Source organism: Patagioenas fasciata, chromosome 10, assembly GCF_037038585.1.
Source record: "Patagioenas fasciata isolate bPatFas1 chromosome 10, bPatFas1.hap1, whole genome shotgun sequence".
In the NCBI taxonomy this organism is placed as follows: Eukaryota; Metazoa; Chordata; class Aves; order Columbiformes; family Columbidae; genus Patagioenas; species Patagioenas fasciata.
In genome coordinates, this window is record NC_092529.1 from 7,050,750 (window position 1) to 7,188,265 (window position 137,516).

General features: G+C 43.1%; 1 protein-coding gene across 12 annotated transcripts; it reads left to right on the top strand.

Moving 5' to 3' along the window:
* The first annotated feature begins 1,460 nt into the window (after positions 1 to 1,460).
* On the top strand, positions 1,461 to 112,084 carry WNK2 (WNK lysine deficient protein kinase 2). 12 transcript variants are annotated; one of them, XM_071813009.1, is made up of 29 exons: positions 1,462 to 1,700; positions 2,008 to 2,802; positions 39,677 to 39,849; positions 40,812 to 41,032; positions 44,226 to 44,383; positions 53,880 to 53,968; positions 54,822 to 55,041; positions 57,742 to 58,030; positions 61,006 to 61,202; positions 63,684 to 63,872; positions 67,543 to 67,734; positions 68,770 to 69,309; positions 72,022 to 72,321; positions 74,830 to 74,879; positions 76,646 to 76,811; positions 76,892 to 77,008; positions 77,170 to 77,337; positions 77,561 to 77,606; positions 78,751 to 78,867; positions 79,330 to 80,477; positions 81,767 to 81,839; positions 83,497 to 83,552; positions 83,630 to 84,300; positions 85,939 to 86,153; positions 88,252 to 88,467; positions 89,400 to 89,498; positions 94,969 to 95,013; positions 96,789 to 97,042; positions 102,626 to 104,786. In XM_071813009.1, exons 2-29 carry the CDS (start codon positions 2,035 to 2,037, stop codon positions 103,031 to 103,033), a joined length of 7,185 nt encoding a protein of 2,394 aa, XP_071669110.1. In that variant the 5' UTR covers positions 1,462 to 1,700; positions 2,008 to 2,034; the 3' UTR covers positions 103,034 to 104,786. The 12 variants fall into 12 exon arrangements, with proteins under 12 accessions (XP_071669118.1, XP_071669110.1, XP_071669111.1 ...); XM_071813010.1 differs by having other exon boundaries at positions 72,025 to 72,321; XM_071813011.1 differs by having other exon boundaries at positions 67,546 to 67,734.
* Positions 112,085 to 137,516: the final 25,432 nt, after the last annotated feature.

A 137,516-nucleotide genomic window follows, 5' to 3' on the forward strand; every position in this document is an offset into this window, starting at 1 on the left:
GCCTGAATTTTGTCCTTTTTTCTACCTGGTGGTGAGGATTTCTGTAGCTGGGAAGGGAGTTCTGGGTCAAGTTTATATAATAACTAGGAGAAAGTGTCAGAGCTGTTAACCTTCCCTGCTTTTCTCTTGGGGACTTCATATTGTTTTCTGTTTACTAAAGCTTTGTCAGTAGAGAAAGAATAGCCTGGCATATAGAACTAATGGCAGGTAATTCTGTATAACACGCAAACCTGTGTTTTATAACACAGTTGCAAGTCCTAGAAATATTGTACGTATTTGAACACTGAAAAACAAACCATTGTAAGATCAAACGTATCCATAACCCTGGGTTTTTTTGTTTTGTTTTGAATGGAAACACCAGAGATTCTTTTTAAAATAACCATGTTTTCTTATTTTGAAAGTTTTTTGCTTAATGATCTTTAACTAAAAATGAATGAATTAAAAGAAAAACTAATTATGGTTCCCTGGCAGTCAACTTCCTTTCCTTCAGAAATCTTAGGAAATAATTACTGGGTAAACTATCTCATTAAAAAAAAAAGGTCAAATTTTAATTACTAAAACATATATTTGTATGAATCTAATACTTAAGAAAGCAAGCTTGACAGTAGTGAAGTTCAGAGTCCTTTAATGAATTTACAGAGCAGAAATGTCACAGCTGTGGATGGGCGCAGCCTTTAGCAAAGGACGTGTCCTCTCACCAAACTAACCCCAGGGGAAGCATGCCTTGGTCTCCACATCTAACTTTCTAATGCCAAGTGTCAGCCATAATGAACCATGAGTCCAATATTCAGAGAACAATTCAGAAACTGCCAGGAATGAAGAAAAAAAAGAAAAAAACCCAAACAAAGAAAAATGCAGACACATGCAGCAGACAGTGCGTTCAAACCCGCAGCAGTGAAAGGCAGAGTGATGTGTTATCAAACGCTATGCACGAGTTAGTCCTTATTCGTGTTTTACGTTTGAAGAATTCTGAAAAATGATGCGTAGGAAGAATATTTCTAAGTAATCCTCCTTTTAATTACACCCTAGAATAACAGGTGGCTTGGTGCAGCCAACTCCGCGCCGTTCGCGACCCGAGGAAGCAGTCGGAGCCGCGGGCTGGACCGGGACCCGCAGGACAAGGCTCACGGAGGAGCGAAGGGGAGCGCCGGGCGGGGACACCAGCACCTGCGCCGCTCCCCCCAGGGCCGCTCCCGCCCGCGCCGCGGGGCCCAGAGACCCTCCCATTGTCTCCGGCGGCGGGGCGGGCAGGACCGGGCCGGAGCCGCCCTCCGCAGCCTCATTGGCGGTCGCCGAGCGCCGGTGCCTTAAATGGGGCGCTCGGCGGGGAGCGGCTCCCATTGACAAAAGCAGCGCGGCGACAGTGGGGCGGGGGCGGCGGAGCGGGGCCGGAGGAGCGGGGGAGGGCGGGGGGCGGCGGCCCATGGGGGCGCGGCGGAGGCTGCCGCAGGGCTCGCCGCGGGCAGGGGCGCGCTGAGCCGCGGGTGCGGAGCGGGAGGCCGGCATTGCGGGCAGGGGAGTGCTGCAGCGCGCAGGGGCGGGCCGCGGAGCTCCGCTGCCGGCGACCGGCTCGCTCGGCTCTCCTTTCCGCGGCGCGCACCCCCCGCCAGGCTCACGCACAGCGGTAACCGCCCCTTCTCCCCGCCGCCCTTCTCATCCTTGTCTCATGGCGCTGAGGACGGCAGCCCACCGCTCCGCACGTAAGTAAGCGGCTCCACCGCGGCTTTGTGCGCGGCCCTGCTCGCTCCCCCCCGCAGGTGAGGCGGCCCTGACGCGCACCTGAGCCCGGGGCTGCCCGGGCGGGGAGGGGGTGGGCAGGGTGGCTGCGGCTCGGCCCACGGAGCCCGGCGTGTCGCAGCCCTCCCATTTCTAAGCCGCGGTGCGGCTCTGCCCGGGGAATCGTCGCGCTGGGGCGAGCCCCGGGGCCGAGGTGCGGTGTCTGGGGGCCGGGGCCGAGCCGTGGCCGTGGTGCGTCAGGGCGCTGCGTTCTGCATTTGCCCCTCGCAGGTGGCGGCTCAGCGGCTCGGCGCGGACATGGACCTCGGTGACTCCCCCAGCCCGGGGAAAAGCGCTGAAACCTCAAACCGAATGGAAACTGGGGGCGATGCCAGATCGGCACCTCGGCGGGGAGGAAGAGGAGGAGGAGGAGGAGGAGGTGGCGGGTTTCCAGCGGCTGCCGAGCCCAGCGCTCCCCAGGTTGCGGAGACGAGCATGAATATTGACGGGCCCGTCGGTGCCGGGAGGAGCGGGGCGGCCGCCGCTGCAATGCCGGGAGCCCCGGGGGCACCTACCCCGCCGCTCCGCGCCCCTTGCTCCAGGGATCCCAAAATGGTCCATCAGCGGTTCCTGCGGAGGAGCGTGGTGGACTCGGACCAGGAGGAACCTGCTTTCGACCTTCCCGAGTCAGAGCATCAGAGGAAAATTATTCTGCTCCCTAAAACCAGAAGGATAATTGCGGAGAGGGCAAAGGCAGGGCAGGGGGCCGTGGAGAAAGTCTGCCTGGAGGCCGAGCCTGTGGGGGAGCCAAAGGCACCGCCAGCCCCTGGCAGTGTCGGAGGGGCTGAGGAGCAGAAGGAGGCTGGCAAAGATGTGGAGAGGAAAGAGGCGTCAGATGCTTCCAAAGATCAGAGCAAGGCTAAGAAAGAGGAGCCTGAGGAGGAGGCTGACATGAAAGCGGTTGCCACCTCGCTGGATGGCAGGTTCCTAAAGTTTGATATTGAACTCGGGAGGGGATCCTTCAAAACGGTCTATAAGGGCCTGGACACAGAGACGTGGGTGGAAGTTGCATGGTGTGAACTTCAGGTAAGCCGAGCTGATCCTCCGGGTTTTTTTCTTTTGCATTGTAAGCCTAGGCAACATGCTGGTGTCATCTACAGAAGCTCAGCTTTGAGCAGCCTTTATAGTCACCATTGCTTAGTATCCAGTGTCTAACTATAGCGCAATATTCTCATTGGTTCTGAATCTACCACCTTATATACACTCCTCCCAGGCTTAACCCTCTCAGCCCTGGGATCTGACTGCTGACACTAGCGATGTTAACATTGGACCTGTCATATTGCATAAAAAAAATCACGAGTCGCTCTCTCCAAATGTGCAAAGCATGCTGAAAAAAGCCAAATGGAGCTCCTGTCCCCCCCCTGCCCACAGCCACTTTAGGAAGCAGCAGCTTGATTTAGCAGGAACGGAGCAGCAGGTCTCTGTTAAAAAGACCCCGAATATAAAGGAATGTAGAGAGCATTTACAGGAGCGAACTTTCCTTTTTCTACAAATATAAATGCATAATGCTTTTATAAAGATGAAGATCTGCTGCCCTCTTACTTGCCCTTTCTGCTGCTTTGAAACTGTGACTGCCACCAGCTTCTTGTGAATCAAACCTTGGAAAGCACCTGAGTGCTTTCCTTTTATATTTGAAGACCTCATGAAATAGTGCTTCAGTTAGGTCAAAGACCTGTCTATCCAAATACCTATTAAAAGGAAGATTTTAAATAAAACATTTGATTTGGCCTCTAGATCTTTACAGTGAAGGCATCCAGTAATATCTAAAGAGTGAAGATTTAGATACTGTCATTTGCCGGTTTGGGATGTAGCTCTTACCATTTTCTTGGTGATTGTTATATTCTCACTTCTGTAAAAATGGCAGTAGTGTATGATTTTCTTTGTGAAGCTTTTAGTGTCTGTTACTTACCTCATTTCTGTTAGCATTCATTCGAGTAGGACCTATCTAAGAGAAAAACTTGAGGTAGATTTTTTGTTTTTTTCTTTGAGCTATTACTTAGTCTGAGTTGCAGTGCAATTTTGGTGGGAACTAGGAAAATTTAAGACTGAGTTATAATTTGGGGTCCTTAAACTCTCACTGGTTGACTGAGCTTTATGGCCTATGAGACTATGCAAGAATAGCATGTAAATAATGTGAGTTAGTAAGCCTGAGCTCCTGATTGGTTTTTTCTTTTAGTGTTACTCAATCTGTTTGTATCTCACTCCTGGTTCCTGGGATAGGTGGGGATGGATGTACAGTTCCATCTTTGTTCCCTAGTGATTTCATTACACCATATAATCGTGATTTACTGCAGCATTACTTTAATAAAAAGTGTGGGTAGCACTTTTCAGTCTTCATAATCATGTGTCCCCATGGCTTTTATTAGACCGAAATGCAAAATACGGAAGCACTGCAGTTGGGCAGGGTAAGGCCCTTGGGCAGAGGGCCCAAAGGGGTGGTGGTCGGGGATTTGACCCCATTCCCCCAGGCTGGGGGCTCCTGGGGAAGGCGAGCGGCTGTGGGGTGGCCATCCCAGCAGAGCTGGGCCCTGCAGGCAGGCCTGCTCTTTGTCTGCCTTGGGCTTGTGTTCCGAGACTGTAAGGCCTGAAATTAATAGAGGCTGATAACTGGGATGCTGCCAGGGGCAGGTTTGTCCCCAGGCAGAGGATGGTGTGGTTCCCTGTGGGTCTGGGCAGCGCCGGCTCTGTCACTGCAGAGCCATCGACGCATCAGGAATTCATCTTCTTGCCCAATGTTTCGGCATGCTCTAGCAGAGGAACTGAAATGATGCATTTTCAGTGTACTTTCTGTAATGGAGTAGCTTTAACTACGAGACTGCCAAGTATGGCGGAGAACACAGCGTATTGGAATTCCAGTGTCTGGGTCGTTTACACTGAAGAAAGAGATTGGGAGGGGAGAATTGCATGATGAAGCTTACCTGGTGACTGGTTTTCTGGTCCCTAGTTACACTCCTTAGGAATTCTTGAACCGACTGCATGTGAATAAATCGTTTAATAATACTCATTTCCACTAATTTCCATTGCATGTGCTTCAGCTTAATTCAGATCTTACTACTAGATATTTTCAATTTAATACAGACTGGTTTAGGCCACTAACTAGAGAAAGAAAACTCATTATCATTTGACTGCTTTAGAGAAATGAGTGTGAAACCATGCAGGTAGGCAAGGGCTGCTGGTTTGGAGATGATGCCAGAGGCCAGGTAACATGAGATGGTGTGTGAATTTTGAAAACCAGGACTTTGATCTGGATTGAGAAAGACTAACTGAATGACAAAAGCCTTTAATCACCATGTGATTAAAGCCTGTGCTTTTAGGCTGAGTTTGCATGAGGGAAGCTCAGGAGGTGTGAATGGCTGTGCTTTGTCTTGGGCTTTTTGACTTGCACAGTACTCTGAGTTCAGCTGGGGAAACATTCAGAAGGTGCTTTCATTTAAACACTTTATTCACGGCATTTTGAGCATTTTTATGTAAACTGTGCCAGTTAGATATGCCCTCGTCTGTGCCTCTGTGGGAATGTTGAGGTATCCATCGTGGAAACCATGGTCACCATGTGGCTGGAAACAAAATTACTTCCTCTGCAGCCTCACAGCATCAAAACCCATCCCAGAGCCTTTTAAGGGGAATATTGCAACTAATTGTGCTTTGTCTTTCCTGTGGACGTGCACTTGTGCTTGTTACTTTCGGAGCCCGAGGGTTAAACGAGCAGCATTGAGGTTCCACGCAGGCGTTAATCCTCTCTCCTTGCTCAGCACTTTTTTCAGCCCAGTTGTACTTGTTGCCCGTGTCTCTGTCTCTTTTTTTTGTCCGTCTGTACAAAGACCTTGCGAGCCATTCTTATTCAGTGGTTTTATTTCAGTGAAAAGATGGCTTTAGGGTTCAGAACCGAAATCATGGCTTGGATTAGGGTAGGATCCAAATGCTAACCAAACTAGATCTGGGTTTTAGACCTGTCCGAAGATGTGCGAGCTGCAGTCAAATTCTAGCTAGAAAATAAGGGTATTGTTACTTCCTGAAACTGAAGTATTGGAGCAGGATTAGTGTGCCCTCGCAGTTTGGAAGGGTTTGCATTCTAAGGTTTTCAACAGCTATAATTAATTTTAATTGGTGGCGCACAATTGCTATGTGGTGAGGCTTCAGCAGAACAGTATTTCAGTGTTGTGCTCCTAAATAAAATGTTAGGTCATGAATAAGGAATATAGGCTTTTGCCAATCTACAGCTGGCAAGCCAAATAATCTTTTTAGTTAGATGAATAGTTTCAAAAGCCCCATCCTGTTTCCCCTTGGGAACGTGTAGGGAAACTGCAGAAAAGTCAAACCTGGTACCATCTCACATGCAAAGACCTCATTGTACTTTATGGTTCTCGCTTGAACTGTGAATACTGAGCTTCTGTTTAATTGTATTTAATTTTAGTTTGTTGAAAATGGGGAAGGGATAGATTGTCTCCTCCTGCTGTTGCTGTGCCTATGGCGAGCAGGTGAGAAAAGCCTGTTGGTGAACCCAGCAGGAAAGCCAGGCCTTTCCAGCACTTGCCCCAGACTGGTACTTGGCTTCAGGACACTTGGTCTCTAGGAGCTCTCCATGGGAGCCTCTGATGCTCCCTGGGACAGAGTTTAGTTCAGGGATCGGATGTTGGAGGTATTTGGGGAGCTAGGGAAGAGTGAAGGATGGGCAGAGGTCAGTTCTCCTTCCCCGCCCATATGGCTGAAATTAGAAATCGAGGGAATTAAATAGCTCTGACTGCATTTTCCAAAAGGCCACCAAACCATGGGGCCTGTAATGGTAAACCAGCCATGAAGACATGCCACTCCAGGGTGGCAATTGATTACTCCCTTCACCTACAGCTTTTCTGCCAAATTTCTGGTTGTATAGTTCTGTTAAGGAAAAACTGGATTTTCTTTACAAGATGAGTGTTTTACTTAAGTTTCGTAGCACTTATTTTTATGCCATTGCCGATCTTTTCAGACTGCCTGAACCAAAGAAGGAAAAGCATGGAAGTGCACTGCATGTCTCAAGTCACTCAGATATTCAGGAGTTTCAGATTTTTGGAGGGCACAGCTTTTAACTGAAAATTAAGTGCTAAATGTGGATGTGTTTCTGAACATGTCTTTCATTTTATTTGTATACAGTATTATTATGGGAACATACAATGTATTTTCTTGATCTCAGTTTTTATTTGTTAAATGAGAAGCTCATCCAGATTGGGTGATATCTGGCTGATATTAATATGGCATGAACAGTCTAGAAGTAGAAGATGAGATTAGACTTTGTTTTAAAGCAAGGTGAACAAAAAGGACATTTAAAATCATTAATTTTAGACCTCTGTGAGCTTGCTCACTTTTGTGTCTAAGGCTGATAATCTTCCCTTTAAGCAAAGTTTCTATTTTGAGTGGATGAAGGGAGGAAAATAATGCGGTTTATTTCTAAGGATGTTACCTTATGTATGAGAGAAAACTATGGTGCCTATGTAAATATTTTCTTTAATGTTTAAGTGTTATTTTCCATCTTATGTACATGTAGAAGATCTGTGATAGTTGTTCAAAGTGATACCAAAGGTCCATGGCTCAGGTGTTGTTGTGGAAGCAGTTACATTTGCATGGTTAAAAATGATGGCCTGTAAAATGGACAATACTAAAGCAAGTTCCCTTTGCTCTAGCAAAGTTATATCTGGCAAAATTAAATTATGTAGAGCTGAATTATGTGGAAGTAGGAGGATGTCCTGCATCCCTGTATCAAGAAGCCAGGGGATTTCTTTCTGTCAAATGTAATGTCTGCAGGATTTTCACTGGTGTTTTCACTGGTAGTTTGGCTTTTGTAGCATCCTTGTTGGTTGACAGCATTGATCTGGTGTTGAAATAGTAGCTGGTTTCTGTATATTCTATAAATTTATTGGATGGGTAAACTTCTTAGTGTAAATGAACAGAATAATTTAGAAAGTCTGGGAGAAGAAAGGGAGATGGTGTCCGAAAGCTTGAATCTGATACTGCTGCATGCTCATATTAACTCTGAGAATAATTCTGACTGTTTTGAACTAATTCTTGAGATAGTGACTTCTGTTTGAATTTAAATCATTGGTTTAGCTCTGCTTTACAGTGTCAGTATGAAAACATGTGCCTGTATCACTGGTGTTTGTTAGTATAGCTGTTGCCCTGACATGGAGAAGCAGGATAGGGATATGGTAGTGAACTATTAATAGACTGCTTCTCAAATTCAGCAAATGAAATAGAGCTGGGTCAGACTTCAGATTCAGCCTTTGAGTTGAATAAGACTCCTTTCTTTTGCTTTTGAGCACATTTTGCCTAAAGGTAGATTGTGTGCTCTTCTAATCCTGGTTAAACTCTTCATGCTAGGTGTGTGGGGTCCAGTTGCAGTAAGAGGAAATGACTTAAAATAAAACCAGAACTTGGTGTAAAGGGTATTTCTGATCCCTTTGGTCGTGTCTTGTCCACAGCTGACAGGGGAAAAAAGCTGATGTTGCAGGCTGTCATCTCAGTAATGTTTGCACTTGATATGCCATCTGACTTGTGTGTATAGCATGCTTACATTTATGGTCTGATTGCCTTGTTGTGTGGTTAGTGTCTAACAGAGGCCTGGAGAAAGCCCAGTAGCACTGGGAATGATGTGCTAAAAGAAGGGCAGCAGTGGCAGTTCAACTGTTGGTTATTGGAGTTATAGGGATTTTTCATGCTCTGAGAGATGGGAGGTGCAGCAGAGGTTGGGGAGGGTGGGTGGATGAAAGGTACCATAAGGATGGGTGTGAAGGGGCTGTTGAGGAGGCAAGTAGTGATAAATCTCCCACACTTCAGGAGCCTGCCTGGGGTGGGGGGTTTGGGTTGAGTGCTGAGAAGAGCTGGCTACAATTGCGTGGACAGGGGAAGCTGGGTTTTTAGGCTTGCCATGACATAGCTGTCGATTGCCAGCAGCAGGACATGTACCTGCATGTTCAGCAGGTTCTGTGGTAGGTCTGACTGGCCAGAAAACACAAATACAAGTTAAGTGCTGATGCAGGATACCTGGGCAGCCTGTAGGCATGTCATGTGGGGTGTGTGACACTTGGCACTCCTGTTGAAAGAGTCATTTTCACTGCTCTGAAACAGGAGGGGTTGATGCAAATAATATTTGGAGAAGATCTGAAATGGTCTTGCAGAAGCAGAACTGGTTTTCCTTTTGGTTAAGTTTGTACATGTGAAATTGAAGTTACATCTGGAAATGTATTATTTCCTTGAAGTGTATTGTCCTATTAGAAAACACAGGTGCTATCCCGATGTTGATTTTGGTCTGCCTGCCACCAAGCTTGGCAAGGAAGGGGAAAGTTGGTGTGCTGTATTTATTTTTCTTCCACGGAGTTAAGTCAGCTAGAAACAACTGTCATTCAGTATCTTGCTATTCCTGTGTAGCCCTGAGATGGAGCAACCAGCTCACTACTTTCCTCCTGCCCTTCATCCCGCTCTGAGATGAGAAACCTGCCTTTTTTGCCAGGAATGAGTTTTACTACCATATTATCTGCAACACCTTAAACAATGAATTGTTGTAGCCTCTTCTGTGGTGGCATCTGGACCAGTTCGTAAAACTGCAAGATGACAGATGTTTTCCAGTCTCTGCTGTATATGGTGTGATGGCCTTTCTGTATATTTGTTTCCATTTCAGTTCTGGAGAGCAAATAAGAAAAAGGCTTTGATCAGTTGGTGAAAGTGTGAGCTGAACTGGTATGTGAAAAGCAAGGTGTGCACCCTCATTTTCCACACCTCATCCCAAAGAGTACTTGTAGATCTTTCTAAGTCCAGTTTCTACATAAAACAGAAAGGAGAACCTGTGTTATATATTGATTGATCCCTTGCTCTGGAATGGCCTAATCTTCAAACCATAAGCAGCTTCCCATATCCCTGAAGAAAATCTCACTGTCCTCCGAAGAAATCAAGTCCATACCTCCTTTTGGCACGGTGTTCATCCAAAGCAGCTCATGTGGTGGGAACTTTGTCAGTCATGGATTAGCTTGGGTGCTGTGGAGCTTCTGAGCTGTTCAGACTTTCTCCTTACAGATGGTCATGCCCATGTAGAAGACACTGAGGATTTGGTGCAAGGAGGGGGTGACAAGTCTTGTGTCTTCTGTGATCACCTGTTGTGGACACAGGCTGTCAAGTTGCTGAACATCTCTAAGCCTTGGGGAGCATCTTAGTTGCCAGCCAGTCATCCATAGTGATGTTCTAAATCAACTGGCAATAAATGTGCACCAAAAACTTTCTAGAGTGATTTGTTTGCTAACAGTGACTTGACTCACACCAAATATGTACAGTTAAGTGGTGTGTGGTGATACACCTTATATTCAATCCCTGAAAGAAAAAAAAATGAACTCTATATTTGTGCTCATCTTGAATTTTATTTTTGGAATATGTTCCATTTTGGGCTTGAATGGTCTTGCAAACCTGGGTTTTCAGTTCACCATCATCCCGACAATGCCTTTTGTAAAAGATTTATTACCCATACTAAACATGCCATAGCCTTTCTAATGCTTTTGTGTCTACGGTGTTATTCTAAATAAGCACATTTCTGGAGCTGATGGGATTTCTCCTGTCCTTCTCCAGAATCTTCCATACAAGTGTGTGTGCATTCTAATTCATATCAGTGTCAGTGTACACAATCAGATTTATAAGTGATTTACTGCAATATTTTTTCTGTGTTTAATACAGCATAACAGCTGTAAAACGTGGTGGTTAAATATGCAGTGGGAGTAAGGGGTAAAATGAAATGCCATATACATGTTTCTTAAACTATCAAGGAAGGAGTAACTCAAGACCTAATACCATCTGTTCTTCAGTTGTTTGCTACAGAGGGATACAAAACAGTTATTCATGAACTCTGAGGAAAACAGATAGGAGAATGCAAGCTCAAATAACATTGGTGGGGTTTTTTCTTATTTGTCTATTCTTTGTCGATTCAGTCTGATCTTCATTCCTGGCTTACTGAAAGGGAAATTAAACACTTAGTATTTGATCCTGTTATGAATCTCTGCACTACTTGACCAAAGTTATTTTGAATTCTAGTGTAATTTTTGGTTAGGCAAATAAACTTAAAACTGCTTTTTGTAAGAAAATGAAATCCTGAAAGGAAATGGGGGCATTTTTGTTACACGCCAGTATTCCTTTTTTTAATGGTTTTTTTTTTTGGGAAAGCTGTATTGTAGTTGGTTATTAAAGCTACCAATTTGCCTTTCTCAAATTCTGAAAGTCCTGCTGTAGTCTAGCTCTCCTGAAAACTACTTGGGAGGCATTTTGTTTCATCTTAATCTGGATAATTTCAATGTAAATCTGTATGGGTGATGGCTGACTTCTTTTTTTTCCTAGCTATGTTTATACTCTTGGGGAACTATCTTACCTTTTCCATTACCTATTTAGCAAAGTATGGGTCTTACAGAACTGTGATTCTGTATGGAGCACACTGATGTTGTGCTGGGTGTATTCCTGTATTAGCAAGGCTTGTCCAAATGCCATTGTCATGTGTTTCAAGTGCTTAAAACTGTCTAAAACCCAGTAAGACTGAACAGATGGAGGAAGGGTTTTTTCTGTATCTAAATAATAAAAAAATGTTCTATAAAATAAGGTTTTATTAAAAAGAACAAATGGCAGTTGGTCACTTCATATATGGAGATGGAGCATTTATTTTACAAAAGCAGCGTTGCCTATGTCTGCTTCTGAAATGGATGTTTCTTTCCCTTACTGGTGTGTGCTTAAAGGATTAAAATTATAGTGTTTATTCCAGATTTTTGTACAATAAGCAGCTTTTTAACATTGCTCTTCCTGATGCTGTCTGGATTTTTTCAGTTAGAGTAACATTTTGGGTGACCCATTGTACTCGCTGGAGCTGATACAGCTGTGGTGGTTGACTGAGCAGAATCAATTTTGTCTATTAAAGTAGAACAGTGTAGAAGGGGGAGGAAATCACAAAATTTCCAGCGGATGTATCTCATTGCTGCAGGCCTGCGCAGCTGTCTGCTGAAATATTTGATAAAAATCTAGATCTTGTAAAACTAATTCTAAACGGGTTTATTTTGGTGTAGGATTTACTGATTAATTAAGGAAAATTGCCATGGTTATGTGTGTTTGAACTTGTTTTGTTTCTTTCATATCAGTGTTTGTTTTGAAGATTGTTGCACTAATAAAATGGACTTGCTTTTCTCTCAATTATGGTAAGACTTACGTTGCCTTTGATTACTAGTGGAGGGGGAGAATATAGTGTCCTTTGGGAAGCAGTGCTTGTTTGTACACATGTAAAACTAATAGTAGGAGCAGAGAAAATACACAAGCACTTCTATTAAGCCATGAGTTATAGGGCAAAATGAATTGGTAAGACTGACCTAGGATGGTTGCTTATAGCCCATCTGTGATCCTGGCTCCTCAAGTTATGATCTTGCTTGTGGTGTTTTTTGCACATGCTTTGGGGGATGTGGCGTCAGTCCCTGCTGTCCTCCAGGCTTCTAATTTTATAACTTTGTAAGGTCTTTCATTTACCTTAATGAATTTGAAAAGTCTGTGGCAGTTCAGCCTGTGAGCCTCAGGAACTTCCAGCACAGGTGGATGGGGATGAGTTATGGGGCAGAACATCATGTGATATTTGGGAATTATTTGTATTGTAAGGGCCTTGATAATTTGAAGCTCTTGTAGCACTGTTCTAAGAAACATGGGGATTTTTCTGTAGCTTCTGCAGGTCCTCAAGTGCATGGCAGACTCCTGAACAGGGCTGAAGTTAACTGAAGCAATATTGAACTATAAATGCTTCTAGGCTGCCAAGAGCTTCTGAGCTCCATCCATCCGTGTCAAAGTTGCAGTGATCATTTGGTCTTTAAATAGAAAACTCACTTTGGAGTCTTCATGTCAGACCTTAAGGACTGTTTGCTTGAGCTGGTTTCTACTCTGCTGGAGGGGTGTCCTGTCCAACACTGTTTCCTCTCATCTGAGAATGGAAGAATCTCCTGTCCTGGAGGCATGAAGTTGCAGGAGGTGTGCTCCTCACCCTTCCATTAGCCCCAGTGACTACTGTAGGTGGGGATGGGAGTTGAGAATGAATCTCCCATGTTTAAGCCCTTTGTTATTGCTGCCATGGGAGCAGAGATGGGCAAATACCTCTGGTAGGTGCCATGTAAGAGTTTCTTCTAGGAAACTCCTTCCTCTAGGTGCTGTCAACCAGCTGATTCACAGCATGTTAGGTGTGTTCTGCAAACATCTCTCAGCCCCAACTATTTGAAGAATGGATGAACAGCTCATTTCTGGGTACTGGCTGTGTTTCTGTACTGACCTTGCTTATGGGGTATACGCAGGAGCCCTTGGTTTCTGTAGGAACCTCGTCTGCAGGAAAGGTCCCAGTACCTTGAGTGCACTGGCAGCTGGAGGATGGGGTGTCAGGGCTGCAAGTACTTTCAAGAGAGTACGCTTGGACCCAGGTCAACTTTATGCCTTATTTTTATAGTATGTTAAATTAAGCCAACTGGATAGATTCCCATGTGATACAAGATACTCCTACAAAGGCACCCTGTGTTTTCCCCTGGGCTGTGGACAACTCTGGATCCCCGTGTGTGGAAGAGGATTAAACTTTGTTTTTGAAGTATAGAAGAAAGAAACCTGTAGCAAGTATCTGTGGTTGGGAGGAATCAATGACAGATATTTTGTGGGATATTTTTTTGTGTGGCTTGACTATTTGAACCCCTGTTCCCTGTCCACCCCCGACTCCTGAGCACCCTGCCAAGGCCTGTACCCCCGTACCCCACATCACACCAGGGCTGTTAGCAGGGAAAGCTTGTTGTATGCGAGGAGATTATCCTGCTGCTAGGGATAATTCTAACTTCCCATACCATGAGAAATAATAATGTGCATGATCTGAGATGTGTATCTGCTTGCTTAGGTGAAGCCAGTATTACAAGTTTTTTAACCGCTGAAGCGACAAAACTACTGGAAACAGCAGTTCTACCTCTAAGTAACATCAAAGCATTAAATACAATGCTTCATTTATTAAGTATGTGTATGCTGTTTTAGAGTTCTCAGGTGGTTTGAGGGAGGGAGAACAGGCCAGTGCTCACTCACATGTGGGTTTCAAAGAAGACTTTTCCTCTGAATAGCTTTATTTTTGGGCTCTTTGCTGTGAAATAAGACACTTGAGATTATGGAGTCTGTGTATTCAAAAGCGACTGTTGCAGCTAAATGGGCCTGTGGATGTTTGACTTCTGCCACACTGATAGCTATCCATGTTTTTCATTTTTTTGGTAAAGTTGTTGAACAACAACTCAGTTTATAGCAAGTGTTACTGGGGAGTGTGGTCCGTGTTGGGAGAATCTCTCAGCATGAAGATGGTGGAGAATGACAAACCGGAGGGGAGGTCAGCTTTGCCTGAGCAGGGCCTACCGAAAAATACACAATTTACTAACCTGGAACCTAAAAACGAAACTGGTGTTGCTGCTGAATCCCAGGTGGAGCGGGAGGAGTGTGACTGGTGCTGATCTGGTTTTGTTACAGATTAGGGAAGGATGACAGGGTGGTTCCTTTGTGCATTTTTTTTAGGAAGGCTTTATTAAAAATGGATGCTACTTCATAAAATTTTTCCAGTAGACTTCTAAAAAGCAGTTTAGTGTCTTTTTCCTTCTCATTGTTCCTCTTCCCTGTTGTCTTCTACCACCCCAAAAGTTACAAGGACAGTGTCCTGCTCTGTAACACCTGTGCCACCACAGGGTGTGTACAAATACACTTTTCCTTTATGTCCCTTTTTTGTTTTTCAGAGGGTCATCTGCACAATCATTTGAAATTCTTTGATTAATCTCATAAGATACTTCAATAAAATTTAGATACTCTGTACTTTATGCACACTGAAGTATCCGCTATGCTAGTTGCGTTACCTCTGATTTTTAGAGCTGAAATTGTAATTTATGAATTTTCTGTTAGAGAAAGGGGAAAAAAGTCATTAAAACATTTCCACTAAGCTAATTTTGTGTGCAGGAAGAATGAACTCTTAATTTCTTATGAACTGTGGCCTTTGTACCTTCAAAGATACATAGTGTACATTTCAAAATGGATTTCTGTCAATAGGGTGACTAATGAAATAATCTTGTAGTTGGAGTTCTTGGTATCTAATAAGATGTGAACTCCCGGTGAAGCTGCTACTCAGCTTGGTTGTTTCTGAATGTACTTTTCTGTGGATTTTACGGGTCGTGCTTTTTCTGCAGTTTTTCCTTCAGTGGGGGCAACTAGAGAATTTCTCTTTCCCTTTTATATCAGTTTTCATGAAAATTGAAAGTTGCTTTATTTCCATGACTTGCTACCCTGACTGACTTGCTGAATGTATTGTGGACAACAGGGACATGTACACACACTAGAGCATCAGCGCAGTAGTATTCCTGAAGAAACAAAGGCTGAAAAATCACCTGTTTTTCTGACAACCACTAGAAAGAACTAACAGGGATGAGTTTTCCTAATCTTGTCTTGCTGTTTGTAAGTTTATTAAGTCTGAAAGATGGAAAACTCCCAGTAATTGGGGACGAGTGCTGTACCGAGAGCAACCTATGTAGAGGATGCAGTAGAGTGTTTTGAGTCTGTTTTAATTTTCCAGCCTGGATGGATTAAGTGGAAGCCTCTCCTTGTTAATCTTTGTGTCAATTCTGAACAATGTGTATTCACGTTTCCCATCAACTTGGTAAGGTTTTGCAGGTATTTTTCTCAGAGGATACATATTTAAGGGTCAGAATGAACTATAATCTGTGGCAAAGTGTGTTTAATTGTGTGAGTGGAGAAATGGAAGAACTGCTTTAACTAAAACATCTTAAATGTGCTGGAATGTTAATTATTCTTAGATCTAAGATGAAAAATTGCTCATGAAAGCCTGTTCACCTGTTATAATCAGCTTAGTTAATAAAAAGGGGGCAAAACCTCCTGTATCCTACTTCTGCAGTGCTCAGAAATCCCTGAGCCAGGGTTTATGCATTTATTTCAATAAGCATTATATTCAGTCTGTGTTTTAAGCATGCTTTATATTTTTAAAATGTAATAACATTCCCAGAGCAGCAGCTTTTATTCTTAGGTCTGCCCAAAATCACCATGCAGATTTACCTGGCTTTCAAATAATTCCTCGTACTGATAGCGGTGTGATGATAGCACGTCTGGAGAGTGTTATTTCTCTTGCAAGATTAAAGTGAACAAACAATATTAATTGAAGCGAGATAACAATAGCATCTATTTAATGGTATCCAGCAGTGGCATTGTGCATGCCCATACCAGACCTGTTATCTTCACAGAGGAAAACACAATGCTAAATCAGCGTATTTGTAAATATATATATTTTTGCAACATAGCTAGAGAGCCGGTGGTTCAGTTGATTGATTTCTCCTTAACCCTAGACATGGAGATGAAACTACATGTTCAAATGCCTTCCTTGTTCTTCAGAGAAAAATCCAATAATTCTACTTTTCCTTAAAAGCATGTTGTAAGGGACATATACCTGCTATCAGGCTTCATTTTGTAGTGTTAAACCTTTTTAAATAGCTGATGTGTTATAACTGGTAATGATGGTGCAAGTGGAGGGGGGAGTTAATGAAGCAATAGCTGTGTTGCGATTTGATTTGGATTATTGTGGTCTCACTTGTTGAGTTGCTGTTTACTTTCATATTCATGGCAAGTGTTTACTGTTTCTTTACTTGCTCTTTGCTTATTGCATATCCATAAGATGGATGTGAAAGTTACTTAAAAAATCCCCCACAAACTTATAATAATAATCATAATAAGGATACAATGTTCATACATGTGAGATGAATACAAGAGTCTAAAATTGTCACTGTCCTAAAATTAGATCACTGCAATGAGTATTATCTTTTGATAAAAGACCTTTTCAAGTATGTGGGTTTTTAAAGTTAATTGTAGTATGTGGCACTCTTTAATTGCAGTGGTGCAGAATATAATAATGTATTTCCGGTAGGTAAAGTGTGCCTGAGTGATTTTAAAAAGAAAATGTCTTTAGTTTGTGAATTCTCAAGTGCTTTCTTTAGAAAGTACCTGGAGTGGTTTAGTAGGGAGGTTGTGAACTTGTAGGTAGAGCTCTGCTGAAGCCTAACTCTACAAAAGTTTGAAGTCTTTCTTTACACTGCAACTAATATGTCAACTTTTTATTGAATACTGTGTGTAAGTGCTGATTGTGTGCTGTCGTATTCTTAAGATGCTAGAAAATAAAAAAAATGATCTTTAAAATTGAATCAATCAGAGCTGCAAGGAAGGCTGTGCTAAAACCTCTGTTTCATTGCAATAAATTGTTCTTGGATTGTCTAATTTTGAAAACTTCTCAAAACAGAGCTTGAAAATATTTGGAGTAAATCACTTTATGACTCAAAATAATACTCTGGTGTTTTTGTATGGGATGATAATCCATGTCTAGATTTTTATGTTTTATTATAATCTTATGTTCAAACCATTGTGTTATTAATATTTGGAAATTGTCTGAATCTGCTGGCAAGATTAATCCAGCCTCCTTGTGCAAGATGTCCTTTGCTGAATACTTCTGAGCACCCTTATTTGAGACACTTAAAATTTAAGTAAGCCGCTTGGCACATCTTGGAGCCTAAACTTGTACATTTTTAGCCTCATAGGCTAAAAATACATAGTCTTGTAGGCTAAAAATACATCTTTTAGAAAAAGAATGGTATTCACAGTTAATCAAACTCATTTTGAGAGTGCTAAGGTAAGATGAGTGGTATTTGAAAACCTTCTCAACTAGAGCTTGATGAAAACCAGGCTTTTGTCAAAAGAAAAGCTCAGCCTAGTGAGTGACTGACTCCAGGGAGGCCGCCCCCCTGCTCTGTTTCTTTGTACTGCAGCAGAGAATGCTGCAGATTATGTCTACAATGGGGTTAATCGGCAGAGCAGAAAGGGGTAAGGAGAATTTGCTGGATTTAATGTTATAGTTGGGGGGGAAAAGAGCAGGAAGGGCTGATCTGGCACGTGCTGCCCTGTGAATACACGTGTGTCGGTAGCTGGCAGGCGGGGAGATGTGTATGATGTGCTCTTGTAATAACATACATTTTTCCATGTATATTATTAGAGTGGGAATTAATATATGGGGATTTTTTTGTTTTGTTTTCTCATGGAAACGTCTTGGGAGAAAATGGTGTGATGAGAAACCTCTTCAGCCAGCCTTGTTCCAATTGTCAGGGAGAAAACCCCCAGGCTCTTTCACTTCAGTTTCCCTGGCTCTAGAAAAGGCTATGTGAATTGAAACACAACTAAGAAACTACCCTGGGGTTTTTGTGTTTTTTACCTTTTAAAATTTAATAGGTAAGGGTGTTTTATTTCCTATACCTGTAGTTCCTGGTTCGTCTCAGAAGCTGCCAGCATCCTTAGCTGAAAATTGAAAATATTAAATCCTGTTATAGGCTGAGCCTGTGAGGGCTTTAGAAAAGTTTGTATGTGTTTAGGTTGGAAAATCTTATCTCCATGTGCAATGTCTTAATATTATGGTGCATGGGCTTAGGGTTTATTTCTTTTTGTCCGCTTGCTGTCCTGCCTGTGGTGCCGAACGCGGTGGCCGGAGCAGGACCGAGGACTCCCTGTTCATCTGCTGCGTGGAAATCGGGGAGGTTTGGGAATTGAATTTGTAGGCCAAACCTCTGTTGATATATTTATTTCCTGTCCTATTTTTGTCTCGTACATTTGAAACTATTTTTATTCACGGTAATGTTCTGGAGGACCTAATGTAGTTAATAGACTTTATTAAAAAAAAAAAACCAAAACAACATCCAAAACCAAAACACCCTATTGGGAATGAAAGGTCGTTGCAGAGCTTTTAATTTGAAGTCCAACCAAGCAGGCGTGGTATTTAATCCATCTTTCCTTGGAGCAGCAGCCAGCATATAAAAGCCATAATAAGCAAATTATTAGTTAGATCCTCTTCTCAGTCTGACTGAATGTCTTCTAAACTAATATATGGGCCTGCAGTGGCTTCCTTCAAATGTGACTTTTTTTGTTTTAGGTTTCTAGTAAATAATGAGAGGCTGCCCTGCCTTACCCAAGGGGACTAAGTGTGCTTCATCAGTTTATTTCCAGTTAGCTAATCTTCCCTGTAAAGGGATACTAATTTACTAATGTCACAGAAAATCTCTTCCAAGTCCTTTTTCTAGTTAGTTAAGCTTTGAGTTGTTTGAATTAAGAAAGGTTTCTTGTTCTGAATTTAAGTGTACATTTTTTTTAGATCATATGTATTTTCTGCATCTGTTTATCCACTTAATTTTTAGATTGAAATGTTCCCAAATTTTTCCCAAGAGTCTGCAAATGTAATTGGGTGAGGAAATCTGTTCCTCACCTTATTTCACAATTTAAATAAATTATTATGTCTCAAACCAAACTTCTACTATAAAGAAGTCAAAGCACATTATACTTGGCTGTGTGGTATAATGCTCTACAGTTGACAAAAAATCTGTGTGAAGTTAAAAATATTAAGCAAAAATAGATTATTTTATGATAAACATCATTTATCACTGTTCCAGATGGAGATTGGCTTTGGAGGAATTAGTTTAGATGTCTTTTTCCATCATCAGCAATGGAGCTGTGACAGCAGAGGTTTCTCTTTGTCCCCTCCATGCCCAGGCCCGCACTGTTCTGCTCCATCTCCCTTGGACCCACCTCTGTCCATCTGGAAAAGCCTGGAGAAGGGCAAGAAAGTGGGATCGGTTGGGTTACGTGCTGTGAAATCTGCTGGTTTAGAAACGTCTGTGCAGATATTTTCAGGCACAGGAAACAAGCGGTGATGGGATCGGCAGGTGGTGGTTGGGCCACCAGCCTGGGTTTTTGGTGGTGGCCCTGAGGCTCCTGGTGGCCCTGTGGGTGCTGCTCTCTCTTAGTCTTTTGCTGGCACAGGGAAAGAGGTGAATAATTGGAGCTGTGTGGGAACAGGGAAGGCTAACAGAGCCTCTGAAAATACAGCCTCAGCTCAGCCTGCTGTTGGGACTTGAAGCTTGTTTGTGCAGAGGTTGTTTCTCCTAGCAGGCAGGCTCTGATGGCACGGCCGCCTGTGGTATTAAGGCAAGGTGATGATTCACAAGAGTGAGTTCCTAATGTTCCTTCCTCTCAAAACTGCTGTGAACCTACGTACATGGGGAAAATGTGGTTAAAGCTGATATTGGAGAGATTTGTCTACATGCAGAGGCACGGTTACATAACGTGGATATAAACGACAAGTACTGTTGTCTGCTCCCAAATTGTAGGACAACTAAAATGTGACTGGTTAGGAAGGGCAGATTCGACATTTAGCACCAACACACAAAGCAAAGGGAATGTGATTATTCCAGACTTTGTTTGATCCCCAGATGTTTGCATAATATTTGCTACTCTTTAGGTATGGCAGAGGGTAAGTGCAATTCAGGAAAGAGTTAATTAAGGCCTTTAGATGAGTGAGCCATGTGAGTGGCGCTGCTCGTCTGCATTGGGCACACCAAGGGCTTTCTGCCCCACCGGGTCAGTGATGGGCAGGTTATTGCTACTGGCTATAGAGGAACCTTGAACCTGATACATGCCAGCTGGTCTCAAGGGGAGTTTGGTCACTGTTGGAAATGTTGCACTGATCTGAGTTCTGTGGTGTATGATGTCTGTTTTTTTTTGTGGTTGTGGTGGTGTGTGTGTTTTTGTTTTGTGTTTCCTGAGAGGTAGAGAGGGAATAATGTAATGTCAGTGCAGCAGAAAAAGAAGGCACTTTGTGTTTTCCAAAGGCAGATAAACTGTATGAATGGATGCTTGCAAGAGGGGAGCCTTGGGGGCTCTGCAGGGCGTGCAGGAAGGAGTGAGGGACTGGGGTCAATGGGAATGGAGGGCTGTGGAGATGGAGAAGCCCAGGGACTGGGAACTGTGGGCAAGGTGCCTTCCTATCCCCTCTCCTGGGATTGTCTAAATCCTGCCCTTGCTCCTTTTCCTGAGCTGAAGCTGGCTTGATTCTTTCATGTGAGATGGGGCTTGGAGGATTTCTTCTCTCTGGGTAACATTTTGCCCACGTTACTCTTTCTCCTCTTCTATATGTTACATTTGCAGTGAATCATGGAAAAGCTCCAAGCCCTTTCTGGTGTGACACAGGATCTGTGCTGCTCCTCAGCTGTTTTTCTGAGCAGCACCTGCCATGGTGGGAAATTAAAGCAGGCGTCTCATCCAGAAAGCAGCGGTGCTGGGGGGGGAAATGCAAATGAACGAGCTTGCCCAGATGGTCTGGTTGGGAACAGAGTCGCTGGGAAGGGAGGATGCCCTGATGAGAATGAGCAGCACAATCCCCTCTGAGGTGTTGGTTTAGGAGGGCATCTAATTGGGATGTATGTGCCTCCGCAAACCTTTCTAAAAAACTGTTCCTGCTCGAAGATTAGTATCCAAAGCACGGCAGTGCCTGTAGGCTTTTCTGGATTTTTTTTTTCTCTAATTGGTGTGCCTTGTCCTGTGGTTCTGAGGCAGAGCGAGTGCACCAAGATACCTGAAAGGTTTTCCAGAAGTTGGATTAGAGCAATATTGTGTTCCAGATCTTACAGGTAAATCAAATCAACAGCTCAAAGTTTCAACAGTTGTATTAGCCTCAGCTGGCTGCTGACTGTTGAAATGCAGCCTGTTCTTCAGATTTAACCTTAATTAAGAACCTGTGAAACACCTGAGTCTCTGCTCTTCCCAAAAGCAGGGACATGGATCAGCAGGGAGGTTGTGAACCGTGAATGGTGCTTTCAGCTGATGCTTCCCAATCTCCTAACCTTAATATACGAAATGTTGGGCAATTCGCTTAGATAATTAACAGCATGTTCTCTGGTGCAAACCACTGCATGGATCACACTTCAAGAAAGATGTGGACGGGTCAGTCAGAATCCAGCATGTGGTTACAACAGTGAGCAGAGACCTGGAGTCCATGGCTGGTGGTATGAGGTGGTTTGTCCAGTCTAGGGCGGAGGTGACTGATTTAAAGATATTCAAAGAACAGTATCATGCCCACTATGTGCAGGCAAATAATTAACGGGCTTAAAATGAAGCTAGGGTGATGCAGGTTGGACAAAAGGGAGAACTTCGCAACTAAGAGCCGTGGACACTGACAGATATTCCCTAGGGAGCTGGATATTCACTGGAGCTGGTGTACAGGTCTATCTGGAATAATTTTAATATAGTTGCTCTTGTCTTGGAGCAAGGGAGTAAATGAGTGATATTTCCCAGTGACCTCCAGAACCACTTGCTGCAGTTCTTTTGTGCCATGGCATTAGTCACATGTTTGGGTTTACAAGGTTTGCATTTATATTCGTGTCCTGTGAGCGCTGTTATTTCAATCAGCACACGGTTTATGTAAGTTTGGTTTAGTTTGGTAAGGAGCCAACCTAAACTGAGCACTCAAAGTCATCTTCAGATCGAGCTTTTGGCAAATTATATTTGTATGTATTTAATTAAGAGTGCATTGAACTGATTTCAGATGGTGTAAGGGCTAGGGTGCAGCTTCAGGTAGCAGCCTAGCCAACAAAAAATGTCCCCATTTTGCACACAGAGGAATGGAACAGGGGGGAGCGGCACCTTGTGCGGGTGCAGAGATTGCTCTTCCAGCCATGCTCGCTGGCTGCAGGGAGGGACAACACGTCGTGATGGACTGACTGCAGAACCTCACTGGGAGAGTAAGGCTGGACTTAGCTGGGTTAGCCTGGCAAACCAAGAGGAGATGTAATAGCTCAGTAGAAAGACCAAGGGAGGGAAAATTCGCTGGAAGGAAGAGAGCCCTGGAGGGTGGAGGATGGAGTTGGCTGGGGAAGCAGCGCATCTCAGCTGGGCCTGGGTAGAGTGAGCAAGGAGGAAGAATAAGGTTGTAGCACAGCTTTGCGTTGGGAGCAGCATGACAGGAATTCTGGTTGTTTTAAGATAGTGATGAATTTATGGACAAGATTATCTCACGTGTCCTGCAGCTGATCTTGGAAGTTCTTTATGTAGTGAGGTTCCGCAAGAAGAAACTCTTCCTTCTTGAGTTATTGCTTGGTTTTGTGTGTGGTGTGTGGTTTTGTTTGGTGGTGGAACCTTATTGTTAAAATTTTCAGGTTTCATCCAACATGTGCAATGAACTAGTGCAAAGTGGAAACTTCAGAGAGGAACGTTTTAAAAAAAAAACTAAACAACCACAGCAAAAAAACCACCCAAAAAACCAAAACAAACTCCCCCAAACCCCACCAAACACCACAAAACCCAGACACTTTAATTTGGAAATCTTTTTTTCAAGTGCTCATATTACTTCTGAATTGCTGTTTGGGGGGTTTTTTGGTTTGTTGGGTTTTTTTGTTGTGTGGGTTTTTTTCATTTTGAGTCTCTTGTATGCTCAAGTTAGGTCAGGTTTGCAACTGCATGAATCACTGGGGTTTTGAACATACCTGTAAATTACAGGAAGAAAAGCTCTTATTCTGTTCATGAACCACGATGTCTCTCAGGTTATGTATTTGCACTTTGTCTATAGATCTGATTTTTGTTGGAACTATCGACAGTGGCTGGAGGCTCAGAGTCAGCAAACTAAACCAAGAGTCTGATGAACTTGGGAGCAGAGATAAATTGATGTAACGTGATAGTTTCTTATCCAGTGCAGAACATATAAACTGTTTTGAAGCAAAATGATATTGTGTGCAAGTGAACTGTCTGACATTCCCACATGTGGAGATGGTGATGGTGCTTCAGCACTGAGGGCTCGGATCAGAGAAGCGGCGATGGCCGCGTCCTCGTGTGGACCTGGCTCTCCGTGCCTCGCTGTTCCGCTGGACTTTGCCTTCCAACCCAAGTGAGGAAGTCATATAGGAATGGTAAAATAATTTGTCTTCCTGACTTTACTGAGCTTCATTTTGATGGCTGTGGAAGTGATGGTACAGTATTCTGTGTAGATGTTGACATTTCCTGCTATCTTTCTGATTTTCTTTTAAATAAGATATTCCTAGAAATGCTGTCTGTGAGCGCTGGCCAAGATCACTGTTTGTGAGGACATGGTCTTACTGAGGATGGTGGATCGAGTGTCTTGCCACATTCTGCTCAGCATAATCCAAAAATTTAGAGCTGCTGTCCATACTGTCAGAACACATGTGGTGGGTTTTGGTTGTAGAAGAGGAAAAATACAATGCCTAAATCTCAAAAGCAAAGGAGCAGTAATATGTAATTTTTGGCTGAGGTTGAAACCCCGAGGTTAATGCTTGGTTTTCCACAAAGCCTCATCTCTGGAGAAGTGAGTCTTCTGTTCCTGGCTGGGTGCATATTCAGTGAAGCAATGAAGTAGATACACTAGAGGAAATCATTGGTTATTAACTTAAAGTTGGTTAAGAGAGACAGCAGTAATAACAGAAGAGAAACTAATCTCATTTGTCACAGTGGTAAGTCAGTTCTAAATTGATTACTATCTTTATGTTGCAGGGATTTTTTTTGTGAAATACTAATGCTTTATTGAAAAGATTATTGCTGGTTTTATTAGGCATTATTTTAAGAGTGTTGTTTCTATAAGGACACAAAATGAGTGTATGATTGCCCTTCTCCCTTCCTGTCCTTTTGTCAGTTATCTGATTGCTCTTCTTCCTTCTGAAGCCTTGATATAATAGTGCAAGAATGGAATGGAAATGGTTTTCTGTTGTGGTGAAGGTTTGTTTGTGAGCAGTCTCATCAATCACACCTGCTTTCCTTCTAAATGTTTCCTATGGCAAGAACATCTGTTTAGGAGAATATCACCGATCCCTATGGGATGATTTACCATATGCTCCTATTTCAGGGTAAAATTAAACCAATGGACCTTGACAGTGTTTTCCTCACCAAAAATGGGTTCTTGTGCTTCTTTTAACAGGACATGACCAGTATTATTTAATAATGGTGTGAATCACTTCCACTGGTGCTTTTCTGGCGAGTAATGCAGTGTCTATGTGCCTTGAACCGCTCTTTCGCACACGAAGGCAGATGGTGTTAAACTAGTCAGATAAGCATCATATGTCCAATCTGGTGCTGCTGGGCATACTAACAGGGTAATGATTTATAGGATTGAGAGCCTGGAGATATGGTTGCCACCAGAGGGAAGAAAAAAGAGCTCCTGTGTGCTTTCCTGTAAGATGAGTAGAGCTGTCAGGTGCCCAAGTTTCCTTGGGTATCTCCACTTTCTGAATCTATACTTTTTGGGGCTTGGCTGCATGATGTCCAGGGATCTGCATCCAGATGAACTGGCAAGTGGGTCTGTGTTAGTCGGGCTGGTCACGCACAATAAATCCAACATGTTCTGGGCTCGCAGGGTTGGCTCTGGCTGCACTGTGTGTGCGTGGATAGTCCTGTTTGGAAATCTTGCAGAAAAAGGTGGCACAAATGAGTTCAGGCTGGCTGTGATTTCCCCCTGCACCTCCCTCTTCCTGCAAATTTTATACTGGCAAAATTAGCATCTGCAAAACACTTTGTGGTCCTGGAGTGGCTGAGAAATGAACACTAATGCACTGCCAGGTATTTATAATAAAGCTTTCATTTGGAAACTAGTACAAAGGCTCAGAAATCCCTTGCAGCTTCCATGAGGGTGAAGCCCATTGATAGAGAATGGCGTGGACACACTGGGATAAACAGCTGGCACGTTGCACAGTGATTTTTTAAATTTTTAAGTGTTTTTTTACCTCGCACCCTAGCATACACATCGGCATGAGGTGAAAATAAAAGCACAAACTGTTTCTGACTTCAGTTGCACGGACTGGAACTGCAGCGTGTGCTTTGAACTTCTGTACAGCCAATTGCGAATGAGTTCACGGCCTTGGATTTTAATGTGCCAATGAGTTTTAAAGACAGTCCTGCCCTCTTATGTAAACTTTGAAGGTATTTTCATGCCTTATTTGTGCTATTTATGATGGTATCTTACCTGAGTTTAGTGTGCAATTATACAAAAAAGATATGTTGGGGGGGACAATTAGACAAATTATTGGGAAGAATTGGTGACAAGACATTTCTGACCACTCTACTGACAAGTTGATTTAGGCTCATAGACTTAAACTCTGTCTGCTCTATCTTGCATTAATCCAGCTTTTGCTAAATCTATGGAAAATATGTAAAGGAGGAAACTATGAAAGAATTAATTCAAACGAAGTGGGGTTTTTAATACTTCATTTAAAGGAATGAAAATATTAAAATTGAGACCCATGAATGCACATGCGGAAACTCTGAAACCTCTTCTTAGTGCTGTTTCATAGAGGTGAGACTGTATCCTTGCATTAACAGCACTTTAGGTGAAACACGTACCTCACCGCTTCCTTTGATTTCCCCAGGAAGCTTTTAAAATTATTCTTGGTGAAGTTTTTCCATCTTTAGAGTAAACAGCACTTTGTGTCCGGAGCCGGCCCAAGCTGCTCTCCCCGGAACGCGGGGCTCTGCGAGGACGGGGGGGACGCTGCCAGAGGCACCACTGAGTGACTCTGACACACCTGCTGCTACATAGGAACAGTGATTTTATTGAGAAAGAGGCAAATAGAATCATTGAGGGTATCTGTTTTGCTTTTAATTTCAGCAAATCTTGAACATTATCCTGTAAGGTTGTATCCTACACCCTTTCTTTTTCCCAGGGTGAAGCAATTACTGGTAATGTCTGTGACAGGTGGTTAAATCTTGCTTTTTTTTTTGTCAGCCTGCTCTGCAGACACCTGTGCTTTCGTTTTTCTGTATGAGGACTGCTTTGCCTGTGACTGAACAATAACTTGTTGAACTATGAAGCCCTTCTGTGTACTCACCTGTCGCTTATCCCGGGGACTGTGGTGAAACACAGTCCAGGATTTACATTCTTAACAGTGAGCGTCTGTTACTGCTGGTGACTGAAAATGTCGTACTTGATTTGCTGGTTCTCCTTCACTAGTAATTAACCTGTTGTTTCATAGTAGGAGCAAGCTTTTGTGCTGCAGAAGCCATGGGGTCTTCAGAGAGACCAGCGTTTGCAACCTCAGAAGGTCTCTCTCTCTAAGGAGAGATGAAATACCCAAATTTTGGAAAGTTTAAAGAATTATGAAGTATTTTTAAATAGTATCAAAAGTGGGCAGAGTTCCCAGGTCATTTTTCCTAACTTCTAGTCAAGTTTTTAACTATGATGTGTTTTGTATTTTAGAGGTAGCTAATGTTTACTGAGCAAAGAGATGCATCTTTGGGGAAAAAAGTATTCATAACTCCTCAATGAAAGTGTTTAGCAGTAATATTTTTCTTCTATTGAATACAAACTATTTTCTGTACTGTGCATTGAACAAAATGAATCCTCAGTCCTAAGATCTGCAGGCAGTGCCATTTGTCCTTAAAAAAACAACTGCAAGCAAACACATCAGGTGGTATTGCTCAAATTAATATGACAGCTGTATGTGCTGTTATTTTTTTCTTCAGGTGTTTCATTTGAAGAGATTTTAGGCTTTTTATTTGCTGAAATTAGAGGAAAGCAAATGCTTCTGTTGTGTTACCTCTGTGTGGGTGGGTTCTTCAGTTCTGTGGTACCTTGTTAGTGTTCTTGAAGTCAAACACCAGCCAAATTGAGAGGAGTTTATTTGCTTTGCGTAGGTACACACCATTAAGGAGTGTGCAAGATAGCCAAGAAAACTGTCATCTTTATATAAGGGAGTTTGTAAAGCCAGCTTTTGTATTTTTTTTTTTTTCTTCTTGGCAGAGTGTTTTGGGCAAGAGGGAGAGAACAGAGAAGGTTTCTGTATGTTTTTCTAACTAGCATTGATTTTTACAAATGCAGGAAATAGTATGTGATTAAACATACAAGAAGCCTTTTTTGGCAAATTTAACTGTTCAGTATTTTCTCCTTGTACTACTCAATGAAATCTGAGTGTGAAGCCCAAATTGCCAGACCATTCTTTTCCATAGCCTAATTTTCCCATTTTAAAGTCTTTTTAAGCCAGTGGTGCCCTGGGCTGCACCCCCAGCCCTGTGGGCAGCAGGTGGAGAGAGGGGATTGCCCCCTCTGTCCTGCTCTGCTGAGACCCCCCTGCAGTGCTGGTCCAGCTCTGTCCTCAGCACAGGACACACATGGACCTGCTGGAGAGGGGCCTGAGGAGCCACAGGAATGATCCGAGGCTGGAACAGCTCTGCTGGGAGGACAGGCTGAGAGAGCTGGGGTGTTCAGCTGGAGAAGAGAAGCTCCCAGGAGACCTTTTTGTGGCCTTTCTGGGCTTAAAAGGTGCTGAGAAGAAAAATGGGGACAGACTTTTCAGCAGGGCCTGTTGGGACAGGACAAGGGGTGTTGGTTTTAAACTGAAGGAGTGGAGATTCAGGCTGGACATGAGGAAGGAATTGTTGCCCCTGAGGGTGGTGAGAGCCTGGCCCAGGTTGGCCAGAGAGGTGGTGGATGAACCATCCCTGGAGACATCCCAGGCCAGGCTGGATGGGGCTCTGAGCAACCTGAGCTGGTGAAGATGTCCCTGCTCATGGCAGGGGTGGCACTGGGGGAGCTGGGAAGGACCCTGCCAACCCAGACTATGCTATGATTCTGTTCTTGAAATATTTAAGATGATAAAACTTTGTATAATTTTATTAGTTTTCTGATTAATATTGCTTTCTGTAGAGTCTCTGAATGTCTGATGCTATTAGTTAAATACACTATATCAAACATTCCTTGCATAATTTTGTAAAATCCTTACTTCTGTAGGCTGGAGATTTTAGCTGTGATCAAGAGGTCTGAACACGTTGATAAGAAACATATCTGTGCACACCAGTTGTGAATCTGATGGTGCAAGGTATGGGTTTTGTTTTGGTTGGGGTCTTTTTTGCTCATTTAATTTTCAGACTCTTGTCATGATGGGCAGCAGGAACACCTACCATGAAGCATCACTCACACTTGCGTAGATTTGGTGCTGCCGACTTCGTTTTCACAGGTTCTGTCTAGCCAAGATTTGAACTATCTTGTTTGCACTTGATAGCTAGCATTTGATTTAGTATTCCAGGACCCTAACCAAGGGCATGTGTCTTAACTACCACTGTAGCTGAACTATGTCACAGACATTGAGTTGGAAGAGGTACCACTGTGATCATCTAGTTGAACTTCCTGTGTACCTTGGTTCATAGGAGCTTTGTGGATGAATGTCTAACCCCCAGCATCTCGGTCTCTGTCTGTGACTTCTCATCTTTATGCCTTAAGTCTTTACTAATTCTTTTCAAAGTGTAAAATTTGGTAGTAATGATAGGCTTCTTTTCACAGCTCTTCATAAAAAACACAAATAACTTTGTTAGAACAAAGCCTAAGCCCTGCAGAACCTCTTGCAAATCATCAGGGACATGTATTTTTATATGTGTAACTTGGGTGAGTGATCAGACAAAAACTGTTACATTTTTTTAGAACTTTTAATCAATTTATATACATGGCAATTTTCTGTTTCATTCTTATTCTTTCTTAATGTGAAGCAAATGCATTGCAGAAATCTGGGTTCATTATGTCAACACTATTATCTTTATCAACCCAAACATATAATCTCATTGGAAAGTGGCCAAGATCTGTTTCTCATAAACCTGTGTTGATGTTACCCTTTCATGCTTTGCTGTTCAAGGGAGGGGAAGTTAAATTTTTAGCTGTTAGTATGTTTTAGCTGACAAGCTGGTGTTATTCTTTTGGGCAGGGCTATAGAATGTCAAGCTTTGCAGGAGGGGAAAGAAAGAAAAAGGAAATATTTTGTTACAAATGTGATGCTTTCAGCTTAATTCTTAACCATTATGAGAAACTTTGATTAATATATCCTGGCCAGGCGTGCAGCATTTGCCTTTCAGTGTTTTCTAACAGGTTGTCAAGTGGTGTTAGGAATAAACAAAAAGTTGACAGCTCTTTTCAGCATTTAGGATGGTTCCCAAGACACTTCCAGATAAATTACTGAGTAAGTGTTCAGTAGCTGGAATACCCCAATCTGCCAAGTGTCTTTGTGGCTGTGAATGATCCCTGTCCCTACTTTCCAAGGGGTTTGCAAGCATGCAACAGGGAATGCTTATTCTCTGAGTTGGTTTTCAGCAGGAAAGATGTACTTTTGGCTTTTTCCTTCATCTTTGCACTATATCCTTCCCACATACCGTTTCTTTTGAACTTTCTTTCCAGCAACAGCAAGCAGTCGATCTGTTTTTTGGGTACTGTGGAGTGGGGCTGGAGTGAGAGCAGAGTGTTCCTGGGGCAGCTCTGGGACCTCAAACTCTTTGGCTTTACAAGTGCAGGAGTTTAAGTTGGGTATTTGCAATAATATGACCCCCTGCAAGGTTGGTTGGTTTGTTTTCATTTTGTTTTGTTTGAGTTTTGTTGTTGTTTGGTTTTGTTTTCAAAACAAAGAGCAAGTCATGTTAAAGGACCTTTTTCCTGTGTTCTCTTCTAATTAACTCCCCAAAAAGGTCCCTAGCAAAAACCAGAAGCAAGTTGGGAGGAGGAGTTCACGATACTGCTGGTTACACTGCTGCTCATCCATATATCTCTGGAGTGTACAGAGGAACTCATTGGTTTTTTGTGTCCTAGAGATGCAAAACATGGGCACAGAAGAATTAAATAACTATCGGTGGCACAGCAGGCCACGATGTGAGGGAAGAACGAACATTTTCTCTCCAGGATCCACTAAGCCACTATTAGAGCTTAAATTAAGATCTGTGCCATCACTTTTCTATTGTCTAGCTATTTTATATTCCTTTTCATCAATATAATTAAGTTCAGTATGTGTGTACATAGACACACATGCATATGTGCAGTCTTTCTTGTTTTGTGAAAACAAAGTCGTGAAAAGTTCTAAGATGCTAGACTTACATTGAAGGCTGTGTGGGGAAGCTGGCTTGTGCACCAAAACAGCTTTTCTCTGGGAAGAAAGTTAAATACGTCCAGCTAAATAAAGGTTGCGGTTGTGCCAGCTTTTCTCCTGCAGAACTCGGGGCCGCCACTGCAGCCCTGGCCAACCAGACCCAGGGGCCCTCCTGGTGTTCTTGGTGCTCAGCTCCGCTTTGCTCACAGCTTTGAAAGTTTTTGAGTATTATGTTATGCTGCTTTGGGTGGGCAGGAACAAGTGAGAAATGGCTTGTAACTCTGATTTTCCGTGATGAGAGCTGTTTTTTGTGAGAAGAGTGATTGAATTAAAGGTGCATTCATCACTGTGTACATGCTGATTTGAAGAGCTCTGAAAATCTGCCTACAGCAGGCTGTAGAAAGAGGGCTCTTAAATGGTTGTTAGTCCATCCAGCTGGTTTGGTGGGGGTTGTTTTGTAGTTTGTGGGGTTTTGTTTCTTTAATAATTTGAAAATTTCTTAGGTAGTTTCCTAAAATAAATGCACTTAGTCTATAATTAAGAGACTAAGCCTGACGGCCTGTTCAGTGAGCATCTTCTGACCTGTGGTTGAGCAAATCCAAAACAGTTCAAGGGCTTAATTTTGGAGGCAGAAAATATCTGTTCTGACTTGAATGATCTCCATTACAAATGTCATAATCCTGTTGCTGCATTTCTGTTTAAACATAAGTTCTGAAGGGAGTGGTTTGTTTTAAGCAACTTTTCTAAATTGGTGTATTTCACAAAGAATAAAAACTAATGTGAAGTGAAAATATTTCAAAGTCATATGTGTCACATTATGTTTTTCTGTTTATAAGGGTTCAGCAGTTAGAAATGGATCTAGTTTAGCTTGTGCTCAGCTTTGCTACTGCTGCAAATAAAACTTCAATCATTTACAAAGTATTTTATTGAAACTGTAAAGGCATACAAACCTTTCTGTTGGGTCTTAGCAGATTTACCATTTTGACAGATTTTTCCTTTCAAAACACTTAGAATGCTGGAAGGTACATGTTGTGCAGCTGCACTCAAGTTACAGTGAACTATTTAATGTTTGTGCCTGTAGCTGAGTATCCTGTTCTCTCCTTAGAGTTACTGGTGGATTATCATTGATTCAGTGGTAAGAATATTTCATTTTGCATTTTACCAACTGAAGTATGGAATTGTTAGGTTATAGCCAGATGGGAAATGGTAGCAATAATGGGATGAAACTGAAATTTGCCTGTTAGAAAGGCAGGATTGAATGCTATGCAAGACACACTCAGATTAAATTTACCAGAGCAAAGCAAAACAAAACTTGCCTTGTTCTGCTAATTCTGTGCTGGGTTAATTTTACCTGGCAAAGCTTACTGGCCAAATGAGTATTAACATTTACATACTGAGCAGTAACCTGGGGTAAGCAGCAAGGCTTTGGGTTCATCTGGGAAGGCTGAATGAGGTGCTGGGGCTCCCTGGCAGGCAAGGAATGGCAGCCCTGCCTTTTTAGGAGAAACAACACTTCTGCTTAACAAGCACACAGCAAAGGGAAACTGAAGGAGATTTCATACCTAGAAATTAATTTGAAATTGCTGAAAGAAGAAAAAAAATCCGATGGCTTTTCTCTGCATGCAAGCGCCCTCCTGCTCTCCCAGTCTGGAGACAGGTTTGTCTGTTGTTATACTGGAAGCTGCCAGTGCCATCTCCTCTCTTCCCTCTGCGCAGTTGCAGCTCTCCAAAGTCGATTTGGTTTGTCCCTTTTGGCTCCTGCTGGCCCAGGCCAGAAGGACAGGCCATCCCGGGGGTGGCTGCGCCTCCTTGCTCTGGCTGCACCGTGTGCGCCAGCCCAGCGCCCTAACAGGGAATTGATAACCACGGCGATTAAAATTGCAAAGGCATCAGCCCTTGGACTTGGAGGTCATTGCATCATCTCTCTGCATCTCCTAGCTGGCATCTTGTGGTCTTCCAAGCCCCTCAGAAGTGAGGACAGAATGGGAACCCACTGCGAGTGGGACACAGGGCCAGGGTCATGGGCACCTGCGGATTTGGCTCCATCTCTTTGAGATGTTGCCTTGTAGTGTGGTATTTTATATGCCCAGATACTGGGTTTATGAATGATGTGAATTAAGTGAAGCAAAATGCTCTTTAAAAACAGCACGAACTGTTACATAAACTTTAATGAAGGATAGGGTCCAAAGTGGATTGCAGAAGATACCAGATTTTCATGACACATCTAAAACGGATTTTTGGTTGGTTGCTAGTTTTTGTGGTGCGTGTTTTGTTGTTTTTCCCCCTTTCTGTGTGAGCAGAGGTGATCTGGTGTCACAGGACTTGTCCAGCTCTTTTCACACATTGATTTGACAGTTTCCTTTGAAATAAGTCTTTTTGTGAGGCAAGCCTGAACTGTTTCTGGTATTTCATCTAAAATTACAAGCTTATGTGAAACCTGTGAAGCCCTGGTAATTGAGTTAATGGGGTGATACCTGCAATTAAGTCAATTCCTTGTGACAAGAACTTTTTTGGTTAACTGTGGGTTATCATAATGCAGTTATGTTGGGATGTTTTCATATGTAAAGGAGTCTGCCCATGGTGTTTTGTTTCTTCAGGTGTTTTCATGGCTCTTGTGCTGAGATTTGTGGTTTGATTCCCCTTCCTCCAGCACCTTGCAGGACGAGTTTCTTAAGTTCCCGGTGTTCAGTAGAAGACGTGAATCTCATGGTTCTTCTGCAATAACTCTGTCTCTTAAGCAATGTGAAATGTAGCAAGCTGTACTTTTGTCCAGCAAAAAAGCAAGCTCGGTCTTTCCTGCAGAAATCTGCTGGGTTAAGCCACAAAGCTCCTCATTTTATGTAGATTTCTAGCAATGACTCAGGCAAATAAGTAAATCTCTCCTGGCCTGTTCCGTAGCTCTTGTACATTGAATTGTGAGCATCCTTGGGGGCAGTGGCTGCTTTTCATGCATTTAGAAAATGAGTTTCCACTGGGACACCTCAGTGTGCTTCACTAATACAGCTAACAAATGGCGGGCTGTAACTTCACCAAGGGTGGTTTAGTGAAGAATGTTGGCTGAATGCCGATATGTAGTGAAGCTGTAAATTTTTTTCCTCAATTGTGAGTTGTCTAATGGCATCTGTCACGGGGGGGCCCTAAAGTCCACTTAGCCAGGAAACAAGCTCCAAGCAGACTTTATTCCAGCCAGAACTGTTTGGTAAAGAAACCATCTTGAAATGGCGTTTATCCAAATTATTTAACACTCTGACAACACTATATAAAACACAAGTCTGTATACTAGTTGAGGGTATTACTGTATAACCACATGAGAAAAATGGTGATCCACAGCACTCAGAAGGAAATATTCACTTGCCCAGGGTGGCCAAGGGCTCACTCAAGGATATTTCCAGAAAGATGATTGCTCATGGAAGAGAAGGCGAGAGCATCTATTTGGCTTTGGGAGCCATCCTGGTTTCCTCTGAGAGTGGATTAGACAAGTCTTATGTAGAATACAAAAGGTGGTTGCACTGAAGAAGTATTTATTTGAACTAAAAAATGTTTATTTTTTTTCTAAAATGTGTTTTTATTCATCCTTATTGCTAAAGGCATTTCAATTTTTAAAATTTATCCAATGTTATATTTGCTTGAGAGGTGGTACTGACAGTATGGAATTTAATGAATTAATAGTAACACACAGGTAGCAGGTAACATGTCCTAAGTTCACAGCAAAATGAGTCCTTGGCTTAGCTGCAGGATGACTGGGAAGGCTGCTGTGTCCCACCAAGCTGGGTGTCTTGCTGTCAAACTCATGACCAGAACTGTGATTCCATTCATAAATCCACAACAAACCAACAGACAGCTACACAGGAGAAAGCTGTCAGTGGACCCTAAGGCTGATTTTTGTAGCTCAGGGCGATCTCTGATTAGAAGAATATTGTGGTACGTGAGAAATGTGCAGATTTGGCATGCAGATGTGAGAATGTAATTATATGAACAGATGTTCGTCCTGCTGATTCAGATAGTTGATTTCTGTTCCTGTGTCAGAAGTGCCTCTTCATTTGCCTTTTCTTCATCACTGATATGAGATGCTACAGGTTCTGCAAGGCAGAGGTGAGCCCTTCCCTCCCTTGCTCACCTCCTGGTCCTCATTGCTTCACCGAAAAGACCTTAGTCTGTCTTATTAGGCAAAATTAAACAACCATCAGTAAATGCAGCTGGGTGAACTTAAACAATCAAAATGCCAATATTTCTGGGCTAGCTGGACATAGAAGCCCTTAGGCCAGTAAGTCTGGGTGGGATACCCGAGCTGTGTACTTTGTGAAGTCATTGCCGCTTATAAAGTGTTGAAGTAGTTTATTTTTTGAGTTACTGAAGATTGCAGCCTTTAAAGGGAGGAACTTAGAGTGAAACTGCAAAGCAGCACAACCTTCTAGTTTGGTAACAGCTGTGCTTCAATTCCTTACATGGCTATATGCATTGCTATGTAAAAATATTTTTGTGTGGTTTTATTTGTTGCAATTGATCCCCTTTCCTCATGGGGTGAGGACGTAGTTTATTCCTAAATCTGCTAGCCCCTTACAAGTAAGTAGAGGCAAGAAACTTGAGCTCAGTTGTGAATCTTTCTTAGAAATCTTCTAAAGGCTCAGGTGAAAACCAGTCTCTTGCTTGCATAACTTTCAGAGTCTTAGTCAGAGCCCATATGTTACAACCTGGAGGAAATGATGCTTGGGGATGACTAACAGAACATGTTCCTGCTGTTAATTTGGGTGTCATTCCAGAGATTTAATTCGTAAGCTTTCCCTTTCATTTTGTTAACACATTTACTTACTAATTTCAGTCTTTGCTGTTGTTCCCCACTAAGGAACTTAATGAAGGGATGAATTTTATATTAACAAAGAGAGGTATTTGTTCGCCCTGCCTGCGATGAGTGTGGAGAAGCAGAGTGTATGTGTTAGATTAGCAGAAATATGATTTACAGATGGGAAATCCACTTTAATGTAGCTTCCTGCTACAAATATTTTATTCCAGTCTCTCTGAATAGGTGTGTAATTTGCTATGAATTGCTGATTGGGAATTATTTATTCCTTCCAAGAAGTAAATATCTTTCAGTGGTTTGATGCTTAAAACTGACTATGCAGTTATAATCTGATTTAAAACAGGGAAGCTAGGAAAATTAATGAAGGAAAGGTAGCTTACAATTTATAACTTCTTCTGTGTTTAATGTCTTGTTAGGTTGACCTTCATAATGAAAGATACATTGTATAACCCCAAGTCAATTAATGCTCATTTCTCTGTGAGAACAGTGAAATGGTGGAGCCATAAGCCAGCCAGGCTGCATGTGTGGCTGGGGATGCTGTGCCTGAGATGCACCATGAGTACTCGCTGGTTTGTTCTGCAGAAGCACTAATATCGCGCTCTGAAGGCAGGGTTAGGGCAGCGGAGCGTGATTGGAGTGGCTGTGCTATAAAGCAGCTCTGCGGGCTGAGGGGATGGGTCTCCATCTACCCCCGGGTTTGTGGGACTCGGTGCTCTCCTTATAGCTGGCTGTGATTCTGGCGATGGCGTTGCGGTGCAATAACAGGCGGTTGTTGCATTGTGAATGTATTTGCAAAGCTCTGTGGGTGAGAAAGCTCCTGGTTGCTGTGTCCACTCCCTTGGGTGCTCTGATTCCAGCTGTGCTGCCAAAGTCTGTACCGAAGCCCTTTAAGCTGGCTATTCTTCACCGTTTATTAAGGCAGAGAAGCAAGTTAAATTTACAGATTCCTTCTTAGCAGTAACACAAACCAAGCAGCTGTCTTGCCTCTTGCTTGGTTGTGTTTAAGTTCAGTTTGTCTGGAAAAACTGAACAGGCTCAGTGCAATTGCTGTGGACTTATGAAGGTTGAAGTTTATTTTAGAAACCTTGGTGCGAAGCAGTAGGCTTGAGAAGCTTTCAATCACTTGAAATGAAATTGCGATGTCTCTTCCTGAGCCAAGACTTTGTGTCCCAGTGAGGAGGGAAAGAGCCAAGAAGTGAGAATGCCTTAAAAGGAGAGGAAGCCTGTAGAATCTGAAAACTGATATTGATATCTCCTGCATCACATTGAGAACGTTGTCCGAGTGTCAAGTCTCGTGTCTGGAGGAATCTCATAATAGCAGCAGTGGAGCAGACCAAGCAACGAGCCTGTTTGTCAGCTGGGTGCGATGCTGCTGTTGCACCAGCCCTGCTCCTCTGGGGCTTCATGGGTCGCTCAGCATCCCTGCTCAGCTGGGTGATGGTGCAAACACCTGCTGCAGGTAGTGTGGTGGTGGGTGACTCCTTGAGTCAATCTGCGCACTTGCTGCATTCCCCCAAACTCTAATCACTGTGCGTTATGCAAAGTGATGTCTTAAATCCAGCTAAGTGGATTAGCTTCCTTTGGCACGACCTTTGCAAGGGATCCTATTTCTCATCTTAAAACTTGATGTCCTAAGGCTTACATATTTACCTTTCAGCATAAAGATATTTTGTCTTGTGTGAATTATGTGATGGGCAATAAGTGTCTGTGACCCCAGTGAAGGTTTTTTTGGGTTTAGATTAAAACCCGAGTGAGTCATGCAGTTGAATGGGTGTTTTTGCTGCGTCAGAGCAGAAGAACAGTTCAACTGTTAAGCCCTTTCTGACACAGTTTCTGCTTTGGCCAATGACTTGGTGTGTCCGGCTCAGCCTGGAGGAATTTAGAAAAGGTCGTTAGAGCCCTTACAGCACCGCAGACCCCTTCTGTGGTGGGGAACGCGGCATGTGGGGGCAGCTGCCCTCACCTCTCCTCTCAGTACTGGACCCAGGCCTTCTCCTGAGAAAGATGCTCAGCTATCATTCTGGTGGAAAAAAGACTCTTTCTACTGTAGTTATAGATAAAGCACAGATTTGTCTTCCAGAATCACTTTGTTGCTTCATTGCCCAGCTTGCAATTTTAGTATTTGGAATTCAGACAGCAACCCAAATGATCCAGTGCTCATACTATGTGGAATATACAGTATATGATTGTGTGCAGTGTCTGAAGGATATTTTTTAAAGTTACCCTTAAAGTGGCAGTGGAAGATTTCTCACAGTGCTCAGAAATCTGGAAATAAGAGTCAAGGGATATGGTATTACTGTTTTTTAATTAGAAGGTTTTTAAAAACTGCTGGATCTGTGTTGCTGCCTTTTCCTTTCTCTGCTGGCCACACTCTGCTCTTCCTGTCTCATGCAAGGACTTGCTCCTTAATAGCAGTGTGTCTGATTTATTCTACGGGGTTTAAATTAAGAGGAAACTCAGCAGTAGGGAAAGAAGTGATGGATTTGAAAGCAATTCTCAGGCTCTTCTGTCCTGGCTCATTAGACAGCCTGCTTTTCTTTTCTTTTTTTGGTGTGTGTGGTTTTTTTTTTAAACTTACAATAAATGCAGTTGCTGCAGAGCAGCAGAAACCCTGCCTTGCTCTCAGCTGTTGGTGTTCGGGGTGCTGCTGCCTGCCCAGCCCTGGCAGTGCCCTGGGCACGGGGGGACCCAGGCATCGTTCCCCAGGGTCACCCTGCTGTGCTACCCCATGGCTGCAGTTGCTCAGGGCAATGTTGCCTCTAATGCTGCTCCATAAAATATAAAGGAAATCAAGAACCTCTCCAGCAGCACTGGTGTAAAATGGAAATGCTTCCCCCACAAATACCCCTGAGGAAGGAGGTTTTCTGTCTTCCAAGAAGAGCCAAAGCATCATTTTTATTTATTTTTTTTTCAACCCAGGTTTTCCTCTTGTGAAATCTGTGTAAAGCTGACTTGTTTGTAGCCATGGCAATGCTCACTGAGTTCCTTGAGATCGCAGCTGAGGACAGGCTGTCAAAATGGCAGTTGCCTGATCCCTCTGCACCTTGGTTACAAATCAGCTGGGTGCCAATTTAATTCACTCTACATATGCTCTTACAAACATGCCTAAGTGAACTCAGAAAAAGAAAATGTCTGAGGATAAAATCTGAACTAATTAATCTTAGCAATTTGTGAGCCTTTGCTTCTGTGAGCAACAACAGTTACACAATTGTTCCTTTTAAAGAACTAAAAAGCTTAATTTCTAGGGCAATGGAGGGAAGTGCTTCCAGCCTGACCAGCCGTCCAGGGTGACAAACCAGGCAGCAATGGCGTGGGTTTTGGTGAAGCTTATTTTGATCTTTCTCATCATGTAAAGAGACTGGAATACGTATCTGGGATGGCTGGTGTGAGGCCTCGGTGCCTCTGGGGTGGCTGGTGTGTGGCCTCTGTGCTGGTGACAAGGTTCAGGCCGCCCCGAGGCTCCTGCTGTCCCACAGGAGGAGCAGATGGGTCTCAGGCTCCCTGCAGGTCCCTTCACAGCCTGGGGTGCTGCTTATTGCTCCCGAATTTCTCTAGGGAAGCCGGAGTGGTAGAACATGACATTCTTCACACATTTCTCCTTCTCTGGAGACATTCAAAGCCTGCCTGGATGCCTTCCTGTGTAACCTCATCTAGGTGTTCTGCTCTGGTGGGGGGGATTGGACTGGATGATCTTTCAAGGTCCCTTCCAATCCCTGACATTCTGTGATTCTGTGGTTCTAATTTAAGAGTAAGTACTTCCATGCGACCAATGTGCAGCCCACAGAACAGGCTGAAGGACAGCTTTAAATCCTGCCTTTGCTTCACAGCAAAGTCTGTAAAATTAGGCAGAATGGCGAACCAATAGGAAAATTGGAGTGTTTGGCTTTTAGAAAGGGGTGTTGTTTTAATTTGTCACTGGAGGTGGGGAGGGTGGTAGAAGCCGGGGTGGTTCCCTGGGTCCCTCGGCTGCCAGTCACTGCGCAGGAGTGGGCACGGCCACAGCGGCTTAGCTGTGAGGACATTCCTACCTGGAAACGAAATCCTCTGTTAATCTCCCAGATAATGATCCTCTCAAAACCAAAACAAGAAATAAATAGCTGTGTGGTGATCCGTCAAGCCATGGGTGTGTTTATGCTGCCTGAAATATTAATGCTGTCATGTAGCGTAGCACAGACAGCGCTTTGTTCACAGGCGAGTCTTTGTCTTGACACTGGATTTTAGGCAAGTGCCCTCATTCATGCACTCTACTCACCTCTTATGTAAAAGATTTTATAATTGTTCTTGATGCAAGCATAAAACAAATCTAGAATTCTGAATACCCTAGCAATGCAGTGCCTTTATTTTTGTCCATTTGCTACTAATAATGTCTCATTTTGGATTATAGGACAGAAAACTCACTAAGGTAGAGAGGCAGAGATTTAAAGAGGAAGCAGAAATGTTAAAAGGCCTACAGCATCCAAACATTGTGAGATTTTATGACTTCTGGGAATCCTGTGTAAAAGGCAAAAGATGCATTGTGCTGGTTACCGAACTGATGACCTCTGGAACGCTGAAGACGTAAGTACTGCGCTCCTGCTAAGAATAGCCGTGGAAATTTTTAGAAAAATCCTACTTTAATATTCTGAAAAAAGGTACCTCCAGATAAAAGAAAAAAAAGAAAATGGAGCTGTTCTCTGGTGTTTGTCATTTGTCCCTGCGTTTCAACTGCATTGATTTGACAGGCAGGATTCTGGCCTCCGTCTCTTGTTCCCTGCTCTCCTGTCTCAGTTGTGCAACTAGAAGCTGTTCTCTGGAGTGTCTCACCTTCTGCCTGTGATGTTTTAATTTGTCGGGGTGTGTTTTGTGATTGCTTGTGTTTGCATGTGTTAGAAAACTCAGAAAGAATAGCACTTGAATGGTAGAACCTGTTTCTGAAGCACAAGGTGCTCTAGGTTATCTGCTAAACAATATTAATTAATAGGGTTTGGTACTGGCAATCTTGTTAAGGTTGATATAAAAGAGTTGGCATGAACTCTTGAACAGATTTTCAACCCCAATGGGAGAAGTGCTTATCACTGCATATATCCAGTGTGCTACTCTGCCAGTGCATTACCAGGTTTTACATTTTTACAAAATGTATCCTACCGAACAGTGTTTTAGGCAAATGGAAAAAATGCAGGTACGTGGTACAGAGGTCAAAGTCGTGTGGTTAAAGTTAAACTTCAGTTTTCCTCCGATTTGAGTATATGAATCATATTATAAAGCTGTTCTCTGCATGAAGTGAATTGCTGTTCTATTTGACTTGCAAATATTTGGTTGTATTTGCACCAAAAATGCTTATTATCTTCTTCCCTAAAAATGAATGCTCTAATTCCTCCTTTGGAAAGATCTTTCTTTCAATTTTGTGATACTTCTGAGCTGCTATTATGGCATCTAATAAGGGGCTTTTATCCAGAATGGAGTTTCAGCTGTTAAAGCCCCTAGAATCTCTAATAGCGCTTCATTTTCTTTATATGCATTTCTGTGTGTTTGTGCTGTAGGTATCTGAAGAGATTCAAAGTGATGAAACCAAAAGTCCTGCGTAGTTGGTGCCGGCAAATCCTGAAGGGCCTTCTTTTCTTGCACACAAGAACTCCACCAATAATTCACAGAGACTTAAAATGTGACAATATTTTTATTACTGGACCAACTGGATCTGTGAAAATAGGAGACTTGGGTCTGGCAACCCTCAAGAGAGCTTCGTTTGCCAAAAGTGTGATAGGTAATCCTCTTGTTCTCCTTGGCTTCCTTCTGTTGGTACTTCATGTTTTTCTTTCGCCTTTTGCATTAGTGATTCTTTCACTTGTAGGTTGGTAAAGTGGTTTTGTGAATATGACTCTAAAAATCCCAATCAGTAGGAAATGGTATCATGAATTTCTCTTCTTCCTTTTGTTTCACAGTGGTTAAACACTGTGTTTGTTTTTAACTGAACTATTACTTGGTATCCAAAAATCCTTCTCCTTTCTCCTTCAAAAGGAGCAGGAGGGGTTCTCAACAGCTTGTGTACGTTATGTGCGGAGCTGGCAAAGTTCTACTGAAACAACATCTGCCATTTGTTAAAAATCAAGAGCTACAAAATTAAAAGGAATATCCCCTAGGATATGCGATGGGTGATGCCCTCAGGTGGTGCCCACACAAGGAGTGGGAGAACGTGGGTTTGCTGAACTGGGAGGATGTTTTCTGAATGACCGTCGAAGGACATAGTTGCCTTGCAACAGTTATGTTTAATGTTTTCTTTGTAAATGTAATGTTTTTCCTGAATACTTACACATTTTGTGTCTTTTTTTTTAACCAAGTTCCCTTAGCAAATCTCCCCTGTTAAGATGTGTAGGTGATGGTTCTAGGAAGCTGCAAATTCCTGAGAAATGGTGCTGAAAATGGGAAGGTTATTGTGCACAGTCATATTTCAGTTTATAATATAAATGGAAATTAGGTTCTATATAATTAGAATTAGCAAAGTGATAGTGGCAACCACTGTTCCTTTACTATATATGAAAACAGCATCCCATATTTCAGGCAGTAGTTGCTTAAATGATTATTTTAGCATCTCGAACTTTAAGAGATCATAATTCTTTACAATTACTGGTACAAAAGTATTTGCCTTAATGCTTAGGGAGCCCAGTATCATTGAAGTCAAAATGATAGAAGTTTAAGATATGTGCATGGCTACTGTGGGTCTGCTTAACTGTGATTTTAGTGAAACCAAGTTGGTTTATATCTGTTCAGTTTCTCTAGTTGAAGTACTAACAACTGGTGGGTTTTTTTTTTACTGCTGAGGGTCAGTGTTTCTTTGCATAATTTTTTTGCAGTGTAACAATTGTCCTTGGGATATAATGGAATAAATTCAGTAGCACCAATACTGGGAATATCATCAGGAACACAATACAAGTTTTTGTAAAAATCAGTTGTTACCACAACGCTGCCAAAGCATGCTTACGTCCACAAGAAATTCAATACTGAGGAGGGCTGCAGGTTGCTGGCAAGGTGTCTGCATTCATTTGGCAACGGAACAGAGTTGATCTTTCTCATGAGTAGTGCTACTCCAAGCAACGAATCAGGAGGGCTCACACTGCTGAGATGAGTAATTCTGGCCCTTCCGTAGATGTAGTAGCTTTAAAGGAATATTAGTAGCTGCAATTTTACATGGGCCTGAAGGGAATGAAGTCAGCATGGCCAAGGGCCAGTGTTCCCTCGCTGCGATGGTGCCATTGCTGATGCTGGTCTGACCTTGCGGCGTGTCCCTGCAGGGAGCCCAGGAGGGGCTGAGGAGATGACTTTACATCCAGGTGGTCTGTTTTGTTTAAAAATATTGTATGTACTCCTTCCTGCTCCCAAGCGATGGGGGGAAAATTCATTTTCATGCTATTTTGGAATGGTGTCAAGAATTTCATTTGTGTCTTAGACTGTCACTATCACTTTTTCAGATTTGCTTTAAATGCTCCATAATTCATGAGGTTCACTTCTGCCTTGGAGTTTTGTTCCTTCTAAAACAAGGTAGCAGCTCTGAAAAACATTCCCTTTCTGACAGCTGTTAACTGTTTCGCAGCAGCAACCAGCGCCTGTGTGAGGCTGGGAGGGAAACCCCCAGAGCAGGCACTTGGTCAAGCTGTGGTGATGTGGGTCTGACTGGTTTACAAAGGCTGAAGGAATGGGTGTCTTTGATGTGGAAGGTCCATAAACAAGGAGAGAGATTATTCGTGAATTTTGCAAAATGAATTTTACAGAAATGCTTGTACTGAGGCTCGTTTTGTGCATTAGGCCAAGTCTGCTTCAGAAGACACGCATGAGCAGAGTTATACTGACAGACACTAATTCCAAGATGTTGTTTATGTTGCTGTTTAAAAAAAATTGCTTATGTGAAGTCCCCAAACATATACAACAACTATATTTTTCCCAGGTATATGTTAATTTAATTACAATTACTTTTTAATTACAGAGTTTGTCCAGGTCCTTCCTGTGACCCAAGACCTCTTGTGTTCCTCTCGGCATCCTGGCGCTCACTGGTCCTCTCTCCCCCATGACTGTGTTGCTCTCTCTTGCTTCATATTTTCTAAATGTCAAAAGGAAATAAATTAGTCTTGACTCCTAAGCAGAAATTACACTGGGACATATGGTTCCTGGAATAAATTACCAAAGTGTTAATTTTTCCCTTTAAGATCACACTTTTCAGAGTAGTTTGCCGTGCAAATGTTGCAGGTGTCATAAGTTGCTGCTTGTCACAAAGCTGCAGGTTCCTGTTGTGAAGCAGTGAGGATGGTGCTTCACCTCATGTTTACCCAGTTGCCTCAGATTTCTGACACCCTAATCCCTGTTGAGTGGGACCTTATTCTGTGAGTAGCCTCACTGATTTGTCCCACTGAACCAGTGGCAGAATTATGTTGAGTGTTTTGTGCGTGACTTTGTAGGTGATTTGTGACACTGCGATTTTCTAAGTGCTGTCTGTCTGCCAGGTGGTTGCTATGTATCTCTGGAGGAGAAAACTGCAAATTGGCACTGATTTAAAACACAGTGAGGGTTGTCGTTTCTTCTCTCCTTTTCACCTCCCCAAACCTGTACACACCCTTCTGTTCACCCAGAAAAATAAACCGTTTTGTGATTTCCAGTATGGTCAGGCAATGTGCCATATTGCGTTCTCTTGTTAGTTTTTGAGATTTCAATACTTGTATTTTTTTGTTGTCCCTTCTTCTGCCTTGAATTATTACCAGTGAGCCATGGGGGGTGGGTACACTGACCTTGGGCTTCTTCCATGGAGGATGCTTGAGCTTATTCTAGTTCTTTCCTTCTTTTGAAATAATCTTGCATGCACCCTTATGCAGCTATGGTGGGCACGCTTTTATAGGCGTGATTATAGGATTGTGCTTAAAGCCATTTAGGCTTGATCAGAAATGTGCATTCTTTTTGTGGTATCTTTGTAGGTACACCAGAATTTATGGCCCCGGAAATGTATGAGGAACACTACGATGAATCTGTGGATGTCTATGCTTTTGGAATGTGCATGTTGGAAATGGCTACCTCAGAATACCCTTACTCAGAATGCCAGAATGCTGCTCAAATTTACCGGAAAGTAACCTGTGTGAGTAAACCTCCTTAACTTGTACTGGGATTTTGTAATCTGAAGGTTTAAAAACATATTTCAGTGATGTATCAGTACTGCCAAATGCGTAGTGTTGTAGAAGCTGAGGTATCTGAGCTTTGAGTTACACAAACCTGTGGCAGGTTTCTCTGTAACCTTTTGCAATTCCACGGTTGGATTGTATCCGACTGTACTGCAGCTGCAGGAAATCATTTCAGTAATATTTGCTGATTTTTGTCTCCATTAGCCAAAAATTGGGAAGAATGAACAGGGAAAAATCTTTTGCTTCTAAATGGGGACTCTTCAGACTTGATCAAGTTTCGCACAAAGCCAAAACAACTAATTTGTAGATTACAGCCTAAATACCTATGGTGGAGGATGTTTGATTTAGATTTCCAGCACGCATTCTCTGTTTGTGTGCATAACAAATATCTGAAGATATTAAAGGGAAAATATAGCAGTGTTTAGTTTTGGAGTCAGCCAGAGGAGCTTTAGATCTGTTTTGGAACTTTGCAAGGCCTTGTAATCCTCAGAAAGGAACTACGAAAACTGGTTTGCTGCATTTTCAGGTGAGGTTAGGCTGGAGGAGCAGCTCATCTAAATTAATCTCTACACAAAATAAAATACCTTCTCTAACACTCTCAACCCCAGATGATAAATGTATTTGTCTGTGTGAGCTGTACTGTAAATGCCTGAAAAAACTCCTGAGTCTGTAAGATGCTATCAGATTGCAAATCACTGACTGCAGAGAAATGAGACTTGCCAAAGGCTTTGGCAGCTGTGGTTATGTTCTCTTCTACTTGGTTAAGTGAATATGAGAGTTACAGGAGGGTTTTTTTTTCAGAATAGATTATGTTGAACAGACGGTTTGTCAAAAATTTGCCCAGGTACTTGTTTCCATCTGGTTTTTACAAAAGAAAATAGTGAGCTGTGTGGTTTGGCCCTCAGGAATCTCCAAAAGATGCAGTCTGCACACTGGGGATGCAGAGAGGATAATCCTTGGAAAATGGCACTAAAACCTGCAAAGATTGGCTATAGATAAGGTTACTTTTGTTTATTTGACCTATAAGGTAGAAAGAGTAGTTAGGCTTAGATGATAGATATATTGAGCAGATCCATCTCTCTGTCTCAAAGTGTGGTCCCAAAATTAGTTTGTATTCTTCTTACCCAACTGCAAAAATCTTCCCAAATGAAACTTAGTAACTTGTTGATTTTGAAAGGTGCTTATGACCACTTGCTTTGTCGAAGAGGTTTTCTGAATCATGTCAGTGCAAACATGGTTCTGTGAAATCCTGCAGTCAGCAAACACTGCTTGAGGTTAAAATTGCATTTTCTGGTTTGCTGTATGCTAATCTCACACTGGATATAGGGATGGTTTCATTAGCTACCTGAACAGTTGCGTGTGCCAGATGTTGGGTTTATGTGCGGTTTGATTTTTATGCATATAGTTTATTGTTCAGCATGTATCTTCCCACCACTGAAGACAGTGATGCCGGGACGTTGGTGCTCTTGCTGTAGATGGCTGTGCTGCCCAGCTGTGGTAACCCTGACCTGGTGGGAAAGGGAGGGTGTGAATGATCTGGGAGTCAGTCTTTAAAAGTTGAAGTTGGTATCGCAAGACACAGGAGGACATCCTTGCTGGAAATGTGAGAGATGTCATCACTTTCTGAAAGCAGGATGCATCTGGTGAGGGGAAGCAGCTTTTTAGCCCATTTCTGTGTAAACTGCTGCAAGCCAACATTTGTAGCTTGGTAAAAGTGAATCTTTCCCAGTGGACTGCAACCCTGATTTCTGGTGGTTTAACTCTTCTTAGAGTGTTGCCTTAAGCCATAGCTACTCAGAAATAATTACAAAAAATTAAAAGGGCAGCAGCAGTGGCTGAGCGGTGCAGTTATCTGCACGGCTCTGGCTGGAGCAGCTCCTGGTGGCGCTGCGGGGCAGGGAGGGGTGCAGGGATGGGAGGCTGCAGAGCGTTGCTGGAAACACATCCTGCATTTTCTCAAACCAGTTAAATAGGTTTGGCTCAGTGAAGTTGCTTGCCCAAATCCGTATAAGGATGGCTGCTTGTTCCACATTGTTATTGCACAATGCTTTATCATGTTATTCCACTTCTTCCCTATGAGGAAGAGTTTGTTTTGTTTGGCACAATGCTTGTTGGCTTCATTTAGGTATGTAGTCCTTCAGATGTGCTCTAAATGCCATCTTGGTAGGTTGCTTAGGAGGCACCTCCTTGGGCTCTAAAGCTTCGCACGGTGACAAGAAGATCCTCTTCTAATTTTAAGCTCTGGGACCTTGTGTCCTGAACGGAATACCGGTATAACTAGTCTAATTCAACTGGAATTGTCAGGGTATTACCTGCTGCTCTGGGCAGGCGTTGGGTGAGCAGTTTGTGGAGCTGCCATCACAGTCGGCTGGTGTTAAGGCAACCTGGCTCTAGGCATTTAGAGCCACAAATAGAGAGCCCCACATACCCAGAGAAAACTGTATGACTCTTAACCATCTGGAATATTGGTAATTAAGACTTGGTAAGACTACCAAGTCTCATTTATCAAAGCAATATCCAAGATGGCAAAGAATAATGATTAATCAGAGGATTCCTGATTAGATGTTACATTTCAATTTGCAGGCTTAAGTAATCATCTTTTAACACTGATGAAAGCCTGAGCCAACTATTCTGTGGCAATAACCTTTATGTAGCTGAGGATTAAGATGGTTATAATAAAACTTTGTAAAACTGGTCTTATCTTCCATCTCTAAAGCTGCTAGTATAATGCAGATCATGAAGAACAAGTATTGATGGCAAAGCTGTTGAAAGGTCACTTTGTTACTTGTAAGGGGTATTTTTGAACCAGCTGTCTAGCAGGGGAAGCTGAGGCAGAAACCATCAGACACAGACACAGTGGGTGTGCTTGCTGCTGTTTTCAGCTGAACTTTGGGCAGTAGTGGTGGGAGCAGGGGCAAGGGGATTTCTTAGATCAGAAAAACGGAAAAATTGGCGTTACTGCTGTTCCATGGAAAGGGTTAACCAGCTCTCTGTCGCATGCCATGAGCTGTGGGAGGAGGAGCAGGGGATGGACCTCTTGGGGAAGGTGCCAGAGGAGCTGCGGTGCCCAAAGAGATCTTCCATCCCAAAGGAACCTCCCTGGTGGGCTCAACAGCTTCTCCAGAGGGGCTGCAGCCACAGGAGGTCTGGCGACAGCAAGGGACCCTGCTTGGACCGGCGTGAGTTGCCCCGCTGGCACTGGGGACTGCAAGCAGCTGTGGAGAAATTTGGGGTGTGGGGTCCCAAGCCATCACCGAAGGGTGAGCTCTGCCCCGTTAGCTGGGGCAGTGACGACTTACAGATGAAAACTTTAGAATCACTTTCCATGAAGAGTTAGGACTGGTCGTGCGGCAGCTGTTGCAAGCATTGGGTTTTACTAGACTGGAATATAGTATAGAAATGTGAGCGTTGACTAAAACCAGGAGGATGGGTTAGACTGTTTGCTCCCCAGTGTCTGATGAGGTTTGGGGTTCTCACTAGAGCAGAAGGTGGTCCTGACCTGTTTGGGTGGAGGGTATCAATAGTGCAGCGCTCCTGAACGCTGTCAGCTCTTTCAGCTTGTCACTGAGAAACTTACTTCATTTTTGATCAGACTGGGTTGTTTGGTTTTTTTTTGCACCAGAAATATAAATGCTATTTTAAGTCTTTTAAATTGAGGGTCAGTGTAACGTAAAAATGTGATTGCTGTGTCTAGCTTCCTGATGCTTTTATTTTAAAATATCGAATAACTTGCTTTTCCTGCCTGGGGCTCAGCATCATGGTAGCAACTGGTGGAGGTGCCAACAGCATCTGAAGGGGTTGGAACTGTTTGTCAGGGTTTGCATCAAGCAACTGTTTGCTGATGAAGGTACAATAAGCACCTTATTCTTCAGGCTGTCTCTACCCTTGCTCTGGATTACCCTGGGCTGACCGTTTCCTCTGCTGCCCAGCACAGCTGCTGTGTTACGCTGGTTTTGCCATTGTCTCTTTCAATTGTTTCTGCTCCGTCCTAACACTGTCAAACTCTTGCCTGCTAACAGGGCGTAAGACACATGTGAAGCTGTAGCTGTTCAAGTCATGTGTGCTGGTAGCCCTTATTGGTATGGAAAATAGAAACATTACCCTTCTGAGACATTACATTTTGTTTAAAGGTATTACACGTTATGCATGGCTGTCATGTAAGATGAATAAACTTATTTATTTCAGAGACCTTTTACTCTGGCTGACCATATTCTCATTGCTTATTTGTTGCTTTAGCTTTCCACTCTGGTTTTTGCTATGTGCATATGTAAGAGTCTAGGATAAAGTGGCAGTTGTTTCCAAATGTACAGAGGGGCTGCTCTTTGCCAGATGAGATGTGCTTGCTAGGGCTTGTCACCTCTCTGCCCTTTCAGATGGAATTATGGAGTGTAAACAGACAAAATGCCTGTGTAACATAAACAGAAAATAAATATTTTTCAAGCAACAGGTCCAAGCCGCTTTTACTGCAGTTAACTTTGAAGTGATTTCCTGGTCAGCATATTTGCAGTGACCTTCATTCTGATGCCATAATCTCATTTTTCATGCATAACTTGATGTTTTTTCTTAGTCAGATGGTTTTTTGTGTTTAATCATTCTGCCAAGTGATTTTGATGGAGGCAATAGTGATGAACCATCGGAGCCTGTGACCTTCCCATGCGGGTCCAGCGCAGTGTTTGCTCACGGGTGCTGCCGAATGCGCAGCCGACCAGCGGCTTGGGCTGTGGGTTTCCGCACAGACCTGTGCTTTAGAGCAACCCACATGTTTGTAGTGTTCTCTTTTGCCTTTTTTCATGTAGTTTCTTTTTCATAAATGTCTCAAATGTTTTCTCAGCATTCTGTAGTGAATGAGGCACGGACACTCTAAGGTGCAATGAGAGACATTTATTACAAATTCAGGCTTGTATTTATACTTGCTAGGATGCTTGCTCAAGCATTACTTAAGTTGTGCATTATATAAGCAGTACTTTTTGCATTCCCACAAAAGTTGCTACTGTAAAAGCTTTTTTTGATCTATCACAAGTTACCCCCCTGTCCTTGATGTATCGATCCTGTATTAATCACTCCAACCTTAATGTATCAATAAGTATACAGTCCTTGCTTCTTGTCGTCTTCCAACGCTTGTTCCCACATCGTTGACTCGTAGTTCCTCACAGGCCTGATGTCAAAATACTACCACAGCATTGGAAGGCTGTATTCTACATTGTTGATATAGATTAAATGCTACAGATGCAGCACAGCAGCAACAGACAAATGATGTTATCAATGTTATTACACTGACTTTTTGTGTGTTTCAGATATCTTATACCTGTAGATAGTCTTCTTAGATAAGCATTCACATTGCAGTGAAATAGAGATTAGTTTATAATTGCACACAGTGATTTTGCTGCCGAATGTCACGGGACAAAATCCTGACAAGATAGAAAACTTTACCTTCACTTTATTGATTTCAGAGAGCATGTGATAGGGCGGAATTTCAGTTGGAAACATGGTTTCAGCTTTTTTTGGAAGAAGGTTTTTCCTTTTCTAGGAACTACATGAGCCTGGATAGTCCTTACAGGTAGAAGATGGAGTTTTAGTCCAAAGTAACATATTTGGCTTGGAGGGCACCTGGGTGAAAGGAGCCTTTAGAAAAATTACTGGCTCATAGGGGTCAGACTTCCTGTTGACTTCTCTGGCACACACTGTGCATCTTGTGGAGCATTATGTGTTACTCTTTCAAAAGTGTGCTCTGCTGATGGAAACATGGCAAGCGGCTGCTTTTAGACCTCTGAAAAACAAGCTACATGTGTTTGCCCTCAACATAAAGGTTAAAATTGTAATGTTCTGTATGTGCCTGACCATAAACTCAAATAGCATATTCTGGAGTGCAATGTGTTTCAAATCTAATCCCTTCAGAAAGAAGGTGAGGAGACTGAGTGGTGGTGAGGGATTCCAAGTAACCCATCCTGTGGGATATTATTTGATATTCTCTCATTTTGCTCTTGAATTTTGTGTTGATATATATACATACATATTAGTGTTTAAAGAATTTGTATGAAAACATCCCTATGCACCTTATAGCAGCCAGCTAGCCCTGCATTTCAGATGCAGTGGTGCTGAATTTACCTTGTTTACAAGACGGCTGTGCAGTTTTCAAGCTGTCGTGGATAATTCCTTAGCTAATACGCTTCGAATTTCAGTGCCATGTTTCTTTGGGAGTGCTCAGGAAAGACAGATGGCTTTTGTATAAATGAACAAGACGAGTCCTTTGATTGCAAATAGAAACCTGCATTTTGCATAAACCCCCTTCATTGTGGGAGGCTCTGAGCATCAGGGGCAGCGCTGCAGGGAGGGTTTGCAGCATCCACAATGAGGTGGCCTTGGAGGTTTTAATGAAGATTTAGGACCAAAAGTGCACTATAGCATATGGGCATTGAGAAAACACTTCAGAGCAGCTCTGTTCAGTACTTCACTGTGCGTATTTTGTCCTTGTTTGTTTTAGTCACCTATTCATAACATAACTGTTCAGTAGGTGAATATAATACGTTTGGAGTCACTGTTCCTTCAAAAGATGTTGAAAGTAAAATGGTGTTTGAAGGAGTTGCTGCATTTTTTTGTGGAAACAATTTTTAAGGTCAAAAATAGGGGTCAGACATCAGGATCTGTCAATAGGACCATTTTCAGTGCACACTTAATTTCTAGGTGCCCAGCATGTCCCACCCTGCTGCATCCCCACTGTGGCAGAGCTCAAGTCAAGCCATGTAAATGAAGATTGTTCATGAATTCCAGAAAAGAAAATTAAATTGAGAGATTCTGTGATATGCCTTACACTATTTGTCTCTCCTATGTTCATTATGTGCTTAGATACTCATGGAGCGCTGTGCAATTACAAAAAAGCAATTGGCAGGTTCCCTTGGGCGTGTAGATACGTGAGTGGTATATTCCTCTGGGTAGCTGAAAGCTCTTCAGGTAGCGTGGTGAAAATTACCTCTACTTCTGCTTTGGGGTTTTTTGGTGGTGTTTTTCCCCCCTTAAATTGATACTGATGCACATGTGTGGGATAATTTTCAGTAAAGGTTAAGTTATAGTCTTTATTACCCATTCTTCCTGATAAGTGTCAGAGAGATGGAAATCAGTGGTTTCCTCTAGCAAATGGAAGGATTTGAAAATGCAGGTTTTGCTGTTGCTTTCTGCTGTGAATTACCAAAGTTTTCTTCAAACTCCTCCCCATCTGAGAACACAATGTGCTCCTGTAGCTTTAGGATGTGTTACGGTATAGGGGATTAATGCTAAAAATGTCTTTTGGTGGCAATTTTCCTTTCATTCCTAACTGGCGTGTTGGAGCACTCTTAAGAAAGTCTCTTGCCACACCATGATGTGGTTTGTCTTGTTTTAAGCAAGCCTGGGCTTTGAGAGGCTAGACACTCCCTATCATTTTGACACATTTTTCTAATATATATAATTAGAACCCTCATCTCATAAATAAGATTTAGGTTTGCTTAAGCAAATAATTCTTTTTAGTGGGTCACAGCCAGCCAGGCACATGTAGGGATTATTTTTTGTCCCCACAAGAGCAGCGTTTTGAATCTTAGCAGCTGAGTCTCTGTATGACTATTCCGTGATGACATTATTCAGAATTTATGAATGACATATTTCACTCTTGGGTTTAAAGACAAAAAGGGAGTGGTTGACCTGAAATAAAAAGAGAAGTAGAGGTTTAACGTTGAATCTGAGCCTTGAATGGCAATAGAATGTTAACAAAAAGCTAAAAGTATAATCTGATGCTGGACTATTCAGAAATTCTCAGAGATGCCAGCCCTCATTGAAATTCACCCATAAAATGTATTTAAGACCACGTTTAGTGAAGTACTTGAAGATGTTGTCTGCAATATGTTTGATTTTCTTGAATCGAAGGCAGTATCAGGTGAGCACTGGGACTTCAGGCCTCCTTATCTGCCCCCACATGATCCATTAGTTACTGTTCTTTCAGGGTGAAACTTTAAAAGGGTTCAGAGGGAGTTAAATGTCCAAATCCCATTCAGTTATGTGCTTAATCAGATTCTGTTTTGTTTTTTTTTTTTTTTCCAATAAAGGGAGTCATATTTCCTTTTTATTCCACTTATCGACTTCACTGGAAATGTTTGAGTCCTTAAGTAATAGCATCTGACTGTAGAATCTGTTCCTAGATTAATTTTGTCAAATTTTCATCCAGATACATCTTGTTTTAGGAGGTACTGATGTTCCGTGTTTTTAAAACTGAATGAATTTTTCTGTGGTTTAAGCTGAACATGACAAATAAAAAGGCTAACTTAATTATTCTTGATTATGTGTACACAAAGATCGCATAATATATAAGCTGTTATTTAGCCTGCAAGCTTGCATATGGTCTCCTACAGTCTCTTTATTGATAAGATATACCTCATTTTAATTGAGGGGCTGTGTACCCTGAGGGGGATCATGCTGAGTTAAGAAATGTTAGGAAGGAGGAAAGATGACCTATGATTGCCCTAGAAGTGCATGTTTGGCTTTCAAATCCTCTCCATCTTCCTAAAATGACCCCATGTAACCTGCAAGAAATGCAAATTACTCCCGTAGCACCAGCCTTGAGCCAGAGCTCCAGATGTGAGGAAGCGGATTTGGCTTCTCAGAGTTTTCTTCTGCAATGAGTGGTTGGGTTTCTCCTTGAAAGGCCATGCTTATAGGTTTTGCTGTTCCAAATCTAGACCTGGATGCTGCTCCCAGCAAAAATGCCGACATTTGACAGAGATTGCACTTGATGGGTAGGTTGATTTATAGGTTACACCTGCTCTCTCACTGGTTCCTGGTGAGACTCTAATGATGTGCTGAGGAAATGCAAGAGCAAGGCAGAGCTGCTGGGCACATTCTCCTGCTCCCCTGCTTGGTTTGGGGGCTGGTTTGGGGTGGTTTTTTTGGAGGGGCTGGGGGTCTTTGAGAGTTGAAGACTTAAAAAAGCAAAAGGTTTGTGGGAAACAGGAATATGGAATATTACATGGATCTTCCAAGGTATTTTTGACTTATTCTTGTAACTGGCTAGCTGAAGAAAAACATGATTATTTGTCTTTATGATTTAGCCTTTCGAGAGGTAAGGCAAAAAAAACCCAAACATGAATAATTTCAGAAAATTTGTTTTGAAGATTTAAAATTGCCTGTTTCTTGAATGTTGACTTCAGAGTTGATAGGATATAAAAGTAAGTTTTGCAAAGGTAGGAAAGAAAGATTTGCCCTGTGTTTGGCTGAGTTAATGTACAAACTCATGTGCTGATTTTGAAGTGCAACAGTACTTAAAAAATATGGTACCCCTAAATCTTCAGTTCAGTTTTACATTAAGACTAACAACTTTTGAAGTACTGGCTGCTCCAAGGGTTGGATTGACTGTAAAATGTAGGATAAATGTCCTTAAGAGATATAATGTAATTCTTTTTGAAACTAAATTGTTTTTCTCTCTCCTTTCAGGGTATAAAACCAGCAAGCTTTGAGAAAGTTACTGATCCTGAAATTAAGGAGATAATTGGGGAGTGCATTTGCAAAAATAAAGAAGAAAGGTTTGTTTCAAGTGATTAAGTTGTGTATTAAATAATGTGTATGCAGGGATTTCAAAGCTATCTGTGGATTTTTGCTCTGGCCTCTGGGTCCCCCCAGAGCAGGAGAAAATGCAGAATGAAAATAAAATAGAAATGATTGCCTGCTTTCCTGCCATATAATGTCAGGATAATAGAATAAATGCTGTTGTGTCCTCAACCTCTCAGCTACAAAGAATAAGGTCAGAAAGCACTGTTGAACATGTGAGCTGGTGGGTTCCAGCACATTCCACGCTCATGTCGCTCAGATCTCGCTCGGGAGGTTCTGTAGGGGGCACCAAGGCTGCTGCTGGAGGTCGAGCACCGGTGCGATGTGGTGGAGGCTTCACCAGGAACAGGTTCCACTGGCTTGTGTCCCCTCTAGATGGGGAGACTCATTGGGTCTTGTTTCCAGCTTTGGTTCTCAAACCTGATCTTATGCTCACCTCTCCTAGATGAATGTCTCTGCTGTTCAATATTTCATAACTTTCACAAATATGGTTTTTAGGGACCTCAACTGGCTACCTAGAGAGAACCTCTTTCTTTACTACTCATTAAGCTCCTACTCAAGAAAAGCTGAGCAGAGCTGTAATCCACATTTCTGTGCATGCTTATGGTCTATGAATATTGGTGAAGCTTTGAAATAGGAAACATTTTTTCAGCAGTCCTCAGTGTAACACTGCAAATACTGTGTTTTTGCTAAGAATGCAAATTTGATATGGATGAACACCAAACATACTGTAAATGTTTTTGCCTTTAATGGGACTTTTTTTGTCACAAACTTCTCTGAAAGTGCTTAAAACTTGCAGTATTTGAATATTCTTTATATCCATTGCAGATATGAAATTAAAGATTTATTAAGCCATGCCTTTTTTGCTGAAGATACTGGGGTAAGAGTGGAACTTGCAGAAGAAGACCATGGTAGGAAATCCTCTATTGCCTTAAGACTCTGGGTAGAAGATCCTAAGAAACTGAAAGGAAAACCCAAAGATAATGGAGCCATTGAGTTTACTTTTGATCTGGAGAAGGAAACTCCTGATGATGTTGCACAAGAAATGGTAAAATAAACTTCTCCTGACAAAAATGTATATATATAAAGTAGTGCATAAATCTCAAAGGACAGCAGGAAGGAGACTGGTAAAGTAACTTACATTTATACTGTTCCAGGTGTCTAGTTTGAGCAGTTTGCATTGATTTTTAGAATGAATGCTAAAATAAAAGGGTAAACAAGCAAGAACTAATAACTGGAAAATACTGTTTGCCAAGTATGAAAATAGATGCATGAAATGACATTTCAAATAGCTTAGGGACCAGAGAGGTCTCTTTTGACTTTTATAATTTGAAAACTCCTTTGCCAGATTCTGTTAGCTGTTGAATGTCTTCAAATTTTTTTGAATCAGATTAGTTTCAGACAGCAGCTTGGAATAAATTAGATGAGTTCAAGAGTTCAATCATAAAATATTCTGCACTGAATTCTTCAAAACATTTCTTCCCATCTCTTCTGTCGGTATAACTCAGGAGGAATGTAGATGAGGAAAGTCTGTGGTCAACCTCTCTATCGCCAAACATCAATAGGAACTAGATTCAAGCCCACTGCACAAAGTCAGGAATAAACTTTGGATTTTTTTAATGGATAAGTTCAATTTGGTGAACTTCTGTGTCTTCAGAACTTGTGGGCTTTTGTCAGGAAGACTATTTTGTGTTCCAATTTCACTGTATAGTCACTGAACATGTATTTTTAGTGATGTCTTCACTGCAGTTCTTTAGATTTTCATGGAAACATAGAATCAGTAAACACTTAAGGGTCTGAGTTTTCTGGTGCTTGCAGAAATGTTCCTATTATATCCTAAATCCCGAGGGGTCCCACTTAATGATATTGTCATCGCCAGTCCTGTTCTGCTTAGGAGGCTCTCAGTTTGGCAATGTTGCCTTATTGTGCTTGGACCCATCAGCACATATTCCAAATTTAGTGGGAGAAATTCAGGCTCCTCTGTCTTGTCATTAGTTCCAATCAGGTCCAATATTTTTTGAGCAATGTATTGTTACATAACTAATTTGTTTTAAAAGTTGCTCTGGTACAGTTACTTGCTGTTACATTTTGTATTTAAATACTTTTGGAAATATTTGGAGTTTTGAAGTTCTGTAGGTTACTTGGTCTGTAGCTGTTATATTTTGAAGAAATATTTCTCCTGAAGAAGTGTACTTAGAAGGATCACCCCCTAAGTACTGTGATGCTGTTCCCTTTCCCAAACTAAACAGTGTATTTTATGATTACATTAGCAGTTACCTAAGTGATTGCACATTAAGTGCTTTCAAACTGAAGGCTGTTGTGGGGGTCAGCTGGGGGCAAAGGGGAACTTTCATTCCTAAATGTCTTTTTCTAGCCCTTCTGAATTGTGGAACAGCAAAGCCATGTGCTTTCAGCAATTTGTGTTGGTTTATGTGCTATGAAAGAGAAGAATGCAGGAATGTATGGGGAATTATTGACCATTATTGATGGGTTTTCAGTAGTTGAGTGTTCAGTCTGTCCAAAGGAACTTGAAATGTTTTGGTGGGTTTGCAACCTAAGTTATGTTTCACAATTAGCTGGTACTGTAAAATAGTATGTCAAACTTTAACCTTTCTCTATAGAGACATGCAGGAATAAGAATTGTTTTTTCTTTTTTAAAAAAAACAGTTAACCTGACATGTTTTCAGTGCCTTTGCATTAAGCTTTGACCTTTGTCACGAAGCATCTACTGGGCAGGTTGGTTAATACCAGCCAAGGTTCTCTGGACCTGATGGTTCTCCCCAGTGACTCCCTCCTGTTGGTGTCATTTGCTGGCTCATCAGTTCAGGAGTGTCAGTGAGGTCTGGAAAACATCCAGATCCATCTCCAGCTGTATTTTAAGCTGCTTTGCACCTATTCATTTTAAACAGCAGAAATCTAAACTGTAAAACTATCTTGTATTGGGCAAGAACAAAGGAGAACTTCTGGATTTCCTCCATGTATATAAGTGCTCCTGCATCTGTAGAATATGCATGTTAAGAATGTAGGGAGAGCAGACAAATCTCTGGTAGGTGCTTGTTAAACTAAAATTCGTACCCTGCACTGCAAGAGATGATACAAACAAATAGCGCAAAGACAAATTTCCATTTTACCCGTTGAAAGCTGAATTCTGAGAAAACCTGGTCCCCTATTCAGTCAAATGTGAACAGCCCGCATTTGCCTCCATGACAGGCTTTTTCTTTATAGAAGTCAATCAGTACTGACTTCAGCTTTTAAGAGAGTTAATTTGAGATGAAATTCTGTTAAGACCTTTTCCTTCATGACTTGCTGTGATATCAAGCCAAGTAATTTGGGGAACTGTGTATACTAGAAAGGTTAAGGCAATAAATTCTGATTTGAGAGTTGTATGGTTTACTCCAGTTGGATTGTTCAAAGACCATTTTACAAAGATGTTTCTTTCCTCTTTTGACTATGCTGTTAGTCTGCTCATCTGTGGTTAAACTTGCTCTCTTTCATGTTAACTGGTGAATAAATTGACCCAATACATATTTGGGTCTTAGAAATAACATTGTTTTAAAATGCATTAAGGGTAGAAGTTTTATTTTAAAAACATCAAGCTTTTGAGTTCCTGTTCTTGTGAGGAATAAATATCTAATTAGTTTTATTTCAAAGTGATGTTTTCTCTGTTAGGAGGAGATTTGAGTAATACCTGTGTGTGCATGGCCACCCGTGTGCATGTAACCTTGCTAAGTTTGTGCCTCCTCTGTAGATTGACTCTGGATTTTTTCATGAAAACGATCTCAAGATAGTTGCGAAGTCGATCCGTGACCGAGTAGCATTAATACTGTGGAGGAGAGAGCGGATTTGGCCGAGGATGCAGTCGGAGGAACGCCGGGACTCGGAGTGCCTGGAGAAGCTGAAGGCACCGCACGCCCAGCAGGTCCAGGTCACCTATTTCTCTCACACGGGCCACCATGTCCTGTCGGAGTCGGAAGAACCTGAGGCCGACCAGCACCCCTTCCAGCCAAACCTGCCCACCAGCGTCACCTCTGTCGCCTGTAAGTCTCAGCTTGGTTTGCTGTGCGCATGTGGAGGAATATCCAAGGGGGAAAATCGGGGGTGATCTGAGCTCGGTGGTGAGATGAGCCGCTGAGCACGTTTTTGCACAGTAGCTCAAAGAACACAAGTATTTTGGGCAGATGCATGATGATTTTGAAAGGAATAAAGTGTCAGGAAAACCTGTGTTATATAGAGGTAGCTTCTCCTTCAGTAGCCCTTAATGCGGAAAACTTATTTGTAAATGGAAAAAGCAAGAAGAGCTGCTGCTAGACACAAAAAAATACATGTTTTCTATGCCAGATGGTGGGATCAACACTAAGTTTGTGTGAAACACAATTTCAGAGCCTGCAGAGGTTGAATTGGCACCAAACTGGCCAGAGCAAGTGGTGGCTTTTTCAAATGCTGTTGTTAATGTGGAGCTGGTTATTCAAACACAAACATTGCCGAAACCAAAGTGCTGCAGTTTCTGGTGTTTTGTGAGTTACTTGTGATGGCTTGTCTGAAGGCTTTTGTGCAAAGATCTACAGGAGAAAAACCAGTACATCTCTGAATGTTACATGATGTAATTTAAGATTTCCCTGTTCTGTGGAAATATTGGCTGTGGTTTGATCACATGTGTAGGGAGCACCAGACCTTATGGGTTGACAGTAGTGATGCTGGGGGTCCTTGGGTCAGGATACAGATGTTCTCTTTGCTTGCAGAAGTTGTTTTGCCTTCTATTCCTGAGCACCAGACTTCTCTTGAGCAGACAGCAAGGCATGAGGCAGGAGTACCTTTATTTCCCTAAAGTCACTTGTCCCTGGCTCTATCCCCTAAAATCAGCCTTTGCTACTGAGTCAAGCTTTTGGTATTGAAATCTCAATCTATTTATACATTTAAACATCTTGAAGGAAATGTTGCCAGCTATATTTAGCATGGAAGATTTGAAGTTTTAGGAGGTTTTTTTTTTCCTAGCCAGTTTTGTGGTATTATCTATGTATTTTGCTACTAAATTATTATAATGTTTCTGTTTTACTGTTCTGGGCTTATCACGCATCTTTTATTTAAATATGCTTACATCTTTAGCAAAGAGAACTGCTGCCTTAATTCAGATATTGTATAAATTGCTAGATGCAGGTTGCTTTGAGTACTAAAATAAAAAGCATGCCTCTACAAGAAAACAAACCTTCATAAGATAGGAGAAATGGTCATATTTACATAACACTCAGAATACTGCAGTATTAACAGTGCTTCTTTTCTGAGGATAAATCAATCTCACTTAATTTTTTTAGCATATGCTTATTTCACGCTATCTAATTCCCTTGAGAAACAGCATAATTATGACTCTGCTTCCAGTGGTACAATGAGGCTATTTGTGTCCCATGATTCTGTAGGACATGAGTTGGCAGAATTTGATACTAAATATAAACTCCCCCCCAGTTTTTCCTACTCCTCAACTTTTAACCAGTTCTTAGTATTATTTGATAATTCCCTATCAGATGTGTTTGAACACTTCTGCAGTGATGTTAGGACTTAAGGCCTCTATAGATAACTGGTCTACCAATTCATGTAATTATTTGAGGTTAAATGCAAAAATTAACGTATGCAATTAACGTTACCCTATGAAAATCTGAGACTGATTCACAGCTTCTACATTAGCACTCTACTGTCATGGTTTTTTCCTTTGAGGTCTTAAATTGCTGTTGGTAATAAAATGGAAGTGTGTATACAGCAGGAATTTCTTCCTTCTTAGAGCAGGACCCCATTGACTCTTTTTAGAAATAAGCTGCATAAATATAGAGGAGAGTTTAATTTTGCAAAGAAAAAAAAAATAGTTGGGAGAATAGTTTTTGAGTATTGAGGAGAAATGTCATCTCTGGTGCTATTAAAAAAAGCCAAATAAGACCTTATTTGGAATATGGAAAAAAGAGAAGGTGGCAAGTGTTGGAAAAAGAAATAGCATTTAAGCTTACCTATAATTTAAACTATTTTTTTGTAACTCTGTTAATTTTCTTTCAGTTTTGAGTTTTAAATCTGTTACAAGCTATTTGTCTTTTGGATACTTAAAGCTATGGTCTTGGGTGTCTCATTTTAATTTCTCACATGAAGAAAACAGTGGCTTATGCTCAAGAAGAGCTGGGCACCTGTACTTTACAAGCTTCAGAAGTCATGAAAAGACACTTTAAACTCAGTAATACACAATAGTACAGTTAAAAGACTTATTTTGGTTTGAGAAAAGACAAGATGCTTGCCCAGTGCCCATAACTGCAATTTCCTAGGTTTGCTGGGCAAGCACCTGCATGAGAAACTCCGTCAGAACTCTGAATGCACCTATTGATTCTAAACAACAGAATTCTTAACTATAAAACCGTCTTGTCTTTGGGCAAGAGCAAAGGGAAACCTCTAGATTTCTTCCATGTATAAAAATGCTGCCACATTTGTATAATACGCATGTTAAGAATGTAGGGAGAGCAGACACGTATCTCCTAAGTCACTGCAAACCTGCAAATTATTTTCTGTTCTTCATCATGAGGTATTGCTGTATACTCAAGCAGGGTATGGTTTGCTGAACTAACAAAACATACAATATAAAGAATTTTGTAGTAAAAATAGGTGTTCAAGTCAGTGCATCCCTGGGAGATCTAAGACTCTGACCTGCCATGAAAATTACAATTGGGGTTTCCTTTCCTTTCATCCTACAAAATCTATAAATGTCTGCAATTCTTACTGTCAACCTTATGCCCTTTAAAGGAAATATCAATGTGCCTAAGATATTGCCATGCACAGAAATCCATGGGGATGGTTCTTGGCTTAGCAGAAGCAGTATGTGCCTTTCGTAGAAAATACCATTTGTGTTGTAGAATTTATTTATATAATGGAAAAGGCTAGGGCAGTAAAAACGCTAATTATGTAAACCAGTGTTGTCCTTGTTCTAAAATAATTACTTGAACATTTGCTGTTGAGCTTTTAATAACAAAAAATATTGTCCTTCCAGCTGACAGCACGTTTGACAGCGGCCAGGGCTCCACGGTTTATTCGGACTCGCAGAGCAGCCAGCAGAGCGTCATCTACTCATCGCTGGCTGAGGCGGGAGCCCCCGCGCTGCAGCGGGTGTACAGCCCCCCGCTGAGCGACGGCCCGGCGCTGCCGCACACGCTGCCGCCGCTGGGACACTACCAGCCGCCCGCCGCGGTAAGTCTGTGCTCCGCCGGGTCCTCCCGGAGCCTCCATCCTGCTTAATGGCTCATCTGTGCTCTTGTTTTCAGTGGGCTTGCTTTATATGTTCCTCACTCGCCTCTGTCAATGGTGATTGGCTCAGTAACTCATTTCTAATTGATCTAAAATGTGCATGTGGTTGATGGTATATAACCAGCTACACATGCCATTCTGAAGAAACACTTCACTGGCAGCTGTCAAACTCAGTAAAAAAGTTTTTTCTCAACTTGTTGTTGCTAAGCTATGTTAGTAGCTTTGCGCAATGATTAGTTTTGAACTTGCAATTGTATTTGAGAACTGTTCTGTTTGGTTTTGCTTGCTGTTGGTGTAGCCACACATCATTGGTCCTTCATTTGTTCAAGAGCTTCTTGGGTCTGATGTTGTTCCAGTTGTGACAAAGGGCACATGTCCAGTTGTGGCATTTCTGGCTCTGGGTTTGGATTTAATCTTGCATGGACTCGGTGATGTCCATCCGTACTGAGGCTCCAAATCAGGCACTGGTAGCCCAGTCAGATGTTCACACTTTCTCCTGTTGTGCTGTTTTGACCTTGACCGAAAGCAGTTAATGGAACCACTGGTGCAAGAACGAACACATGTGAGCGAACATAAATCTTCAGGTACTTCCAGTGAGAGTCACAATGTGGATGTGTTGAGTCCTTTGGGAGCTGTGGCAGCACTGTGTTCCTGCTCCAGCCTGCACCCGTCACAGGTGACAGGCATTGCTCATGCTGCTTTTCACCACCACAGTGACCACATCATGGCTTTGACTCCAATCGCAAAGGAATAGGAGCGGAAAACATGTGTCTGTGGACAAGAGAAGAGGCAGCAGGGGCCTCTGGTGGCACTGGGGACCTCTGCATGCCCTGCAGAGCTGATGGTTCCTCCACAGCCTTGTTGTTCAGGCCCAGCCTCTTCATTTCACCATGGCCAAGATCAAAACATGTTGTGGATCAAAAAGACGCCCTAATGCCTGTTGAACACGCTCATTGCCCTGGTAGCCAACTCCTGGAGAACTCGGTGTCTCAGCCTCTACCGCAACTAGCGGTTCAAGTTTAGACGTGCTGCTGTTACGTCAGCCTTTCCAATGCACAGTAAGCCAAAAGACCAGTTCTTCTGTGAGATCTGCAAGAGCTACGGAAAATGTTCTGCCTCCTGAGCCCTGTGTGGGCAGAGGAGCCGGTGTGCCCGGATGGTCCTGGCCCGTGTGTCCAGCAGGTGCTGTGGGGAGCAGCTGCCCCGAGCCCTGGAACCAGTGAAAATGACAGTCATGATGTGGTAGGTTAATTTGGTTTTGTTTCATCTTATTTGACTTAAGAAAAAAATAAAATCCAGGACAAATAGCTTTTTTTCCTGCGTGATCCACGTTTACCCTACATACTTAAAGTGCATAATTTTTCCTGGTTTTACCTTATGTTTTCCAAAATACCTGCAAGAAATTATGAACTGTATTTTGTGAATGCACCTGAAAGAAAAAAGATTTCTCCTTGACATCTGTAGGCAGCTCCCTCCAGTGTGGAAACCACCTTTCCAATGTGCATGTCTCTTGGGACTCATCCTTCCTCATTTCTTGTTCACCTGGAACACCACCTTACCAATTCTACATCTAATGGTCAAGACACTATTTTTTTTCATTAAAAATATCTAATATTATTAATCTGAGCTGTGCACCATACTCTTTTAGAGCAAACTCATTCTTGGTTTTGATAGGTTTCAGTAATTTTAACCAAAATGCATGACTTTTTTGTGGTAGAGAGCTTGGAAAGATGATAACCTTTATTTGTGAGCAAAATCATTTCTCATAGGTTCTATTTTTGACAGTAGTTCCATATTTTTTCTTCCTGTGATAACTTAGGTAAAAAGTTCCAAGGTTTGAAAATATCGACACGCACAGGAAACAGAAATCGGACTCAAAACAAAAAGAAAATCACTGTATTTATCTTGGAGATAATATATCAAGATAACAAGCACATAATGGGAACTGTAGTAGGTTTTTTTAGGCTTAGGAGCTTCAGTCTGACATACCATTTATTTTTAATCTATCCACTTTGAGCTAAAGTTTGAGAACTGTTTTTACAAACCCTATCTGAATTTATTGTTTTCACTTCCACTGTGGTTTTGTTTCTCATTTCTCTATTTATTTTCCTGACATCCATTTCAAGTAAATTACCTGCCTTTTTGGAAGACAAAGGTTCTTTATGAAATTATGAAACTCTCTGAAGATAAGCTTCTTTTTCACCCAGTTAGCAACATGCTGCTGTTGGTATATTCTCACTTTGTGTGTGCTTTCAGTGGTTTTTCCGGTATGCGCGCTTGTTTCCAGAAAAGAAATGCAATGCAGTTTGGTTGTCCGGTTTGGAACTTGCTGGCTTTTTGCCACATGTTTAGATTAAGTAACTTTCTGTTCCTTGCAGATAACTTTTCATCTTTTTTTCCCCCGCTCTGTGTTGAACCGAGTAGCCTGTTCCTTGCGATTCTGTTCCTGATGAGCGGTCGCGGACTCGTGGCTCTAACACCTGCCCTCCCTCGTTGCAGCCGGCACCCGTGGGGCCCCCACGGCCCCAGCACTACCAGGAGCCACCGATGCCGTTCCCCGTGGTCCAACCCACCTCCGGCACCTCCCTGCCGCCCGTGATGGCCAGCCAGCAGGTGAGGGCTTGCCCACTGCCAAAAAATGCTTTTTTCCTCCCGTTCTTTACATGTGCTCTACTCCAACCCATCCCTTGTAGCAAGTTTGGCGTGTTTGAAACTGCCACTGGAGAGACTCTGGGATGGGCTTGAGTGCTGCTGGGTTTGAGGGACGAAGAGTAACAGGCTCGAGGACAATCGTGTGGTACCTTGGAATGTCTTGATGAGGGTCAGGGCTGCTCTTCTGTTGTCTGAGGGAGCTGGGGCTCATGAACTTGGAGAAGAGACTGAGAGGTGACCTCATTCATGGTGATCAGTATGGAAAGGGTGAGTGTCAGGAGGATGGAGCCAGGCTCTTCTCAGTGACAGCCAGTGATAGGACAAGGGGTAATGGGTTCAAACTGGAACACAGGAGGTTCTGCTTAAATTTGAGAAGAAACTTGTTCCTGGTGAGGGTGCCAGAGCCTGGCCCAGGCTGCCCAGGGAGGTTGTGGAGTCTCCTTCTCTGCAGACATTCAAACCCGCCTGGACACCTTCCTGTGGAACCTCAGCTGGGTGTTCCTGCTCCGGCGGGGGGATTGCACTGGATGAGCTTTCCAGGTCCCTTCTGATCGCTGGCATTCTGGGATTCTGTTGTGGCCGAACAGCATTGCCTTGAAGTCTCGTACAGATTGCAGTGTACTTGCTAACTTGTCCTTAAAAACTGAACAGGTTTTTATCAATTTTGCATTATTTGGCACCTCCTTCTAAAATATTAGAGAGAGACTCTGTTGCCTGGTGTCAGTTGTCTTTGAATCCTTGGCAACGCTGCTTTTTGTCTCATGCATGTGTGTTAAGTGTAGTTCACTATAGGCATCCAGCCAGTAGCTTTATCTTCCAAGAGAATGTCTCTCTCTAAAATGTATACAAATGGTAATTTTATGTGTTTTGAATTATCAAGTTCTCCACACAACCTGTATTCCTTGAAGGTATTTACAAAGCAGCTGGGGAGGCCTCAGCTGCCTCCACGCACAGCGGTGGTGTGAACCGCTGACCTGTGCAGCATGGTAATTCGTGGCTCACTTTAAGGATTCTGCAAAAAGCTTGGCTTCCTTTGGTAGCATCTGTATACTTTGACTGACTTGTTTCATACCTCTCCAAACCTTTTTAGCTCTCAATATTCATCTCATGAGTTGCTTTTTTTTTTTTTTTTCTAACGTGCTTCTGAAAGCATCAGTATAAGGACAATGTATTTTGTTGTTCTTGAAAAACACATGCTTATGGGAAGGTTTGTCGTGTATGGGATTTTCTTTTCTGAAGGGCAGAGATATGCTCATGATTCTCTCAGCCAAAAATTTTACACTTGTGCAAATTTAGGACCTCACCAGTTGTCCAGAACTTTCTAGTGGCCCCTGGAGCTTTATGCTGACAGCTCAAAATCTGTTGTTTATTTCCCCCCGTGAGTAAATGCTGCTTTGGAATAGGCTGTTTGCCCAACTTACTCAAATTCTTTCACATGGCTTTTCCTCACAGCTTTGCTGTGTCTCAAAATAATTCTGATAGCAAAAGGATTTAATAACTAGTCGTCTTCTAATCTTACCAGGGAGCCAAATAAGACTTTGTACAGTATTATTGTTACAGAAAGAAGTAAAATGATAAAGCTTCTGTGCAGAACTTCCCAGAACACCTGTGTGCTTCAGACAGAAGTATTAACAATTCTGGTGTTCCCAGAGTCTCCAGGTACGATGCCCTGAGCGCTGGAGATCTGTAGTTTTTTTCAGATGCATGGTGGGGCAGGTCAAGGAGAGAATGGGAAATCAGGGTGAGAAAATTCATCTAACATGATCCTGTATGAACAAACACTGATGGCTCAGACATGTGGGATCAATATTGCATCTCCTAGTTTTTTTCCCCCATTTGGGTATCTGTGCATTTATGATGTTATGGTTATAATGTGGCAAAGTTAGCATAATTGATTGGGATATTTTGTCCTCTGTGTGCCTCATCCAGCTCACAAGTATCCTGTAAGACACAAGTTGAATTTGAAATGAAGGCTTTAGGAAGCTGCTTACTTCCACAAGCTCAGTTTTAGTGCTTTTAACGGAGTGGCAGGTGGGGTGAACAGCCCGTGTCAGTGTGCTCGATCCACAGATATATGGGCAGCCTGTTGAAGCTGTGGATTCACCCAGCCCGCGGTGCCAAGACACCCGCGCTGGCGCTGGGTTGTTTGCTCCAGCCCTGCCCCGTGTGCCCGGGACTGCTCCGCTGCTCTGGGTCTGGCGAGAGAGCCCGTGGTGCAGAGCTTGTGCCGTGGGACGAGCAGGTCCCCCGATGCCATGGACGAGCGGGTCCCCCCGTGCCGTGGGTGGGCTCCATCTCAGCCAGTTTGCTCTCTCCCATTGCCAGTTCCAGGCTCCTGCTGAGCTTGTTCACATCAGTGCTGCCATACCCTTGGGTATGCAGTTTTAATTGGGTAAATGGCCCTGCTTTCCCAAAACCTGCAGTGGCAGAAACTATAATACAGAGCCACCTTGGTTTTTTTTCTTCCATGTGGCAAGGTGAACATGCAGGCAGGACTCAAAAGCTATGCTGGTGCTGTGCAGGGTTGTTGGTGCTGCCCCTTGCACTGCTTGTGGCATTCAATGCGTTCGGCCCCAGACACTTGACACCAGTCAACAAATACTCTTTTGTTCGCTGATCCTTACATTGGCAACTCACCAGTTGTGCTTGAATTTTATCTATAAGAATGGATGGCATCTTGCTTCCTTGATACATCTTCTGCAGTTTTATTGTATGAATACCTAAAAACTGATTGAAGAATCCTGCCACTGTAAAAGTGCAGAGCAAAACATTACAACACATATTTATGGAAGTGGTGAAGATGAAAAATTACAATGTTTGGCTATTAATTTTGAAGTTACCTTTTGGCCGTCGAGCTCAGTGTGAGGCTGTGTGTGTTGTACAGTCCTGGTGGAGCCATCGATCCTGTGGGCACTGCTTCCATCCTTCTGACACAGAGGGGTTTTTTAAAGTACTTTCAGCATTAATTAGAGGAACTGAATGAGATAATTCCACATTTTCCATGCTACCAGTTTGTTACTGATTACTTTCAGCTTTAATGCAACTTTCGATTTCTGTTCTACTGTATAAAATCTGCAGAGCAGTGGAGCACTGTTTTCCCTAGGAGGGTAAAACTGCTTTTTTGGCTGCTGCATTGTTACTACAGCACCTCAGAAGTAACTGGGATCCAGCTTTTACTATAATTATTGTGTTTTATTCATGTCTCAGATAATAAGTGTTGTATATTTCAATGCCTGCTACATTATGTAGTCAGGTTTTGAATGCCAAGATTAGCTGGGTATAATCTGCATCGTAGGAATCTTTGAAGTTAGTAGCTGGGGATTTTACAGAGCCAACCAGAACAATCTTGGGGGTTTAAAGAGTTTGAGTCATTCCAAATAACATTTCCAAGACAGTTAGAACTTGTCTTTTCAGGTACTGTATCTTGCATTTAAATATGTTTTGAACAGAGGCTTTTGTACAGTGTTTAAATTAGGAGTGCCCTTCTCTTCTATAAACCATCCCTACTATGAGTGACCGTTCTGTTCTGGCTGTGCGGCTTGGGCTAGAGAGAGAAATGGGTGGCCGTGTCCAGTGAACCATTTTTCGTAACATACAGGCTATAACCCATTTTTATTCTTTTCTTCCCTAGCAGCAGCCCCTGTCGCAGCCAGCGTCCCTGCAGCAGGTGCTGGCCAGCCAGCCCGTGTGCCCGCTCCAGCCGGCGCCCCATCTGCTGCCCCAGTTCCAGCCCCCCAGCTCGCAGGTGGCGGCTCCCAGCACCCCCCTGAAGCCCCTGCAGATCCCAGCCGTGCCGCAGCTGCCGCCTGTGGCCCCTTCCCAGGTAACGCCTTGGAAAATGGTGTGTGGATGCATCCATTTGAGTAAAGCTTCCCAGCTAATAATTAACGTGATGTGCAGTGTTTGTGTGGCTATTTTGAATGCATGCCAGTTTAATTAGTCCATAAGAATATAGCTTTTTTCTTCCTGACTCCTGTATATTTCTTTACAATTTGTTTTTGTTTGGTGAAGCAAAAAACTCCTTTGTGAGTAATCCTTTGTTACGCCTGGAGAGTCCACTTAATGGCAGTTAAAAATTTGCAATAACTGCATTTTTTTTCTGCACCTTCCTCTCTGGCATCCTCTGTTCCCCATCCCAGGCTTAAGAGCATGAGAAGTTGCCCTTGTATTTCTTTTTCTGAGCTCCTAATGTCACCACTTTACCCACTACTTACCCATTCCCCTCCCAAGCTCTCAGCCCTGTTTTTGATTTCCAGTAGCAGGGATGGACCCTTTCCTGGGCTGGGAAGGGTTTTTTGGTGCTGTTGGTGTCTACTGGTGACAGACACCCTGATGGGAAGCAGCTTGTGACAAAGGGGAAAAAGCAAACTGCTTCTGTGGTGACAGGGCAGTCACGGTCTGCTATGGGAGGTTTTGATTGTAAAAACCCTTTTATGGGATCTTCCATGCTGCCTGGGTTGCTGCCAGCCTGTTTAAAGACAAGGGGTTTAAATTGTCTCACTGAGTTTTGCACAAACGAGTTGTGTTTTGTCTAGTCCGATTCCTCTTAATTTCTGTGAAAATGAAGGCAGCTTTCAATCAGTATGTTATGTGAAGGCTTCAAGCTAGCGTTAGAAGTAGTTTTGATCTTTGAAGGTATAAAAAGTCCTCCCAAAATGATTTTTTCCTCTTTTGGTAATGATTTAGTCATAAATCATTTTTTATTACTGTTTACAAACCTCAGGAAATGAATGAAAGTGACTAACAGACATAATTATTGTGGCACAGGTGATTTTTACATACTTGTATGGCAAATGAAACTACTTGGTACGATCAGCGAAAGCACTTGCAATTCATATGATATTATATTTTTTTTCAGATTCCTCAGTTTCCTGTCATTCCTGCAATTACTCCTCTGGCAGGACTAGACAGCCTTCCTCCAACCCTCTCTGACGTACCTGCTGCAAATGTACCCCCCATCCCAGCTCCTTCTCAGTACTTTGCTCCAGCAGTGCTCCTGCCCAGCCTGCCCATGAACCCCGCGCTGCCCATGGCGCCCAACTCCCCCGCCCTCCCCATGCAGGCCGTCAACCTTCCCCACACAACTGTGGCATCTCTGGTCTTGCCCTGCCAAACAATAGTGCCAAATATGTCAGCTGCTCCGATCCCATTGCTTGCCGTGGCGCCGCCGGGGGTGCCTGCCTTGCCGCCGCACCCCGCGGTGCCGCCGCTGCCCCCGCAGCAGATCTACCCGACCGCCTTCCAGCAGATCATTGCGAGCGAGGCGCCCTCGCCCCATCCCACGCAGAGCACGCAGGCCGTGTCCCAGCCGCAGCAACCGCCACCTCCTCAGTCACTGCAGCCCGGCGTTGTCCATCCCTCCGAGCAGCCTCTCTCCGCACCCGCGGCCGCTCACCAGGTAACGCGCTGGGCACAAGGCGCTCGGGCCTGGGCCCCAGGGTGGTTGGTGAAGGCAGGCGTTCCTGGGGCTCACTACCTTGAAACCTGCAGGGGGTTTTCTGTGCTCTAAGATGCTTAGTGAACTTCTGGACCTTGGTCCTACAGCTGGTTGCCAGAGCTGTGAAGTCAGGTAAAGCAGGCAGGGTCTTAGGTGAATATTGAGGATCTTAGAATCACAGAATATTTGGGGTTGGAAAGGACCTTCAAAGCTCCCCTGGTGCCACCCCTGCCATGAGCAGGGACATCTTCACCAGCTCAGGTTGCTCAGAGCCCCGTCCAGCCTGGCCTGGGATGTCTCCAGGGATGGTTCATCCACCACCTCTCTGGCCAACCTGGGCCAGGCTCTCACCACCCTCAGGGACAACAATTCCTTCCTCATGTCCAACCTGAATATAGGATATAGGGAATAATCTAAGAGGCTTTGGAAAGTGAGCAGACAGGAGCACTTTTTGGATTCCCTCTTCCTTCTTCCATCTCAAATACAAAAAAGGCTTGAGCTGCAGTCTTCCTGCGGCAGAGGAGGCCGAGCTGTGCCAGCCTCGCAGCGTGACTCCGGTCTGTGCACCATGCGGACGGAGGGTGTTGTACGCGCCCAGGAAAATAAGAGTGAGCTGGCAGGGTGGTGGAGCTGTTTTGATGTAGAATTGCTATAAAACAGTAAAGGGAAATGGCCATTCTGTAACAGCTCTAGAAAACTGCACAGAAAAGGTCTGTCAGACAAGAATTATTCTAGCTGTAGAGCCTTTCCCCCTTGAAAGAAACAAAACATAAAATGGAGCTTCAAATAGTAGCAGTTTTTACAAGAAAACTTGTTGACATGAGTCTGTAAATACTTCTATTGCCGCATCTGTGATCTGACAATGTGAAACGCAGTCTGACCCAAGGAGGAGAGAGCACTAAATCTGTTAATAATGGCGTTCTTGAAAATCTGTGTTCTACTACATCACTTTGCCATAACATATTGATTAAAATTCATAACATCCCATTTCAACCTGCCATATCACAACATCTTCAAAGTAGGACATCATTTTTATATTTCTCTCTTCAGCCGTATATTTGGTACAGAAATATTGTTTGTGAAAATGTAGGCAACATGGAGCCCGAGACAGTTCCCGCTGAGCTTGTTAGCCATAGTGTTTCTAATGGCTTTAGAGGGAGTTCAATCAGGCCCGTTCTGCCCACCAAGCATGGCAAACACCAGAACTGGGTAACTGATACTCCCAAACAGTCCTGACATGGCAATTATCTATCAAATATGTATGAAAGAATTGCATAGTAATTTTTAGGATTAAAAATAGCTATCAGAAATACAATGGACAAGTGCAGATGAATATTCAAAAATACCTCTTCATTAAAAGTACTTTAAAACATAGAAGGTATTTCTGTAAAAAAAGGCTTTCCAGTGCACTGCTGTTTTGGCAGCTGACCTTTAGTACCTCTGAGTTCAGTTTTGCCCAGGTAAATTATACATTGAAACATTTGGTGAATTATTCTAGTTACATACAATTGAAAAAAAAAACACTGCTCTTTTGCAATGTACACCACAGTTGCTATTCTAGCAACCTCCTCTTAAGCAATTGCGTAACTGTTGTGTTGTGAAGCACACTGCATCTTTATTTTTATCTACATGAAAATCCAGAATAATAATTCTGACTCGTATCCAGAATCAGCAGAGATCATGCCATAACAGAATTGTGTGGCCTAGTTCTCATCTGACCCTTGATATTTTTTAAATATCTTTTCCAAGTAGTCTGAACCTCTAGATGATGATACTTCAAAAAAAGTAAAGAATTAGCCAGTGTTTTACCTGGTACTAAAAAGCCCTTTTTCTTTCATATTTTCCTTTTCTTTTTCCTCTTCCCACAAGCTCAGTCCCCTTGGAAAAACACATGATGTACCTAAAAGGAGAATGTTCTGTTCTTAAATGTACAGCTCAAAAGAACTGTTATGCAAACTAACAATGTGGTCTCTAAGGTAGTTGGCATCTAATCGCACCGGTCCAGTTCCCACAAAGCGCTTACACACACGAGTTATTTTAATATACTGAAGAAATCCACAGAGATAAGTGAAACTTCCTCTTGTGTGCGAAACACAAGGAGGTGTCTGCAGGATTGGAGCTTTGGTGCTTAGTGTGTCAGGAGCTAAGTTGTTTCTTAAGTGTTTAAATTAAATGAAAAACCATGTCTTCCCTGAGACACTGGTGTATATTCAGTAAGAGAGTTACTTTTGTGGCCTATACCAGCTACTGGTTCTATGTATAAAATAGATTTTAACAAAGATCCTAATTTAGATTATGGGTCCAGTACATTTTTCCCTGCATGGACATTGTAGTATGCTTGTTGAAAGCAGAGCAAACTATTCAGGACAGTGAATTCATAGTCTAGGATTATAATTTCTTAGCAAAATATGGCTTTGTTTCTACAAATTAAATGGCGCCCGAGCAATACACACATTGCCATAATTACATGGGAAGAATCGCTGGATTTTTAGTCATTTCAAAGCACGTTTTAACCCTTGTGTAATTATCTTTCCACAGAGACCACACATTACGGTCTCACCGTGGAATTATAATATAATCCTTTCTCCATGAACTTTGGTGACTTAGGTGCCTTGTCACGTAAGTAGCGAGTGCTCTGAGCAGGTTTTGTTCTAACAGCTGTCTGTGTTGCAGCAGATGCCGGGACACGCTCAGTTCACTCTGGAAGCTGGAGCCCCAGTGCCCGTGCTGCCCGTGCAGCCTTCCATGGTCATGTCACCGCCTTTGCAGCTGCAGCCTGATCTCCTGCCCGCCCGTGTCGCTCCCGAGGGCCTGGCCCAGCTGCATGGCAGCCTCGCCGCGGCCAGCCCGCCCGTCCCCGTGGATCCCGCTCCGCCTCTGCTGCAGCCACAGCCCGACCTGCCCCAGCCGCTGGCTCCGCAGCTCCCAGCGCCCTGCTCGGCTCCGCCGCTGGGGCCAGACACATCTCAAGAGGTAGAGCCGTTTCCTCTAACTCACCAGCCTCAGCCTTCTTGCTTATTCCTTTGTGAAATAATCTCCCTTGTGAAATAAGCCCTTTATCCCCTCTCGCCATGTAGAGCCGCTTGTCCGAGGTGCTGGCAACTCTTGGTCAGCAAATAATTGGCTGTTGCAAATGAAGCTGGAAACTGCATTTGTGACTTGTGAAATGTCTCCTTCAAGTAATGAGGCAGCAGGACTAAGTACCTCTTTGTAGCTGGGAACAAACACAGGGATAGAAATGACTTTAAGTGCTGTGGGTCAGTAAGAAGCTGTTTTGTGGAGTTTCATCCATGTTTTGTCCAGTCTTGTTTTAAGTCTTATAGTTGTGCGACCAACTATCATTTCCCTTAAGAAACTGTTTCATAATCTGATTCTTTGCTATGTAAAAGCTCTTCATGCTCCTCAGCTTGAGCCTTGTTCTCATTTCATTTAGTCTTGTGTCCTTCTGGATTGTCTGAGTTCTAGTCTCGCACTGGGATTTTTGTTTCTTCAGATTTTTATAGGCATTCCCAATTCTCAGTGGCCATTTAAGCAAGATACATTTTATCATTTTCTTTATAAAACTGTCAGCTCCTTCTGTCTGCTATTTTGACTTTTGTTTCCATTCCCATAACTGTTTAACCTTCAGCCTTGACAGAATGCCACAGAACATTTCCTTCTCCTCAGCTCTTCAGTAGATATCCATAAACAAAGCAAAACAAAGGTTTTGGCATCTGTGCCAGATTTCAGTAAGACACTAATGTGTTCCCCTCCTTGAATGGAAATGCCCTTCAGCAATTCTGCTTTCAGGATTGCTCCTTTTGTGGCTCTCTGTTCTGAGCTACCTTTCTTCCAAAGTAACGATTTCCAGCTTTTCAAGCTAAATCTTTTTACACATGTTTTGATGCACGTGCCTCATGCCCTTAAAACACAGTACAGGCAATGAATTTCAGTAGAGGGCCAACTGAACTCCTCTTCAAGATGATGTTCAGTAAGGATGGTGCTGACACTAGAACTAGATTCTGGTTCCCCATTTTGCTTTTCCTTCTTGTGGTACTTGAATTCTTGTCAAAACTCTTCATGCTGTGACGCAGAACGTTTCCTGACAAATTTGTCCTCTAGTGTAGATATAGCAGCAATGGTAGAACTGCAGAATCCCCCAGTAAAGCCTGTGTCAGGCTTATCCCTCATTCCAGGTATTTTGCCTCCAACTGCTTTTTTTCTGGATGTGCAGCTCATGTCAGAATCAATGCTAATGCCAAGGCTACAGCCTTCAATGCATTGGAGATTCTGGAAATATGAATAATAACATTTGTGGTGTAGTGTGATATGGGAGGTACAAGTTGTCTTATACTACTTGAGAAATCCATGCCTACTGAGACACGTCTGTCCTGTCACTTTATCATATCCTTAGGAACATTTAACCACTGTTTTGCAAACTTCATTCTCACATTTCACCTGTACGTTAACTTCCTTCTCCCTTTTAATCTAAGGAATTAATCCAGTATCATAGGATGGTCAAATTGATCAATGCACTGATTTTATGATACACATTGCTAATATTTTCTTAGGTGTAAGAGGAGTTTCATATGGATATGTACTTGAAACACTGTGTTTAGTTGCTACTCTGCTGTAACTCTTTTACTGCTCTCTTTTGTTGAAGCAGCGAGTGGGGTTATCCACTGACCTTTGAGTTCCAGCCATTTGGTATTAAGATGTAGCAATGACAGTCGGGGGGCTTGTTTCTGTATGTCTATGGGAGGATTTTATAGATTAATGTTTGTAAATGTACATATAAATTTATAATTATATTTATGAATATATTTAGGGTATGTGTATATACCTACACAGTTATATACATGTGTGTGTCTGTGTCCACATAGGGAAGTTCGTTACAGTAGCATCAGTAGCATCATCATCACAAATTCTGTGAAAACTGGTCTACCTGATGCAAAAGTCACGCTATCCATGCCTATCCTAGCGTTGCAACCAGCGAAGAGGGAAGCTCTTAGGGAAAATTCCTTTTGCATAGAGAGCAAGAGGACGTGAGATGAAGACTGTTTTTAAATGATAAGTTTTCATCTTTTATTTGTAGTTTCTGCGGAAATCTTCACAATAAGTCAAATATAATGAAAATACTTAACATTTTGAAAAACTATGCAGAGCAATGAAGTGTATTAGCTTATACTTTATATCGGCTCTATGTGGATATGTCAGGCTATCAGGTTTTTACTCTGTGGTGAGAACTATTCTTTTTCACCACCTCTTCTGCTTTAGAGACAGCAGAAGTAGAGGCTCTGCCTTCAAAAGGGCTGTGCCCACTTATCGATGTAACTGAAGCAATGTTGAGAAGGTACAATGGGACATCTATTCCGAATTCCGCAAACTGGTCAAACAGAATGGTTTAGGATTACTGGTTTCTCAACAGCAAAGCTTTCTTAAAGGTGTTTTTCATCTCCCAGTGTAATGCGTTTACTTAAATGACTTTTTCTTACATTTTAGGAGCAGGCAATACAGGACAAACTTCAAAGTCTGTCACAGAGCTGTGAAAGGTATCAATATAATCTCTTTGGCATAAGAAATGTTTTCTTTCTGGAGGCTGTTTTTCTTCTCTTCACAAGGCCTGGCCTTTGCCATGGCTGAGAGCACAGTAGCAGGAGCTGAGCAGAAGATGGATGGGTGCGCGTTTAGGGAGCACATTGCACGTGTTCTATGTGCAATCTCCCTCTTTTGGCTCCTCCAACCCTTTTAATTCTTTAACTTGGGTGCTGCATCCCAGGCTTGATATATGTACAACAGCTTTCATTTCAGCATGTAACTTCTCTGTTTGTTAAGGTAACTGAAGCAGTACAGTCCCTGGTTTTGATGCTGTTGAATCTGTATAAAAACTCTGCCTTTATTGGTTATAAAGCTTTGGGGTTAGGATTTTAGTGACCCTCTTCTGTTTTTCTGAATAGATGAGTTAAGTTTTGTGAACTTTAAAGTTTTCATTCTGCACCACCAAAAAAGTTAGCTTGACACAAATCAATGCAACCCTGCAACCTTGAAATGGAACTCCTTTTTCTCAAGGATTTGCTGCTTTTAAATACTGAATGGAAAGTGAAATCTAAATTTTGTGACTGTAGTTTAGTTCTGGTTATAAATAAGTTTGTCCATCTAGTCTGTTGCAGAAAGGCACGTGACATTTTCAGCCTTCCATTAAATTCTAATGTGCCTGTTCCAGTGTTGTGTTTGAGAAGCCACCTGTCATGACAGCAGTGACACAGAGTCCGTGTCAGGACTCAGAGTCTCAGAGGGAGGTTTCCCTTCTCCAGGTGTATGTGTAACTCAATGAGCTGGGTTATGCTTTTGTAGAGTGGAGAGTAATGGCACCCAAATCGAACAGCTGGCAATGGCAGCAAAGCTGTGATCTGGAGGGTATCCTCTGCACAAAATGTGTTCACTTTCCAAACATCGAGTTACACATCTGAGATAGCTGCAAAGGGACTAGAAATAAGCTGCTCTGTGCAACTAGTGCAGGGCAAGAAATAAAAGCCTTCTATTTAAGCAAGAGATCCATAGGTTAGACTTAAGTTCTTTTAAGCCTGCCTGGCTAAATGAACTCAGGAATAAATTGCCCAGGATGTTGAGTTCACAGGCACTTTGTAAGATCAGTTTACACGAACCTCTGAGGACTGATTTAGACAGAGCTGATCATACCTTGGGGTAATAAATAGGCCAGATGGCCTTACAAAGTTCCTTCTGACATGGTTTTTATGAACCTCTGAAAATTCCCTGCAAATTACTTTCATGTTGATGTTTTCTGTACATGTCATATTACAAATAAGGTTGTTAGCAGCTACTGTTTTGGCTGCTAAAAATAACATACTGTTGCTAGCTGGTCATCTGGAAACTTGTGGCATAAAACCTTATTTCTGCTCCTTGAGAACTGCAGAGAGAGGAGAGGCAGCATCTTAGGGGATACTGTACCAGGAGCTGATAAAAACGGACCTTAAAAATGAGGAGCTTGTACAGTTCAGAGAGGGACTGTGAGGATCCCTGAAGTGCAGGGGTCAGGGGATGTAGTGATGAGACTTCCCCTGTGGTGTTGGCAGAAATGTTAATAAATTGTTTCTTATTAGGTGTGATAGCCATAGTACGTGCCTAACTTGTAGTTCACTTCAGGTACTGAGCATCTTTTGGTAGCAGGCTTGGTTTGGGCCAAAAGAGTGCACATGTGCACCTTTTTGCAGTCTCCGTCATGTATCTTTCCTTTGTGTAACTCCATTGTACATGATGGTGGTTTGATTTGGGTTTTTTTTCCCTTTCTCTTACAAAGCTACATGAGTCCAGATGTCGCTTCAGGTAAAGAGATGAGTGACAGCTTTGAAGGAGCAATAGGAAGTGGAAAACAAGAAGGAAAGTCTTCAAAGAAACATAAGAAATCTACACGTGCTCGCTCGCGCCAGGAGAAGTCCAGCAGACCCAAACTGACCATATTAAATGCAAGTACAACCTCTTAGCCTGAGGGTAACTTAACGATTCCTTTGGCTTTGCTGGAAATAACCGTTGTTAATCTTTGCAGGTTTGTAACACGGGGGATAAGATGGTGGAGTGCCAGCTTGAAACACACAATCACAAAATGGTGACTTTTAAGTTTGATCTGGATGGTGATGCACCCGAGGAGATCGCTACTTACATGGTAAGACGGGGTGATGTGACTGCCCAGTCTCTTAATGCACTGAGCTGCTTCGACCAGCTTATTCTCGCATGTGCTTGTTGAATAAACGTTCTCATAGCCATGGAATGGGACATTAATCAAAATGTTACTGTCTTCCTCTTTATTTTGATGTGGCCTTATAGGTAGAGAATGAATTCATATTGCAGAGTGAGAAAGAGACCTTTATTGAACAAATGAAAGATATTATTGATAAAGCAGAAGATATGCTCAGTGAAGATACAGAAGGAGAACGAAGTTCTGACCAGGGAACAAGTCCCCAGCAAGATACCAATAGACTGGAAATGAATGAGGTAAGAAATGTTACATAAAGACTTCTACTTAATTCCTTTTTAACAGCCAGTTACTATAAATTAATTTTACATCCTGTGTTGAAATATATATGTATTTCTTAGCTAGAAAAATAATTCTTTTACTCCATTAAGGGTTACAATATGAGCGCTCCTTGGAATGATGCTCCTCTTGCATTGATGTAAGACAGCTCATTCTATTCTTTTGGTTGTGTGTTTTTAACAGGAGAAGCGGCAGTCTCAAATGAAGGCACCTGTGTATCAACAAAATGGTAAGTGTGCCTTTGAATACAAACTTAAGCTCTAAGGCACTTACACAAAAGTTTGGATTCAGAAAGAAATCAACCAGTTACTTGTGGATGGAAATACATGTAGAAATATGGGATAACAGTGGTTTCTGCTGTTAGCAACCTGGCAGCTCACAGGGCTGACCTGGATAATCCAACATTTGGGGTGTTTAGGGAAGTCTTGAACCTTCCTAACTGATACTCAGCAGTGGAATGGTCAGGCAGCCCCGGGCAAGGACACTCCTCACAACAAGAGCTGCGTGTGCAAGAGGAAACTAAAAGATTGTTTGCATTGGTAATTTAATTGACACTTCTCACCCAGAAGTTTTTGGCTGCTTTGGTATTATGGGGGGATCTTGGCCTTCTGAACACAGTTGTATCTTACAGGTTTTACAGGCCAATGGGAAGGGAATTGGCTCTTTATTCTGTGTATAAGCCTATGCTGGAGGGGAAAAGAGAACCTCTGCTGAAGGAAGTGGTGTTCTTAAAATCCTTGTTACTGCATGTGGTGCTGTGTGTTTGGTCCATGCTTACAGGGAAGAAGGATGATTTAGAACTTCTTTTGACAAGTGCAGAAACTGGGTGTTTCTCCAAACTTGACTTTCTGCTCAAAAGGCCTGGTTTATTTTTTTGCCTGTAAAGGTCATATAATTTTCTCAGTACACCTTTTTTAACATGACATTTCTACTAATGAATGTTACGAAGTGTGTATCGTTCTGGTTTGCCATTTATGTATGCCCAGGCTTTGGGATAAGATGTGAAGGTAATAATAGTTAGAAAATATCCAACAAGGAAAAGACAAGCTTTACATAATTAACAAATTTTCCATTTTAAGAAAACTAGCCACAGTATCCTTAGTAAAATCTTCATGTACCTATTTGTTACCCTTCTAAAAGTATGAACACTTGAAGATAAATTTTCAAAGAACTGATAATATCTGGCAGAATTGCGAGGCATCACTGTCTTCCTTCAGAAGGGATGAGAATCAAATTAGGAGCTGTTGATTTAATCTTGGCTAATAATATAGAAGTTCTAGTTTTCTTTCTAAACACGGAAATTAAGACTAGGCTTTGACAGATGATCTGGAACGTATGGAAGCTTTTGTTTACTTTTTTCTTTTCACCTCTAGTTTTGCATACTGGGAAAAGGTGGTTTATTATATGTCCAGTTGTGGAAAACTCTACTACTGATGCACCTGAATTTTCTCCGCCGGTACCTCAGAGTTTGCAGCAGTCTGAAGGTCCAGGTATTTACCAGCTTTATAGAAAAGGGTGTTTTCTCTGAAGTTGCAGTGTCATCTCCCTTCTGTTCTCACCTGACTTAGTTGTGATTTTCCCTTCATTTAGTCAGAGAAGGAAAATGATTAATTTTAAGTCATGCATTTTAAGTGTGTTTCTGCTATTGAACCAAATTAGGAATATTTACTTGAGTTTTGGGAGAAATCTCAGGATTTTAACTCTGCCTTGATGCTACAAGGTAGCTAGTTCTAGTCACTGTTTTAATAATCAGTGTCTTTTCAGTGAAATATTTTTGCATAATCTACAATTTTAGATTCTAATTTGACTCATATAACAGTTATCTTCCAATGGGACGCACTAATGGGTTGTGGCTGGATGTGGTTATCACTGTAGCTAACCAGGAAGTTTTGTGGTGATGTTCATTCTATGTGGCTCATAAAAAAGTTAACCTGACATGTGATTCTTTTTAGATGTGAAGCAGTCAAATGACCAGCCGGCGAGCTCTGCGGTGACAGACCTGCCTGGTGTCTTAGCTGCCCAGCAGCTTCCTCTACAAGCCAGTGTGTGTGACAGCCCCATTGGAAGCTCCCTGTCCTTGGCACAGGCTCCTGCTGCGCCGTCCTCAGCCAGATCGCTGGGCCAGGTGGAGTTCCCCACTCCGGCACCACCAGGACCTGCTCCAAACCTCCTGGAGCAGGTGGCTGTTAATGGAGCTCAGCTGGAATATTCTCCACAGAAGGCCGCGATGGCTGCTCCGCCCAGCGCTCCTGTCCCCCATGCCACCGTGCCGGAGGAGCCTCCCGATGCTCTCCTGGCTCCTCCGCGCCGGCAGCCGCCAGCCGACGAGGGCACGTGTGTCCCCGACGTGGAGATCGCCTGCTGCAGCGTTGGGCCGCACATGTCGGCGGCTCCTGCGAAGGCAGCAGAGCTCTGCCCCCTACCCGTGCTCCCCGACACCGTGGTGCTGGAGCGGCAGCCCGCGGCACAGGCCCCTCCTCACCTGCCGGAGGTTGGCCCGCACGGCATGGTGCCGCAAGCCTTCCTGAGCCAGGCATTCCCCGCGGCCGACCCGCTGGCTCTGGCAGGCTCTCGGCTCCAGAGCCCCACGCAGGCAGTGGCGGCCACGTCCCAGCCGCACGCAGTGCTGCCCCAGGCACCACCCACGGCCCTGGGCATGGCCCTACTGCAGCCCAGCGCTGCCGAGTCCGACGGAGAGGGGCCGCCCAGGGTGGACTTTGTTGACAACACGATAAAAAGTCTTGATGAGAAACTGCGCAATTTACTTTACCAGGAATACGTTCCTACTTCTTCAGCATCAGCAGGGACTCCAGACGCCTCTGCCCCACTGGAACAGGGTGACAGTGAATTTAACTCACCGCCTTTTCCCGAAGATCAGGTTCCCACTTTGGTGTTGGATTTGAGAGAACCAAGCCATAAAGCTGCAGGTGCCGGCCAGGAGGTGAAAGCTGCTGCTGAGGCCCCCTCGGTGCCGCTGATCCCATCCGAGACCTCCCCCTACCCAACACTGGCCAGTCCAGCCGTGACTCTGCCCTTCACAGCCCCAAATCCAGCCGCTATGGACAGCACCGGGACAGAGCTCAGAACCGAAGAGCCCGTGGTAGGACACTTCTTGCTTCTCTAAACATTTGACACTTTCTACTCCTGGTTATCTTTTTGTCTGACTGCTTTCCACTGTGGAAGTTCTCCTAAATTTTTACTTTGTCAGATGCATTCTGACTCATTCTGCCTAAGCACTTGGTAGTGAAAGCCAGATTTTTCCTTTGGCTTTAAAAGTGGTGTATCATCTTAATTTGTTCTCCTCTTGTTTCTAAAGCAGGCAAGAAACATGATAATTTTTTTGTAGCTTAAAGATGTATAACACATGAGGGATATAGTCATTCAAGTACTGATGAAGATCATGTTTCAGTATGACTTTTTTTTTAATGTAAATTAATGGCAGTGGTTATAATGCCTGCCTTCCAAGTCAGTTTGAATAAAATAAACACTTCAGGAGCCTTTGTGTTCAAGTGCTGCAGCTGAGGGCAGAAACTCCCTAGGTAGAAGCTTGCTCAGCTCCCAGTAATGATTTCTGTTGTCTCCCCCTGAACTCTGCAGAGCAAGACTCCTCTGGGAAGCACCTGAGGAAGGCTAGAGCAGGTGGTCTGGATCATTATTCGCTCCATGTCTCGACTGTGGACCTGTGTTACGTTCTTTCAGATAAAATCCTGTGTTTATTAAATTCAACAGATTTGCAGTGCTTTCTGCTAGAAGATTGGTGCATATACTTGAAAAGCAGCATTTCTGGAGATAATTATGTCACCACTAGCCAGGATGAGGCTGTTCACTGTAGTGTCAGCTCTATCAATGGCTTGGAAGATGCTCTGTGTTACAGGAAAGATGGCACTTGAGTAACTCATTAGAGCATGTGGTTTATAATCAATGGCATTCTACAGTAGATCTCGATTAAAGGTGTTATGTGTCTCCAGTGATTTGAATTTGTCCTGTTAAAATGTGTGCCAGTAAGAGAGACCTCGAATTTCTGCAGACAGACATACAGATTAAGAATGTACAGTCTATCTGGAAAAGCAAACCAGAACAAAACCTCAAACTGATATATATCTATATCTATATATATTTATATCTATATATATATATAAAGAATTCTATGCCTGATTTTTAGTAACTTAGGCTGAAGTTCCCTCTGAGACACTGCCACTGATATTTTTCTTCCAAGGAAGGAGAAAAAGGAGGAGTTGAAGGAAAAGCAAGAAGGCCACCTCTACAGACCCTATAAAATTTAATATTCTACAATAGTGTCAGGGCAGAGAGGGGGTGAGAGGGAAGGATAAGCCTTTTAACTTTGTGTGTGAGACTGAAATTCTTTTTCTTTTTTCTTTTTACTGCAAGTTTGAAATGTCAGAGGTGACTGGCATCGGTGCTTATTCCTCAGAAGCAAGAGGTGGGTCAGCAAGCAGAAAAGGTAATGAATGCTCCTTGAAGCGATGAACACAGCGATGCGTGTGGTCCTCTGCCAGAGCGAGGCACTTCTGGTCCTATTTGTCGTATAACTAATATTAAACATCTCACTTTTGTTAAGCTTCCTGGAAAGAAATGGCTTCACAAGGCAGATAGATTTTAAACCATAGATATGTGACACATGTCTGTGGTGTAGGGTATTCACATGGACAGCTACATTCCCAATAATAAATTTCCTGTGCCCTTAAAAAGTCCAAACAGCAAGTCCCTTGGATTTACTGGGTTTCATAAAAACATGTTGACAAAAGTAACATGATCGAGGGTTGCCCCTCTGGCTGGAAGCCTGTAAGATATTTCAAGGAAGCTCCACACAGAACTAGGAAATTTTCCCAGGTTCCAGTATAAGTTGGGGACTGACCTATTAGAGAGCAGCGTAGGGGAAAGGGACCTTGAGGTCCTGAGAACAGCAGGATGACCATGAGCCAGCACTGTGCCCTTGTGGCCAGGAAGGCCAGTGGTACCTGAGGTGAATTAGAAGGGGGTGGTCAGTAGGTCAGAGAGGTTCTCCTGCCCCTCTACTCTGCCCTGGGGAGACCACACCTGGAATATTGTGTCCAGTTGTGGCCCCTCAGTTCCAGAAGGACAGGGAACTGCTGGAGAGAGTCCAGTGCAGGGCAACAAAGATGCTGAAGGGAGTGGAGCATCTCCTGTGTGAGGAAAGGCTGAGGGAGCTGAGGCTCTTTAGTTTGGAGAAGAGGAGACTGAGGGGTGACCTCATTCATGAGGATCAATATGGAAAGGGGGAGTGTCAGGAGGATGGAGCCAGGCTCTTCTCGGTGACAGTCAATAGTAGGACAAGGGATAATGGGTTCAAACTGGAACACAAGAGGTTCCACTTAAATTTGAGAAGAAATTGCTCAGTAAGGGTGCCAGAGCACTGGCCCAGGCTGCCCAGGGAGGTTGTGGAGTCTCCTTCTCTGCAGACATTCAAACCCGCCTGGACACCTTCCTGTGTAACCTCATCTGGGTGTTCCTGCTCCGGCGGGAGGATTGCACTGGATGAGCTTTTGAGATACCTTTCAATCCCTGACATTCTGGGATTCTGTGGATATTTATCGCACTCCATTTACCTGTCTTGTAAGTCATGGGGAGTGTTAAGGTCCGAGAAACCTGTAACTGCTCCTGCTGTCATGGGCACTTTTAATAGTTGGTGGTGGTACCTGTCAAATGAAAAGTGTGAAACCCCAGTCCAGCTGTGCTCAACTGCAGCAGTTTCTGTGCATGAATATCTGAATGCAGTTATTTATTTTTTGAGACATCATGAATACCTTAGTAATGCAGGCCCAAAGTACTGTGCAGATATTCTTAAATCGGAAGATTCTCCTCAAAATCTTTCAATTGACTAATGAAATTCTACGCTCCTCTTACTTCAATTCCCCAAATCAATAGACTGAACAGAGTCCCTACCGGCAGATATTTTATGTTGTCATTGATATTGCCTTCTGCAGTATAGGTCCTGTATTATGAAGACTGGATATTTAAATTATTCTTTAGTGCTACACTTTGTCAAACTTCAGTTTTTCACAATAAACACATCAGCTTTTCTTATATTGAAGCATTTCAATCATGAATATGTATTCTTTTTCCAACTTGTATAATAGGTTCGGCTGCAAGCATCGCTTCTGCTCCTGCTGCTACAACAAAAGGCCTCCTTCAGGTAACCGGAAACTCAGAGCAGTTTTATGCTTCATTCTTACAGTTACTTTCAAAATTAATTGCTATCATTTTCTCCAGGTTGCACCTACATCATCAAGCATAACTAAACAGATGGAAACTTCTAAAAGGAGCGAGAAGGCCGAGACACTGACTTCGTCTGTAACGCAGATATCTACAGCAGATGGGGTGATAAATAACCTTCAAAGGAATGACTCTCTAGACTCTGGTTCCTATGGAAGACAGGCTGAAACTCATGATAGCGGCACACCAGCCAAAACCATTGGCAGGTTTTCAGTAATCAGCACGCAAGATGAATTAACTTTAGCTGCGCCGCACTGCTTGAGGTTCTCGGCACCACCGGACGTCTATCTGGATGTGCTGCCTTCCAGCCCAGACCTGAAGACGGCTGTCCGGCGCGTGCAGACGGCCTCTTCTGTCGATGTCCTCTGTGACCAGGGCTCGAGCGATTCCGCCGATGAGCCTTTCCATCGGCAGCCGGCTGCTGCTGCTCAACTGTCCCCTCCCAGCAGTAGCACGGCCACTGACTTAATTAAAAAAGCAGCTGCTTTTCTGCAAAGATCTGGAAAATCTAGCTCACCAGCACTTGATTCACTGAACGGGCAAGGAACAAAAATTCCCACCATCAACATAACATCTTTCCACTCACAGTCGTCGTACATGAGCAGTGACAATGACTCGGAATTTGAAGACGCAGATATGAAGAAGGAATTGCAGAACCTGAGAGAAAAGTATGTTGGGTTTGCAAACAAGGCCAGGGAGGCTTGTGTTAAGATACCTAGACAGTGTCTCTGTGTATGAGGAACAAACGTGTTTTTCATAGCTGTGATGAGTACAGCGGTTCTGGGCAAATTAGGTATCACTAAGATATTCCCCCAAATGTGTTACGACACTCTTTAATGTGTTACTTAATTTGACAGTTCCATTTAGAAGAATAATAATTCAAGAGTAAGTTTTTTAAACCTCAAAATGCTTCTGCTCTGATGCCCATTTTCCTTACTGAAGAGCTATGTGGCAGCAAGCGGTAGCATACATTGATGTACATGATGGTAGTTTCCCATGTGGACGCTATTTAAAGCGGCATAAAATTAATCTGGCTGCCTGCATAGACAGCTGTGATGGCACTCGTGTAGTGCCCTTCTCTGCAAGGCTGGTTTAGGCTGTCAGGGCTACAGGGCTGTTCCCAGACTGGTTTTAGCGTATTTGCGGGTGGGTGCTGTCCTGCCCCAACAGGTGAGATGAGGGATGAGTTAACTCTGAAGGCAACATGTGCCCTGACCCAACAGATGAGATCAGGTGTGAATTAACTCTGGGTATTTCTGCTTGGTGATGCGAAGCGAATGACAGACAATCACTCCAGGGGTCCAACTCAATGATGAATTTACTGAAAGCATGTGGTGGAATACAAATTAGTGATTAGTGACTTGGCAAAGGTATGTTATAATATCACAAAACTTACCAACACATTGACAGCAAAAGTCCTTCTAAAAATGGTGGATTGGCAACAATTAGTAACTATAATGCAAAACTTAAGCAGAACTTACAACGATGTTACTTTTATATGTAAAAAAAAAAAAAAAAGGAAACTAAGATATAAAAGAGAGAGTAAGAGATCACCACTCCACAGGTTATTGGTCCAGCGATGATGTCCTACAGAGGGAGGGTGGTCATGTTGAAGACTTCAGTCACACTGCACAGCATATACACGCCACACGTGGGGTCATTTTATAACCCTGTTCATTTGTGTGGGGGGGATTTGTCTCCTCCCTTTCTTTGCTTTTCATGCTAATTAGGAAGACTCTTCTGGAAATGGGTCTGGAGTCTTCAAACTAGGGGAAAGTTCATGGTACTGAGCAGAAGTGTGTTGTTTTGCCTGTCAGGGTAGCTGTTGGTTTGTGGGTGCTTCAAGGTTGTCCGTGATGCTGGGAGCATGAAATCTGCTTTATAACTAACATAATGATCCATGTGCTAATGGCATTTTTATAAGAGCACTTCTTTTTTTTTTCCATGTTGAACCCCTTCAAACTGATGTAGATACCTTTCTAGAAACTACTGGTTTGAAGAGAGAAACTCTGGAGTAGTTCAGAGTTCCTGTCAGATCTCATGTCAAAATTAATGTTTTTTCTTGAGGATGTTAAATCTTTTTAGCTGTCTAGGATTCTGTCTTATAAATGAATATCTGAGAAGTCAGTCACCACATTTGCCAAGTATCTTGTTATAATTTCACATGCTTTTGGTTGAGCAGTTTATGCTTTTTATAGCCAAAGAGTGGGGTTTTTTGGTTTGTTTTAAATAAGTAAATATGCTGTCAAGATGTGGTGCTTTATCAGATACATCACTAGCAGAGTTCTTGATTTCTTTACGCTTAGGCATATGAAAGAAATTGCAGAACTTCAGACTCAGCAGAAGAACGAGATAGAGGCGCTGTACATGCGGTTAGGGAAACCCCTTCCTCCCAACCTGGGCTTCCTTCACTCTGCCCCACCAAGCAGCCGTCGCCGAAGAACCAGCAAAAATAAATTGAAAGGTGGAAAACTCTTAAACCCTCTGGTCCAGCAGCTCAGGAGTGGAACACCAAGCACAAGTAGGTACACGAGGTTCCTTCTGTACACCCACTGTCTGTCAGTTGGGGTTCTGCTGTGTAATGGCATGGACTGTGGGAAAGGCACTGTTTTTTCTTGTCTTTAATATGACAGTGCAAGTTTGTGTACTGCAAACTGGTTTGGAACTGGGTTTCCTTTGGGACAGGCTTCTTAAAGCTGCCCAGTGCTGAACCATACATATCTTCTCTGCATCGGTTACAATGCTTGGCAGAGAAAAAATATTCCACTTAAATTTGGAATACAGCCCAGTTAGATTTTCTTATCCTTTCTCCAAATGCAAATTATTGATGTTTGTATTCACCTCTTAGGTGCTGTTATCCTCTGATTATGTGCTCTATATTGTTGTTGTTTACTTTTCCCTACATGATGCCATATAAATAAGATTGGATTAATTTGCTTCCCAGAAGGATGGGTGGTAAAAAATCTGTTATAAAACTGTGATAGCTGCTTAGACCGTCTGAGGTAGTTTGGGATTTTTCAAACTACAGTTAACAGTCTTGAGTCATTACCTCTTTGGAAAGTATAAAGGCAAAAATTAACTGGGAGATATTGGTATACCCAGTACCGATTTCTTCGGCAAAATGTAGAACAGAATATGAAAATCTTTCTTTCAAGCTATTTCATGCTGTTCTTTAGAGGAGCAGGAGCACTTCCAGCATTAGCCCTGTATTTCAAACCTGGTAGCCCTTGTTTGCAACGTCACTGCATTATAGGTCCACTTTGAATTTCATTGCATCAATCTTTGTTACAGACTGGATTGGAAATTTTTGCTTTTTACTTAAGGATTTTGACTGAGATGGGAAGGGCAAAGCTCTTCAGAGGCAAGACGTGCTGTGATCCATCGTGAATCTCAGTATTCTTGCCTACAGGATCTGAAGCAACGTTCAGTGCTTTATAGCTCTTCAGCTGCTGCTTGCGTGTGTGGAGGCTTTCCTGCCTTTCCTTGGGATGAGATATTTGGCCATTCCTTGTCTACTTTGTTCTTGGCTTCTCTTCAGCCATTTTTTTCTCTTTGTTCAGAAATCCCACATCTATCTCCACTCATGGCTCTTTGCTCATATCAGTGTGCTGCCCTAGTCCAAACAGTTCAACCTTATTTCTGCATAAAATGTTCCAATTTTCCATTTTCTGTCTAACCTTCAATTTGAACAGAATTTGCTCTGACTGCTTTTGGGTTCGTGCTTTCTGTTATGCATTTTGTCTGTGTTACTACTTCAATTTTTTGAGGCACTGTGTAAAGTTCACATTATCTTGGAGAGTCTGTATTTATGCCTGAGTCTCCTCGTTCTTGACCACACAGATGCCTCATTCTCTGGCCTTCCCAGGTCCTTTCTCATAGGCCAAGGGCAGGCAGTTCTGATGCAGTTACTGATGTAATTGTTTCCACTGTTAGATGATTTTGCTGATAAATCCATGTAACAAATTACTACTAAGTTATTCTGGTGTTAACAGCCTCTTTACCTTAGTTATCCATGTAGATAGATACAGATATTTTATATATAGACGTGTGTCTATCTATTTCTAGATAACTATAAATTAAAAGTTCCTTACATCTTTGCAGCAACTTTTTATTCCTCTTCATTTGCTTGCTTCCACCTTTCACGTGTGAGAGCAAACCTCTCTGTTCTGCTCAGTCGTTCAGTGCGTTCACACCTCCTACTCAGGCACTTCTGCATCTCTCGCTTGATTTTGGCAGTGCAACTTGTCCGGTCCTAACTCCAGCCTTACTCAAAAATGTAGAAAAGAAACTGTAAAAATCGAACCCACTCTGTAAGCTTCTTGGAGAAACTGGATCAGCAACAGTATGTGTAGTTTATTTTCTGGCGCAGCTGATCCCTAAATTCTGATTGTAAACTGATGTTCCTCTTGGTGGGAAATCAACTGTTATTTTTAAGCATGGGTTTTTCACAGAGTCCCAGAATGTCAGGGATTGGAAGGGACCTCGAAAGCTCATCCAGTGCAATCCCCCCGCCGGAGCAGGAACACCCAGATGAGGTTACACAGGAAGGTGTCCAGGCAGGTTTTTATTCGGTAGTTTCCTAGCATTTTCTATTGCATGCATTTTGTTTGCTCTTTCAGGTAATCCTTCAGACTCTAAAGACTCACCCCATAAAGAAACAACTAAAACTCAGCCTGGATCTCCCGAAGCAGCTGCCGTACCGTCCCCTGCCTCGGCCACCTTTGGGAAGGCTGTTCAGACGCAGCAGCCGTGCTCCGTCAAAGCCTCTTTGTCTTCTGACATCTGCTCCGGCTTGGGCCCCGATGGAGCCGATGTGAACGCCAGCTCTGGCCAAGGTGATTTTATTCACGCAGCTGTTCAGCACGTCTTCCAGCACATGCTAAAATTAATTTGCTTCCCTTATGCTTGAACTTCTTAAGAGTGTATTTCACTTCTAGTGGGATAGGAACGTGAAGCTTTGACAATCCAAATTACTGGCTTATCTTTAAAAAAAAAAAATTGTTGATGTATTGTCTGAAGAGCAAAAGTTAATCTATCCTACCAAGTATTAAAAGTCAACACTCAAGAAGGCATTCTAGTTTTTAAGATGGAAATACCTTTAATTTTTGCTAGCAGTGGCTTTGTACTGATACGTTTTCTGGAGTCTGCCTCACAGATTTTTGAGGAAAAAAAAAAGAAAACAAAATATAAAGGAGGATAGGAGATTGTTTCCTTTGGTTCATTTGGGGCTGTTTTTTAGCTCTTTGATACTGGTAGACCCAGAGTTCCTTGTTATAAAGTACCAAACCGTCTTGAGTGTGAGGACAAAAGATTTAAAAAAACAAAAAGCCAAAACCCACCCAGAGAACCAAGTTATGTTCCCTTTATCTAAGGGGTTAACTTTGTGCATGACTTTGGAGTCCCAGCTAAATGACTGTAGATTGGCTGTGTTCCCCAGTCCTGACCTCCGATACTTCTCTGTATTGCACACCTCTGTAGGCTTTGACTGACCTTGTTGCCATGCATATTGGAAGTTATAACGATGATTAAAATACCTTCCTCTCATTGCACATCCTGCCAAACTAATCTACAAAATATCTATCCGTTCTCTTCGGCTGTTATTGCATCCTTTGTGTATGATCAATTAACGTACTCCTCTGTGGCAAAGTTAAAATGGAGATGTGGATGTTTAACTAACAAAGCTGATTTGACTGGTATAGGACATCTGATCACAGCTACTTGTACTTTATAAGTGTCTTTGTTTTCTTCCCTTTATATTCATTTGCAGGCTGGACGGTTTTCCACCAAACGTCTGAGAGAGTGACCTATAAATCTAGTAGCAAACCTCGTACCAGATTCCTCAGTGGACCTGTGTCTTTGTCCATCTGTTTGTATTTGTTCTTTTGTATTTTATCACAGTCCATCTTTCTTTTACCCCCTTTTTCCAATTACATGTTTTATATCTCTAATATGTTTGGCAGGATGCCCCTTTTTCTGAGCCATCTTTTCTTTCTTTTTATCTTTCTTTTAAGTAATCCTCATGAACACACCTTATTTATATTAATTTTTCATATGAAAGCTTTTTTTGCACTGCTTTTGGCTCATGCCTGGGCACCAAAAGCATGTGTGGAAGATCTCATCATTTATTATATAGCCTTATGGTAAATTTTACCCTGGACTTATCAAAGCTTTTGTACTTTCTGTGATTTATGTTGAAGTAATTTTATTTGCAATGTGGCAAATATACATGTCTGCTGTCCTGGTTCCAGCGACAACAAAAAGAAATCCATCCTTCTGTAGACGAATGGTCTCTTTCACACATGTTTGGACTATGAAGACATGCATGTAGCAAGCTGATACAATTCTAGAAGGTCACTGAAGGGTATAACTTCCATACAAGGGCTGTATTAACACGATATACAGTACTGTTTATATCCACTCTGTTTTCTTTAATTTTTTCCCCGCTCTTTGCATGTGGAAATGCTGAGATGATAGTGCTCCAGCTAGTTCTTTCAAAATCTCTTTTCTAGGCGGGCTTTTCCCCGTGCATTCACTTTAATTACTTTAAGTGAGCAATTTCTGATGTACTCATGAGCAGCAGGAAGATCTGGTTACTCCAAGGGCGAGTACCATCAACTTTTTTTGTGTAAGTTGATCTGGCTGAAGCACTTTACTCAGTTTATTTTCTTATGACCTTATGTGACCTCAGAGATGAAGTCAATTAGCAGTTCATCAAAGCATAAATAAATAAAAGGCAATATCAGATTTTCAGATGATACTTTGAAATGGATTGCTAGAATCCCGTATTTTTTCTTTCAAATAATTGTGCACCTGCTATTTGTACCCTATTTGGATGACTTCTAAAGTAATTGGCAAATCAACCAAATGATATCAAGCTATTTAATTAAAAAATTAAGACTTTTTTTACCCAGTCATATATGCTGCTTTTTAGGCAAACAGATTTTGCTTGTACAATAAAGATATGTTGTGCTGAACAGGTACTATAGGCCACTTACATTATAACATTAGAAAGGCTAATAATGTTCTTGAGAAAATGTTTGGTTAAGTAACGGTTCATCTGCATTAATATCAGATCTCCCATTGGAGTTCTACGTTGCTCGTCATTATCCAAGTGGTACAGATCAAAGGCACAAGACCACTCGAATACACTCCCCCTAATTTTATGAATAAACAATATTTTAAATAATTATCTTGATATTTTTCTTTTTGTTTTGTTTGAGGTCCCTCAAAGCCCAAGCACTCAGGTTCTTGAAAATGGATGTTTACAGCTCAGCATGCTGCATTTATTATCATGCAAGTTTTTAATGACTGAAGTCATGAGACAATTTTGCATTCAGGGATTTTTTTGAGAGCCTGAGGGGAATTCTCAGTTCACAAACTTTCCCATTTGGTATTATAATGGACACAGTAGTTTTTTTTTTCCTCTGCACATGTAATTCCCAGAAGTGGTTTCATCTCTTTCACAGAATTGCTGTTTGATAGGATGCAAAAAGACTGGGAGATGGCAATTAAAAACCAGCATATTAAAAATGTTTGAGTGCATGGATATTGTAAATGAAAGCAAGGGAATATGTAAATCCTTCATCTCCTGAAGTCTCCCAATGTCTAAATAACTCGGCACAACTAACGGCTTTCTGTTCTCAGCCCATATGCTCTCTTCTCCGTTTCTTCTGGGCGAGGTGTTTGGAGAGGAGGCTTCACTCCCCCGTTTCTGAGTCAGATGAGAAGATGAACTGAGTTTTGGGCACTTAACCCTGCCCCTGCCCCATCTCAACTCACCGCTTCTCGGGGGGCACAGCTCAGGTTCCGATACTGCCTGTTGCTTCAGTTGCTGAACAGTTCTCCACAGCTGAGTTCCTGGCAGGTTTTGATGGGGATAGGAGGTTCCTGGAGCTTCTTTTCCTGGTGAATCCCACAGGCTGGAAGTGTGTGTGTGGAGGGGTGAAGAAGTAGGTCAAGGCGAGGTGTCAAGAGGATGGACCAGACTGTTTGCAGTGGTGCCCAACACCAGGGTGAGAGGCAGTGGACACAGACTGAAACACAGGAGGGTCCATCTGAACATGAGGAGAAACTTGTTTGCTGGGAGGTGCCAGAGCCTGGCCCAGGCTGCCCAGAGCAGGTGTGGAGTCTCCTTCTCTGAGACATTCAGACCTGTCTGGACCCACCTGTGTGATCTGCTCTGTGACCCTGCGTGAGCAGGGGTTGGACTGGGGATCTACAGAGGTCCTGCAACCCAGCCAGGCTGGGACTCTGTGGCTGTGGGTGGCCCCACCATTCTCCAGGGACAGCTAGGGCTTCCATCCAGTTGGTGTCCAGAGCAGCCGTGCCCATGGCCTCAGGAAAAGCAGCACTAGATGATGCTGCTGATGCTGGGAACACCAGCCAGTTCCTGCTTCTTCCCCACCAAAGGGCTGTAGTTGACCCAGGGTGCAGGCAGAACCGGGCTCTCAGATGAGGTGTAAACCACTTGCGGCTCGAGCAAGGTGAGCGGGCGCTGAGGACAGATGGTGAGTGAGGGTCAGGGCTGTGGCCGGGCAGTTCGGGGCCTTGGGGCTATTCCACAGGTCAAGGTTTCCCTGGGATTTTTTGTTTGTTTCTTGGAGAGCTGTTGGGAGAAGTTGTGCTGGATTTTCAGAAACACTCTGAATCTATACATTTAATTAAGGAAAAGCAGCCCTTTGGGGAGCTTGGATATTCCAGTGTGAGGCCTGTACTGTATATGAGCAGGCAAATGCACAGCAGGTTTAAAAAAATATAGTTCAGATGCATTCAGGATAGTTTTACCAAACATCTTGCCCTGGTTACAACATCTATCAAAGTTGAACATCTTCACAGTGTTGTCCCAGCACAGCTTTTGATCTATTCCCCATGTCCAATATTAACTTTTCCTTTGCACTTTTAATGGAGTAATATTTTTTTTTTATAGGCTTCAGCATAATTTTAGCCTGAGCTCCTTCCCTAGGTTGAACTGCAAGGGTGTCTTAGGGAAGAGTTTACGCCAATTGTGAGTGGGATTTTCAAAAGCTTCAGTTGGCTTAGACTTGTGTAAAGCAGTTTTTGTCGAGTCTGTAGTAATTAATATTGTTGTATGTGCATATGTGATTATGGAAATGGTCTAAGAATTTATTGCCATTTCTATTTTATTTTAGCTTTCAAGCTTTTTGGCAGCTGTTAGAGTGCAAATATGGGACAGTGGATTTTTTCTGTCCTGTATGAAAAAATAGCTGCTTAATTTCTCAGATAAGAAATCTGAATTGGAGGTAAAACACTGTTGAACTTCTGCGGTCTTAGATTAAATCTTAATTATGACTCATCTCCTTAACTATACAGCTGTTAAACACCTTGATTTTAGAAGTAATACAATTAATCTGGTGAATTAGGTTTACCAAGTGCATTTTAAATTGGATTTGAATTTGAAACCAATTGTAACCGATGACTATCAGTCCCTGCTTCAGGCAGCATCACCACTTAGATAATGGTTCTCATCTCCCAAGCAACGTGCTGGAGTGAGGCTGTTTGAGAGAAACAGCTCCTTTTGGTGATCGACTCCTCTGTAATATTTTCCTTAACACCCTCACCTGGGTATTTGGTGAATCTCTCTGGCATTGCTTCCCTACATGAGCAGGGGCCCCAGGTTTGATTTGGCACCTGAGGTGCGTATGCACTTGTGACTCGTTTTTGAGGAAGCAGAGGGGTTGGTGATTAAACACTTTCACATGCATTTGAGCACACACTGTAGTCAGCTGCCTGCTTTTGTTTTTCGCAGGCAGTTGCTTTTCATTTGCATACATATTGTGCCAAATAGTACTAACTCCTGCAGCATTTCTGCATGTAGCGTAGTTAAGAAAATAGCATTCTAGCTTTACTGCCACTGACGGTTCCATAATGGGAGTTATGGAACTCAAAGCTAACTTTGAGAGCTAGGCAAGGTAAGGTATATCTGGGGGAAGAATTAAAAATACAATAGAGATTGAGTTGTGAATGTGATTTGCATTTGTTACCTAGGCTTTGAGGTGAGAAACTAAACTTGGTTGCGCTTGCATAAGATGTCACTGTAGTCATGTCCTTCTGATTTTGCTGGAATAGAAACCTCATTAGACTATATGAAATAATAAGAAAATATTTCAAAGCAATCCTTCTGTTCCTCCTCATGCCACTCATACCAAAACACAAACATTTCTTCCTTTTTTCCTCCCTGTTTTCTGTACTTTCTCTTTCTCAGTCTCTGACTGATGTTTCTCTTTTCTCCTATGAAGCCTCATTCAGAGCCTATGTCACTCTGGACCTGCAGTCTCTGAGTTTTAAAGCTGCATTTCTGGCACAGTAACATAAAATATCGACACCAGTTTGCTGCAGAGAAAAAGCACATCCATCCTGTACCTCGCTTTTTGCCCCACTCTCTGATTTTGCTCATGTTTCAGTGCTTCTTCACAATAAATTTGCCATGCCCCATGTCAGACATTCACCTCCTCCCATACCACAATGATCTTCTTACCAAGTCCAAAATACCTTTCAGGAAATTTGGCACTCAAATAGAAACAGTGCTTATGTCTGGCAAATCTGACAGTCAAGTAGGGTTCTCGGTACACTTCTGACACTCTATCTGACAGAATATATAAAATTATGATGAAGGATGGAATGAGATAATTACGAAAAAAAAAGTAGTTTGGTTAAAAGAAAACTCAGCTACCCTGCTGGATTGTTTTTCTGCACTTGGACAAGGCATAAGGGAAACTCATTCACAGTTACTTGCAATTGAAGTTCAGAATCTCACATTTAGACACAAAACCTATTAATAAAGTACTTGGAAACGATTGGCCTCAGACCTGCAGAACAATGTATCTTTTTGGACTTGTAAAACAGGACTTTTAGAGTTGCTTTACAGTTTGTCTTTGCAGCCAGACTAGTTTGACTTGTTCCTGAAAGCATTTTTGGCCTCCTATCACAAGCTGAATTGACATCATTTCCTGCATAAATAGAGTAGGAACCAAAACCTCCTAATAGGAAGCCAAAGCAATTTGGGGAAAAAGAAAAAAAAAATTAAAAATAATAATAATAAAAACCAAACTAACAAACAAATGCATCTTTAAGTCCTGGGACCTTGCTTTTGGCATGCTATTGTATTTCTCAAAGCTTCTGAATGGCTGCACATTAAGAAGGGTTTGAGCTGTCCAGTTATTTAGACTTCCTTTACTCACCTGAACTGCTGACTTTGTCTGTCCTTTCTTGCATAATAACTACTTTTTGATTGCTTAAAAATACAGAAGCTTGTCCGTCAGATTTGTTGTGTTTAGTCTTACCTAATTCTGTATGTCTTGTATTGTTTTACCTTGTAGGGTCCACCTTGAAACGACTATGTCTAGGCAAAGATCACAGTAGTAGTAACTATCCTGTTTTTGTTTCTCAGTATTTCCTTCATGGCATGGGATGTGTTTTTGCTTCTATTTTATAATATTTTTTACTAAAGGCTAGTTGTTTAATAGAGCTGACACATTTATACCGATATGAAATTAGACTGTATAAATTGTGATACTTTTCTAGTAATGCATGTGCCGTGATGTCTTGGGAACCACGCATGCTGCAAGCCAGTTTGTGGTGTTTGTGTGTGAGACTGTGCACGCTGTGGCGCGAAAACCGGATTCAGTGTTCCTCTTTCTGAAATACGCACCTTTATATGACTGCAGTTCTCTGCTGGAGGAATTTATAGCTTAAAACAACCTTGTTGCTGTCAAGCTGCATGAAATGTTCAACACTAATTGAAGAGCTTTCCTGTCAAAATACTTATTTTTCTCACTAGTCCCTTTCCCCAAGTAAAGGAAAAGGAAATTAGCAATATTCACTTAGAAGTCATGTTGCAGGTTGAATGCATGATCATTTAAAGGTTATTAATGTGTTTTATATAACCATAGGACCAATTAGTTTACTCAGTTTCATTGGCTGGTAACTGATTAACAGAAAAAAAAATGACTGAATGTTCATGTTTGTTTATATAATAATTTTACTGCAGTTTTATGAACTTTTTGCTTGGAGAGATGGTCTTTATTTCAAATCTGTACTTATATCAAATACATTAGCTGGAAAGTTACTTTATATTTTCCATTTAGGTCAAATTCAGGCGCCTTCAGTTGCTCTTCCCCACTGATTTTTCCTGTGTCAGGCTTGTAGTTAGAAACACATTAAAAGGACAGACTTTCTTCCCCAGTTCTTTTAGGAATAAGCGAACATACAAAATCAAATCTCTGTCAATACTCTTCCTGTCTGCTTTTATCTGTACCAAAAGTTGTTTAACTTTGTCTAAAAAACTCAAACAACCACTTACGTCCTCCTCTCTCCTCTTTCTTCTTTTACATTCATGGTCCCGATGGGTATTTTTCCCTGAAAATATGTAGATGGCAGAGATAATGGGCCTAATGCATCAAGAGAGATTGGGGGTTCCTGAAAGCTCTGAAGTGTAGCAGCCAACCTTCTTGTAACCTCTATGACAATTATGATTTTTCCAGGAGGACAGTAATCCTATGCAAGTGAAATAAATAGTAAATTCCTTTTTTAATTGTGTGCGGTTTTAGCAAGTAATTCATCCTGCCTCCCACTCTCTCGTTGTGGCCTCCTTTGGAGAGACTGTGAGCCTGAGGATGTCGGTGTTACTGGGATTTAAGATGAGAGGAAATGGCCTCAAGTTGCACTGAGGAGGTTGAGGTTGGATCTGGGGAACAATTTCTTCCCCAAAGGGCTGCCGGGCATTGGAACAGGCTGCCCAGGGCAGTGCTGGAGTCACCATCCCTGGAGGGGTTGAGCAGATGGAGATGAGGTTCTCAGAACATGGGGCAGTACCAGAGTGAGGTTATGGTTGGACTTGATGATCTTAAAGGTCTTTTCCAACTAAAATGATTCTATGTCTGCATCCACTTCTCTGAGTCATTAGTTTCACCTGGAGGGAAGTTGTGGGCACAACAGCCAGTGGCTGAGGTAACAGAATGTGATAGAAAATACAAACACATTGGACTTGGACCATTTCTTTAAGCAAAGCTGTTCTGTAGAAATGAGGGGGAGGGTTAAAGGTTAGCAAAGCCACCGTTTGATTGCAGTAGAAACTGTTTGAGCAGTAGTGGGGAAGCGGTGATGCCATCCTCAACTTTCTCTGTGTGTGGTTTTCCAGGATCCTCAACAAACAGTCTGGTAACGTGTCCTGAGCCCGTCCCGCACTCGACCCTGCAGGTTCAGGCCAACAACAGTAACAACAAGAAAGGGACGTTCACAGATGATCTTCACAAGCTGGTTGACCAGTGGACAAGCAAAACTGTTGGAGCTGCACAGACAAAACCTTCCTTAAACCAACTGAAGCAGAACCAAAAAAGGCAAGACATGGAGCCAAAGGCTAATCCCATGCAAACACAGAATGAGACGTGTGGAGTAAGTGGCACTCCTTGAAGAACATACCTTTTGCTATGTGTCTGAAAGCCTTTGCAGAACCCAGATTTGGAGGAGGACATAGACTAAAATTACTTCAGATAGATGCTTCCTATAAATGTCCGTGTCTTTTCATTAAGTACTAAACTAGATTTTTTTTAGTCGTCTTTTGGAATAATAATGAGGGATATATGGGCTGCAATATATGTATATAAAGTATATATTTTTAAACTGCAAACTGCTTATTAACAGCAATATACAGCAATACTCACACTATTAACCATATGTTGCTTAACTTTAGTTCTCACAATTCCGAAAGTTTTGCTCTTTTTGATGTTTAATATTAACCTTCCTTAGGCTGGGCCGGTGGCTTGGTGGTAGCGAGCCCTTGTTTTAGTAGGAGCGAGTGCTGCGCTGCACGGGAGGATAACAGCTGGATGGATTTGTGACCCTTGTGTGTTGCCCTGGGTATCACTGAGGCCATCAGCCTCGTGAAAATACACCTTCAGAAACTCTGTGATAGTAAAATGGAAGGAAATGGAAATTCAAAGCACCCCTTTTCGTTCCCACTTATTTTCAGTAGCAGGAAAAAACATTGTAATGGGCATTCGTGTCTGCGTTCAGCACTTGTTTCCATGGCTGAGTGGTGATGTGGAGGCAGTCACAAAACCCATGGCAGAATCCCAGCTTATAGTTCTGTCCCACTCTGGTCTGGGTTTCCAGAGCTCTTCGTCCTTTGCATGGATGGATGATCCTTTGACTAATACTACTTGCTGCATTCGTATTTTTTTTGGAAGACTGGAAATTGAGCTAAAGTAGAGGAACAGAAATAATTTTGAAGCAAAGGAATAGTAAAAGCAGAACCAGTGAGGGACTGCTTTGTAATCCCTTATAAACAAGGTAATGGGATTGAACAGAAAGCCAAAGTTACTGTTTGTGAGGTGAGATGTGCCGGAGCCACAATTACACGTCTGCTTTGGTACCTGCGGCTTTCAGAGTTGGTGGGATATTCTCTTCACAGGGAAAAGCATTTGTGCAAATTTATTAAGCAACTTTACGTCAATTCATAGTTGCCAAAAGTGAACAAAAAGCAGAGAGTAAATAATCCTACGTAGTGATGATTTAGTCAGTGTAAACCTGCTCTGGAGTAACAGTGACATCTACTTAAGGCTCTATTCTCACAAAATGAGTCAAAGGAGGTGCTAGTAAGTACAAAGTGAGGATTTCGGGAAAGTGATGATGAGGGCACAGATTTTCTTCTGTTAAATCACTTCTTACTGTCTTGTGCTGTGCTTTCTGCAGCTTGATGTCTTTTCCCTGAGACACCTGCAGTAGTTTGAGGTATTTGATGGGGGGGTGTTCTGCCCACTTAGAATGCTGGAAAAGAGTGGTTATTTTGTTTATTTAAATCACCTATTAACATCAATTTAGGATTAATTTTACTTTCTGCAGTCTTGGTGTCTGTGTTTCAAAACCTGCGAGGATGGCAGAATATTGCTGTGAGAACAGTAGTCTCAATACACTGATTTTTAGAGAGCTGCTTTCTTTCTAGAACATGGCAGTTTTTCCTAGGGAATTAACAAGGTCGACTGAAGTATTTTAATTCACCAAGAGCTCAGAGAGCATTGGATTCCCTGGTCTTCATTTCTCGGCATTCCTTGTTGCTTGGTTTTTTGCATGAAGTCCTTGTAGGGCCATGCAAAGGTAGGTGGTAAATCTTCCTGGTGTGGTGGTTGTCGGGGTGTTTTGGCCGTGAAGATGGCACAGCGTGCCGCAGGTGATAGATTTAAGGGGATAAGATTTAAAAGACATTTACAAGGGCGGTTTGGGGAGTTGCGTATCATTCTGCTGATTGTACCTTTTGAAATTCCCCCTAAAAGGAAAATTGAAGTTAAGGGAGGAGAGGGTTTCATGGTGTTGGGAGAAAAACAGGCAAAAATGGAGGAAATGGTGTAAAAAGATCCATAGTCTGGACAGCCAGCCAAGCGTCCCAACGCATCAGTTCTGGGAGGAATGGGTTACATTGGGAAATGTTGTACCTGCACTGGATGATCACCGTTGAGTCCACCTTTTAAAATGGTATTGAAAAGACAAAAAGAACTCAAGAGATCACATAAAGGATGGAAAAAATAGCTTTCTAACATACAGCTCACACTGTACGTCTTTGGTCCATCCAAAACACCATATTTGCATCGTATTTTGGTCAGATACAAAAACGCATTTTTAAGAAAAGAATAAGGAGCACTAAACAGATTTCCAGCCCATCAGAGAAAGCAATAACAAGGTTTAATGTTGGAAATAAAGGCTAGATAGATTGGAAATGTGGTGATTCTTATCCACCTTTTGTTTTTTTACTGGAAAAAAAATAGCAGAAGGTGGTTAGGGCAGGTCGTCTCATATCTTCAAACTGGGTGTTTTGTTTTAGGAGAAGCCATTGTTGGCCTCATGCAATGTTTGGAAATGAGGGGCAGGAGGGACACAGAATTCATATCTTCACTTTGAAATTTTCTCTGAAGGTTGTTGGACAGCAAGACGTCTCCTTGAAGAGTTTGTAAAGAGGAGTTGGCATGATGTGAGTGGTACTGTGGTGCTCGGTTGGTGAGAATTCTAATTGGTTAGGGGTAGACTTATTTTTCTTAGTGTATTACTTTATCTTGCTGTCCACCCACTGTTATTAATATGCAGTGTAGTTGTGTGGCTGATTTCAAGCCTTCTCTTTCACCCAGGAAGCATAGAACTAACTTTCCTGAGTTATCTCTTTCTTGAAATGCTTGTGCCGCTCTCAGCAAATCATTTGCTGTGTGAATACAGTATATTATTGGTAGCTTTTTTTAAACTAAGTGAAGGCTACTCTAAGGTTGGAAATCAAATCGGAAGAGAAATTGGTTGTGTGTTTAATGAAGTTAGTGGTTTTATTTTCTTTATCATCGGAAGTGTAGAAAGCAATAAAATAATTGGGATGCAAAGGAAGACTTGAAATTCTGCTTTCTGTGGAAGTTACCTGTCAGTTTAGCTCCAAATCCTGGTTGATGCGTATTAGAAGTTTGTGGGGGAACCTTCAGGCATCCAGTTATGTCATAGGAGCACTGAAATATTCCTTTTCAAATTTATTTGAACATGGAAATACATGTGGATTGTCATCACCAGTAATTTGAACTGTGACGGGAGATACTAGGAAGAACCAGAAGTCAAACTTGTCTGATAATGATTATTTCTCTAGTGCTCCTTCATGTCAAAGACGTGACGAAATAACCCTTTTTTACAGGTAATTGTGGTGACCACCAACCAAGGGTTACACCCAGGAACATGAGCTTTCTTGTGTGTAGGGAGTACTGAATATTTTGAAGATGCCTGGGATCAAAGGGCTTACCAAAAATGTTTTCTATTCTTCATACTGTTATGTAGCTCCATAGGTTTTAAAGAAACAACTGTTACGCCCCCAAAAAAGCTGCAGACGTGTTCCAAGCCCATAATAAGGCTGTTTGTGTGAAACATGCAGGTCTCTCTCAGTTGGAGCTGTGTGCTGGGGCTCAGACCCCATCAGCAGTAGGTGCACATCTGTGTGCGTTTGGTACCTGTTGCTTGGAGCGATCCGGCTGCTGGGGACGTGGGTTTCTGGAGATGGCCACATGCGAAAACGGAGCAGGAGGACTGTTAACACCTTTCACTGTGTCTTCTGTCTCTCCTGGATTGGAAGAATACTAAAAAATGAGATAAATCTGTGTTTGGAGCTATTCAACATGGTCTCCTCAGTCCAAACGTAATAGCTTTCCAGAAACCTGGAAAAAGCACAAACACGAATCTTTAGCAGCACCTAATAACTTTGGGATTTCAGCAAGCTGGAGAAAACTGAATAAAAAAAGATGTATGGGCATCCTTGCCCTGCTTGTGTTGGCAGTCAGCTCTAACCCCGTCCTGTGATTCTGTTTTGTTTCGGTGGTATTTGGACCATACAGAAGTAAAACAGTAATGCCGGTAATGTAGCCATCAAAATGTAGCTGGAAGAAAAATATTCTAAATGCTGCATTTTTAGAATGGGTTGTGATAGCTATGGGCAGCTTTCACAGCAGAATTTCCTGGTTTCATCTGTTCTAAAGTAAAAACATAGATATTTATAATGTTTATAAGTCAAACACAACTCATAGCTCTATACTTTCACAGTACTGTAGCTGTGAATATTGCTAAAGTCACACTTAAGAGCTTGCTTGGTAAACTGAACTACCACAGCCTTTGTCCAGTGGGGTTTGTTCCATTTTTAGGTATGTTTTTATAGAATCATAGAATCATTTTTGTTGGAAGGTCATCAAGTCCAACTATAACATAACTCTGGCACTAACCCTTGTCCCTGAGAACCTCATCTCCATACCTGTTCAACCCCTCCAGGGATGGTGACTCCAGCACTGCCCTGGGCAGCCTGTTCCAATGCCTGACAGCCCTTTGGGGAAGAAATTGTTCCCCAGATCCAACCTCAACCTCCCCTGGTGCAACTTGAGGCCATTTCCTCTGGTCCTGGTGCTTGTTCCTTGGGAGCAGAGCCTGACCCCCCCTGGCTCCAGGCAGTTCAGAGATCAGAAGGTCTCCCCTCAGCTCCTGTTCTCCAGCTGAACCCCCCAGGTCCCTCAGCCGCTCCCATCACACTTGTGCTCCAGCCCCTCACCAGCTCTGTTCCCTTCTCTCAACTCGCTCCAGCACCTCAAGGCCTTTCTTGGTGTGAGGGGCCCAAAACTGCCCCAGGATTGGCAGTTTGGCCTCCCCAGTGCCAGCACAGGGACGGTCACTGCCCTGGGCCTGCTGGCCACACCAGTGCTGGTACCAGCCAGGATGCTGGTGGCCTTTTGGCCACTTGGGCACACGCTGGCTCATGTTCAGCTGCTGTCACCGACACCCCCAGGTCCTTTTCTACCAGGCGCTTTCCAGCTGCTCTTCGCCAGCCTGGAGCGTTCATGGGGTTGTTGTGACCCAAGTGCAGGACTGGGCACTTGCTCTTGTTGACCCTCAGACAACTGGCTTCAGCCCATCGATCCAGCTGGTCCAGATCCCTTTGTATGGCCTTCCCACCCTCCAGCAGATCAACACTCCCACCCAATTTAGTGTCATCTCCAGATTTACTGAGGGTGCACTCGATCCCCTTGTCCATACCACTGATAATGAGATAAAACAGGACTGGCCCCAGCACTGAGTCCTGGGGACACCACTCATGATTGGCTGCCAAGTGGATTTGGCTCCATTCACCACAACCCTTTGGGCCCAACCCTCCAACTACTTCTATACCCAATGTGTATGTTCTTCTTTGTGTACATGTTATTTTTGTTTTTGAAAGGAATATTTGAGTATATTGGGGGAAAAGAATTAAATGGTGGCCAGGGCAAGCCCAAAAAGAAATCCCACCCCGAAGTGCCACAAACATCGTGCCACCCCTGTGCTTCCCAAGCCAATGGCCCCGGTTGGTGCCCAACATGGGGCAGGGGTGCTGCGATGGGATGGGGGGCCAGGGAGCAATGTCAGTATGGACGCACCAGCACTGCCCGGGCCAGGCGGGAAAAGAGCAGCTTAATAGCGATGCTTTTTGTATTTTTCTTTTTGTAGGTTAATTTGGTAAGAACAGGATTGGGGAAAAAGTGCATTGTTCCAGTGTCTTGTCCCATGTCTGCTGCGTTAGCTCCCGGAGCGTCACCGTCCCTTCCGCTGCCAGTGCCAGGGCCTGCCCTCGCTGGCACGGTGACACCATACGTGATGCCTCTTTCTCAGTACGGAGGAGTTTTCCCTGCGCCCGTGTACGGGCTGCGGTGGCCAGGACCGGCCGCACAGCCCGGCCTCGTCGGCAGTGCGAGCGTGCCAGGGTTCTCGCCCCTTGGCAGAACCTGCCTGGGGCTGTACCCAGTGCCGCTGCAGCCACCCGTGGCCCGGCCGCCCGGCCCAAACCTGCGAGTGACACGGCCAGGTCGTCCTCCCGCGGGGAACGGGGGGTTCGGCCTCGTCACGTGGAGCATTTGACCCGTGGCCACCAGCCATGCTGCCCAGGCGGGGACCGGGCCGCTGGCACACATGGGCACGCTGCATCCCGCTATCACTGTGAGATGCTTCACGAGAGAGAGTTTGTCTGTTCTGGGAAGATTTGCTTCTATTCCGTTGCTGAAGACACTTTATTTTGTTGTGTTCTGATGTTTTACACTTGCAATCCTTAAAGTCGACGTACTTGAATTGATGACTAGAAAATTGTACTATCCCCTGCAGGAGTACAGTGCCTTGAATTTCAGCTTTTCAGTTTCAGCTGAAAAGAGATGTAAAATTATTTGAATGGTGTATTTTATTTACAATTGCTTGTGAGTTGAAGTTCTTTTTATTTCCAAAGATATTGAAGGTTTACAGTTGACGTTCTTCATCAGTTTTATTCTGCTGTAAATGCTTTTGTTTTAATTCCTGGGTTGAATTTTTGTTTTTCAAGCTTTTAAAAAAATAATAATAATAATTGTGAGGTGAGGTTTGTTTGAGATGCCAGTCAAAAAAGCTGTTTGTGTTTGTACAAGGAGTAGTGAAATGCACATTTTAAAATAGGAGCATTTACAGAGTGATCCAAGTTAGTTATATATAAGAACAGGTAATAGCTTCGGGCAGTGCAATTCATTCTCTTCCCTCTCTGATAAAGTTGTTGACAGCAACTTATTTCTCTAACAGGCAGGCGAATATGATTTTCTTCTGTATCGGCAGCAAATTGGATTACATTTTCTTTCTCCTACTGGGCTTTTATAATTTAGTTAAATTACAAATTAATGCATGTTTCGTAAGTGAAAAACTCTAAATGAAATCTTGATTGTAGGAGAACATGTCTCCAGGTGACTGTAAGAACGGTGTAAGTACAGCACTTGTGTGTATTCTGGCTTTGGCCACTGAGGTTACAAATGATGTTTTGCCACTGACGCGCTAGCAGTATTCGCACTAAAACGGAATAAAAATGTGAAGCTATTCTTTTTCATATCTCATACTTCAGTTTTGGAGTCTCACCACCTTTCATTTGAAAATTTGAGTTTTTATATCTATTTTTTTTTCTTAAGCTTTAATTAAGCTTGTGCTCTAGGTGGCATGGACACCTCTCTCCTCTTTGAAAGTTACTTTTTGCCCAGTTTACTGTGCATGGAGTCTCCACCTGCACCTCTCAGTCTAAAGGCACGAGAGAACCACTAAAGCTGGGTTGCTGCTGGTAAGTCTCCTTTCCCTCGGAAAGCGCAGGTCATGAACCGTGCGGTCCCATCTGAAGGCACGTTGCTCTGTATCTCTACTGCAATGACATTTTATACTGTCTGCTGAAGGGCAGAGATGTCTTGTGTAGCCAAGCTGTGAATTGTATAGTTCAGTTGTACTTTTAAGCATTATATCTGTCTAAATTATTTTGTTTGTACCCTTTGAATATATTATTCCATCAATTCAGTTAGAATTGAATTTTATAGACAATTATGCAGAGTCTTCTGCCTGGGCAAAATACTTACTGTAGTAAGAGATTTCTGTTCTCTGTAACATGTATCTTTAATTTGTTTGGGTTTTTTAGATTCATGTCTGTATGCTTCATGAGCAAACATGGAAAATATGTTCTCACACCAGTTTCCCTTCAGCTTGCACTGAATCTTACAGTTTGTCGCTACTGCCTGTTGTATAGTCCGTCCCTTGTATACTGACAAAGTCAGTGGCACTAAAAACACTGAGAAACTGTATAGATTAAAAAGAAGAAAAATAAACATTTTGTGCTTGAAAATCGTGTGAAAAACCCAGTGTTTTTCTAAAGCATAGAGTTGTGTCCATTCCCAGCTGTTCCGGATAACTCTGCATTTGTTTTCCAGACTCTTATCCCTTGACTTGTGTAGAAGGAGCAGATGTGATGCCTCCACTGTTTCTCGGGTTCTGCCCATAATACATCCCACCTCTTGGCAGCTGTAGGACCAAAACAGTGCTCCAGAAGTCGCGTAGTGCCACCTCGCAGGTCACGTTGCTTGAAATCCCCTGCCCACTGCAGTAATTCTGCTGTTGTGCTGCTGCAAAGCTAACCAGAGTGGAATGTTAGATGATTCCTTTGAGCAGATGGTATCTTCAGTGTCGCTGGTGGTACACAGGAGGATGCTGGAGTTTGGCAGGTGGTGAAAGAGGCACATGAACTTTCTCTTCTACACAGAAAAGTGCCAGGGAAGCCCTTTTAACATGATCCTGGCATCACTTAAATGTGAGCAAGCAAAGATGTAAAATTTGGCCCCGATGCAAGCAGCCTCTTGGTGGTCACTGTCACTGGCGTAGGCTGCAGGAGAACTTAGGAAAGGACATGCAGGAAAAGGTTGGATGCTTCTGTTTCTCTGCATGCAACCCAGGTGGCTGTGCTGTATGTGCTATGTACGTTGGAAAGGCTGCGATCAGCTCGCCGGGAGCCCTGCGCTCTGGGGCTGGCGCCGCATTGCATGTGCTGTGCACCCAGGCAGAGCGGGTGGGGGACAGCATGTGTGTGTGGGGCTGGGTGCAGCTGCCAAATCTCTAGCAGGTGTGTTCCTAACGATTGCATCTTCAGCTGGTATTGGGGTCAAATTATGGCTCAGAGGTTGATGTCTGCATCTCAGTACTCAGAATTTTAGTTTTCTGATAGCTGTCTTGGCTGCAGTTCTTCTGACTATTAACTGCAAGCTATGTTTTGTTACCCTTGATCATGTCAAAGGGTGCTTTGACCCTCAGTGGCAATTAAGCAAATTACATAAGATGGAAGAAATGGGACAACTTCTTGGGCAAAGGGTTAGCAAAGGAGCAAGAGGGACCTGAAGGGTCTGTGCTATGCCATCAGAGGTGGGGGGTCTGTACCCACAAAGACATTTCCCTGCAGGTCCCAGAACCGAACTGATTTTGTTCGTGACTATGACGGTTGCTTTGTGGGATGCCTCACTGGTTGCAGGCTGGCAGCCGTGTGCCATAGCTCTGCCATCTCTGTGTTCCCAGAGCTGCAAGGATGTGTTTGAAGTCCCTAATGATCCCCAGCTTTAGATACGAGCTTTCATGGGGGAGTTCGGAGATTTTCAGTGGTTTAGGAGTTACAGAAACTTCATACAAATATTGAAGGAATGTTTTAAACTGTCAACTCACATGCCCAGTAGTTCAGAAATGCCAGATTGTTTGCCCACGTGCCATTAATTTGTTTTTCTGATTACTGTGCGTCATGATGGGCCATCTAAATGCATAATCGCATCCCATTTTCCCAGCGCATCCCCGACTTGCTTGGAGCGGGGCTGTGCGGGGAGGGGAGCTGCTGCCATGGGGACGCAGCATGAGGAGCAGGACATGGCAGGGAGGAACACTGCAAAGGGTTTAAGGCTCTTCCACAAACTTTGATTCAACTTCTCTGACACACATTTCATTCAAAAAGAACGATGTAAAGTTGTCCCATACAGTTTCTTTGCATGTTTAACTCCGGTCTTCATTCCACAACTTTAAAGAGGAAATATTACTTAACTATCATTTTACACCCATCTCCAAAGTGTTCCTTTTTTGCTGTCTGTTTAACTTCTTTACTTTCCTCTGATATATTTGACAGTGGCTGGTATCAAAGATGAGATGACGGATTGAATGGGCTAAAAGTGGCAGTGTCTTTCCTCCTACAGAAATACTCGTGTTTGGGGATAGGACGCACTCATGCTAAATGGCAGTATTTCTGAAATCGACTTAATCAAGTTGCAGGTTTTGCCACTGGGTATTTGTGGGAAGAAATCCACTGATGCTTTTGAATCTGTCATTAGTTTAACTTGGCTTTGTCAGTAGTTGTTCTTTCCCTTCCAGCATTGCTTTTCATGGTCTCAATGCACTATTTTCAATTGTGAGAACACTCTGAATTTTTCCAAACAAGCCCTGTGGACTTAGCACTTGGTGGGTCTGTGTCCGTATTGTTCAGTTGGTGTGTGTTTGAGTAGGAAAAACATCCGTCCTACATTATTTGGAAACTGGCTTTGGAGACTTTAGAATCAGAAGTCTCACTTCTGAAACTATTTGTCTTCAGCATTGCTCTCCCTGTCCCCCCCTTAACTAAGCAAAGGATGCAAGTCTATTTGAGCAAGGCTGATGTCTCAGGTGGTAGCTAGTACGGCAAAAACTGACCTAGTCTTCTGCTTTGCTGCCCACTAGCCCCCACTTGAGATTCAGTAGATGCTGTTGAAAGTGTTGGCTTGGAGACAGAAGTCTCAAATGAAAATAGTTCCTGGCTGTGTCTAATACCTTAGTGAGGTTTCCTTACATTCTCTGGCTCCTTGTCTGCCCTTCTCAGTCCCCAATTTCTGGTGGTGTCTGTGAAGGAGGATGGCAGTGCTGGAGGGGTGGATGGATGCTCGATGTGGGCAAGGTCACTGCAGAGAGAGTTCATGTGCTCTTTATTATCACAGATGGATGAATATCTTGCCATGGGATTGAATTCATAAACCAGTAAATACATAATCACATGTAATTTCTTGCTATGGTTATTTATTATGGATCGCATCCTTGAGGAGTGTTTCTTTGGTGGTGTTGGGCTGTGGTTGGCTGGCACATAGACTGAGCTTCAGTCAAGGATCTGGACAAGCTGTCCCGTGTGCTGAATCTCATGGTGTTTCTTCTCAATGAACCTGGGAAATACAATTATTTTCCTGTCTATATATTTCTGAAATGAGCCGTTGATCAGAAGGGACTTGACTGGGGCGATACTTTGCTTCTGCAGGTGGGTCTGTTTGTGGAACCGTCCCTGCAGAAGCAGCAGGAAGGTGATGTTCCCGCCCTGACTGTGCTGGTTCTTCCATTAATGCAGATAAGCTCCAGAACCACAACATAATGAAATGGGTATCGGGAGCTATTAGGTTAAAAATTTTGCATTATGAAAGAATTTGTTGCTCAGAGGGGTTTGAATGTGCTGTGATGCTGACATCAGCTGTGTTGTAAATAGATTACTTGTAGCTGATTCATTATAAAATGTCAAGCTTGTGCCAATAGGCAGCAAGTTTTGTAAATTGTGGTCCTTTCTGCTTTTATTTTTTTCAGACTGATACTTGTAGTCTACTATTAAGATTGTTGTATAAACACTTGGAACTACATTTGACTATAAGACTTTTCCCTTGAAATAACTTTCACATGAAAAGTTTAGAGGCTGTGCAATTCAAGCTCTCAGCCTTACATGCAGAGCCTCATTAAGCTTTAGATTTTCCTTGATAAGTGTGGAGCAGCTATGCATGGAAGACAACCTGCTATTTTGATAAAGTATGTGTTATGACAGTGAAATTCTTGTGACAAGTTCTTGGTTTTTCAAGGTCTGGTGAGCAGGGGAAGCTTGGATTAATTTCTTTTGATGTCGTGCCGCTGGATGGATTTGCCACATACATTTAGCACATTGTTGTAGTCCCACAGTAACAAGGCAGAAGGAGAAGTTAGTACTTTTTTTTCCCCTTAGAAATGGGCAGATTCCCCCTACTTTGCCTTTCATTGTGGAGGCACCACTTAGCGCAGCTATGGTACCGTTGCTCTCGAGAAGCCTCAAGTGACAGCGTGGGCATGGCGAGAGCCTCCTGAGCCACTCTTCTGGGAATGTTTGGTGTCTATCCTAGTTTTTCTGAGATATTCAGGGCTTTGACACCTTGTAAAAACCTAAGAAACTGAAGAAGAAATAAGCAGCTGCCAGTCCTACTCAAATAGATGTTCTTTAGGTCTCACATAAAATACCCCAAAGAAGTATTTACTCATGTGTGTTGGTTTTTAATTACTCTGCAAATAAGGTAAAAACTTCCTCAGCATTCAGTTTTTGTTTCTCAGGCTAGATAGACTACATCTAATACCTTTCTTACTGTCAGTCAGCAGATGTGCAATCTCTGCCTTTTTCCCATAGTTTTCCCCAGCCCAGAGAAAATTTTGAGTATAACCACCTTCATTGATCTCTTCAGTGCTGTCGCCCTTTCCATCGTCGGAAAGTTCAGGCTGACTTCAGAATAAGTCAAGAGGTTGCCTGTGGGCCACGGGTTTGTATGGAGAGCCAGGTGCCTGGAGCTCTGGTTTTGGTTTGATGGCGACCTGTGCTGTACCCAGGGCTCGGCCCCACTGCCCTCTTAAGACTTTACCCTGTTACCTGGAGATAGATAATTTTGTCTTATTTTGCTTTCCTGGGTGAACTTCTGTGCCAAATGCTGGCTATCAATAGCGAGCAGATACTGAGAACAGGGTGGATTCAAGTGGAGCTGCAGAACTGATGTTCAAAAGCTCAGGGAGGAATTATGATCAATATATGATGTTTTTTCTTCCTTTTAAAAGCAATTCTTCCTATGAGAGCAGGAAATAGGGGAGAAAGTTGGGACCACACTTAATAAAAGCGAAGTCTGAAATGTGGAGGCCCACTAGGAGCGATGCCTAAACAGAGGACATCTGTTTGCACAATTCACTGTTGTCCCCAAGATCCCTCGCGTTCCCTGTGTTCTAAAAGACTCGTTGCATTTTTTCTGAAAGCATCTAGCAAACTATATGCTATATAAAACCCATATATGCTTGCAGATCCAGTCACGGCGTGCATGTTTCCGTGCCATAGAGCAAAGGGCTTTGGTGTGTGTCACCAGCACAGCTGATGTCTGCCGGTGGGGCACACACCAGGGACACGCGGGGGCACTCTGCTGCTGCATCAGCCTTGTGCTGTGCTCTCGGTGCCCTTGTTACTCTGGTGCTGTCATTTCAAGCCCTCAGCATCTCTGTGTCCTTTTGTGTCTGGCTGCCCACCTCACACTGTGGCCTGTGGAGCGTGATGGAGGCTGAGGGGCCTGTCCCCGGCTGGCAGGAGGGAGGGAGGCAAGGGAGGCGAGCTGGGGCCGTGCTGCTGGGCCTGGGGTGAGGGGAGCCAGTGCCCAGGCCTTGCCCCAGCGGCCTCACCATCCCTGCAGCCACTGGCTGGCACCTAGTGCCATGTCCCTCTCCCCACCTCGCTGAGTGACACTGCCCCACAAACCAAGACAGACAGAATCCCAGAATGTCAGGGGTTGGAAGGGACCTGGAAAGCTCATCCAGTGCAATCCCCCTGCCGGAGCAGGAACACCCAGCTGAGGTTACACAGGAAGGTGTCCAGGCGGGTTTGAATGTCTGCAGAGAAGGAGACTCCACAACCTCCCTGGGCAGCCTGGGCCAGGCTCTGCCACCCTCACCAGGAACAAGTTTCTTTTCCTCTTTAAGTGGAACCTCCTGTGTTCTGGTTTGTACCCATTGCCCCTTGTCCTATCCCTGGTTGTCACTGAGAAGAGCCTGGCTCCATCCTCCTGACACTCACCCTTTCCATACTGATCCCCATGAACGAGTCACCCCTCAGTCTCCTCCAGCTCCAGAGCCCCAGCTCCCTCAGCCTTTCCTCACACAGGAGATGCTCCACTCCCTTCAGCATCTTGGTGGCTGCGCTGGACTCTCTCCAGCAGTTCCCTGTCCTTCTGGAACTGAGGGGCCACAACTGGACACAATATTCCAGATGTGGTCTCACCAGGGCAGAGTAGAGGGGCAGGAGAACCTCTCTCGAAGCCTTGCCGGCTTTTTCCATTTCTGCCTCTGAGGAGACTCGCTCTTCCCCTGTGGGAGTCGGGACTCTGGTCTCAGTGACTCCACAAGGTGCCTGGGTTCTGCCACCAACATAAATACATTTGTTTGAGCTTCCAGTGTGACACAAGCCCTATGGGAACAGCGGTTTCGGTTTGTGTCCCCATGGTACCCAACACGCAGTGGCCGGCACGCTCTGGCAAAGCGTCTTCCGTGCGCTCTGGCTCCGCGATCTCATGCGACCCTGTTGGTTTTTGTCTGGGTTTTCCTCTATGTGAAATCCACATATGGATTTTTTTCTTTTAGATTCTGAAAATGAGATCGTCAGCGACTGACACGTGGCCCCCTCAGCTACGGTGCCAAGCGCGAGGCCCCGCTGCGGCTAAGGAGGAGGAAGAGGAAGATGGGAAGTGATTTATCATGTGTGAGAAATTCTGTGCCGTTCTGGTCCATTCAACGCAATTTTGTAACTTCTTTCTAATAATTTTTTTTATTTATAGTTGGAAATACAAAAAATGTTATGCAAAAAAAAAAAATAAAGGAAAATTATTTTGGGGGAAAAAGGATTTTGTTCCAAATTGTTCCCTTCTGTTGTGAGCCAGGTTCCCGTGAGCAGCGGCTGGAGAAGAGGGGGGAGGAGGCACTCCTTCAAATACTTTTTGTTCCACACAATTAATTGTAATTTAAATCATTTTCCAAAAGATAAGCTAGGCACGCATATTCAGATTCTAGTACAAGGAAGATAAGTTCCTATTCCATTTAAATTTCTCACCATTCTTCTGTAAAGATAATACTCTATTTTAAATCTGCTTACATCAAGTAAAGAAACCTGCAGAGACTTCACCGGAGAGTAAGTTTGTACTTGTCACTTCCCTTTTTGCCTCTTTCTTTTTCTTATATATTGGCTGCATTTTCTTGCTAGAGTTAAATACAGTTCTCGAGTCACTTCTAATTTTAAATGTAAGACTAAAATCCTTCTACAGACGAGTCAGTAATTGGAGCAATTTTTAAAAGACTTTAAAGTGCCTTCAACAAGCTAAAATTACATAGTGGGAGATTTCTTTTACTTGATTCACTAACAATGGGTTTCAGCTGTCTCCTGGGCTGAGGTGATGTACAAAGTAGCTTGTAGCAATAATCTCATTAGTAATAATTTATTACAAAAGACTACTGGATTTTTTTTTTAGAAAGGCAGTTTTAGTGCTGTTCTGAGGAGCAGGACAGACCGCTGCTCTTCCCATTACATTTAGGCCCCAAACTCTTCTGACCCTCTGCTGCTGTGCTATGCACCCAAGGTCTTCAGTTGCTTCCCCTGTAGGCAGTTCCAGACCACAATGTTCTGACCTTCTCACTCTTGTTTTTGATACTGGAAAAACAGGAATTTGTTTGCCCGTAAGCCTTTCAGTGCCATCCTGTCTCGCAGCTGGAGCCTGGCATATTGTTTCATTGTTATCTGCCATGTCTGTCTCTTCCAGATCTCAGTTCTAAATAATAAATCTTATTTTGATGCCATTGTTCCCTATTTCCTTTCCACCTCACCTTCTTTTGCCCATCAGCAAGGGTGATGAGAGCGCAGGTGGATTTAGATCTGTTGCTGAAGCTCAAGAGCCCTGAAGCAAAGGACCATTAAAATACTTTGTAAATTCAGTGTTTTGAAGGCCGGAGGCCAAAATTATATTTATTTGTGTTAACTTTCTGCTTTTCTGGGGTGCCTCCTGTCCTATCCCCATCTTGGGAAAGGGACTGATCTCCTCCATGAGAGCAGGGGCTGGGTAAGTGGTAAAGGCTGTTGCTAAACTGTTGCTTGCCTTGGCCTCTTCTGGTTGTAGGAGGAGCCAAATCTGTTTCCCTTTTTAATGGGTGGGAGATGCGGGGTCCAACCACATGCTGCACCTCCCATTTTCTATTTTGGTTGCTATCGTCTTTCCTTTGGCTATGGATACACCTCCCTCGCCCACCGGTCCCGCATGCTGGGTCATGGCCCTCAGGTGCTTTTCCAGGGCTGAGTCGCTATTCCAGTGATCATGGCAACAAAACCCTGTGCCCTCACCTGAGATATTTATTCCCTAGAAGTTTAAAAGACTCCTTTCTGCAGGGAAATCCCTTGCTGGCTCTCCTGGGGTCTGGGTCATCTTCAGCGTGAGCAGCCTCCATCAGTTTTTCTGTTGCTGGACCCTCTTCACTCCTGCAGAACCTTCGGCTCCTCTGCAGCCCCAGCTGTGACTGTGGGGAGCCAATGGGCCTCCCACTCCAGATAAGTATTTTGCAAATAATCTATCAATATTCAAATTAAATGTAAGGATTAGTATCAGGCTGAAAGATCAGGAGCAGAAACTGTGGCAAACCCTGGATGGTGGTTGCTCCCCACCTCTAGCTTTAAATAATCTATTCTGTAAAAGGCTGCTCCATTTTGGGGTGTAGTTCATGTATTTACTGCTCGCATTGCTGTTTGAAATGAAAGCCATAAGCCATGCTCAGGGTCCTTGAGCTCCCTCAGTATGAACCACTGATGTGGATCCTCTGTGGAGGAAGAGCTGAGCTTTGGTGCTTTTCCTCCCTGTCTGCTGTCTCGAGTTTCTCTCTTCCTTGCAGAGCAATAACAAATGTTCTCCTCTCAATGTGATGCTGAGCTAACACTATGGCTCTTCATGGCATCCATGAATATTTCAAGTCACTGGTAATATCTGTCTGTTCAGAGCTGCCAGCAATCTCACCATCTCCTCTGAACACTTCATATATATTAATATTTGCCATTCTAAAATGATTAACACTGTGCTGAAGCTGTTACAGTGTTCCTGGGTAGTGTCACTTAAAGAATCACCCTGGAGCTCATTCTTTGTAGCACTGCCCTTGCCTTTGCTGCTTGGCTCAAGTTCACAGGAAGCCCAGGAGGCTCCTCTGCCTCTTGGGAAGTCTCCAAGTAATGCTGATCCCTAACAAATATTCTCCCGTGTGACCTGTGAGTCAACGCAGTTCATAGAGGCCTGTGCCAGCTCCTGAAAAAACACCTTAAAAAAAAAAAAACCAAAAAACAAAAAACAGGCAAACAAACAAAAAAAAGCCTTCCACTTTGGGTGCTGGGTGCTGTAGAAGCAATCTGGCACATTTGGTTTGCCCAAGTGCAGTGGGACTCCTTGGTGTTGGCTGGTTATTCTGAAATTATTTTGAATATAAGCCAAGTGTTTAAGGAAAAAATAAACTGTTTATTACAACCTAGCTACTGACAGTATAGTTATGAGGTTTAGAGAGAGTTGTACAAGACTAAGATAAAAACCTGCTTGTCTTTATTGAAATTGTAGACCAACTCCTAGAGGCTGTTCTCCCAATTTCTTCCAGCTCTAAGATACAGATGTAAAGCAACTGAAGTCTTGGGATAATTTTCAGTAAAGATTTTTTGGGGTTGTTTTATTCAAACTGTCCTTTGAGCTGGGCCTCAGCTTCAAGATTTTCCATGATCTGTTAATCGGTGTGTGATCCTTTGGGAAAACCAGTCCGAGTTATCAGCTGCCCCTCAGGCTTTTACACTACCTAAGGAATAACTGGTTAGTAAAGCTGTTGTGAGTCCACTTCCAGGCAGCCCCACTGCTGTACAATTTGGTTAGAAATGTGCTGGGTTTGGTGCTTTCCTAAATTTTAGCTGAGACAAAAGGATGGCTCCCAGCCCCCTGCCAGCCCAGCTTCAGGGCTGAATGGCTGGAAACGGAGCTGTCCTCAAACTGAACCAAGCAGGTAGGCTTGGAGAACAACTTCTGAGCTCAGACAAGGAATCCAGAGGAACGATGAGCTTGATGTGTCAGATCTTTCTGAGATCTACTTATATTAAATGCAGAATAAGTACCAGAACATTCCTGCAATATTTAGGGGACAGAGTGACTTGGGCCATAGCTTATCTCTGCTTGGACATGCTGAGCAGGATGCTGGTACCAACGTGGCGCTGGGCAGAGGTGAGATTTTTAAGTCTGTGTGTGATGCAAATTCTGATCCACTCAATAAATCCTAAATTGCTCTGCAGTGTGTTACCATAAAAGCAGGTGAATCTATGGCTGCAGCGCCACCTCCCCCAGCAGAGTTGTCCTTCATGTTTTGTGCACTTTTCGGAATTAATAACTGTAGTTCAAGAAACAGGCAGTTTCTTAAACTTCAGTACTTGGGAGTTCTGGTCCATAACAGGCTGACCATGAGTCAACAATGTGCCCTGTGGCCAAGAAGGCCAATAGTACCTGGGGTACATTAAGGAAAGTGTGACAAGCAGGACAGGGAGGTTGTTTCTGCCCCTTACTCTGCCCTGGTGAGGCCACATCTGCAGTTTTGGGTCCAGTTCTGGGCTTCCCAGTTTAAGAAGGACAAGCAATTACTGGAGGGAGTCCAGTGGAGGGACACAAAGATGCTGAGGGGTCTGGAGCGTTTTTGTGATGAGGAGAGACTGAGAGAGCTGAGGCTGTTCAGCTGGAGAAGAAAAGCTGAGAGGGATCTGATCAACATGATCAATATCTCAGGGTGGGTGTCAGAGGGTGGACAGGAGGAGGGGAGTTCTTACTATTGAAGCAGTAAGTAAAACCGCTATATTAGAAAAGCTGTGCACTTGGAAAGAAAGACATTTTAATTTGACAAAAAGTATATTTGTGACAATAAAAGGAAATAATTGCAGATGTTAAAAATACAGCTTAGTTTTCTGCAACAAGGGCTTTTGAAGCAGCTAAGTGTTTCAGTAGCTACTGATTTGGGAGGGGAGTTGAAAAGGTTTCAAATGCCCTCTGATTTGTACAGTTTCTCTGAGACTTAAGAGCCTGTTTAAACGCTTTATTTTTTGTCTTCAGTGCTTGAGCGCCGAGCAGGAGAATTTCTGGAAGGAAAAGTAGGAATAAATTTGGTGAGATGCTGATTTGATGCTAGGGGCACATTAAGATATTTGAGGCTGTTAGATGTTTAACAAGGATTCCAGGGGCTGTTAGCGTAGTCATGGAAATTGGGAGTCAGTTAAAACCGTTAAACATAGCAAAATAATTCTCAAATAGCTGCTAATTGCACACGAGCGCTTGGCTGGGCAAGGCTGTTGGATCCGCTGGTTGCTGCATGGAGGTGTTGGGGCGTCTGAACAGGGGTGGGCACGGAGACTGCGAGGGCTCCGCAGCCTTAAACCTCCATCTGGGGGCTGCTGCAGAGGGTGACCTGGTTCCGTTGTCCTTTTCAAATCGAAGCGTGTAGTGGTTTGAAGAAAAACCAGCATAAAGAGGAGTGGATGAGGCGGGACATTGCTGCGCCTGCCTATTGGTGGCAGAACGAACCTTCGTTTTCGTGTCTGGTGCTGAGTTCCAACGCTGGGGGGAGCGGGAGGGGAAGGAGACGCTTGTCCGGACACGTCTGTCTTGTCGAGACGATCCCGGTGCTTTTGCTCTTGCTGGTGTGAAGTAACAACCAACCTAAACATTACAGGTGGCATTGCGTTTGCTCTTGCAGCAAGATTCCAGGAACATATTCCCATATATTTTTTCCTGATGAATAGTCATCGTTGAGAAATATGCGAGAACGATGGCAATTAGCAACACAGAAGGGAAAATATTTCTGAGATAAGTAAAGGGATGCACATCTTGTAGAGTTAAATACCTGGAGACTTTCATTCATGCTCTTTCAATTATTCTCTGATGTTTTCTAATGTCTATTATTAGAAAAGCAAACAAGCAAAATTGTTTAATAATTACCTGCCTGGGTGATTCCTCAGTGGGAAAATGGATTTTGCTGGAAAAGCAAAATCCAAATACTCTGTTTTAGTTTGAACTGATGCTATTAACAGGTTTCCCATGTCCAGCTCAACTAGACCCGACTCAGAGGTAGGCTGGCCCACTGCCGGCCTGCAAGAAGCAGGATCCTCTTGGGATCAGCTTTGCCTTCCAGCTTGGTTTGCTTTTTATTATGATTTTTATTATTTATTTTTATAGCTCTGGGATGCTTTTTAGTTACCTCCTTTGACCTGAGTGCCTCATCTGCACTCGCAACACTATTTCTACCGGGAGGATGAATTAATTACACGCCTTTCCGGCAGTGCTGCTCATTTTCTTTTCTTACCCATTCTGGGTAGACTTTTTGCTTTGCAAGCTGTCAGATGAGTCCAGGCTCAGCTCCTGCACAGAAAGAGCATCCCAAGGGCCAGGGGCTGATCAGTGGGGCACAAGAGGAGAACACAGGCTGGTGTGGGGTGGGGGGTACACCCCTGCACCCCGTGTGAATGTTTAATCCCTGGGGTCACAAACTCATTTCTTATGAGGGTTGTGAACCGGAGGGAAGGGCTGGGAGGAAGCGCAATTTTTTCGTTGTCCTTTTTAATCAGATCTAGGACAAAACCCTCACGTTGCTGGCTGGAGAGCCAGGCGCTGCCAGAGCAGCATCTCCCAGTGTGGGGCCAGGTCGGGAGACGGGGGAGTATTGGCCTGTAAATATTCCAATCTATTTATTTAAAAAATAACTGCATTACATCCTGGCTTTGCAAGATACTGGTGTCACCAACAGTTAATGAAACAAGACACACACTTGTGAGCTGCCCAAAAGCTGTTCCAAAATGTTTATTTTCACAGAGTACTAAAATGTGAGTGTAAAAGTAAAGCAAGGACAGCAGGGTGTATTTTTCCACGTATGCTGAATTTCTGATGGGCCCAAGTTGGCTTTTCTGTGGCAGCAGCCCTGCCTCCCATTCTTTGTCATGGTGATTCAGTAATGCTTTACTGTTGTCATGGTTGCAGGGTTACTACTAAAACCAAAGCAACTGCACAGCCCTTTTATTCATAGTTGCAGTGTATAAACTAATTAAGTAAACTGAAAGCAGCAGTCTATTCCCTGGGCCTTGTTTTTATAATGCACAGGATCAGATAGACTCAATTTCTGCCATCCTCCTAAATATCAAACGTGACTCTGTTTTGCCTCCTTGGATGTGTTTCATATCCCAAGACCGGGCAAAGTTCATGAATCATTTAATGGCTCAAAAAACCTCCTCACAAAATAGAAAAGGTCTCTGGAAAATCTCATTTGAGCCACTAAAATAAAGCTGGGAGCCAGCATGCTCTGGCCAAGCTGCATTCCTTATCACTGCTGTGGCTGTGGCAGAAACCCAATCAAAATGTTTAGTTTCTGAGTTTGTGCTTTGCTGTGTGAAGAAAGATGGTGGCAAAATGATGGGGGGAATTTCTGCAAAGCTCCTCGCTCCTCCCTGCCAGGGCAGCTGGAGGGATGGGGAGCATCGCACAGTGGACCAGCCACAGCCCACGGACAGCACCTTGGCCGAGAGAAGGTCGGTTGCATGATGACACACGAGCTCACTTTTTAATAAAAACTTGATATAAGCACAGGTTCTATTTGGGAGCCCCGAGAGCGATGAGAGGAACCCAGTGGGTTTTGCATGAGATGGGAGCGATCGCGCTGATGTTTGCCTTTGTCAGGGAAGGGTTTGGAAGATTTAGTGTCCCCAGTTGGTGTCCTGTTTGCTGATTAGCTGCTGCTCTGGCCTTGGCAATTGTCCTGCTCTCTGTAAGGAGAAATAGAAGCAATGTAAAAGTCTATTTCGTCCTAAAATTAGTTGTGTTGTAGTGTTCCCCTGGTATCTCCCCAGGAGGATGCTCTCCTGTGGGGTCAGCCCTTCTCCTCCCTCCTGTGAGGATACAGGAGATGCTCCCTGCCCCTTGGCCAAGCATGACTGAGCGCATGGGTGCTGATCAACTTGTCTCCAGGTACAAGAGCAGCCTGAATTTCTCCCTGCCCCATGCAGAGCTGTTGGCCATGGGCACAGCAGCATCTCCGTCCTGTGGTCATCCTGTCCATGCCAGCACTGCTGGAGAGGTGTGTGGCCATGGGGAGCTGTGGGAGGGCACAGGGTCCCTGCCTGTCCCACAGCATTGGGTGTACCCCGCTGGCCCTCACCAGCACATCAGGGACGGGGTCTGGTGGCTGCAGGGGCTCTGGTGGACACAGGGCTCCTTGGGAGCTGCCTGTCCTTGAGACAAGGGGACCAACGGGCTTCTTGGGGACCATTTAACTTCTTACCTTTTTCACGCAAGATGAAAACTCCTCAGTTCTTGCAGGAACTGGCCCCACAGAGAAGTTTCTCTGTGGTACCAGTGTCCACCTTCTCTGGGGTGCGAGGGCAGCGGGACCCCAGTCAAGATTCAAAGATGAGCCTGCTGTGCCACAGCTCCTGCTGAATGACGGCTTGTGGTTATTTTGCACCGCTACCTATTACTTGGTAAGACTTTTTTATTTATTCATCACACGTGGAAAAGAAAAAAAGATCTAAGGAGAATGAGCCCAGGAGAAGTGGTGGATCTACAGTGATGCTCGTTATTCTTCAGAATCAACTCTTTTTCACTAAGGCTCCAGCTAATTGCCCAGTAAGCCACCCCTGTGACACCTCGGGAGGTGAAGGGGGAGAGGGTGCCAGGAGCCGCTTGCATTAACAATGCGCTGCAGAGAGGGTGGCACTTGATTGTCTGCCAAATACATAAGGAATCTTAGTAGTGCCTAAAGGGAAATAATTTGCAGTGAGAACACAGGGCTCCTTCCCCATCAGCCCAGGAAGCAATTGCTGTCTGCTGACCCAGAGAGGGACAACAGCTCTCTCTGTGCTTCATGCTCTTTGCTTGCGGGAGGCAGAGATTTCTGTTGCGCAAGCAGCAGGGGCGTCACCGGGGGGTGATGGGGGTCCCCTGGTGTGACCACAGCCTGTCTGGCACTGCCAGTGTGTCCAGCTGTGTGTTGGCATCTCCTGCTCTCTGGGGTGCTGCCTGGGTGAGTGCTTGTGGCCCCAACCTGTAGGGAGCGCGAAGTCCCCAGTGGCGTGGCTGTGAACATGAGTGGTGTCTGTGCACCGTCCCAGCCCTGGTGGCTGCTCCCTGGCAGTGGGGCCTGTCCTGCTGCCAGCAGGACATCGGGTCCGTCCTGGCTTGGAGGCCACGGTGAAGACCAGAGCTGCCGAGTGCCAGCTGGGCTGCCGATGGCTGCTGCAACTCCAGGACACCGTGGCAGCACCGTGCTCCCCGCAGCAGCATGGTAGGGTGTCCACGGCGTGACGCCAGGGCAGCTCTGCCAAGGGCAGCGGCTGGAGCGGTGCAGCCAGATCCGCCTGGGTGAACCCTGGTCACTGTGTGTGTATCACAGAATCCCAGAATGTCAGGGATCAGAAGGGACCTGGAAAGTTCACCCAGTCCAATCCCCTCGCCGGAGCAGGAACACCCAAGATGAGGTTACACAGGAAGGTGTCCAGGCGGGTTTGAATGTCTGCAGAGAAGGAGACTCCACAACCTCTCTGGGCAGCCTGAGCCAGTGTCTGTTACCCTTGCTGAGAAAATGTTTCTTCTCAAATTGTCCGGGTCTGCCGCGGTGCTGCTCGACCTGAGCTGGCTGTGCTCGCCATAGCTGTGCCAGCAGGGAGCCCTGAGCCACAGCTGGCCTGCTCAGTCCCTGCATCTGACAGCTCTTAACGAAGTATGGCTCAAAAGAGGCTTAATTATGTGAATGTTAAGAAAAATAGCCATGATTTCCACTTTTTTTTTTTTTTTTTTTTAATTTAGTAAAGCGGTGTTTCTGAGCCTGCAGCTCCCTTTAGACCCAGAAGGTGCCATCTCATTCTGCAAATGCCACCTTTTCTCTTTTTATGAGCAGAGATCAATTTCCTCATGCACACCAGGATGGGGCCATAGGCTGACGGTGAAACAGCCGCATACATGGATTGCTTCCTCGTGTGGCCAGATGCCCTTTGCTGGGACATGCTCTCCCAAAAGGCAGTTCATAACCTCTGACCACTGAGCCCACTCCTGGTTGCTGATTGTAATGAAAATACAAAATATTTTATCTCTACAAAGTGAAAATTTCAATGCTGCCTTTTGCTTTGGAAATTTAATCAAGGCAGCATGATCCAGCGTAACTTCAAGTACCTAAAGTCAGTTTTGCAAAGTTTAGCATCAAGTGTTTTAAATTTACGAAATCCCTATCTTATAAAGGGATTCCTTTGCCTTTAGAAACATTTTTCAAAACTACTAATTTCAGCACAGTGATCTAAAAAGTGATTATGTAACACAGAAATTTCCTTTGAAGGTATGTCAAGAATTTCTGAGTATTTTTGTTGCCATTCCTTAAAAGAGTTCAATATTTGGTTTTCCTGAAGTTGGACAGTTTACTTCTTTTGGAGGAGTCTGTTTGCATTGCATTTTGCAATTTCACATGTTTAGAATAACAGTAACTTGATGGGCATCAACTTCAAATATGTGAGCTTCAGCTTTTCAGGAACATTTTTAACCTCATAATCCATTATTGGTGCAAAACACCAGGTCCTGGCATTCCTGAGAGTGAATTGTATTGCTGAGTCTGAAAAGGGTGAAACCGAAGCTAACCCAGGGCCAAGTCTTCACACCTATGCTGGGAGTGACTCCTGCTGAGCCATAAACATGCAGGAATAATGGCTCTGCTTGCTTTTTTATCAAGTATTTTTACTCTTAAACTTATTTGCCAGAATACTCATGGGGAACACAGCGGAGGACACAGCTATCACCCAGCACGCATGGGTGGGAGATGTTCTTCAGCTCCAACCCCTGCCTAGGGTGGCAAATCCCGACTGCTCGGCAGGATTTGTTGCACCAGGAAAGGCGTCTGGGTCTGACAGCGGCTGTTTTATGTGTTTTTGAGGCTGCCAGCTGAGGTCTGACCAGCCTGAGGGATCTTAGTGAAGGAAAACAGCTCAGAGCCCAAGCATTCACAGGCTCGTCACATCTCAGCGCTGTGCACGTGGTCTCCCTGGTGCTCGGCTGGGCCGAGCGTTGCGGCGGTGTCAGGGCCGCTCTGCCTGTGCCGCTCGGGTGCGCACGGGTCCCTTCCAACCATCCTGGCTCGCTGGGCATCGCTGACGGAGCCGATGGGAGCGGGAGCAGCAAGACCATGACTGCAGAGTGAGTAACGAGCATTGTCTTGATTCCATACGTGACTGGGACTTGTACCCTAATACCTGAGAACCTTAATTGCAAACAAAAAAATAAGCAACCTTTACACATAAACGAGAACACTATTTTTTACAAACAGAGGCCTATTTTGGGCTGATCTACCAGGTGAAGGGACACATCGATTCTTGTGCAGGAAGGACATCCCTCACTGATAAACATCAGTTTATCTGTTTTAGCCCCACCAAACTAAGCATGACAGAAGCCAACTATTTATAAATACCTTTAGGGGTAAATATTAAGCAGGGAGAACTGCATGAGTTAAAGGTTGATGTTAGCCTGGGATCAAACAAGTATAAATTAATCATATATTAATGCAGATTGGAAATTAGAAGAGAGTGAACGGTAATGTGAGGAACAAAATTCTGGAGCGCCCTGTGACTGCAGAGGTGGCCTGAGAAGCTCGTGGAAGGATTGTGCAAGCATAAATTCCTGAAGACAGAAAATGTCTTTTTGTTCTGAGTCCTCAGGGACTTGGTGGGCTGCTGCAGCTGGAAAAGAAGGGATTGCTCTTCCCACCCCCTCTACTAGTTTTAGAGTGCTCGGGTTTGTGCTGGTTATCTGTGTGGATAAGAACAAATTCCTGTTGGCGTACCATCTAACTCGAGGGGTTTGGGTTGTTATTTTTTTCCCATCCTCTCAACCACTGAAGATTAGTCACAGCCAGAAACAGGATATAGATGAGTTTTTTTAAGTAGCTTTAAAATCATGGGGGTCTGGCTGGTGGTCCTGGCCCCTGTTCTCATAGTCAGATTTACTTACAAGTTCAGGTTTGATTGGAAACTCCTCCCTCAGTCAAGAGCAGCAGAGACTACAGAGAGCTGGTGTCCTTGTCCTCCTGCCCATTATAAGCCAGCCATAGTATTTTTGTGGACTCTCAAGTGAACATCCTTCACTCTCCGGCTCATCATCCTTTCTTGCTGTCACACAGTGTAAGCCCAGAATATTTAAAGCATGATTCTCCATTATACCAAGCTGCTCTAGAAAGCATTCTTCACTGATTATAAAGTAATTATGGAGGACAAGTTTCACTCAGTCCCAAAATAGCCTGGCGTCAAATTCTCAGCTGAAATAAATGCTCTCTTGCCGTTGCCTTGAGCACAAACCTACCAGGACAGAACAGCAGCAGGTCCCAAGTGGTGAGTGGTGAATGTGGCAGAGGAACTCAGTCATAAAACTGACGGTGAGTTAGACTAATATATATATTCTATTTTATTTTATTTTATTTTATGAAACACTGAGAAGGCTGAGATTAGTGGGGGCTCTCACAATATCCAAGTCAGTGTCATTATTTAAAGCAAATATTCAGCTTTCTTCAGGGCCCCTTTACTATGTTATAGGTTAGTGGTGAAAAGTTACCTCTAGTTGAAGGCTGAGAAAGCAGGAGATTAAGAGACATTATTTAGAGCTGAAGATGTTCAGGGTAAGGATTATCTGTTCCTTTGTGCTGGCACAATGGGCCCTGCTTGTATGGCACAGTATGTAGTAAGCATTAGCAAAAATATAGTATTCCTTGTTCAACCAGAACACCTATAGTAGGAGAAGACTGACAGATGGATCAGCCCACACCTGTCATTCCTATTTGAGCCCTTTCCGTAGGGAGGTTTTTTTGCCTACTGGTCTTGATTCCTATTCCGAGAAAAGATGTTTTCCTGATACATATTCTGATACACGTTTGCCTGAATAGCCCATCAGACCTCCAGTGAAATAAAACACCTGAAGAATGCTGTAAATACAGGTATGGCCAAGCAACTGCCTCTCTTTAGGCACGATTTTTAGATGCTTTGGTGGTATTGGAATACCAAACTTTATTGTACATCAGGATACTGTGTGGTACTCAAAGCCCATTTGCTTGTAACCACGTTGCAGTCAGTAGCACAAGAACATGTGACCAAAGTACTAAACATCAGCCCAGCTGCTCCCAACCAGTTACTGGGGTCTGGATGAGACAGTTTTGGGGTGCTCAACCTGATGTGTTGGTTTTTAAGGTTTGCTGAGCCTGTGTTCTCCTACAAGCCATGCTCCTGTAACTCAGCTGAGCTTCTGTTTCATGTAAGGTACACCCTTATTTCATGGAATATGATTTCTTTGCTGACATCAATATAACGTAAGTAAACATTAAATTTACTGACCAGAAAGAGGAAGGAATGGCTATCTATTCAGCTATTTAATTTCCTCTTCCCATTGCAAATCATTGTCTGCTTAGTCTGGGAAAAACATCTCTACTTAAAAGTCTCTTTATATTGGCCAAGACTACACCACTTCCACCTAAAAATGTCTTGCAAATCTGCTTATTGTATCTTTTATTCTTATAGTATTGACCATAACAGATGCCACAAAAGGCCACTGCTTGATTTTGCAAAGGCTCAACCTGTTGATTGAGTGTTACCACCAGAGATGCTCTTTTATATTTGGCATTTAAATGAAAGTTAAACTCATTCTTGAATTTAGTAACTTCCCATAGACCTGTTTTTCTCAAGTACTGCTTTTTCTTTTTTTTTTTCTCTTATTTTCACCAGTAAGAATAAACCTTTTGGATCAATTAAATTTTCATTTTTCCTAGCAAAGGGATTCTTTCTTATTTTCCTTTGTGACTCTGTCTTCTATTTCTTTATTTCATTAGGAATTATAACAGCGTTGACCAGAGCAGAGATGTTACTCCCACTCCTCCTCTTTCCTCTGATGGATTTTTTCAGAGTTGGAGAAAAAAAACATCATGTCACTTTAGAAGCAATTTGATCTGCCTATGGAGTCGTGTGCTTTGGCTTTCAGCTCTTCCTTTCAGGACTCAAATGACCCCTTTTATGGGGGAAAAAAACCCACCTTCGTACATTATGTGAATACTGAATGTGTTAAATTTCCAGGATAACTAACACTCCTGCCTACAGCTGCTCGGTACGTGCAAAGGCAAAGGGGTGTCTGGAGAAAAGGCTACAAAATTGAAGAGTCAATCTGGCGATGGCTAAGCACGTTATCCTGTGTGCTGGGCTTCTAATGAGCTTGATCATCCGCTCGCTGTTGCTCATCTAATTTCAAGGAGCTGTTTCAAGAAAAAGGGAGTTCTGGGGCTTTACATAAAAAGCAGTGGGATTAAAGGTGTGAAGGACAGAGGTAAAACATGCTCAGGTAAGTAACTAGGGCTAACGTAAAAAAGGTCTGGAGTTGGTAGCAGAGCAAGGAGGTGGCAACAGGCCGTAGCTGGGTCTCGTGGTGTTTCGGAAAGAGGCCTGGATGTCTGGATTATCACATGTGATGTCTGGCTATAACACAAAGCAGTTTTTTCTACTCATTTATTTAAAGCCATCTGTTTTTTTTACATATTCTTTGAAAAATCTTTGCTCTGCTCTCAGTGCCACAGCTGACCCTTGTTGACTAAGAGAACTTTCAGTAGGTTTGCGCCCAAAAGAGCCCACTTCTTCTCCCTCAGTGAACAAAATAGCATGACTAATGCCTTTCCAAAGTTAAAAGGTTTTTTTTTATTTATATAGGCAGAAAGAGTGCGCTTCTCAGTAGTACTACAGTTGACTAAAATAAATTACCAGCTACACAGCAGGTCAAAGGATGCTTGTGAGTAGTTTTCAATGAAACTCGGGGAATAAAGATGTAATATCACAGCAGTACCTATGCCATGAAATAATTAGTGTATTACCTAGCACAGAAAATCCTTTTCAATGCTGTTTGGTGCATCAGAAAAGTGTAGCTAATGCTAAAGATTTGTTCTCAGATTTGTTCTCAGATTTGTTGCTGTAGCAAAACCTAATCTTTTGAATACCTAATGATGCAAAGCTTTTTCCAGAAAAATATGCATAATACATGAAATACTAAGAATGATAATTAGAACTTCTCAGATTTAAAGACCATGCAAAGATCTTGCATCAGATCCATATGATGCACATAACCTAGACGATAGTGTCTGTGACACAAACTGGGGGCAAGGCCAGACATCACTGGTATTGACAGGGCTACGAATCGAGTGTCTACATTCCTGACTGGACTTAGATCATCAAACAGGAGGTAAACGGCAGTTTGCAAAATTGAGAGATACAAATATATTGCCAACATTAGGACAGAAAGTGCAGATAGCTAGGAAATAACTTTACTTATTTTGTAAGCCTGCATTTTGAGTAAACTGTCACCTGGATCATGAAGTAAATCAGGTTATTCAGATCGAATTTTGATCTAACACTCGATTTTATATCAACAAATAACCTGTTGGTACTAGGGGAAATTATTTCCCATGTTCACTGGTGTATTTCAGAGTAGGCTCCAGTGATCCATCCTCCAAGAGCTCAGTATTATCAATATGCTGCCGACACCCACAGTAGGTACACAGAGAAAGCACTAAAATTCCCAGGAGAGGAACTAGCAAGAAAAGAAAATCTTGTTTTCTGATTTCCATTTACAACCTAGAATAGTCTGTCTGCTGGGAGCAGGAGTTCTTTGGGAAAACAGTGCTTATGAAGACTATGGACTTATTTACTTTCCGCGAGTGTTGCAGCAAACTACGTGTACTCACAGGATATTTTTAGTCACAGATTCTGCCAGGCAGAAACGCAGCGGAGTTAATCACATGTAGCAAATTAAACAAAAGCAAAAGAGCTGGTAGGCTTAGGGGGGCCCTGCAGCAGCTGAGCATTTTGTTACCCTTTCTGGGCAAACTTTCCAAAATCGCATATAGGGACAGTAAAGCCAAAGGGTAGTGGCAATTTTTTATTTGGATCAAACAACCTACATACGTATCTGCGGTTAGTAGACTGAAGCAGGCTGAGAAATCTGTCTGTATTCATATTATAGTCAGAATCAAAGCTCTTTTGTAGTGAAAATGTTGAAGTTGGTCCACCAACATATTAGGTGTTGTCTGTCAAATACTTTGTGGGTGATGAGCCGTGTGGCCTGAGCTCCCGTCCCAGGGGCAGAACGTTCACCAGCTGGACTGGCACTCCTGGCCAAAGACATTTAAAGCCGTCTTGAATCTAATACGGTTTTTCAGCATGGGAGGAAAGGGGAAAGGAATCAAAGGTGGTTTCAGCACAGCTAGACTGGATGCAGATATCCTCACCCTGTGTCCTCGTGGGCTGATGAAACAGCCTCTGAACATCCCCTTCTGCAGCATGCCCTCCCTTTGTTGAGAAGGTTGCCTAGAACATTCTTGCAGGAGTAGATTTTTTTGTCATTGTACCCTTCGGTGGATATGGAAACGTGTCGGTCCTGGTAGCTTTTTCTCTAGAAACACAGAAATAGTAAAATTAATTGAAAATCAATGGTTAATGTTAAGTTACAACCAGCTAACTCAGCTCAGTGTAACTAAGTCAAGAACACACAACAGAATTATGACAATCAGCATTTCTGGGAATGAACGCATCACTGTTTTAAATGAAGACTATTCTTCCATTAGCTCGAAGTAGCTTGTAAAATCTTTCACTATGACTAAAACCTGGAGTAATGTTGGATATCATTCACCGTGATGTTTATTTATGGCATTAGCATTTTAAGGTTTTTGTGAAGTAAAGCAGTAGGGATCAAGTGGGCTCCCTCGCATCTGCTAAGCCTCTGAAAGACAGCATGTGCCTGCTCAGGAATTCAATTAGGAATTAAATATTGAATTGAGAATACATGTGTAAGGAGCTAAGGAGATCTGAATGCCGAGCTCACATCCAGTGCACCACAGGCACAAACACGGCACGGCCACCCTCTACCCCCATGGCTCTGCCAGCGTCCTGGGCGGCATCCCGGAGCCTCTGCCCGTGCAGGCGGCTGGAGAAACCCCAGGGAGTGGGGAAGAAGAGACAAAAGCTCTCAGGAGAGAGATGCCTCAAGCCTGCTTTGTATTCTTCCATGACGAAAGTAAATCATGCGCCATTTCATTACCGTGAACCGAAAGATGGGCTGCTGGAGACGCGGTTTATACAAGACCCCACAACTCAATGGTTGAAAAGATACGTTGAGTTTAAGACCGATTATGTGTCTCTTCTGCAAGGGCAAATCCTTTACTCTCTAACGGGAAGATGCAAAGAGGATTATGATGGCAGTATCCTTCCTCAGGATAGTTTTGCTTTTGTTTTTCTGGCAAGAGAGATATTTCCTAATAAAGAACTGCTCTTTCTCATGAGGTAACCTTCGTCAGTGACCACAGGACTGCAGAGACGCAAAATAGTTTCTATCTGCCCAAAACAGCTCACAGACAGTGACTATCATTTTGTTTTATTTACTAGGTAAAAGGAGGAAAATGGCTTTTAAATTAGATGTTGAACCCCTTCCAGAATTGCAATATAAGATACTGAATCAATCATTCTTCACACAGTTGCCTCCTACTTCACAAGCTCCTACTATCATAAAAATTGGGTGTTGCCAACTGAGCTGAGTGAATAATTCGCAATTTCATATCTGTAAAAAGAATTTTTCCTCTTCCCCTTTTCATTATTTGTCCATGCAGACTGATTTTCTCAAATCTATTTTTTTTGAAAACGTGCTGTAATCACTTGGCAAGTAATTCTTGCTGTAAGTCATTTGTGAGCAATTTGTTGTGAGAAGTCTTCAAACATTTGTCCTGATTCCGTTCACTCTATATGAGTATGTGGTGTTGGTTTCTGGGAACACAACATCAAAAAAGCAGGTTTTGACTCGAGAACAATCCCACTTCTGAACCTAGAAAGCTCAGATAGAAAGCACATTTTATTGAAAAATTATTTAAGACTTAGGCATGCATATCACTGAGATGCCTGCAGTTTACAGGCTTCTGTAATTTTCACGCTAACCAGAAGACAGCTTTTCTAGCCCTAAAGAGAACATTATTTTACCCACTTCACAACCCTAATCTGCTCCTCACCAGAGCTTTTGTCTCATCCCAATTCATTACAATTTCTGTCTCGCAAAACATCCCTTGTGAGAGATGAGGCTTTCAACAGCATATAAAGTGGTTGGGTTCCAAATTACGGCTGAAATGATGCACAATTTCACCATTAAAAATGACTTAATTCCCAGAAATAATTAAAGGATTCTTCTGGTTATTGTTGCACCTTAATGAAAAATAAAACTGTAACGAAACACTGGCTGAAGTGTCTGATCCCAACCCTTTCTCAGTGTTCTAGAAGGAGGACACTGCCCTTCCCAGATGGTAAAATACCATCTTTTCAGAAAAAAAGTTCTAAAGGAACAGTTACGCTGCTCGGAGGGATCCAGGTACTTCTTAAAAAGAAAAGTGGTAGAATGAGCCTGCAATATCGAAAAGGAGGTAAAAGTCAACTCGAACACTGAGTGCCATCGTACACCAGAGTTAGAATTTCAAGTCTTGCAGTTGGCCTTAAATGTTTGCCTTGAAGACGCCTGTAAAATACAGGTCTTGGGTCTCGTTGGTATACAGTGGAAATTCTTCGCTGGTAGTTTAGATAAGTAAACAGTTGCTGCAACAGTCACCCCGGCATTTTATGATGTTAAGTAGGAAAAATGGAAATGAAAAAGTCAGGAAATACATGGCTGCTGATGTCTGTGACTGTAATTGGGACCTGCATGGGCATCTCTTCCTTTGTGCTTTACAAAGGGTCCATTCTGTGAAAACCTTGAAAAACAGTAAAACAGAGATACTGAAGAATGCAAGTCATAAACCAAGTAACATTTTTTTTCAAATATGAATTTTGCAAAAGGAAGTTATATTTTGCTCTCAAACAGACTTCTTCTGAAATTATTTTTATATTTGTCTGTGCAGAAAAGAAATTTGTTGCTGCACTGTATCAATGCTCTTAAGTTGTATCATCTGAGATAGACTGTAATTTCAACTCTTGGTGCTCATAAGTAACTCTCAGGATAACTCAGTCTGCTTCTTTTAGTCTGCTACAGAAATAAGCTGTTGATGCTCGAGGTTGTGGAGTCTTCTTCTCTGAAACATTCAAACCTGCCTGGACCCACCTGTGTGATCTGCTCTGGTGACCCTGTGTGAGCAAGGGTTGGGCTGGGGGATCTACAGATGTCCCTCCCAACCCCAGCCAGGCTGGGACTCTGTGATGTTAAGCATCGAAGACCCCTGACCCAAACTTTCAACCAACCACTTTTGGCTTGTCTACCAACCCAGGTGTCGAATCCAGCGCAAGGATGGGAGAGCCACGTGCTCTAGGGAAGCTCCCGCCGGGAGTCGCAGCCGCCTTCCCACCGCCAGCCAATCCCAACCGCGAGCGCACTGGCTGTAACACAGAGTGGAATCACCACGAGACATTCAAACGAGGTAATTATGTCTTGTTAATTTGCATCTCATTTTTGCGATGTGATTGTATGCAGCCGGCGTAGGAACTAATATAGCACGATTCATGCCCTGTCATGTCACACTGCTGGCCTTTCTGAGCAAGATTTTTTTTTAATGCTATACTCCTAAGTCATTCAAGACAAGAAAATTGTTATGAAGCTGAACAATAATAACTTACACTTAGAGGAGCTCCTTACTTCCACCCAGAACAGAACAGGGAGCTCCTAAATTGTTTTCTTGTATGCTGAAATTAAATTTTACATCTTCAGCAACAGCAAATAAATCTATGTTTCTGTCAAGTTACTTAACCAGCGTAGTGCTGGATCTGCTCTCTAAGAAGGTCTTTATTTTCTCCTTGGAGCTGGTAATACTGGTATCAGTTTAAAGGCTGATACCACCATTTCAGAGAAGTGGCACAGAAGCTGCTGCATCAAGTGGTGTGGATGGAACTCTTCTTCCTGCTAGACGTGGATCTCAAACATAATAGAATCTTTTAACATAGTATTACTTATAGTTTGTGCTGAATCATATAAAATGTGATTAACTCAGAGACGCACAATATTTCTTTGCACTTTTCACCATTATCTGTTTTTTTTTCCAGTGCCTATGTTATGTGACTTCACATCTGGTTTTCTGATACTAACAGAGTTTTAGGGCAAAGAAATGGTGATGTGCTGGCATACAGGTTTTTAGAACTTTATAAGGAGAATCTTTCCATGCATTCTTTTGCCTGTAATTATTATAGTGGCCTACAGTTATTATACACAAGAGAAAAGTTGCTACACTGAAAAAAACCCAAATCCTAGCCTGTCTTATTTTGAATTTGCATATTCAAGGCCATTTACATCACGGAAAGGGTGGCTGTCCAAATTATAAATAACTTGAGCTCAAAAAGCAAGGTTGCCAGCCTGGATAGCCAGACCCACGGCAATCACTGAACTCACGCAGAGCGCAGTGCCCTGCAGTCATGCGCAGCTCCTCACGTTGCTCCCACCTACAACACAACGGAACGTTTTGTTAAGTGCCAGTGTGCTGTGCTCTGCTTCTCTGCACCAAGTGATGTGAAGTAACACAAAATACACCGTGCACCACGTACTCTTATTCTACAGGGCAGGTATAATCGCTGTAATTATAGCACAACGGCATGGCAAATACCATGTAAGTACATAGCAATTGCATGTTTCTACAGCCTACTTCTTAATTGTGCATTGCTGCTAACAAGTCCGAGGATAAATTATCATAGCACTTGCAGCATTTAGGTGCTTGCAAAGCTCCTAAGCTGTGTAGTAATGGAATTCATACTATTTTAAATGCTTGCTTTTGTTGATTTTCCATTGGAATGGGGAAGGGAAACAACCCACCTCTGGTGCCCCAAAGCCAATAGCTTAAGTGGGTATTTCTTATTGCTCCAGCAGAAGTACACTACCAAACAAAATAATTACACATCTACCAGCAAGGAAATCTGGACAAATGTACAGAAAAAATCATTGTCATTACTAAATCACTTTCCCAATTCCATTTAGTAATCCGCCTAAGCAAATGCTGTATTTCAAATCACTGGTACTTGCACGAACTAATACCGTTTTCCTGATCCAATATTTAATCTTGCACAGGCTAAAAATGAGAGGAAAACCTCATTTCACTGATGTCACTAGCAAACCTTCTATTGATTTCCGTGAGGTCACGGCTCTACCCAGACAGCTTATTTGTAAATGGATTCTTGAAATAGCTTATGTCAGAAATATATCACCATGTAAGGCCATTTTGTAGGCCGTGCTAGCTCTTCTATGAGCCACGCTGCTGTATTTTAGAGTACGACTTGCAACTTTTAATAGGTATTTTAATAGTATTCAATAAAATAAAATTAGCCTCTCTATAAACATTGCTCTTCTCCAAAGCGAAGTCTCCCTGTAAGTTATGACTCCGCAATGTTTTGGGCAGCCGTTTATAACAGCTTCTACAACCCAAGTTGGATCACCTTGAGTTTTATTCGATTTTTTTTTTTTTCAATTTTATTATTTTCATATTGATTTTCAATCTTAAAGGTGATGTTGATGTTTCTGACCCTTTTTTTCTATTGTAGTTGCTGAGTTATTTCTTCTAAAAAAATGACTAGCATGTATTGCAAGGAAGTGCAAATGTTAGTCTTTAGGTATTGCAGAATTAGTACCAGCAGAAATAAAATATTCATAGTCAGCTATTATTACCTGTTACTTATAAAAATCTTAACTATGGACTAAACACTCACTGTAACTGGCTGTGCATAAATGCGGATGCAAACGGCAGCCCTGGTGCACGGAGGTGACACTGGGGACGATGCAGACAAGCACAGACACCACATCGGGGCACGAGATGGAAAAACAAGGATCTTTTGACAACATTTTGAGTCAAATTAGGAGATAGGTTTGTGGATGAAATGACTTCTTGGCCACAGAGGAAATTTTAGAATTATTACCCGTTAGAGGCATCTCCTACTGCAAGAGATGGAATGGGGAGGTGGGTCAAGGAGGGGATTGGGAAAGCAAAGAGCAGTAATTTACAGGAAATGACAGAGAAGCAGAAAACAAAAGGAGACTGAAGAGACTGGTAATGATGCAAAGCCATAAATTAGTTAAAATTACTTTATCATTCTAAGGGCATTGGTCAAGCCCAGAAAGTAGTACTGTTTTGTACATGAGCCATAGGAACCTCAGAGCCTGCTTCAAAGTTTTAGTTTTTAGCTGGGAGAGAAAAGGTTGTATCTCAAATGCCATTTCTGTCATTGAGAAATAACTGTTGAGTTTAGATCCAGCCCGTATGGGCTGACCCATAGAGTAACCTCTGAAGATGAGACAGCGGATGGGAATGACAAAAACACAACGTAATTACACTGTTCGTAGAAACTGTGAACTAAACAGCTAGCACAAGGTTGGAAGAGACTCTAAACCCTTCTATTTTAAGATACTGTCCTTGAACAGATAACTACACCTTCATGAAGAAATGCCAGAGGCATGGGTTGAGGTTCTTGTTTGGAGAGAAGAGAACTCTGTCCAGGAACGGGAGGAGAATTCCTGTTTGTGGCAGAGGCTCCTTACCAAGCAAGTGTGAAGAGCAGGAGAGGGAGCAGGAGAGCTTCGGGGAGGGAGAGAAAGGAAGAGGATGATGTTCCAGCCTGTTTTCAACAAGCAAATAGAAAGGAGTGGGTCTAACATCCAAAAGTATTTCAAGGGGATGAGAATAGCTGGTAATGCTCAAGGCAAATTTTGAGGTTAGAGACGAATGAGAGAAGGAACAAAAACTGGTTTAGAAAAGCCAAACAGGAACCAGAATGGGATTAGATCATCGCAGTAATCCATGACATGTTGCAGTATTTTATTATCCACTTTGCTCTTTAATTGCGAGTGTAACACAAGCAAGAACTTCTAAAACAAAGTGTGTTCTTATTGAAGATCCTTGGCTCTTTCGTGGGAAAATAACTTCATATGCAGAATGACTGTTGGTTTTAATGGATTTATTTTTATGGAATGCACATTGACTTTAAATAAAAGGGAGCTGTACATTTCCAGTGCTGTAAAACTGGCAGCGTAATTGCCTTCAAAGACTGTATCCTTGTTACGATGGAATTACCTTGTTTTCCTTCACTCATTTTCACTCCCTTCTCTGTCCTACTCTGGAGCCTCAAGAAGTGTTTGTAGGTTCTCCTAGAAAAAAGCCGTCTTCCTAAGACAAAGTGAATGCAAATGATTTTTCTTTACTCCTAGGGCCTGATATTGTCCTCCCTGAAATCTGCAGTGAGATTCAGGCCGTCTGCAGTGGTACCAGGCTCAATTCGACCTGGCCAGGTGTAAGTTGAAATTCTCCAAATGAAAAAGGCCTAAGTAGACTGAATAGAAGAGATACTCATTAACAAGGATTTAGGAGAACATGGTTCCCTTGAAAGGCTAATTATTTTGAGACTTGCCCATTAAAAAAAAAAGAGTCTAATCAATGAGAGAACAAATTAGAAATGAAGAATCTCTCATAAAAACAGGCAACAGAATACTGCATTCAAGAGGACAGCCACCAATTAAAAGAAATGTCAACAACTGAAGTGGCAGCAACTTCAAAAGGGAAATCTTTTCCTCATTTTCATATGCATTCTTCATGAGCAACATCAAGAAGTGTAACATGCTAATAGCTAATAACACTCCGAATAAGATTCACTAATTTACTAACTGAATAATTTGATGCATATCAAAGGAATGATTTTCTCATTTCTTTCTTTTTTTTTCCCGATCTAACACTAAGCTGTGTATTAGCAAGTAGATGAAGCTGCACAGATTGCAAGCCATGACTGAAATAGTCATTTTAGAACTGAGGTTTTTTTGTTGGATGTCGCTTTTGGATTTAAGGAATCACACACATTTTTTCATTGTTATAATTCAGATTTCCAAAAACAAATCAGGAAGATATCTTTGTGGAAATGTGATGTTTCATGGAGACAGATCTGTTACGATGTTAAACTCCGAAAAAGTTGAGGACTGCAGAGAGACAGTGTCACCCACCTGTCCCAGGTGAGCCAATAACGCAGTGGTTGGGAGATGCACCCGGGGTTCAGATGGGGCCCTGGGCTGACACAGGGGTGGGACATGGGTGACCGGGTGTCACAGGGGGCTTTGGCTTGCCTGGCACAGAGGACTCTCCCTCCTGCTCCTGGGAATGGGGAGAAGTTGGTTTAATTCTGACACAGAATGGAAGACAAAAGTTATTTATTTTTTTTCAATTACAAAAGAGATTTTGTATATGCCAAAATGCTAAACTAGGTATTGAAAAATGTAGAAAGCACACATGGTAAAAACCATTTCTTGTTTAACATGATTTTTAGAAACCTATTTACAGAATTCTACTAAATTTAAACCATGTTTTGCCTTTGCTACTATTGCATGCTATGTAGCCCACTACCATCTGCTAGAACACTTTAAGAATAGGTTCCTGGTTAAGGTACCAAACAGAAAACCAGCTCTTCCTTCAGTCCATGTGTCACCATCAGAAAGCTCATTTGGAGAGACTCCAAACTGACAGCCAGTCAACGTCTCAGTGCCCGTTTGGTGGCCAGAGGCGAGCAGAGTGCTCCAGGGTCTACCCCAAGGCAACATGGTTTAGCATCTTCACTGAGGATCTGGATAATGATTCAGAATGCAGACACAACAAACTGGAAAATGACCCTAAATTAGGCTTGAGTCTTTGATATGCCAAATATTAACTTTTGAGGAGGGACCTTCAGGAACTTGGGATCTGGCCAGCAGAAATCCCACCATGTTTAATGAGATGTCCAAAGTCCCACATGGTTTGTTCAGCTGGAGCAGAGCAGACTGAGGGCAGAGCTCATGGGCTGCAGGTTCCTCAGCAGGGAGCAGGAGGGGCAGGGCTGAGCTCTTCTCTCTGTGACAGTGACAGAGCCCAGGGAATGGCAGGAACATGTGCCAGGGAGGGTCAGCTGGACATGAGGAAAAGGTTCTTCACCCAGAGTGCTGGACACTGAACAGGCTCCCAGGGAGGTGTCACGGCCCCAACCTGACAGTGTTCAAGAAGAGACTGGACAATGTCCTCAGACACATGGTGTGACCTGTGGGGTGTCCTGTGCAGGGACAGCAGTTGGACTTCGTGATCTTGGGAGTCCCTTCCCACTCTGGACATTCCATGTTTCTATGGAAAGAAGACAGGGCCAGGCTCTGGTGGGTAGTGACAGATGGTGTAGTAAAGGGCAATGGCCACAGGTTGTGGCCTGGGGGGTTCAGACTGGACATCAAGAAGAACTGCTTGACCGGAAGGGCACTGCAGTACTGGAAGAGGTTACTCAGAGGGGGACAGCCGGGACTCGGCCAGGGAAAGCGGCAGCAGACCTGACCCAGTGTCAGTGACAGTCCTGATTTGAGTGGAACGGGGAAGCTGATCCAGGGATCCCTTCACACCAATATTTCTAGGACGGAACTCAAACTCAAGCCAGTGGCATTACCAAAATCTTACCTAAATGATGTTAAATACAACTAAATCAAAAGTTCACTCACTAATAAATAGGAAGCCAGCCCCAGCTGGCTTGTTTTCTCATGGCAAACTCTTCGCCATGAGGGCACGTTACTGCCGTGGGTAATGCATTCATATTGCCTTCCCCTTCTGACATCCCACCAGCAAACAGGGTGTTTCTGTGATGCCCCTTTAACAGGGAAGGACAGACTCTTGGAACCAATGGTTTTGTGGCAGATGGAGCGACATCTGTAACTGGGAAAAAAACACTCTCAAGCTGCCAAAATATTAACAAGGGGCTTCCTCAAAAATATTCTGCCACAGTCATTGATACATGTAAATTCCCCATGTAAATATGACTTCTTCCAAGGAAGAAAGTATTGTTCAGCAGGATTTCTGAGGATGCGAACCATTCTGCACCATTTTTTTCTCTCTTGCCAAACCCTCTGCTTTCAGTCACAAGTTTTCAGCGCTGCGAGCCCTCAGGGGTGCTACTGGAGGTACCTGCGATGAGAGCAACCCAGAACGTCTGGGTTGGGGCAGGATGTCCCAACACCCCCGCGGCTGGGCTGGGGCAGGGACAGACCTGGCAGCAAGGGCACATTGGGAAATCAAACAGGGAATGGGCTCTTTCAGGGTTTTCTGCATCATGTATCTCCCTCTGTGAACGCCCGTGTTCCTCACATGGCGAGAAACACAACAAGAATTTCCAGACCTTCCTTTATACCATGCACTATTTTGCATAGCTTTATAATGTCTTTTATTAATTTCCTTTTAAAGATAAACTCTCTTATTCCTTTCAAATTCTGTATATATGCAACATCAAAGCATTTACGTGAATTTTTCATTCCATTAATATGCCAGGTCTCTGGTGTTGGAGTCAGACGTTGCAGTAGAGCTGCAAGCAGAAGAGATGTCCAGCTTCTCTGACACTGCTGCAGGTCTCACTGCTCCAAGTACTGATCACTGGGGAAACTGCTCCTCAAATACCAAAAACCTTTCTGTGATGACCTGCTGCTTTGAAGAGGGCAATGGGACCAGCGTGCTTTTTTCTTAACAATAAAGAGAAAAGACAGCCATTGTCCCGCTACTGAGAGGGATCTGAGATTTATTTTTGACTTCAAACTTTTCTACGCATTGTGAAAAAAGATGAACGATTCTATTTTCAGCTAGGAGGAGATTACAAGAGAGAGAAATGGTCCGATACATGTTAGATTATTGATTCTTCCCCAAGAACAGAGGCTGTCACAGTGTAGTGTCCCACGTCAAATAAAATCTTCTTTTCCCCAATGCTGTCAGCTGGGCCAGGTTCTGCACCAAATACATTTTCAAGAAATTTTGTGCTAAACTGAGAGTTCTCCAACATGATGCTTCTGGGAATTTAATTACTCTCCCTCTGTTGGTACTGGGATTAAAAAGTCGTAAAGGCAGTCTGCATCACAGTGATATTATAGTGATTGCTCTGAAATGGAAAAATATCACACATCTGTGTTTTCATTCTCCAGACATACCTTTGGGAAGCCAGTTTCTGATGACATGTTCAGGCAAACGATGCCTTATCTGCATGCTTTTTTCATGTATCATCCTGATCCGGTAACTTGAATGCCATAACCAGAAAGCTATGTTAATTGTGCATGTTTTTAAGTCAGTGTAGTTCAAAACATATTTCTTAAAACCCTCACAAAGTCTGCTGGCTTGTTTGAGAAGCCAGAGATGTTCCGTCTCTGTTAGAGGAATCACATAAATTTTTTGTAACAAG

Excerpts from the sequence above, each read along its gene's own strand:
- WNK2 (XM_071813009.1), top strand. The coding sequence starts at position 2,035 with ATGGACCTCGGTGACTCCCCCAGCCCGGGGAAAAGCGCTGAAACCTCA. Across the intron at positions 72,322-74,829 it reads GGCCAGACACATCTCAAGAG|GAGCAGGCAATACAGGACAA; the intron begins GTAGAGCCGTTT and ends CTTACATTTTAG. Across the intron at positions 83,553-83,629 it reads CAACAAAAGGCCTCCTTCAG|GTTGCACCTACATCATCAAG; the intron begins GTAACCGGAAAC and ends CATTTTCTCCAG.